This window comes from Trachypithecus francoisi, unplaced genomic scaffold (assembly GCF_009764315.1).
Source record: "Trachypithecus francoisi isolate TF-2019V2 unplaced genomic scaffold, Tfra_2.0 Lachesis_group11, whole genome shotgun sequence".
In the NCBI taxonomy this organism is placed as follows: domain Eukaryota; kingdom Metazoa; phylum Chordata; class Mammalia; order Primates; family Cercopithecidae; genus Trachypithecus; species Trachypithecus francoisi.
In genome coordinates, this window is record NW_022681456.1 from 118,786,812 (window position 1) to 118,921,301 (window position 134,490).

A 134,490-nucleotide genomic window follows, 5' to 3' on the forward strand; every position below is an offset into this window, starting at 1 on the left:
ATGATGTAATAATGCAGGCAGAGAGAGAAGACAGCAGTCTACATAAAATCTAGAAAACAGACAGTTCAAGTACAATTTATGTAGTTATCTAACCAATTCTTGTCTAGGGAGAAAAAATAACTAGTCCTTGTTATGTGTTGTTTTCTTTTTCTTTTGGCTTTTAATTTGAAACTTTTTCTTTTTTTAAATGTTTGTTTGTGTTTTCGAGACGGAGTTTCGCTCTTGTTGCCCAGGCTAGAGTACAGCAGCAAGATCTTGGCTCACTGCAACGTCAGCCTCCCAGGTTCGAGCAATTATCCTGCCTCAGCCTCCCAACTAGCTGGGATTACAGGCACCTGCCACCACACCCAACTAATTTTTGTATTTTTAGTAGAGATGGGGTTTCACTGTGTTGGCCAGGCGGGTCTTGAACTCCTGATCCCGTGATCCACCTGCCTTAGCCTCCCAAAGTGCTGGGATAACAAGTGTGAGTCACCGTGCCTGGCCCTGTTTTGTTATTGTTTTTGTTTTTATCAAGACGAGGTCTCACTATGTTGCCCAGGTTGGTCTCGAACCCATGAGCTCAAGTGATTCTCCCACCTCAGCCTCCCAAGTGCTAGGATTACAGATGTGAGCCACCACGCCCAGCCCCAAATGTGCTGATACGACATGGTCACTATGCTATCCCCGGTATGATGAGTGGAAATATCAGTAATATGCTCGTAACATTTTTGATTAACTTAAGCCAATTTGTTTTGTCTCCTGCATAGTCTACGCACTTCAAGGGATGTCTCTTCTGTAGGTAATTCCTTTTGAGCCTCAACTTAGCCGTATCTTCCAATGAACATGAAAACTTTAGCATGTGGATTTCTCCCCAACACTTGCTTTTCTCTCCATCTTCTTCATCTCACTTCTTTCTTTTCCTGCAGATTCCACATCAGCAAGTCTTACAGACTCTGCTGCCGAAATTCATCTGGAGTCCCACTACTTCTCCTCCTTTTCCATCACTACCATCATAGTTCAAAATGAATTTTATTATTGTTTGATTTCCCACCCAATAGCAAGGGTTACCATAACAGTGACTAGAGCACGTCTGTGCTGTGCACTCATGCACTTCTCATTGCCTAGCCAAGAATAGGAATTCAGAAAATACTTGCCCAATGGGTGAATGAGACTGGTCTGTAGATTGGTCTCCTGTAAGTGTGCTTGGCATGAATAAATCCCCAGAGCCTATTTATTTATTAATCATAGGGGTCATAGGGAGTTTCTGAATCTGGAAAAAAAAAAGAGAGAGAGAAACTGATCTAGGAGTGTGGTAATTTAATAAGGCTGTGGCCACTTCCATGGTGAACACTAGCCCATAGGCAGTGGCTAGGAGCAGCACAGCAGGGCTGGGGTGGGAGGGTGGCAGAAAAGCCAACTTTCCTACCAAACCTGCCATTTGGCCCCTTGAGCCCCTAGGTCCACTAGGAATAACAGATTTTTATGTCTAGTGCTCCCCAAAAAATCTGGTGTCTCAGACTGAGAACTAAACTGAAGAGGACAAATGATGTTCTATAACGCAAATAAAATTTATAAGGAATGGGTTTAACCTAGAGTCAACGATAAGCAGGAAATTCAAATGCCATGTTACAGTCTTACGTAGAAGGCCACGGCAGCTAGGGTTTCAAGGTCAGTTCATGCTATGGGCCAGGTAGTAAAGGAAAAGGCAGCTTTGAGTCATTTCCTGGTTTCCTGGTTTCCTTGTATTCCCTTCATACAAGTGGGGTTTTTTTTAATGTACACGCAATTTTTTTTTTTTTAAGAGAGTCTCACTTTGTCACCCAGCCTGGAGTACAGTGGCGCAATCTCAGCTCACTGCAACCTCCACCTCCCGGGCTCAAGAGATTCTCCTGCCTCAGCCTCCTGAGTAGCTGGAATTACAGGCACACACTATTTTTAGTGGAGACAGAGTTTCTTTCTTCTTTTTTTTTTTTTTTTTTTGAGGCGGAGTCTCACTCTGTCGCCCAGGAGTGCAGTGGCCGGATCTCAGCTCACTGCAAGCTCCGCCTCCCAGGTTTACGCCATTCTCCTGCCTCAGCCTCCCGAGTAGCTGGGACTACAGGCGCCCACCACCTCGCCTGGCTAGTTTTTTGTATTTTTTTTTTTTTAGTAGAGACGGGGTTTCACCGTGTTCGCCAGGATGGTCTCGATCTCCTGACCTCGTGATCCGCCCGTCTCGGCCTCCCAAAGTGCTGGGATTACAGGCTTGAGCCACCGCGCCCGGCCGAGGAGACAGAGTTTCTCCATGTTGGCCAGGCTGGTCTCAAACTCCTGGCCTCAAGTGATTCGCCTGCCTCAGCCTCCCAAAGTGCGAGGATTACAGGCATGAGCCATTGCACCCAGCCTTAAATGTATACACAATTAAAAAAAAATTACTAGAAATGGAGGTGTTTATAAAGTTCTTTGGCAATCCTGATACCATGACTACAATGAAATGAGTGCAATACACAGCAGCTTCCAGCTGCACTGAAAATAGAAGCATGTGAATTTCATATAGTAAGTTTGATATCTAAATGTTTAAAATAAATAAAACATTAACTGCTATCCTGGACATTTCTCATGCTTGACGATAACCCAACATCTTTTAATCATCTTTTCCAATGATAGGCAAATTTCTCCCATTCTAAGTTCACCTCCTTGAAGTAGAAACAAGAAACTAGCTCTCCACCCTCCCTTGCACCTCCCAGACACGTGCCTTGGTCTCTGTCAAACAGACACACCCACACCAGAGCTTAGTTCAGACGTGGGTCATGCAAGGAAGTAGACAGGCATTGGTAGAGGTGTCCTGCTTAAGGGGCAACAGCACAAAGGCTGTGATGTCCAGTGCCTGTTCCAGTCGTGCGATAGGAGGTGCCCTAGCCTACCAACAGCAGCAGTGGGGTTTCTGCTGGAGTGGTGATCTCACAACAGGCTGTGGGTGTTGTTCCTGGCTGCATTGCCCTTGAGCCTAACTTTTGCTTTCTTGGAGATTCTGTGAGCTTCCTAATATGCTTTAATAAAGTCCTTCTCTGCTTAACTAGAAGAGGTTCTGGTGTTTGTATCTAAGAACCCTAACAGCTGCTAAAGGAAAAAAAACTATACTTCTCTGATCGTTTTTTTGTTTTTTTTTTTTGAGATGGAGTCTCACTCTGTCACCCAGGCTGGAGTGCAATCTCTGTTCACTGCAACCTCCACCTCCTGGGTTCAAGCAGTTCTCCTTTCTCAGCCTCCCGAGTAGCTGGGATTACAGGTGTGCATCACCACACCCGGCTAATCTATGTATTTTTAGTAGAGACAGGGTTTCCCCATGTTGGCCAGGCTGGTCTCAAACTCCTGACCTCAGGTGATCCACCCATCTCGGCCTCCCAAAGTGCTGGAATTACAGGCGTGAGCTACCACGGCCCAGCCTGATTTTTTTTTTTTTTTTTTTTTTGAGATGAGGTCTCACTATGTTGCCCAGGTTGATCTCAAACTCCTGGGCTTAATTGATCTTCCCACCTCAGCCTCCCAATCACATGTTATGAAAACCTACTCACCAAACTGTCCCTCTTTGGTGGCCCTTCCTTCGTGCTGCCTGGTAAGCTTGTGCGTTTCCTTACTGCATCTTTCTCCCACTTGCCCAAACAACTCCGCTCAACCTTCCAGGGCACCCTCTCGGACTGTCACTCTCAGCCTGTGGCCTTGCTTCCTATTTCAGTGAAAAAATAAAAAAACTTCCACAAGTTTCCACTGCCCGTCGTATCACCTATCTGCCTTCCCTCTTGTTCTTGAAGATGTCCTGTCAACGCCTCTGCCAAATGCAGCCAACCCTCCACTTGGGCACCTGGGCTAAATCTCACCCCTTCTTACTTTCTCAAGAACATTCCTCTAATGTCTCTATGTTCTCTCCTGGCCCATGAATGTTTCTCTCTCCACTGGATGAGTCCCACAGCATCTCTACATGCTATTATTTCTTCCCATCTTAAAAAATATTTCTGATGGGGCCAGGCGTGGTGACTGATGCCTGTAATCCCAGCACTTCGGGAGACTGAGGTGGGCAGATCACGAGGTCAAGAGATCGAGACCATCCTGGACAACATGGTGAAACCCCGTCTCTACTAAAAATACAAAAATTAGCTGGGCGTGGTGGCGTGAGCCTGTAGTCCCAGCTACTCAGGAGGCTGAGGCAGGAGAATCGCTTGACTGGGGAGGCAGAGGTTGCAGTGAGCCAAGATCATGCCATTGCACTCCAGCCTGGTGACAGAGGAAGACTCCATCTCAAAAAAAAAAAAAAAAAAAATTCTGATGACCCCACATCTCCCTAGAACTACTGCTCACTTCTCTGTTTCCTTGACAGCAAAACTCTTTGTATGAGTTGTCCATGTAGGCTGCCTCCAATTCCCATCTCTTGAATCCACTTGAGTAAGGCTTTTGCTCATACTATTTCCATAGAAACTTTCCTGGCCGGGCGCGGTGGCTCAAGCCTGTAATCCCAGCACTTTGGGAGGCCGAGACGGGCGGATCACGAGGTCAGGAGATCGAGACCATCCTGGCTAACACGATGAAACCCCGTCTCTACTAAAATATACAAAAAATTAGCCGGGCGAGATGGCGGGCGCCTGTAGTCCCAGCTACTCGGGAGGCTGAGGCGAGAGAATGGCGTAAACCCGGGAGGCAGAGCTTGCAGTGAGCTGAGATCCGGCCACTGCACTCCAGCCTGGGCGACAGAGCGAGACTCCGTCTCAAAAAAAAAAAAAAAAAAAAAAAAAAAAGAAACTTTCCTTTAAGACCCCCATGTGCTAAATCCAATGGTCAATTCTCATTCTTCATCTTACTTGATTCCTTAGCAGTATCCAACTGCCTCTTCCTTGAAAAATCCTTTTGACTTGGGTTTCTTTCTTTCTTTCTTTCTTTCTTTCTTTCTTTCTTTCTTTCTTTCTTTTTTTTTTTTGAGACGGAGTCTCGCTCTGTCGCCCAGGCTGGAGTGCGGTGGCCGGATCTCAGCTCACTGCAAGCTCCGCCTCCTGGGTTTACGCCATTCTCCTGCCTCAGCCTCCCGAGTAGCTGGGACTACAGGCGCCCACCACCTCGCCCGGCTAATTTTTTGTATTTTTTTAGTAGAGACGGGGTTTCACCGTGTTAGCCAGGATGGTCTTGATCTCCTGACCTCGTGATCCGCCCGTCTCAGCCTCCCAAAGTGCTGGGATTACAGGCTTGAGCCACTGCGCCCGGCCCTCTTTCTTTCTTTCTTTCTCTCTTTCTTTCTTTCTCTTTTTTAGATGGGATCTCACTCTGTCGCCAGGCTGGAGTGCAGTGGCACAATCTTGGCTCACTGCAACCTCCGCCTCCTGGGTTCAAGCAATTCTCCTGCTTTAGCCTCCCGAGTAGCTGGGACTACAGGCACACACCATCATGCCCAGATAACTTTTATATTTTTAGTAGAGATGGGGTTTCACCATCCAGGCTGGTCTCGATCTCTCTCTCTTTTTTTTTTGAGATGGAGTCTCACTCTGTCGCCCAGGCTGCAGTGCAGTGGCACCATCTCGGCTCACTGCAAACTCCGTCTCCTGGGTTCAAGCAGTTCTCTGCCTTGGCCTCCCGAGTAGCTGGGATTACAGGTACATGCCACCACGTCCAGCTAATTTTTGTATTTTTAGTAGAAATGGGGTTTCACCATCTTGGCCAGTCTGCTCTTGAACTCCTGACCTTGTGATCCACCTGCTTCGACCTCCCAAGGTCTCGATCTCTTGACCTGGTGATCCGCCTGTCTCGGCCTCCCAAAGTGCTAGAATTACAGGCATGAGCCACTGCGCCCGGCCGACTTGGGTTTCAATACACCGGAGACTCCTGGTTTTTCTCCTGTCTCACTGGCTGCTCCTTCTCAGTCTTCCTAGCTAGTACTTCCTCATTCCCGCCCACTCCCCACCCTAAATGTCAGAGTACCCAGGGCTAAATCCTTGGACCTATTCTCTATATTCCCTATTTCCACTCATCTCTTAGTGGCCACATCCAGTCTTATGATTTTTAGTACCACCTACTTGCTCAGGATTCTGCAATTGATATCTCCCTTCTAAGTCCTTCCTTGGGTTCCAGACCCATATATTCAGCTGCCTACTGGGATATGTCAGGAATCTCAAACTTAATACCTCTAAAACTCAACTCCCGACTCCACTCCTCCCTAATGTGTTTCTCCCACAGTCTTCCCCACATCAGGAAATAGCCATGTCATCTTTCTAAATTACTCAAGCCAGAACTCCTCTCTTACACCTCCCACACCCAACCTGTCAACAAATCCTGCAGGTCTACTTTCATCATATATCTGGAATCCGACTACTTTTCTCCACTCTCAGCCACCAACATTTCTGACCTGGGTCATGGCAGTAGCCTCCTAACTAGTCTTCTTGCCTCGATTCTCACCTCTCAACAGTCAATTCTCAATATAGCAGAAAGGGGTCCTTTGAAAACATAAGTCAGCTGGGCACGGTGGCTCATGCCTATAATCCTAGCACTTTGGGAGGCTGAGTCAGGCGGATCACTTGAGGCCAGGAGTTGAGGCCAGGAGTTGGGGCCAGAAGTTCAAGATCAGCCTGGCCAACACGGCAAAACTCCATCTCTACTAAAAATACAAAAAATGGCCCGGCACAGTGGCTCATGCCTGTAATCCCAGCACTTTGGGAGGCGGGTGGATCACCTGAGGTCAGGAGTTTGAGACCAGCCTGGTTTGACACGGTGAAACCCTGTTTCTACTAAGAATACAAAAAATTAGCCAGGCATGGTGGCATGCACCTATAATCCTAGCTACTCGGGAGGCTGAGGCAGGAGAATCACTTGAACCCAGGAGCTGGAGGTTGCAGTGAGACAAGATGGTGCCACTGTACTCCAGCCTGGGCGACAGAGTGAGACTTTATCTTAAAAAAACACCAAAAAAAACATAGCAGGCATGCTTCTGCCTCAGAGCCTTTGCACTCTCTGTTTCCTCTGCCTGGAACACTCAGATACCCTTGTGGCTCTCTCCCACACCAACTTCAGCTCTTCACTCAAACATCCCTTGTCATTGAGGACTTCCAGCCCCTCTCCCTGCCAGCACTCCCTCTCCCTTGTCCCTGCTTTGTTTTTCTCCATGGCACTTATAAACATGTGGGAAACAGAATAACAATGGCCTCCAAGGATGCACACATCCCAATCCCTGGAGTCTGTGAACATGATATCTTACATGGCAATGGGGAATTAGTTTGCAGATAGAATTAAGGTTGCTAATCATCTGACCTTAAAATAAGGAGATTATTTTGGATTGTCTGACTGGGCCCAGTGTAGTCAAAGGGTCTTGAAAAGTGGAAGAAAAGACAGAAGAGGATGTCAGAGTGATGCAATGTGAGAAGACTCAACCCATCATTGCAGGCTTTGAAGATGGAGGAAGGGACCACAAGCTGGGGAATGCAGGAGCCTCTAGAAGGTGGAAAAGGCAAGAAAACAGGCTCTCCCTTATCGCCTCTAGGAAAGAGCATAGCCCTGCTGACCGCTGGATTTTAGCCCATTGAGCTACAATTGCATCAGACTTCTGACTGTGAGATAATAAATTATTTGTGTTGTTTTAAGCCACTAAATTCTTGGTAATTTGTTACAGAAGTTATAGGAAAAAAATACATACCATCTCACAAACTAGATGTCTACTTCTTCTTCTGCTTCTTCTCTTTTTTTTTTTTTTTTTTTTTTTTAAGAGATGTGGTCTCACTATGTTGCCCAGGCTGGTCTTGAACTCCTGGTCTCAAGAAATCCTTCCACTTCTGCCTCCCAGAGTGCTGGGATTACAGGTATGAGCCATCATGCTTGGCTGATATTTACTTCTTCTTTTTTTTTTTTTTTTTTGTCTGCATTCTCTACCATCAATAGATACGAACTCCCTGATGGCGGAGATATTTGACTGTTTTGCTTACTACTCCATGCTAAGTGCCTAGAAAAATACCTAGCATACAGTAAGCACTCAATAAATCTTTTGTTGAATGAATGAATATCTGTGTGTCTGTGGGTGTGTGTTGGGAAGGGATGAAGAAAAGGAGAGATAAGGCCACAATTGTGATGTGGAAAGATCATATGTCTGTGTGTAAAAGAAGTAAGACACCAAATTGAGCTTCTAGAAACAGGTTATTACTCTGGGCCAAGATTGCTCATTCTTGGGAAAGAAAAGAGACACAACAACTTTCTTTTTTTTTTTTTTTTTTTGAGACGGAGTCTCACTCTGTTCCCGGGGCTGGAGTGCAGTGGCCGGATCTCAGCTCACTGCAAGCTCCGCCTCCCGGGTTCACGCCATTCTCCTGCCTCAGCCTCCCGAGTAGCTGGGACTACAGGCGCCCACCACCTCGCCTGGCTAGTTTTTTGTATTTTTTAGTAGAGACGGGTTTCACAGTGTTAGCCAGGATGGTCTCGATCTCCTGACCTCGTGATCCGCCCGTCTCGGCCTCCCAAAGTGCTGGGATTACAGGCTTGAGCCACCGCACCGGGCCGAGACACAACAACTTTCTATGTATAAAGCAGGGATGTGAGGACAAGGTCCAACTTGACCTAACTGTAAATCACCAAACAAAAAATGTCTCCCTTAATATCTCCTTCACACCACAGGAAATGGTGTCTTCCAGTCCAATCCTCTTCTTCTTCTTTATTTTTGAGACAGGGTCTCCCTCTATTGCCCAGGCTAGAGTGCAGGGGCACAATCACAGCTCACTGCAGCCTCAACATCCTGGGCTGAAGCAATCCTCCTGCCTCAGCCTCCCAAGTAGCTGGAACCACGGGTGCGCACCACCACACCTGGCTAACTTTTTTTTTTTTTTTTTTTTTGTAGTCTTGTAGAGTCTATTTTTGTCTTGCTATGTTTCCCAGGCTGGTCTCAAACTCCTGGGCTCAAGTGATTCTCCTCCCTTGGCCTCCCAAAGTGCTAGGATTACAGGTGCGAGCCACTATTTCCAGCCCGCCCTCTTCTGAGAGGTCAATGTGGATTACCAACTTGATTAGAAAGCTTATAGAAGGCGGGGCGCAGTGGCTCAAGCCTGTAATCCCAGCACTTTGGGAGGCCGAGGCGGGTGAATCACAAGGTCAGGAGATTGCGATCATCCTGGTTAACACAGTGAAACCCCGTCTCTACTGAAAATACAAAAAATTAGCCGGGCGTGGTGGTGGGCGCCTGTAGTCCCAGCTACTGGGGAGGCTGAGGAGGGAGAATGGCGTGAACTCGGGAGGCGGAGCTTGCAGTGAGCCGAGATCGCGCCACTGCACTCCAGCCTGCAGCCTGGGCGACAGAAGGAGACTCCGTCTCAAAAAAAAGAAAAAAAAGAAAGCTTACAGAACTGGCCATGCTGGGGAGGTGGAACGCGGTGCCCCAGATAACTCTGAAGTCTTCCCCTCTTTAGATAACATCCCTTATAAAGGAGGTCATTCTGGGGAGGAAAGCTCTTCTAAGGTTAGGAAGTTCATTGTCAACTCAACTACACACCCTACAGCATTAGCAAGGGAGTTAGGGCCAGCCTAGGGCTGGGCTTGGGTTTCTATGACAACTGCACACGTTGAAGCGCCTTTGGAGTCAAGACATCAGGTTCAACATGCAATTGCCTTTCTCTGCTCTTGTTTCCCATCATTAAAGGCCGTACAGCCAGTTTGCATTGGTGGTGTGTGGTGGTCCGAGTCCTCTCTCCAAGTCAATCAGAAGCACTAGGGCTTCAATTTCATGGAGGAAATTCTAGTGCTGACCCTGACCTGCCGACTCCTGCTTCTCTCTCTCTTCTTTCCCCATTCCTCCCCTCCCGAGGCATTCCCACACTACCGCCCTGGGACCTTTTCTTCCTGACTCAGCCTGTTTTGAAAGTCACTAGACTACAACATCATTTTCTCATTAAAACCACAGAATTAGGCTGGGTGCAATAGTTCACGACTGTAATCCCAGCACTTTGGGAGGCCAAGGGGGGTGGATCACTTGAGGTCAGGTACTCAAGACCAGCCTGGCCAACATGGTGAAACCCTGTCTCTACTAAAAATACAAAAATTAGCTGGGCATGGTGGCAAGTGCCTATAATCCCAGTTACTCAGGAGGCTGAGGCAGGAAAATTGCTTGAACCCGGGAGGCAAAGGTTGCAGTGAGCTGAGATCTTGCCACTGCGCTCCAGCCTGGGAGAATGAGACTCCATCTCAAAAATAAATAATAAAAATAAAAAATAAATAAATATAATAATATAAAAATAAATAATATAAATATAATAAAAATAAATAAATGAATAAATAACCACAGAATTGAGTTCCTCTTAGCCCCTTGTGGTATCATCCATCATCGCAAACACCACAGGAACTCAGCACTTCTCTAGGGTGTGTACTCAAATTCAGAGTCAAGGTTTAGATAAGGCTATGTTCCATTCGACTGGAATATAAAGAAATCTGGGAGTTATGTAAATGAATCAAGGATTGAAGTGTAGAGTGAATCTGAGCAGAAAGAAGTTGGAATCAGGAAGAAACAGCCTGAAGATCATTGTAGGTGTTAGGAGATAAAGCCTAGATGGGTGTGGTAGCAGTGGAATGGATCAAAATGGATGGGAGAGACATCTAATGGGAAGGAAATACTTTGGCAAAAGTCTATTAGAGTAGCCAGGAGTGGTAGTTCATGCCTGTAATCCCAGCACTTTGGGAGGCCAAGGCAGGCGAATCGCTTGAGCCCAGGAGATCAAGACCAGCCTGGGCAACATGGTGAAACCCCATCTCTACTAAAAATACAAAAATTAGCCGGGCATGGTGGCGAGCACTTATGGTCCCAGCTACTCAGGAGGCTGAGGTGGGAGGATCATGGTGGGAGGTTGAGACTATATAGTGAGCCATGGTCGCACCACTGAACTCTAGCCCACATGAGAGAGGGAGACCCTGTCTCAAAAAAAAAGAAAAGTATATCAGAGAAGTAAGAAAGGGGAAGATTTGAAGATGATGGTATTTCCAGGTAGACAACTGGGAGACTGATGTTGCCTTTGGTAGAAGTAGAAGAGTTGTGAAACTGGGCCAGTTTTACAGAGAAATTTAGCTTCAGATGTTCTGAGAAGCAATGCCAGCGTATCCATAAGGATAAACAGTGCTTGTTCAGTCAATAAATGCTCTTGGGCATCTCCTGTGGCGGGAGCTGGAGAGACACTGGGAGATTTAACAGTATCTGTGATGCGGTTTCTGTCCTTAAGAGCCTTGGGGTAGGCACGTATATATTTAATAAAATGTATCAAGTGATAAGTCTGCATAAGAGACACACAGATTGCTCTTAGACATTCAGATTAGAGCAAGACTGCATCTGGCTGGAGTCAGGTATAGCACTTTAATGGGAGGAATGTCATGGTAGGAACGCAGCGAGGGCTTTTGTTTTGGTGCACTCTTCCTGCAACCTTTTTCATTCAGTCAATGATTTCATTTGTTTTCATTTTACATAGTACCCACCAAACTCAACTTGACCCCAAATAATCCTTTAGAGCTGGTTTCATCCATACCAACACGCAGGACTGGTGAGACCCTGGAAACGAACATGCTCAGTGAGGGGCTGTGTGACAAGTTCAGGGGAATGGCAGCCTGGGTCTGAGGTTCAGGGAAACTTGAACCTTAAGACTGGAGGAGAAAAAAAAAAAGCTGTCAAGGAAACTAAATAAGAAAGGCTGGTGTCACAGAATTCAAGAGAAAGGGTATTTTAAGAATTGGGTATTTGGCTGGACGCAGTGACGCACGCCTGTAATCCCAGCACTTTGGGAGGCCAAGGCAGGCTGATCACGAGGTCAAGAGATCAAGACCATCCTGAACAACATGGTGAAACCCCATCTCTACTGAAAATACAAAATTAGCCGGGTGTGGTGGCATGAGCCTGTAGTCCTGGCTACTCGGGAGGCTGAGGCAGGAGAATTGCTTGAACCCGGGAGGTGGGGGTTGCAATGAGATGAGATTGCACCACTGTACTTCAGCCTGGCGACAGAGTGAGACGCCGTCTCAAAAAAAAAAAAAAAAAAAGGAAAAGAATTGGGTATTCAGCAAAGTCAAATGCTGCAGAGAAGGTAGAAAGAATTAAAATTAAGTAACTAATATGTTTACTATGCAAAACCTCAGGGGACAATATTAAAATCAAATCAACCACAAAGCATTATGATTTTGAATAGTTTATGATACTGAACGTCTTATTCCTGCTCATACCTATCTAGTCACCCATGTGGCTCCAACACTTTTAGTCCATAACTACTAGGCTGCAATTGAGTACACACCCCTAACAGGAAGAAATTTGACAAGCAGAGTCAGTAGTCGTTTCGATGGAATGGCCCCAAGAAGTTTCATTTTTTGAGGTTTTAAAATCAGGTCTGGATAGGCCTGTTAGACCAGTAATTTCTTCATTCCTGTCTGTGTCGTCTCTATTGATATCTTCAGTTCCAGTACATCTACAGTTAGCAAAAAGTTCTTATAAATCATGTCCTTCCACTTCAAGTGTTTTGTTCACAAGAATCTTGCCATGTTTGGGAGATTTGGGGGAGCATCACAAAATATCGTTCTGTACATAGGCTTCTGTTTGTTTTGTTTTGTTTTGTTTTGTTTTGTTTGAGACAGAGTTTTACTCTGTCGCCCAGGCTGGAGTGGAGTGGCGCGACCTCAGCTCACTGCAGCCTCTGTCTCCCAAGTTCAAGTGATTCTCCTGCCTCAGTCTCCCGAGTAGCTGAGATTACAGGTGCCCGCCACCACACCCAGCTAATTTTTGTATTTTTAGTAGAGACGGAGTTTCACCATGTTGGCCAGGCTTGTCTTGAACTCCTGACCTCAGTTGATCCTCCCACCTCAGCCTCCCAAAGTGCTGGTATTACAGGTGTGAGCCACCGTGCTCGGCCTGTACATAGGTTTTTATGATCAGAGCAGAAGTTTTATAACTTTCAAATCACACCCACATTGTTTATTATAAATACTAGTGACTTGCAAAGCTATATTTTATTTTTTTCTTATTGACTAGCCTACTGGCATAAGATTACTCATCCTGGATGAAACTGTTACTGCCAGGAGACTTTTTTTTTTTTTTTGAGACAGGTTCTCACTCTGTTCCCCAGGCTGGTTGGAGTGCAGTGGCACAATCACGGTTCAGGACAACCTCGACCTCCTGGGCTTAAGTGATCCTCCCACCTCAGCCTCCCAACCTGAGCATGTGCAACACCATGCTCAGCTCATTTAAAAATTTTTTGCACAGATGAGGTCTCACCATATTGCTCAGGCTGGTCTCTAACTCCTGGATTCAAGCAACCCACCTGCCTCAGCCTCCCAAGGTGCTGGGATTGGCCGGGCGCGGTGGCTCACGCCTGTAATCCCAGAACTTTGGGAGGTGAGGCAGGTGAATCACCTGAGGCCAGAAGTTCAAAACCACCGTAGCCAACATGGCAAAACCCCATCTCTACTAAAAATACAAAAATTAGCCGGGCGAGGTGGCGGGCGCCTGTAATCCTAGCCACGTGGGAGGCTGAGGTGGGAGAATCACCTGAACCCGAGAGGCAGAGGTTGCAGTGAGCTGAGATTATGCCACTGCACTCCAGCCTGGGCGACAAGAACAAAACTCCATCTCAAAAAAAAAAAAAAAAAAAATCAGAAAAGCCAAGAGCACTGGATGGGCACAGTGGCTCATGCCTGTAATCCCAGCACTTTGGGAGGCTGAGGCAGGTGAATCACTTGAGGTCAGGAGTTCAAGACCAGCCTGGCCAACATGGTGAAACCCTATCTCTACTAAAAGTACAAAAAAATTAGCTGGGCATGGTGGCGCATGCCTGTAATACCAGCTACTCAGGAGGCTGAAGCAGGAGAATTGCTTGAACCCAGGAGGCGGAGGTTGCAGTGAGCTGAGATTGCGCCACTGCACTCCAGCCTGGGTGACACAGCAAGGCTCCATCTCAAAAAAAAAAAAAAAAAGAAAGAAAGAAAAGAAAAGAAAAGCTAAGAGCATAACTCTGGAGTCAGGCTGCCAGAATTCAAATTCTGAGGGCCCTCATGCTGGCAGTGCAACCTCTCAAATTCCTTGCTTTACCTAATAATGTAGGGTAATTGTAGTGTGCACACCATAAGATTTTTGTAAGGTAAATGAAATGATGTAGGTCAAATTGTACTTAGAACAGTATCTAGTGAGTTCTCAATAAATGTTAACTATTATTATTGCTAAATATTCCACGTGTATGTTCGATATTATTGAAATGTCATTTTATTTAAGCACTGAAAAAAATATTGTTTTTAAATGATATTTTACGAGTGCAGTTTTAATAAAAAGTGAGGGCAGAAAGAAATGTCTGCTTATCAATCAGGGAGCCTAGAAAAAGAAGTTTCACCTAAAAGAAAGACTTTAGACATCACCCCTACCCCAAGCTATATCTACACAAAAAGTTTCTCCCAATTATAATTATTTTGGTGAATTTGGCAACCGTATTCACACAAATGCTGGAGGAGGCCAGGATCTGGCTGCTCCTGTGTGTAAGGGAGGCAGAGGCCTTGGTTGTGACCCATAGCTAAAGCTCAGGGCAAATCAGGTCACAGGCCTGCCTGCCCTTCTGCCTCTGGGGTTATAGTGTAAATACAAAATTGGATTAAACATTATTTTCTGCAGATACAGCTTCATATAGACAATCTGTATGCATACAGGCAAAGACCACATTGGAGGGCCTTCTCTCCACAACCCAGTGCTAATGCTAGTCAGGTTTGGGGGTGCCGAGGACCCCTAATATGCATTCCTGGACCCTAGATGGGTCGTGCTTCATCAGCACGATTTCCCCTCTCCTAACAGCTCTCTGGTTGCTAAGAGATTGTTTTCAGATCTAAGGGCTCACTCTTTGTCCTATTCCAGACCACAGCAGGGTTTACTTTCCCTCTTATGAGTTTGCCAGGAGCAAAAAGTAACATCCCAACCTCCTGTCAACTCAACAAGAGATTTATTGCAATTAACTAAAAGGACACTTGTTACTACAGGAATACCATATGCTTCAGCAAAGATAGGATCCCAGCTTGCGGCTGGCCTCTGCAAACAGTCAGGGGCCTGCCAACACAGCCTTTTTTGGTTGTACAGTCATTAACAGTGCAGCCTCCAGACCCAGGAATGTTTCCAAGGTGCAGCTGGCACTCAGATAGTGAGGTCATCTCCAGAGCAGTTGTTCCCAACTGGCTGCCGCAACCACAACAGGCTTTTTGTTTAAACTGCTGGACCCCTACTCAGTGATCACCCTCCTTTTCTTTCTTACCAACAGAATCTGAGGTATATTAGGGGCAGCGTTGCTCTTAGCTAAAAATACATTTCCCAGCCTGCCTTGCATGGTCAAGATCGGTGGCTTGCAAGGTGAAGTCCCCCAGATATTTACGGGAAAATTTTGCTTTCCTGATATGCATGCTGCCCTTCACCCTCTCTGCCCACCTCTCTTTAGTGTTTGGATTTTGCGAAGGCTAATTTGGCTGATTCTAGGTTTCCTTTCAATTCCTTCCCAGGTTGTAATTATTCAAATGTTTTGAGTTGTTCAAAAGTTTTGAATTGTTTAAACATTTTGAGACTGCTGGAAGTCCGATTTCCAGGCAATAAGGGAATTCTTGTGTATGCGTTGATTACTTTAAAAAATTGATTCATATTGTTTTATCTGAATATTCTAAGTGAAAATGATTAAACATCTACCCTTTTTCAAAGTTACTAATTCACACACAAAGAAACATAGAACTACGAAATTAATTACAGAAAGATAAACAAGTTTGAGAAATGAGCAATTTATTTCAATAAAGAGAAAGCATTAATTTTGCTACAGTGGGAAGAAAATGAACTCAAGAGTTGCTACGTTTAACTGTATCCCCATTTATCTCTGCACAATGTCTTTATCTCGTGTCTCAATTCACACTAAAATATTGAATGAGAAATATACCATGTTGGCTGATTGCTTGACATATCTGATTTAGGGAGACTTCTACAGCCACTCCTCTCCTTTTTCTCCCAGTAAATACTTTTGACTTTGACACTTACCATATTGGAAATGACAGGTGCCGGAAGGCAAGTGCATCAAAGCAGTTAGGATCCGAATGTTTGCTAAGGATTCCTTTTTAAATGGAGCAGTTTTATTGAATCCTTGAAAATGCAGAGCCCAATGAATCTCCTTTATTGTGAAACAAAACAATTCAAATGATTGCAAACCCCGGAACCTAACAGAGAAGCACTTAAACATTTAGAACAAACATACTTATTTTTCAAACTTTGACATTTTTGTGAAGTACACTTATCATCTAAATATCCCTCTCCCTTCTTCTCTTTTACAACATACCATTTCAACCTGTTTGTTTATAGAATGAAGGCCTTAAGGAAAAGCCTTATTCACATCCCCGTAAAAGAAATAAATAAATATTTGTTTCTAGAATCAATCTAACTGAACTTGACTAAATCTTGATAGAGGCTCCAATCTTACTCACACATAAGGGGATGGATGATCTTTTGTTATCAACAAATTCTCATGAAGATAGCTAAACAGTTAATTAAATTATTCAAATGCATTTCTTGAGTTCCTACTATGTGCAAAGCATTGTTCCAAAGTAGACACTCTTCCTTAGAAATAAAGTGGGTCACTGAAATCATATCTTCAAAAGTATAGAACTTTTGATACACCCAAAATATTCTAATGACAGGAAAAGTTTGCTGCTGCTGTTAGGGCTTCTGCTTCCAGAAGTGCCCAGTTTATTTCTAGGGAATAGCTCAGGCATTGGAAGAATATAACTTAAACTTAAGCATTAATAAAAGATAGAGTTAGGGAATGGTTGTACCTTTATGCCATAACACAACTAACAATGTGAAGTACATCCCGGTGATCTAAAATGCTAGCATCTGGCCAGGCGAGGTGGCTCATGCCTGTAATCCCAGCACTTTGGAAGGCCAAGGTGGGCGGATTACATAAGGCCAGGAGTTCAAGACCAGCCTGGCCAACATAGCGAAACCCTGTCTCTACTAAAAATACAAAAAATTAGCCAGGTGTGCTGCTGCACGTCTGTAATCCCAGCTACTCAGGAGGCTGAGGCAGGAGAATCGCTGGAACTCAGGAGTCGGAGGTTGTAGTGAGCCGAGATCAAACCACTGTACTCTAGCCTAGGTGACAGAGTGAGACTCTGCCTCAAAAAAAAAAAAAAAAAAAAAATGCTAGTATCTGGGTGAAGCAGTCTAGGAGATAACACCAACTTGAAAATAAACCAAGATACATTTCAGAATAAACCAGACCAATACAGACCAATTGCAATTTATAGGAAAAATAAAAATACAGAAACTTCACCTCCTCTCCCCAACCCCAGCACTGACATTATACTTCCTCAGACATACTGCCATCATCAGGAAGGGTGGGGGCACATTGGGTACATTTACAGAATTTTAAATAATTAAATAACCGAGGCACAGTTTTTGCATGTATGGTCCCAAAGACTTTTCAACTTATTTTTCAACATTACGGTTGTTAAGAATGGAAACTGAAGGAATTGTATACATTCTCGCTGACAGTTTCTTACAGACCCCAAAGTGAAAATGTAACACATCACCACCATAAGACAGGCTATATTGTCTGTCACCCAGAAGACATAACTTGATAGAACATCAGGCTTGCAAGGTCTAAGAGCTTCCTTCACATACCTCTAAACTTTTTATCTTTCCTGAACTAAATAGGTTCCTTTTCCAGGTCAAGTGTTATCTTCTGGTAAAATACCTTCAGGATAAATATGCTTCCTCAGTTATATATCCCACAATGTAAGCCTCCATTACAAGCTTAAACTCAGCTCCTGGTCTTGCTCTTTAAGACTCTCCACACTTACTTAAAAGGATCACTTAAAACACTAGAGAATAAAAGTCTCCCTGAAGGAGAGAGACATTCAAGGAAAGCAATGCTATTTCCAGCCCATGCTCTGCCTTAGAAACTCAAACTTAATCTCATCTCTTACAAAGAGCCTCAACTCAGCAGTCTCCCATTTAGAAACTTGCTCTTATTATTTTCTAAATGTGGTGGTTAAATAAAATTAAATGCAAACAATAAACAATAATTAAATTACAAACGTAAAATAAATAAAAAATACACGGACTGGCGCTTTTCAGAGAAGGTAATAATAGAGAAAGGTCAGTTTCGGGAACTTCACATTCCTTTCTGTACCAGTTTCTACAATAGGTGGGGAACACTGCCCTCTAATGGGCTTATAGTGTTACATCCCTTAGTTCATACGGTGAGACACTGCCCCAGGATGCACCTACGGGTGCTCTCTCTCTCTCTCCCTCTCATTTTGGCTTCTGGGACACAGTCTGTCCTTGGTCATCTGTGAATGACTCTGAAGACCATGGAGTCCCTAGAGAAGCCGTGAGACTTTGTGAAAGCTCATCAAGGGGATTAGAAGTTAGCATTTGTTGCAGTGGTTTTCAAACCTTAGTGTGCCACAGAACCACGGAGAGAAATTGTTTAAACTCAGGTTGCTGGGCTCCACATCCAGAGTTTCTGATTCCATAAGTCAGGGGGGTTGTGTCCAAGAATTTGCCTTTCTTTTTTTTTTTTTTTTTTTTTGAGACGGAGTCTCGCTCTGTCGCCCAGGCTGGAGTGCAGTGGCCGGATCTCAGCTCACTGCAAGCTCCGCCTCCCGGGTTTATGCCATTCTCTCGCCTCAGCCTCCCGAGTAGCTGGGACTACAGGCGCCCGCCACATCGCCCGGCTAATTTTTTGTATTTTTTTAGTAGAGACGGGGTTTCACCGTGTTAGCCAGGATGGTCTCGATCTCCTGACCTCGTGATCCACCCGTCTCGGCCTCCCAAAGTGCTGGGATTACAGGCTTGAGCCACCGCGCCCGGCCAAGAATTTGCCTTTCTAACAAGTTCCTGGGTGGTGTTAATCTGCCATTCCAGGGACCACACTATATGAGCCAGCACTATGCTAGTTACTTTGGCTCATTTAATATCTCACAACAGGATGAGGTTTCATAATCTTTGTTTTACACAGTCAAAGAGAGATTAGGTGGCTACGCTCACACAGTAGTGACAAAGCCTGTCTCAAGCCCAGGATTGTCTAACTCAAAACCCATCACTCTCTTCTGAACACAATGATGTTGGGAAATGAAGTTGACAGTCGCTCCATCTATGGGGCCCTCAGCTTCTTCATGTGAGGGAGCAGGACTTAGGTGATGGTTTAACGGGCTTTCTCTCTGAGTACGGGGAGGACTGGATTGGGAGCCACTCAGGAAAGGCCTACTGCATACCCAGGCTGCATCTGGGAGTGGGTAAGCTGAAGGGAAAGGGAAGAGGAGGACATGTCAACACCAGGGCCCTCTCTGGGTTCTGAACTGTCCTACAACGCTTAGAGGAGGGCTGATTTGCTCTGGATTCTGGAGTTCTTTGTCAGACATTCTGGAAGAGAGGCAAATGCCTTCTCTCACGGGCATTTTGAGGACTTCAAAGACTAGTAGGACTTGGAGAGGGCCCAGAGGGTGGCACTCTCTCCAGTCTCAGGTCACGCCACCAGGGCAGAGTCAGGGACCCCGAAATAACTTTCAAACAGGAGTGCCTGCCCAGCTGTGTTTCGACAGAAAGGTTTTGATAAAGGAAAAAGAGTTTTGGGGTCACATTCTTCCACTAGGATCACACAACTGAAAAGTCCATAGCACTCAAGCCCAGGCAGATGTCACAGTGATGGGAAAAGAAGGGCTGTGGGGACCCACCCACTTCAAAACCAGTTTTTCTCATCCTTTGCCTTTGGCTCCTAACCCAGCTTGGTGTTTTCCTAAGGGAGCTACAAAATCTGGAGCATCCCATGGGGATGATTCGCTGGCCTCGGTCATTAGGGGGAAAGGATGTTCTCAGAAAAACAGCCCTGCACGCTGGTCAGCAGAGATCTTGAGGTCGTGGCCACGGCTGGACTTGGTGCAGAGCTGGACCCGGGACTCCAGCTGTTCGCTGAGTTCGTCCAGAGCCCCCGTGCAGGACTCCAGGCTCTCGGCCAGTTTCTGAATTTTGGCCTTCAGCACGGCCTGGCTAACCTTGGTGTCCCCCTCCGCCCGCCTGGGGATGAGGAAGCCACGTGAGCCGAAGAAGACGATGAAGTAGACAGAATTGTACAGGGCGATGGAGGCGTTCCTGCCGCACTGCAGCAGCTGGCGGTCCCCGCAGCCCTGCCAGCGGCAGAAGAACTCCAGGCAGCTCAGGATCTCCCGCATCTGGTCCTGGCAGGTGGCCGCGATCTCCTGCACCCTCCGCAGCTCCCGGGAGTTGCAGAAGATCAGCGAGAGATCGGACGTGATGGTGACAGCCCCTCCGGCTGTGGCCATCCCCAGCCCCACGGCCGATGCCAGCAGCGAGGCCCCCAGGGTGACAGGGCTGAGCGAGAGCCCCACGATGGCTGCGAGGGCGCCCGTTGCGCTCAGCGAGCTGCCAGCCACGTTGGCCACCAGGGAGCGCCTGCGCAGGCGCTCTAGGCGCCGGGCCACCTCGCGCAGGCGCAGCACCTGGCCGTGCAGCCGGCCTCGGCGGTCCAGCAGCAGCCCCTGGAAGCGCCTCAGTGCGTCCGGCCCTTGCGGCTGTCGGGCTGCCGGCCTCTCCATTCCCTGCGGGGACACAGACATGCGGTCAGCTTGGAGTCTCCGTGCCAGCCGCCGCTCCCTCCCTGCTGCCCGGACGCCAGCGGGAAGTTGGCACGAGTTCAGCGGAGCAGCCACTGCCCCGCTAGGGGAACGGGTCTATTTCCAGTGGATCATGAATCAAGTTCTCAAAGACCTGTTCTGGAATCGGGGGGAGCCACACAAGTTCTCAGGACCTTATCTCTGCATATGGAAATAGGAATAATGCTATCTTCTGCTTCTCTACCAGGGAACGCTAAGGATGGGTTTCATCAGCTATGTGTTAAATAAGATTTAAACTGGGAGGGGCGTGGTATTAGAAGACTTCTCCAATACTGAGGCCTTTGCTCTATTTAAGATAACACTTTGTTTAAAAAATAAAAGATAACACTTTGTAAGTGGTGGCTTGTACAGTTTACAAAGCCGTTTCATCATATGAAAATTGGATCCTAGGAATTTTGCAACACACTTTTCTCTCTCTCTAATGAATGAAAAAGACGCTACCAAAACCTCAAAAATCATATTTTCTACCAAGCAGAAGAAACTAATCTCAGTTAGATGCTTGCCTGAAGCAACTCTTCTGCTTGTGATTCTTCCAGGCTCTTTTCTTAGAATCAAACCTAAAGTGAGGTTTGCGTTGTTTATTCTAACTAGGGCTCCTTAGATCTTCAGAAACATCAATCTTTGCTGGATGCTTAATTTAAACTCAGTTACATTAAATTAATACCATTATGTCTCTTCATTATGAACGTTTTCTTTTAAAAATGAGTAATGGTTGAATAAAATAAAGTGGCCAAAATTTTTGTTCAACAACTTGTACCACGTTGAAGCCAACTGAAGATGACTGACAAAGATACTAACAAGTTGTACATCTTGGGGGAAAAGTACATTCATCCTCGTTGCCAAGATTCCCACCTTCATGTCCACTGTAGTCTTCATTATTAGGAACTTCTTAGAAGTGGCAAATGAGCCATAGAAATAGAGCATTTCAAAACTGAACTATCAGGGCAGAAATCATTCTCATCTGGAAGAATTGCCTGCATCAGACATCAGATTCTAGAAGCAGCTGATTCTCCACAGAGCCCAGTCTAGAATCCTGATCTCCTTACTCATAGGACTTAATTTTACTTCCATGCTTCCATAATCCAACCCACCAGGGGTAATTTTCCAGGTAAAAAGAGAAAATGAGAACAAGTCATCCCGAATGTATGCCTCGGGGTTCCCCACTTACCATTCACTTCTGTCTGCCTCCAGGAAAGTAAAATCTGAGGCTGTTTCTGGATGAGTGTGCTTTATAGTCCCAGAGAACCAATGGCTGCCCTGGGAAAGCCTTGTCTCATTCTGAGAATTTGCCATTTCCTGTCCTGACCCCTGCTGCCTTCATCCAGAAGGACGTGACATGGTGGAAAATGACCTGCCAGCACAGCACATCCCGTATTTAGGAAACGAACATTGTGTGTTCGCTTTCCCCTGAACGCAGGAAGAGAACCACAGGCTCTTTCCTAACTTGAAACAAGTGTGTTGTCATTCTCCCAGGGGGATACCCTGCCTTTCCTGAGGATAGCTAATGACGCCATAGGGAAGGCCTTCAAGCGCACCCCAGGCTGACCAATTCTAGTGTTTCTTGAGGCCACCATTACAAAATCATATTTTAAAAGAAAAGGGAGGGGGTGGAAAACCCCCATATCTGATAGAGCCACTCATACTCCACTGCTGTATTTTTAAAAGCATTGTGAATCTGTGAGTGGCTGGAGCCTGTGATCCATTTGGCATGTGGCGGGTACCCTGCAGCCCTAAGAATGCAAGACCACACCCGCAGGAAGTGCTGCATGCAGTTTTGGGCATCCCCAGCTGTGGAGAAGACATTGGAGGTCTCAGAAAGGGCACACTCTAGGCCACATGCATCAGAAAAATCAGTGGGGTCAGGTTGCACGAGGAGCTAATTATACGCTTTCAACCACAGCAGGGAACTGGCTTCCCAGGTTTTCATTTGAAGTAGCAATTGTAGCCCATGTGACAGGGAAATGAGTGGATTCTGTCTACAGGGTAGCAAGGCATGGGCTGAAGGGCAATTTTTTTGACAATTCAGCAGGAAAAAGTGAGTGTAGCTTCCATGGACTTGCTGCAGACCAGATCAGATGGAACACAGATATCTCTGGGGCATTCAGAGGTCGTTGGAGCTCAGCCTAGGAATTCAGTCCTACTATATGGCCCCAAATCCATCCATCGTCCTTCTAACCCTCTCCTCCAGATAAGGAGGGCCAAATTCGTTTCTCACTTGAATAAGGATTATCTCAACTGTCTGGCTTACCTGGAAAGCCTTAACAGCCATATCATTCTGGAACATGATTCAATCCCCCACCTTTATGACTATACTTTGTATTTATCAACACAGGATAGCAACAGTAGCAGCAGTAGCAACAGTACTGTTTGCTACTACTCACAACCGTAGTCCTTTCACACTTGATTATTCTAGATTTGGTCTACTTCCAAATATTCTTCTTACAGCTCCTCAAAGGATAACTGTAACCTCAATCTAGATGTCTCCAGTGTGTCCTTTTGAGGTTAGAAGTGGAAGAATATCCTCCTCTGTTTCCATAGACATGGTCACTCCAAATGGGATGTGGGCCAGGGTGAACTGGGGAGGTAGACAGGAGGAAACATACCCCTAATTCTTCAGCTGACATATGTTCCTCTAACTTCCCTGGACATCATCTTGTGTGTTTCGGGTTTAGAGGAACACAATTAAATCTTTATTTTATAGATGAGGAATATTGCTGGGATACAGGGTCTTCTTCAGAGCATCAACATCATAGTCCAGAGGTAGGATGAAGAACTAGAGGGTAGAGGAGAATAGACAGCATGTATACTGACCTCAGCCCATCTCTTGGAATTTGTTTTTCTCTGTGTTGAAAACCCATTTTCTTTGTATTTGCCTCTTTATGGAGGCAAAAAAAATTGAGTTCATTGACAGTTTGGGCTAAAGTTTTACTGCCCGTAAAAACCTGGTACTTTGGCCACTCATCGTGGCCCATGCCTATAATCTCAGCACTTTGGGAGGCAGAGGAGGGAGAGTTGCTTGAAGTCAGGAGTTCAAGACCAGCCTGGCCGACATAATGAGGCCCCATTTTAAAAGAAATTTAAAAATTGGCAGGACATAGTGACTCACATCTGTAGTCCTAGCTATTCAGGAGGCTGAGGCAGGAGGATCACTTGCGCCGCAGAGGTCAAGGCTGCAGTGAGCTATAATGGTACCACTGCAATGCAGCCTGGGTGATAGAGTGAAAACTTGTCTCAAAACAAAACAAAACAAAAACAAAAACAAAAAACAACTGGGGCCGGGTGCAGTGGCTCACCACTGTAATCCCAGCACTTTGGGAGGCTGAGGCTGGTGGATCACCTGAAGTCAGGAGTTCGAGACCAGCCTGACCAACATGGTGAAACCTCGTCCCTACTAAAAATACAAAAAAATTAGCTGTATGTGGTGGCACGCAACTGTAGTATCAGCTACTCAGGAGGCTGAGGCAGGAAGATCACTTGAACCTGGGACGCAGAGGTTGCAGTGAGCCAAGATCACACCACTGCACTCCAGCCTGAGTAACAGAGTAAGACTCTGTCTCTAAAGAAAATAAAATAAAATAAACCCAACTGGTACTTCACCTTGTTTATAAGAACTAACACTTGAACTTAACAATTTCAATTCAGTATTTGTTTACATTTATTTATTTAGTTACTTATTTTTGAGACGGAGTCTCAATCTGTCACCCAGGCTAGAGTGCAGTGGCATGATCTCAGCTCACTGCAATCTCCGCCTCCCGGATTCAAGCAATTCTGTTGCCTCAGCCTCCCAAGAAACTGGGACTATAGGTGCACACCACTACACCTGCCTAATTTTTGTACTTTTAGTAGAGACAGGTTTTCGCCATGTTGGACAGGCTGGTCTTGAACTCCTGACCTCAGGTGATCTGCCTGCCTTGCCCTCCTAAACTGCTGGTATTACAGGCATGAGCCACCATGCCCAGCCAGCATTAATTTCATATAGTAAAGATACAATAAGAAATTTTAGGAACAAATGAAGGCATTTTGATCAAAAGTTCTGTGTGGTCAGTTTCCCCAAAAAAAGTGTGTGGACCACATCCTCAAACTTCTTTTTTAAATTGTTTTCTGGGCACTTCTAACATATCACCCTAGAGAGACTACATTGAAAATGGTGGTTGGCCCTCAAACTAGCCTTCAGATCCGTTCAACTCTTTTTTTTTTTTTTTTGAGGCAGGGTCTCGCTCTGTCACTCAGGTGGAGTGCAATGGCACGATCACACCTCACTACAGCCTCGACCTCCTGAGCTCAAGCAATCCTCCCGCCTCATTTTTTGACTTTTTGTAGAGACAAGTTCTCACTGTATGGAACTCTTGAAGCAGCTGAACTGTGGCATTAGCTATACTAGCTTGAATTCTGAGTCCTCGAACCATAAGGAAATTCAGTGTAGGAAGGAAGAGAGATAGAGAGCGTTTTAAGCATAGGAATCTTCAGGCCCCAGCCCTAGACAGTCTAAGTCAAGTGGTCTGGAGTGGGATCTGGGACAATACAGGTGATTCCTACCTGCAGCCGGGTTTGTGAACCACTGCTCTAGGAACTGGTAGTTTTGTTTCGTTTTGTTTTGTTTTGTTGAGACAGAGTCTCGCTCTGTTGCCCAGGCTGGAGTGCAGTGGTGCGATCTCGGCTCACTGCAATCTCTGCCTCCCAGATTCAAACAATTATCCTGCCTCAGCCTCCCAAGTAGCTGGGATTACAGGCACTCACCATCATGCCCAGCTAATTTTTGTATCTTTAGTACAGATGGGGTTTCACATTGTTGGCCAAGCAGGTCTCAAACTCCTGACCTCAGGTGATCTGCCTGCGTCGGCCTCCCAAAGTGCTAGGATTACAGGCATGAGCCACCACGCCCAGTCAGAACTGGTAGTTTTCTGACCACCTGTCACATGGCAGCAGAAATAGTAAGTCTAGTGGAAAGGACCGTGTTACCTAGGTGTTTCTATAGTTATCAACACCCCATTTGCTTTAGGCCCCTACTTAAAACTATCACATTTTAAAGATTAAGTGGGCTGGGAGCGGTGGCTCATGCCTGTAATTCCAGCACTTTGGGAGGCTGAGGCGGGTGGATCACGAGGTCAGAAGTTCAAGACCAGCCTGGCCAAGATGGTGAAACCCCGTCTCTACTAAAAATACCAAAAAAATTAGCTGGGTGTGGTGGCAGGCGCCTGTAATCCCAGCTACTCAGGAGACTGTGGCAGAGAATCACTTGAACCCGGGAGGTGGAGGTTGCAGTGAGCTGAGATCATGCCAATGGACTCCAGCCTGGGTGACAGAGTGAGACTCCGTCTCAAAAAAAAAAAAAAAAAAAGAAAAGAAAAAAAGATAAAGTGATAATTATGCTCAAGGCCTTTCAAAGGCCTGGGCCACTTTCATTTTTTGAGGCTCTCAGTTATTTTATTTTTATTTTATTTTTTATTTTATTTATTTATTTTTGTTGTTGTTGAGAGGGAATCTTGCTCTGTCGCCCAGGCTGGAGTGCAGTGCCCGGATCTCAGCTCACTGCAAGCTCTGCCTCCCAGGTTTACGCCATTCTCCTGCCTCAGCCTCCCGAGTAGCTGGGACTACAGGCGCCCGCCACCTCACCCGGCCAGTTTGTTTGTATTTTTTTAGTAGAGACGGGGTTTCACTGTGTTCGCCAGGATGATCTCAATCTCCTGACCTCGTGATCCGCCCGTCTCAGTCTCCCAAAATGCTGGGATTACAGGCTTGAGCCACCGTGCCCAGCCTTATTTTTTATTTTTTTGAGATGGAGTTTCGCCCTTGTCGCCCAGGCAATGGCGCGATTTCAGCTCACTGCAACCTCCACCTCCCGGGTTCAAACAATTATCCTGCCTCAGCCATCCAAGTAGCTGGGATTACAAGTGCCTGCCACCACACCTGGCTAATCTTTTGTATTTTTAGTAGAGATGGGGTTTTATCATGTCGGCCAGGCTGGTCTCGAACTCCTGACCTCAGGTGATCCACCCGCCTCGGCCTCCCAAAGTGCCAGAATTATAGGCGTGAGCCACAGCACCTTGCCTCTCAGTTGATTTTTAAAAATGAAGAAATTCTATAATGGAATATAAAAAATTGTGGCTTATTTTAATTGCAATGTAATATATCTTATAATGTCAATATTTTGCTATTCACAATATAGTCACAGGATTTATAAAATATTAATTCATAGTGCACCAAGTGGAAAAGTGGCACAAGATTAAAGTTACATGATGATGGCTTTTTCCTTTTAATCCTTAACAGTATATCTCAGTGTCTAAATATAGGACCTCTTTTGGAGACATCAAAAATATGAAATTGAGGCCGGGCATGGTGGCTCACCCTGCAATTCCAACACTTTGGGAGGCTGAGGTGGAAGACTCACTTGAGCCCAGGAGTACGATACCAGCCTGGGCAACATGGCAAAACCCCATCTCTACAAAAAATACAAAATTAGCTGGGCGTGGTGGCCTGCGCCTGCAGTCCCAGCTACTGGGAAGGTTGAGGTGGGAGGATGGCTTAAGCCCCAGAGGCAGAGGTTGCAGTGAGCCAAGATTGCTCCACTGCACTCCAGCCTGGGTAGCAGAGCCAGACTCTGTCTCAAAATAAATAAATAAATAAATAAAATTAAAATAAAAAATAAAATTGACACAACTTGTGAATGTGAGGTTTTGTCCAAAGGTCTTGCAGACTTTCCTTTGTCATCTGTTCTAATATGTACATTCACCAAAATAAAAATAAATTCGAACAGGTGCAGTGGCTCATGCCTGTAATCCCAGCACTTTGGGAGGCTGAGGCAGGCGCCTCAGTGGTGTGTGCCTGTAGTCCCAGCTACTTGGGAGGCTAAGGTGGGAGGATGGTTTGAGCCTGGGAGGTGAGGCTGCAGTGAGCCGAGATCACACCACTGCACTCCAGCCTGGGCAATAGAGCCAGACCTTGTCTCAAAAAAAAAAAAAAAAAGGAAATTAAAATAATAACACATATTCACCTGAGGATTTTTGCCCATGATTACGTGAATTTCCCCAGAACGTAAGTGCTCTAGAACATAGTCAAGCTCTCATAGTTGCTTGTTGAATTTAACTAAAGAAAAATGCTTTGTTCACTTAAAGAATTATCATTATTTTATAACAATTTTATGAGAATTTAACATAAAATTTTCTCTTGGACTATACAGCTTGGTATAACTTAGAATACTTATTCTGCAGAAGACTTCTGGGATATCTATATTGCATGGAACCTCAAGTATTATTGTCAAAAATTCGCAGAACTGCACAACAAGTACTGTAGTCCGGCCATTTTCATTTCTCCAAATTGGCCTCCAATCTTTGTTAATGTACACACACATCCTTAATCACTAGTGTTTAAACACCAGCCTATGTTCTTTTTTCTACTTAACGTTCCTGCAGATACACACTTGTCTACGTTGACATAGTCCTCACCTCTGTCATTTTTTAATAGCTATGTAATAATCCTATTGTTTGCTTAGTCATTTCCCTATTAGACACTTGGATTGCTTCCAGGTTTTTCACTGTTATAACTAGCGTTGCCAGGACATCTGTGTACATTTTTTTTCCTTTGGATTATTTATTTGAGGAGTATCACACACGGGAAAATACCAGCTCAAGGAGAATGACCATCTTCATCGTTTTTGTTATATATTGCTATATTGTTTTCCAGAAGAACCCATTTATAATGCCACCAGCTTTTGTAAGAATAGAGGCAGAAGGCTTTCAGAATTTTCTTATATTAATGTTTAATTTGTTCAATTTCAGCTCCACTAATGTGTATTGAACACCCACTGTGTACTACAGATCATGCTAGAGTCTGGAGACCAAAAGCTGAATAAGAGATATTCCCTGCCCTCCAGGAGATGGCAAATCTATTAGAAAAGAAAAAGACAGAATATATCATTTAAATTTAATATGAGGCAGTGCCACGGGTGTGTGCTGATACCAAGAAACCACAGGGCAAGTGCATGCCCAGGAAGTACTAGGGAAGACTTTCTGGAAGCACTGACATTGAGCTGAATCTTGAGAGTTAAACAGAAGTTATTTGGACAAAAATTAGGAGAGAGAGGAGGGCAGGCTGGTCAAAGGAACAGAATGCACAAAGGAATGGAGGAGTGTCCAGGGTGTTTAGTGTTGCTGAACATAAAGTGGGAAGCAGGGAAGGCCAAAGGATGAGGCTTAAGGGGTAGGTAGAAGTCAAGTCATGACAGCTTTCCCGTGCCATATGGGAAAGAGGGAGCCATTGAAGGCTTTCATCTGTGGCCTTACAGGGTTAATTTGACATTGTTGTGTGAAAGACGGTTCTCAGAGGTACACAGCTAAAGCCAGGAGACAGTTAGAAGGTTATTGAAGTAGTTGACAGAAATTATCTCAGATTTGGCTAGTGTTGGTAGGATGGAATGCAGTAGATAAAGTACAGAGTATGTTTTGGAAGTAAAATTGGCTAATCATCCCTAAGGCTGCTTAGACAGGGTAACCATCACAGCCACTCACATTCTACTGGCCAATCAAGTTGTGGCCAACCCAACATTAAAGGGTAGGAGCTAGGCACCGTGGCTGGCTCCTGTAATCCCAGCACTATGAGGGGCTGAGGCAGGAGGATTGCTTGAGCCCAGGAGTTTGAGACCAGCCTAGGCAACACAGTGAGAACCCATCTCTACAAAAAAAACTAAAATTAAAAATTAGCCACACAAGGAGGTGTGCACCTATAGTTTCAGCTACTTGGGAGGCTGAGGTGGGAGGACTGCTTGAGCCTGGGAGGGTGAGGCTGCAGTGAGCCATGGTCTATTGCTCTATTGCTCCAGCCTGGGCAATAGAGCGAGACCCTGTCTCAAAAATGTAAAATAAAATAAACTAAGGGATAGAGAGGTATATGCCTCCCACAGGGAGAAGCAAGCAGAAGAAATATAAACCATCAGATCATTGTCAGGATGCTTTCCCGGCCAAGCACAGTGGCTCACACCTGTAATCCCAGCACTTTGGGAGGCCAAGGCTGGCGGATGCTTGAGCTCAGGAGTTTAAGACCAGCCTGGGGAACATGGCAAAATCTTGTCTCCACACACACACACAAAAAAGCCAGGTGTGGTGGAGCACCCCTGTGGTCCCAGCTACTTGGGAGGCTGAGGTGGGAGGATCGCTTGAGCCCAGGAGGCAGAGGTTGCATTGAGCCAAGACTGCACCACTGCATTCCAGCCTGGGTGATAGAGTGAGACCCTGTCTCAAACAAACAAACAAAGAAAGAAAAACAAAAAACACCTTTCTTGTGGAGAAGATATTTCCAGGTGAACTAGGACACCATCATCCACCTCCTATACCCTCTTCCTCTTCAGTTTGTTCTTTGGAATTGCAGTCTCCATCTGGATATACAGGTTGAGACGCTGAGTTCCCCAGTCCAAAAATCTGAAATCCGAAATGCTGCAGTGGGCATTTCCTTTGGGCGTCACACTGGTGCTCAGTAAGTTTCAGGTTTTAGAGTGATGCTCAAAGGAAATGCTCACTGGAACATTACGGATATCAGATTTTTTAATTAAGCATGCTCAGTTGGTAAGCATATAATGCAAATATTCTAAAATCCCGCCAAAATTGAAATCCAAATCACTTCTAGTCCCAAATCTTTTGGATAAGGAGTACCCAACTTGTAGTAAAAATCTCGCTCTGGCTAATATAAGCGAATTATTGCTATGAGACTGAGGAAACATACTTGAGCATGGGAAAGGACCATGGAGCTCTAAAGAACAAAGAAACTGAAAGGACATCGGTCGTTTTGTAATTGGAACAGCCTGTGTGATGAAACTGACAAACGACTGTTTCATTTTGTCCTTGTATCGGTTTAAGAATCAAAGTTCCAGGAGTGATCACTGAGTTGGCTGAGCTTAGGTCAAGTGCCCATCTACTGTCTGCACTGGGCACGGAGAAAAGGGGTGAATTGCCTTCAGCTTTCAAGTGGGAGATGGTAAAAGAACTTGACCTTCCCACCAACATTACATATATACTCAGGGAGAAGACGTTTCACACTAGGAAATTACAGTGGGATTGCTATGTCAGGGAAAAGGAAACTGATGGTTAGGTAAAAAGAAAATATCCACAATAAACATTTTAGCCTAATTTGACCCACCTGGAGTTTATTATATATAGTGCATAGCAGGTGCTAATTCTTCTTCAGATGAATTTAATTTTGATCATTTTATATTAAAAAACACGCTTTTCTATAGATGTGTTATTGCTGGTTAGTCTTATACTGATTTGTTACCATTGTTAACATCTACTTCTAGGAAATCTATTCCACTGAACAATTTACCTATTTTTAATTCAATATAATATGATTTTGAATGTTACTGCTTCATAATCTGATTTTTATTTTTAAAGGGAGACTCTACCTTCATTGCTTTTTGCTGAGGGAAAAAAAAACCATGTATCTTTGCTAATCTTACTTGCTTTTTCTTTTGGACATATCTGATGCTGGGAACTCTTTAATTGTCCCAGGCTTCTTATGTGTTCCACAGAAGGCAGTTTAAAGTTTGTTCTGCTTCCTCCTCCACAGGTGTGCACACCTGCACAGAACACCTGGGATCCTGTGGGTGAAACCTACACTCTATCATTAATATAGAATCGTTTGCCCCATGGGCCCTTTTACAGAATATCTAGTTTACCACATGCCTTTTCCTCTGGTGCCAGAAAGACTGCAGCTGAGTCCACATCCCTCCAGTAGCCATAAAGATTCTCTTATCTTCCAGGATACTGGGAAACAATTACCTTTGTCTGGCCCTTTCTCAGGTTTAGTCATTATCTTCTGAGTTCTCAGACATCTACAACAGTATTACAGCCTGGATTATAACACCTGTTTGTTTTGTAGCTACAGAGGCATCATAAATCTTAAGCTTTCCCTTAGCTTTTAGACTATTTGAATGGTTTAATTTGTAATATGCCTCTTATAGGTGAGAGAATGTTGGATATTGATTTTCTTTTCTAACTTTGTTTAAAGTCTATTTTTAGTAGAATTCGGTTGGTTCACATTAAGCAATATGATGAAACAAAGGGTGCATCTTCTAACACCCTGAAAGTTGGTCATTATTATTCTAGTTATTTGCTTTTATTAGGTTTTTTGTTTGCTTGTTTTCTTGTGTGTGTGTTTTGTTCTTTCTTTCTTTTTTTTTTTTGAGACTGGGTCTCACCCTGTCACCCAAGCTGGAGTGCAGGGGCATGATCATAGCTCACTGTAACTTTGAACTCCTGGGCTCAAGCAATCCTCTCACCTCAGCCTCCTGGGTAGCTGGAACTGCAGGTGCACACCACCACACCCAGCTAGTTAAAGAAAAAAAAAATCGTGTAGTAATGAAGTCTCACCATGTTACGTAAGCTGGTCATGAACTCCTGGCCTCAAGCAATCCTCTCACCTTGGCCTCCAAAAGTGCTGGGATTACAGAAATAAGCCATTGTACCCAACCGTTTTTTTAAAAATATAGTTTCTATGCTGAGTTTTCAACTCTATTTGCTTTTGAATTAGGTGAGAAAATGATTTGATGTAATCTATTTTCCTCTCCAATCTTGCTTTGTTAGACTATCTTTTAGAGCAGTTTTAGATTTGCAGCAAAATTGAGTGGAACATACAGAGACACCCCATGCTCCCTGCCCTCACACATGCATAACCTCACCCATTATTACCAGCGCCCACAGAGCAGTACCTACGTTACAATCCATGAACCTACATTGGCCCAAAGTCTGCAGTTTACGCTAGGGTTCCTTCTTGGTGTTGTACATTCTGTGGGTTTGAAAAGTGTTTAATGACATGTATCCACCATTATCGTCTCATACAGAGTGGTTTACCTGCCCTGGAAATCCTCTGCACTTCACCTGTTCATCCCTGCCTCCCTTCTAACTCCTGGCAACCACTGATCTTTGATCACTGTCTTCATAGTTTTACCTTTTCCAGAATGTCATGTAGTTGGAATCACAGTACGTAGCCTTTTCAGATTGGCTTCTTTCACTTACAGATATGCACTTAAATTTCTTCCACATCTTTTTGTGGCTTGAGAGCTCATCTCTCTTTAGCGCTGAATAATGTCCCATTGTCTGGATGTGCCACCATTTATTCACTCAGCTACTGAAGAACAGCTTGGTTGCTTCTGATTTTTGACAATCACAAATAAAGCTGTGGTAAGCATCTGTGTGCAGGTTTTTGTGTGGACATAAGTTTTCAGTTCCTTTGGTTAATGTCAAGGAGCATGACTGCCGAATCTTACGACAAGAGTATATTTAGTTTTGTAAGAAACTGCCAAACTGTCTTCCAAACTCATTGTACCATTTTGGATTCCCACCAGAAACTGAAGGAAAGTTCCTGCTGCTCCACATCTTCATCAGGGGATTTAGTGTTGTCAGTTCTAGATTTTGGCCATTCTAATCAATATGTAATGGTACTTCATTGCTGTTGTAATTTGCATTCCGTGATATGATATTCCCTGACATATGATGTGGGACATCTTTTCATATACTTATTTACCACCAATATCTTCTTTGGTGAGGTGCCTGTTAAGGTCATTGGCCCATTTTTTGGTCAGGTTCTTTGTTATCTTTTCTTTTTTCTTTTTTCTTTCTTTTTTTTTGGGGGGGGGGAGACAGTCTCGCTCTGTCATCCAGGGCAGAGTGCAGTGGTGTAATGTTAGCTCACTGCAACCTCTGCCTCCTGGGTTCAAGCCATTCTCCTGCCTCAGCCTCTTGAGTAGCTGGGATTACAAGTGCACACCACCATACTCGGCTAATTTTTGTAGTTTTTGGTAGAGACGAGGTTTCATCATGTGGGTCAGGCTGGTCTCAAACTCCTGACCCAAAGTGATTTGCCTGCCTCGGCCTCCCAAAGTGCTAGGATTACAGGTGTGAGCTACCACACCCGGCCAGGTTCTTTTTCTTCTTATTGTTGAGTTTTAAGAGCTCTTTGTATATTTTAGATAACAGTCCTTTATCAAATATGTCTTTTGCAAATATTTTCTTCCAGTCTGTGGCTTGCCTTTTCACTCAATTCACAGGGTCTTTTGCAGAGTAACATTTTTTAATTTTAATAAAGTCCAGTTTACCAATTCTTTCTTTCATGGATTGTGCCTTTGATGTTGTATCTGAAAAGTAATCACCAAGTCCAGGGTCATCTAGATTTTTTCTTGTTATCTTGTAGGAGTTATTAGAGTTTTATGTTTTACTCTTAGGTCTGTGACCCATTTTAGGTTAATTTTTGTGAAGAGTATAAGATCTGTGTCTAGATTCATTTTTTTCTGCATGTGGATGTCAGGTTTCTAGCACCAGTTATTGAAGGACTATCTTTGTGCCATTGTCTTGCTTTTGTTCCTTTGTCAACGGTCAATTGACTATATTTATGTGGGTTCACTTTGGGCTCTCTATTCTATTCTATTGGTCTATTTTTCTAGTCTTTCACCAATACCACACTGTCTTGATTATTGTAGCTTTATAGGAAGTATTAAGTCGGGAAGAAGTTCATTGATTTTATTCATCTTTTCAAAGAACCAGATTTTGATTTCCTATTTTTAATTTCATTGATTTCACCTCTAATTTTTATAATCTTTTCTTCTACTTTTCATTTATTTACTTAATAGACAGGATCTGTCACCTGGGCTGGAGTACAGTGATGCAATCATAGCTCACTGTAACCTCAAACTCTTGGGTTCAAGTGATTCTCCCACTTCAGCCTCCTAGGTATCTGGACTACAGGCACACACCATCACGCCTGGCTAATTGTTTTAATTTATTTGTAGAGACTAAGTCTCACTATGTTGCCCACCCTGATCTTGAACTCCTGGCCTCAAGCAATCCTCCCACTTCACCCTCCCAAAGTGCTGGGATTACAGGTGTGAGACACCATGACTGGCCAGTTCTACTTAGTTCAGACTTAATTTCTTCTTTTTCTAATTTCCTAAGGTGGAAGCTTAGATTATTGATTTTTAGATCTTTCTTCTTCTCAAATATATGCATTCAATGCTATAAAAATTTCCCTCTAAGCACTGCTTTTACTGCATCCCATAAATTTGGTAAGTTGTATTTTTCACATGTTTTTTTTCTTTTTTAGAGTTAGGATATCACTCTGATGCCCAGGCTGGAGTGCAGTGGTGCAATCACAGCTTACTGTAACCTCGAACTCCTGGGCTCAAGTGATCCTCCCACCTCACCCTCTTGAGTAGCTAGGACTACAGGAGTGCACCACCATGCCTGGTTTTCATTTTCATTTAGTTTAAAATATTTTAATTTTCTCTTGAGAAGAATAAACATATAAAAGCGTATTGTTCAATCTCCAAGTATATTGGGATTTTCCAATACCTTTCTATTATTAATATCTAGTTTAATTTCATTGTGGTCTGAGAGCAGACATTACATTATTTTCATTTTTTAAAATTTTGTTCAGGTATATTTTATGGCCCAGAACGTGGTCTGTCTGGGTAAATGTTTTATGTGACTTTGAGAAGAATATGTAACCTGCTACTCTTTAATAAAGTCATCTATAGATGTCAGTTACATCCAGTTGATTGATGGTGGTGTAGAGTTCAACTATGCCCTACTGATTTTCTGCCTGCTGGATCTGTCCATTCCTGAGAGAGGGGTGTTGAAGTCTCCAGTTATAATAGTGGATTCATTTATTTATCCTTCCAGCTCTGTCAGTTTTTGCTTCACATATTTTGACACTCTGCTGTTAGGTGCATACATTGGGTAAAGGATTGTTATGTCTTCTTGGAGAACTGACCCCTTTATCATTATGTAATGTCCCTCTTTCTTCCCAATCAGTTTCCTTGCTCTGAAGTCTGTTCTGTCTGACATAAGCATAGCTAATTCTGCTTTCTTTTGATTAGTGTTGTCAAGGTGTATCTTTATCCATTTATATGTGTCTTTATATTTAAAGTGGGTTTCTTGTATACAACATATAGTTGGGTCTTGTTTTTTGATCCACTCTGACAATCTCTTGCTTTTAACTGGTGAATTTAGACCATTGACATTCAAAGTGATTATTAATACAGTTTGATTAACATCTACTACATTTTTTACTGTTTTCTATTTGTTGTCCTTGTTCTTTGTTCTTATTTTTATCTTCCACTCTTTTTTTTCTTTCGCCTTTTGTCATTACAGTTGAGCATTTCATATAAATTAATTTTTTCTCATTTCTTAGCATATCAGTTATACTTCTTTTTTTCTAACCTTTTAAAATGATTGCCCTAGAGTTTGTAATATACATTTACAACTAATCTGAGTCACTTTTGAATATGCCATACGACTTCACAGGTAGTGTGAGTACCTTATAATAACAAAATAATCCTAATTTCTCTCTCACATCTCTTGTATCATTGCTGTCATTTGTTTCACTTATACATAAGCATACATAAATATAAATATATATATATGCAATATGTAATCAAGAACATTATTGCTATTGTTATTTTGAACAAACTGTTATCTGTTAGTGCCCAACCCTTGGCTCTTTGAGGAGCCAGAGGAGAAAAGAGGTTTGGGTTTTAATGAACTCTGACAATAGCAAGCAGAAAATTATCAAAGAACAGGACACAGGCTTTGATGCCATTTCCTCCATCGTAAGTTGCCAAAAACAAATGGGGCAGGAAATTGGGAATGAATTGGATGGACAAAATGAGATAATTAACAGCTTTGCCAATTTGCTGGAGAACACAGATGAAAAACTTTGCACTGAAACCAGGCATTTGAACATGGTGGATAGAAAGTCAACCTCTTGTCGGATAATAATGGTGATTTCGTTGCTGCTTATGGCTACTGTAGCCATTGCTATCTGGCCAACCAACTGATGGCCATAAAGGGGCCACCAGGCGTGACACCCGCCCAGCACCTTTTTTGTACACAAAATCTACTCCAATAAATTCTCCCAAAGCTCTAAAAAACTGTTATCTGTTAGAGCAATTAAAAATAAGAAGAATAAAGTTTTTACATTTTACCTTCACTTACTCCGACATTCTTTCCTTCTTAATGTATATCTGAGTTTCTGACCTATATACTCTCTCTTTTTTCTAAGGAAATTCTTTTACTATTTCTTGCAAGGCAGGTCTACTGGCAACAAATTCCCCTAATTTTTGTTTGTCGGAGAAGACCTTTATTTCTCTTCCACTTTTGAAGGATGATTTCACAGTGTACAGAATTCTAGGTTGGTGGGATTTTTTTCTCTCAACATATTAAATATTTTACTCCACTCTCTTCTTGCTTGCATACTGTCTGAGGAGAAATTGGATGTAATTCTTTTCTTCTCTATAAGATTTTTTTTTTACCTCTGGTTTCTACAGGGATTGTTTCTTTATCTTAAATTTTCTGTAGTTTAAATATGATATACCTAGGTGTAAGTTTTTTTTTTTTTTAACATGTATTCTTATCGGTGTTTTCTGAGCTTTCTCGATCTGTGATTTGGTGTCTGACACTGTTTTGGGGAAATTCTCAATCATTATTGTTTCAAATATTTCTTCTATATTATCTTTCTTCTCCTTCTGGTATTCTCATTACACATTTACACCTTTTGTAATCGTCCTACAGTTCCTGGATATTCTTTTCTGTTGTTTTTTTCAGTCTTTTTTTCTCTTTGTTTTTCAGTTTGGGAGGTTTCTCTTGAGATATCCTCAAACACAGAAATGTTTTCCTCAGCATGTTTAGTATACTAGTAAGCACATCAAAGACATTTTTCATTTCTATTGCACTGTTTTTGATCTCTAACATTACTTTTTTTGTTGTTTTTTTTTTGAGACAGAGTCTTGCTCTGTCACCCAGGCTGGAGTGCAATGGCACGATCTCAGCTCACTGCAACCTCTGCCTCCTGGGTTCAAGTGATTCTCTTGCCTCAGTCTCCCGAGTAGCTGGGATTACAGGCATGTGCCACCACGCCTGGATAATTTTTGTATTTTTATTAGAGACGAGGTTTCACCATGCTAGTCAGGCTGGTCTTGAACTGACCTCGTGATCAGCCCGCCTCGGCCTCCCAAAGTGCTGGGATTACAGATGTGAGCCACCGCCTAGCCTCTCTAACACTTCTTTTGGTTCTTTTTATAATTTCCATTTCTCTGCTTACATTGCCTACCTGTTCTTGCATGCTGTCTACTGTATCCAGAGCATCTGGTTCTGATGCATGCTTTGTCTCTTCAAACTCTGTTTTTTGCCTTTTAGTAATTTTTTCTTGACAGCCAGGCATGATGTATTGGGCTAAAGGAACTACTGTAAATAGGACTTTAGTAATGTGGTGGCAAGGTGTGGAGGGAAAGGAAGCATTCTACGGTCCAATAATTAGGTCTCAGTCTTTTAGTGAGCCTATGTCTCTGGACTGCGAACTTCACAGGTGCTTCTCTGTCTCCCCCTCTCCTTAGGTGGGACAACATAGCTAGACTAGGCTGGAATTGGGTATTCCCCTTCCCCCAGATCAGTTAGGCTGTCATAAAACCCCATCAGGTTAGGCTCCAGTTAAGTAATTTCTTCTGAGGGAAGACCTTGTTCATAAGAACAGAATGCTCTGGGGTATTTCAAGATGGTTCTTTTTCCTCTCCCCTTGATGGAAGCACGAGAGGATCTTTCTCCAGAATTCACTGTGAGAACCTAGTGGAGCCCCTGGAGGTAAAACTACGAAAGTGTGGGAGCCTCCCAATAAAGTTTTTATCTTGAAGACTTGTCCACACCAAGCCTCCAGGAATTTATCCATTACAGTTCAGGTTTTCCCACTCCAGCACTGATTCCCATGAAGGTTTCTGCTCCAGTAAGTAAGAGGTGATTATCTACATTCACCTGTGTTTCCAATTTGGGATTTGATCTATGACCTCCCATCTCTTATGGATCTAAGAAGAGCTGTTGATTTTTCAGTTTACTCAGCTTTTTTATTTGTTAAGACGGAGTGGTGACTTTTTTTTTTGTGATGGAGGTCTTGCTCTGTTGCCCAGGCTATAATGCAGTGGTATAATCATGGCTCACTGCAGCCTTAACTGCCTAGGCTCAAGTGATCCTTCCATCTCAGCCTCCTGAGTAGCTGGGACTACAAGCATGTGCCACCATGTCTCGCTAATTTTTATATATTTGGTAAAGGTGGGGTTTTGCCATGTTGCTCCAGCTGGTCTTGAACTCCTGGGCTCAAGTAATCCTTTTGCCTCAGCCTCCCAAAATGCTGGGATTGCAGGCATGAGCTATGGTGCCCAGTCAGGAGTGGCGACTTCTAAACTCCTTACATGCCAGAATGGAAACTAAAGTTCCTAATCCACTTTTTTTCCCTGAAAATGTAGCATTTTAAAAGTCATTTCTGCCTTTACTTTCAACGCTTAAAAAAAAAAAAAAAAGTGTAGACCACCTTTGAAAAAGGTGGGAGGCAGATTCTATAAGTTAGGCCTCTGCACATGAAGTGAAAACAGAGTTTGAGTCCTAAGTCTGTGGTTTGTGTGTGACTTTGAGCAAGTGACTTGACCTATTGAGATTCAATTGCTATTTTTTTTTTTTTAATTTAAGAGATGGGGTCTCACTGTGTTGCCCAGGCTGGAGTGCAGTGACGTGATTCGCTTACTGCCACCTTGAATTCCTGGTCTCAAGCAATCTTTCCAACTCAACCTCCTGAGTAGCTGGGACTACAGGTGCATGACACTGGTTGTTGTTGTTGTTTTTTTTTAATTTTCTGTAGAGACAAGGACTCCCTATCTTTCCCAGGCTGGTCTCAAACTCCTGGACTCAAATGATCCTCCTGCCTCAGCCTCCCAAAGTGCTGGGATTACAGGCGTGAGCCACTGCACTCAGCCTCAATTGCTTTTATAAGGTTTTATTTATTATATTGGAAAGGGAATGTGGAAACCCTGTGAGACCTACAAAATGCGGTCCAATTATAAGGTATTCTTACCTTTTTTCAAGCCAGTAACTATTTTTTACTTCTAGTTATCTGTGGCCTTTTCAATTGTTCAATATTTGTACAGTTGTCCCTCAGCATCCATGGGAGATTGGTTTGAGGACTCCCCACAGATATCAAAATCCACAGATGTTCAAGATCCTTATATAAAATGGCAGAGTAGGCCGGGCATGGTGGCTTACGCCTGTAATCCCAGCACTTTGGGAGGCTGAGGCAGGCAGATCCTGAGGTCAGGAGTTCGAAACCAGCCTGGCCAATATGATGAAACCCCCGTCTCCACTAAAAATACAAAAATTAGCCAGGCATGGTGGCGCGTGCCTGTAGTCCCGGCTACTCGGGAGGCTGAGGCAGAAGAATCATGAACCCAGGAGGCGGAGCTTGCAGTGAGCTGATATCGCATCACTGCACTCCAGCCTGAGTGACAGAGTGAGACTCTGTCTCAAAAAAGAAAAAAAAAGGCATAGTATTTGCATATAACCTACTCACCTCCTTTCATAAACTTTAAATCATCTATAATTATATATAATACCTAATACAATGTAAGTGCTATGTAAGTAGTTGTTACACTAGTTTTGTTTTTGTTTTTGTTTTTGTTTTGAGACATAGTCTCCCTCTGTAGCCCAGGCTGGAGTGCAGTGGCACGATCTCACTGCAACCTCTGCCTCCCGGGTTCAATCAATCAATGCTTCAGCCTCCCGAGTAGCTGAAATTACAGGCGCAGGCCGCCACATCCGTCTAATTTTTCTATTTTTAGTAGAGATGGGTTTCGCCCTCTTGGCCAGTCTACTTTCTTTTTTTTTTTTTTTTTTTTTTGAGGCGGAGTCTCGCTCTGTCGCCCGGACTGGAGTGCAGTGGCCGGATCTCAGCTCACTGCAAGCTCCGCCTCCTGGGTTTACGCCATTCTCCTGCCTCAGCCTCCTGAGTAGCTGGGACTACAGGTGCCCGCCACCTCGCCCGGCTAGTTTTTGTATTTTTAGTAGAGACGGGGTTTCACCGTGTTAGCCAGGATGGTCTCGATCTCCTGACCTCATGATCCGCCCGTCTCGGCCTCCCAAAGTGCTGGGATTACAGGTTTGAGCCACCGCGCCCGGCCCAGTCTACTTTCAAACTCTTGACCTGAAGTGATCCATCCACCTCGGCCTCCCAAAGTGCTGGGATTACAGGTGTGAGCCACCACATATGACCAGTTTTTTTATGTGTATTATTTTTATTATTGTACTGTTGTTTTTAATTTTTCTGAATAACTCCAATCAGTGGTTGGTTTAATTCACAAATGCAGAACCCACAAATACAGAGGGCCAACTCTTATTTCTTTTTTTGAGACAGAATCTTGCTCTGTCGCCCAAGCTGGAGTGCAGTGGCATGGTCTCTGCACACTGCAACCTCCACCTCCCGAATTCAAGCAATTCTCCTGCCTCAGCCTCCCGAGTAGCTGGGACTATAGGCATGTGCCACCATGCCTGGCTAATTTTTGTATTTTTAATAGAGATGGGGTTTCACCATATTGGTTAGGCTGGTCTCGAACTCCTGACCTCAGGTGATCCACCCACCTTGGCCTCCCAAACTGCTGAGATTACAGGCATGAGCAACTGCACCCAGCCCAGGGGACCAACTCTTATTTATGATCCTGATAGTATATGCCAGCTGATTTACCAGCTAATTCTTTTTTTCTGTTTCTGTTTGTTTTGTTGTTTTTGTTTGTTTTGTTCTGTTGTTTTTTGTTTTTGAGACATAGTTTCATTCTGTCACCCAGGCTGGAGTATGATCTTGGCTCACTGCAACCTCCGCCTTCCAGGTTCAAGAGATTCTCCTGCCTCAGCCTCCTGAGTGATTGGGATTACAGGCACGTGCCAACACACCCGGCTAATTTTTGTATTTTTAGTAGGGACAGGGTTTTGCCATGTTGGCCAGGCTGGTCTCGAACTCCTGACCTTAGGTGATCCAGGCAGATAACCTCAGCCTCTCAAAGTGCTGAGATTACAGGCGTTAGTCACCATGTCTGGCCCCAGTTTTTGAGGCCAATTTTATATCATTGTTTTACTATTGCCTTTTTATGACTCTCTGAGCTACCGCGACCGGCTGGTCTATGCGTCTTTATACAGCCTGCAGAACCAGGAAGACTACATTTCCCAGCACTCCCTTGCATAAAACTCCTCTCCCAGTCTCTCAGGCTCCTTCTCTCTTCCTCTGCATGGCTGGAAATGAAGATTCCAAGATGGCAGATGCACAGGATGGGAGAACTCCTGATCCCTGAATTTGCTGCTTAGAGAAGAGCTGCTCTGGTGAACTCTCAGGCCAGGAACATCAGCATGAATAAGAAACAAATCTTTATTGCATTAAGCCATTGAGAGTTCAGGGTTTATTTGTTAGCCCAGCAGAGTTTATTCTATCCCCATACCGTGCTGTGGTCTTACTTACTCTTCGCTGGCATGAAGAATCACATCCACCTGGGGGAGAACACCATGTGAGATACACATAAACGTGTATGAGTGACTGGAGAATAAGGAACATTCCTGCCGTACTGTATCTAAGACACTGCTGGAAGGGTACCTTCACACTTGGAAATGTACTCACCGAGAAATCAACCAATAAAGCCCACACTTAGTAGAAATAAAAAATATATAATAAAGTTAAAAATAAAATCCCGCCGGGCGCGGTGGCTCAAGCCTGTAATCCCAGCACTTTGGGAGGCCGAGACGGGCAGATCATGAGGTCAGGAGTTCGAGACCATCCTGGCTAACACGGTGAAACCCCGTCTCTACTAAAAAATACAAAAAGCTACCCAGGCGAGGTGGCGGGCACCTGTAGTCCCAGCTACTGGGGAGGCTGAGGCAGGAGAATGGCGTAAACCAGGGAGGCGGAGCTTGCAGTGAGCTGAGATCCGGCCACTGCACTCCAGCCTGGGCGACAGAGCGAGACTCCATCTCAAAAAATAAAATAAAATAAAATAAAAAAATAAAATAAAATAAAATAAAATAAAATAAAATCCTTCTCTATCTGTTTTCACCCTCTAGAGGTAATACTGAGGTTTGTAGTTTGTGATGTGTTCTTACATAATGCTGATGATTATACAACCGTGTGCATTTCAAATATGTGGTTGTGGTTTTCTTTTACAAAAATAGCTGTTATATATTGCTATGCAACTTTTTTTTCCACTTAAAAAACATAATAAACATTATTGGGGAGAATTGGGGAGATATTGGTGAAAGCATATAAAATTTCAGTTAGGGGGAATAAATTCAACAGACCTTTTGTACAACATGGTGACTACAGTTAATAAGGTACTGTAGTCAGGCGCGGTGGCTGATGCCTGTAATCCCAGCACTTTGGGAGGTGGAAATGGGTGGATCACCTGAGGCCAGCAGTTCAAGACCACCCTGGTCAACATGGCGAAACCCTGACTCTACTAAAAATACAAAAATTACCCGGGCATGGTGGCAGGCACCTGTAATCCCAGCTACTTGGGAGGCTGAGGCATGAGAATTGTGTGAACCCGGGAGGCAGAGGTTGCAGAGAGCCGAGATCACGCCACTGCACTCCAGCCTGGGTGACAGAGGGAAACTCGGTCTAAATAAATAAATAAATAAATAAATAAATAAATATAATGTGCTATATATAGTCAGTCCTCTGGATCCTCAGGTTTTCCATCCATGATTCTACCAATCTCAGATCAAAAATATTTGGGAAAAAATACTTTAAAATAATACAAATTTAAAAAGACAGTATAACAACTATTTATATAACACATATAAGGTATTATAAGTAATCTAGAGATGATTTAAAGTATAGACATCCCCCACATATAAGTGGGGGATTGGTTCCAGGACCCCCTGTAGATACAGAAATCCGAGGATGCTAAAGTCCCGAATAAATGGTATAGCATTCATGTATAACCTATGTACATCCTCCCTATCCTTTAAATCATCTGCAGATTACTTATGATACCTGATACAATGTAAATGCTATATAGTTATTATACTTTATTGCTTTTTTATTTGTATTTTTTTATTGTTGTATTGTTCCCCCCCACACACAATATTGTCAATTTCTGGTTGGTTGAATCCACAGATGAGGAACCCACCAATACAAAAGCCAGCTATATATTGGAAGATGTGCATAGGCTATGCACAAATGCTACACTATTTTATAAGGTACTTGAACATTCCCCAAAGTTTGGAATTCACAGGGGGTCCCGAAACCAATTTTTCTTGGATATGGCGGGATAACTGTATTTAGTAATTGTTAAGAGGGTAATTTTTAAATGTTCTCGCCGCATACAAAAAAAAAAAGTTAGGTAATGAATATGTTAATTAGCTTGATTTAGCCATCTCACAAGGCACACATATATCTAAACATCATGCTGTGCACAATAAGTATGCACAACTTTTATTTTCAATTAAAAATAATTTTTTTTTTCTTGAGACAGGGTCTTGCTCTGTTACCCAGACTAGAGTGCAATCATGACTCACTGCAGCCTCTGCCTCTCAGGCTCAAGCAATCCTCCCATCTCAGCCTCTGGAGTCACTGGGACTGCTACACCCGGATTTTTAAATTTTCCTTTTAGAGACAGGGTCTTACTATGTTGCCCAGCTCCTCGGGAGGCTGAGGCAGGAGAATTGCTTGAACCTAGGAGGCAGAGGTTGCAGTGAGCCGAGATCGTGCCATCGCATTCCAGCTCTGGGTGGCGGAGCAAGACTCCATCTGGGAAAAAATAAAAAATAAAATTAATTAATTAATTTTAAAAAGTCAGAGTATTCCTTCCTTGTTTCCTACCTGCATCAGCTCTGTCTTTTGCAGTAGCTGTCTCCATCTTTAGCTGTAGCTCCTCTGAGTGGCTCTGCCTCCATGGTTCCAAATGTCACTGGGCTCCTATTATGCTACGCCCTCTCCTTCGTACCCGAGGCCCTAGGAATGGGAATCACTTTCCACCATTGCTAGTCTCTAGGCACTTCACCATCCTTTGTTTGTTTGCTTGGCACCACCCAACCTCTGTAAGTAAACTCTTCCTTAAAAACAGCTTCATTTGCAGCCTGGGCAACATAACAAGATCCCATTTCTACAAAAAGAAATTTAAAAAATTAGCCAGGCATGGTCGTGGTGCACACCTGCAGTCCCAGCTACTTGGGAGGCTGGGGCAATAGGATTGCTTAAGCTCAGGAGTTGGAAGTTGCAGTGAGATATGATCACACCACTGCACTTAGGCCTGGGTGACAGAGTAAGACTCTCTCTCTCTCTCTCTCTCTCTCTCTCCTCTCTCTCTCTCTATATATATATATATATATATATACACACACACACACATATATATCTGGCATACATGTGTGTGTATGTGTGTGTGTGTGTGTGTGTGTATGTTCATTCGAACCATTTGGGGTTGAATTCTGTTCCCTTCCAGCACCCTCTCGTATATAGACATTTTTCCAACGTGATACATGTGGCTGTCACTCATTTTAGGGAAAACTCATGATTTACTAATTCATTCCTTTGTTGATAGACATTTATCATATTTTCAACTGAATTATATATTAGAAACTATGGTGCAGTGAACATCCTTGTGTGTGAGTATGTGTGTGGATATATGCTTATGACTATTTCTGTAGGGAGCACTCCTCAAATTGAAATTGCTTGAACAAAAGGCATACATATTTTGAATTTGATAAATATTTTCTTTCCCAACTGAGTAGCGATTAAACAATTTCCTCTCCCTGGAACATACTTATGACTAATGAACAACAAACAAGCTATAGCCATGATAAATAAAAAAGTAAGGCTTTAGTCAAATATGCCTGTTTAGACCATTAATCCAAAAGAAATTATGGATATTTTTAAACCTAAAAATAAAGCAAGTCTTTATAAAGGAGTTTCTGAATCCTACAGCTATTCAGACAACATAATCCTTCAATCAGCTTTATTTCAAGGAAAGAGAACAATTTCTAACTGTTTGAACTAATCTGACCAGAAAAAGTTCCAGTAGTTCCCAAGTGTATTAGATTAAGCACATGATTAAAAATACAATTCAAAGAACATTCTGATGCTAAATTTTAGTGTATGTTCATGTAATATATAACTCCTAGTTGGGACGCAGACACCAAGATGATTGCTATCACATTCTAGGCTTAGGTTATAAGGTTTCATATCTCAAAAGCACGAATATATTCGAAAGAGGCAAGACACATCTTCAATGAGTATTGTATGTAATAATAAGTTTTAAATGATCTAACTTTCCACCAGTAGGGGAATGGCTAAACTTTGGTATGGCCTACTATGTACCAAGTTTTAAAATGTGCTTTACTGACTATTAGAGAGGTAGACTACCTTTCATATGTTGGGGGAGGGGGTTGCCCTTTCAGATCCTCATATGTAAATGATCTATTCATATATTTTGCACATATTTCTATTGATTTGCTTTTCTTTCTTATCCACATGTAGAAGGTTTACCGTGTGGTATGGACTTAAGGGTTTTGTTGTTGTTGTTTTGGGGTTTTTGGGGTTTTTTGTTTTTTGTTTTTCTTTGAGACAGTTTCACTTTTGTCACCCAGGCTGGAGTGCAGTGGCACTATTTTGGCTCACCGCAGCCTCCGCCTCCCGGGTTCAAGCGATTCTCCTGCCTCAGCCTCCCAAGTAGCTGGGATTATAGGTGCCCACCACCATGCCTGGCTAATTTTTTGTATTTTTAGTAAAGACGGGGTTTTGCCATGTTGGGCAGGCTGGTCTCGAACTCCTACCCTCAGGTGATCTGCCCACCTCAGCCTCCCAAAGTGCTGGGATTACAGGCGTGAGCCACCGCACCTGGCCAAGGTTTTTGTTTGTTTGTTTGTTTTGAGACAGGGTCTGACTGTGTCACCCAGGCTGGAGTACAGTGGCACAATCATGGCTCACTACAGCCTCTGCATCCCAAGCTCAAGTGATTCTCCCATCTCAGCCTCCTGAGTAACTGGGACTGTGGGCATGGTGGTTAATTTTTGTATTCTTTGTAAAGATGGGGTTTCGTCATGTTGCCCAGGCTGGTCTCGAACTCCTAGGCTCAAGTGATCTGCCTGCCTCGGCCTCCGAAAGTGCTGGGATTACAGGCGTGAGCCACAGCACCTGGCCTGGACACAAATTTTTTGTTATGTATATAACAAGTTTACTTATATTCAGTTGCTTAAGTTTTTTCATGGTGTTGTACAGTTCCGACATCATGTGATCAAATTATCAATCTATCAATATGGCTTTTTGACTTTCTGCAGCTTTTAATAATCACAGACTCTTCTAGGTTTTTAACTTCACTTCTATTAATATTTGCAAATGGTAAGAAGTAGAAATTTAGCATCTTCCTCCAAATGGAAGGCCAATTATCCTAATGTCTTTCCTAGAAGTCCCAGTAAATGTCTTCTCATCTCCCATTGACTCTGGCCATGCCCATTTGTAAAGTAGTCACTCCCAACAGGGTAACTGGATATACTGACGTCAAGGCAGCAGATGGGGTCAGTCCCTTCAACACACTTTAATAAGGCTAAATGATATCCCAAATAAATTTTGTGAAACTGTCCTTGTAGAAAGTACAATAAATGCCAGCAGCAGCAACAACAAGAACAAGAACAAAAACAGACATCTACTGCATGACCTTATGAATTATCCCATTCCTTACTTCCATTAACATATTTGTCTATTCCTAAGTCAATGATATACCAAAAGTCAGTGATATACTTTATAGCCTCTTGTCATACAAGGTAGCAAGGAAGCTAACAAAGACAACTACAGTTCTGCCAAGGGGACACAAGAGGCAATTTTGGCCAAGATGGGACAACTTGAGCTTCATTAAGGATAATAATTACAATGGAATGAAACACTTCAAAGATATTTAAATCCATGTGTTCATAATGGTTTAAAAACAAATAACTATAGCAGCTCCCCCTTCTCTATGGTTTCCCTTTTCGTGGTTTCAGTTACATTTGGTCAACCACAGCCTGAAAATATTAAATGGACAATTCTAGAAATAAACAATTCACAAGTTTTAAATTGCATGCCATTCTGAGTAGCGTGATGAAATCTCGTGCCATCCTACTCCCTCCCACACAGGGTGTGAATCCTCCCTTTGTCCAGCTCAACCACACTGTAGGTGCTCCCTGCCCATTAGTCACTTAGTAACCTTCTGGGTTATCAGATCGGCTGTGACGATATCGCAGTGCTTGTGTTCAAGTCACCCTATTTTACTTCCTAATGGCCCCAAAGTGCAAGAATAGTGATGCTGGCAATTCATATATGCCACAGAGAAGCTGTAAAGTGCTCCATTTAAATGAAAAAGTGAAGGTTCTCAACTTAATAAGGAAAGAAAAGAAATTATACACTGAGATTGCTAAGATCTGTGGTTAAGAATGACTCTATTGTTGACACTGTGAAGAAGGAAAAAGAAATTGCACTAGTTTTGCTGTTGCATCTCAAACTGCAAAAGTTAAGGCCACAATACATAAGTGCTTAGTTGAAGTGGAAAAGACATCACATTTATGGATGGATAAATTGAATGTTTCTGTTCATTCAATAGGAAAGGCAGGAAAAATGCTGGCTCTGTCCCTTTGTTTACCAGGTTTTTGTTTTGTTATGTTTTGTTTCTGAGAGTCTTGCTCTGTCGCCCAGGCTGGAGTGCAGTGGTGCAATCTCGGCTCACTGCAACCTCTGCCTCCCAGGTTCAAGCAATTCTTTCGCCTCAGACTCCTTAATAGCTGGGATTACAGGGATGCACCACCAGGTCCAGCTAATTTTTGTATTTTTAGTATAGACAAGGTTTCACCATGTTGACCAGGCTGGTCTCGAACTCCTGACCTCATGATCCACCCACCTTGGGCTCCCAAAGTGCTGGGATTATAGGCGTGAGCCACTGCGCCTGGCACCTTACCAGTTTTTAAGATATTGAATTAGTTCGGGCGTGGTGGCTCAGGCCTGTAATCCCAACACTTTGAGAGGACAATTCGGGCAGATCACGAGGTCAGGAGATCGAGAATATCCTGGCTAACACGGTGAAACCCCATCTTTACTAAAATACAAAAAAAATTAGCCAGGCGTGGTGGTAGGCGCCTGTAGTCCCAGTTACTCAGGAGGCTGAGGCAGGAGAATCACCTGAACCTGGGAGGCAGAGGTTGCGGTGAGCCAAGATCGTGCCACTGTACTCCAGCCTAGGCAATAGGGTGAGACTCCATCTCAAAAAAAAAAAAAAAGATATTAAATTAGTTGCTTTCCATCCTTCAAAAGTGACCAGTTACAGCAGTTCCCCCTTATCTATGGGGCATATGTTCCAAGCCCTTCAGTGGATGCCTGAAACTACAGATACCAGTGGATACAAAGAAATGCTATAAAACTCAGGAGAGGGTTGCACAACTCTGCAAATACGCCAAAAGCCATTGAATTGTACCCCTTAAATAAGTGAATTGTATGTTACGTGAATTCTCTCTCAATAAAATGATTTTTTTTTTTTAAGAAAAAAACAGGCAAGAAAGCGCTTACTTTTGGGAGATGGAAGAGGGTTGAGATTGGATGGGACACATAGAGGGGTTTTGAGGAGTGGCTGACAAGGTTCTATTTTTTGACCTGATTGGGAGTTACAAAGATGTTCTCTTTATAATTATTTGTCTCATAGTTTTATGAATCTGTGTTTTATGTTTTAGCATAAAAAGTTAAGTAAAATGAGTTATTACTTTGTAAAGCATGGGTGAGAAGGGGCTGCCCTGGGCTGGTTCTTCAATGTGCCTCTCTGAGCCCTGAGCCTGCTGTCCCAGCTGTCATGCAGGGTTGGCTGAACACTGTGGAATGATATGAGTGGTCTGCTGTGGTTCAGTGGGCCAATACCCCCAGACGCAGAGGCAGGTCTGTGGTGAACGTGGGCTCCCCAAAAGCATTGTGACTCCCTCAGAACTGAGCTTCAGCTTCTTCTGGAGACACTTGCAAGACTATGGCCTTGTTGCCTGAAAACATGAGCCTGAGTCCAGTCTCTTCAACTCTCTTTGGAGATGATGGTATGGGCAAAAGTTATCAGATATTTTTTATAGTTCTTGTTTTGGAGAGGTTTTTCTTTGATTAAAAAGCAGCTGTAGGCCAGGCACGGTGGCTCACACCTGCAATCCCAGCAATTTGGGAGGTTGAGGCGGGTGGAGCACCTGAGGTCAGGAGTTCGAGACTAGCCTGGCCAAAATGGTGAAACCCTATCTCTACTAAAAATACAAAAATTAGCTGGGCATGGTGGCAGCCGCCTATAATCCCTGCTACTCTGGAGGCTGAGGCAGAAGAATTGCTTGAACCCAGAAGGCGGAGGTTGCAGTGAGCTGAGATTACACCATTGCACTCCAGCCTGGGCAACAGAGCGAGACTCCATCTAAAAAAAAAAAAAAAAGCAGCTGTAGAAAGGAAAAATATTATATGGTTCCACTTATATGAGGTACCTACACTAGACAACTTCATAGAGACAGAAGGTAGAACAGAGGTTACCAGGGGATAGGGGAGAAGAGAATAGGAACTTAGTGTTTAATGGGTACAAGCTTCTGTTTGGGATGATTTTTTAAAAGTTCTAGAAATGGATAGTGGTGATGGTTACACAACAATGATAAATTGCTTAAAAGTGGTTAAAATAGTAAAATAATAAATTTATGTTAGGTGTACCACAATTTTTTAAAATACAAAAAGTCCATAGAGGAAGGAAAGGGAATTCACCATACAATTTACCAAACTAACTGAAGGAAAATGCAAAAATTCTTGAAAAGATTAACCAAATGAAAAGCGATTAAGATGACCTAGAATTATCCTTAAAAGGTGCCAGGCTTCATAAAGAGGCGTGGGGAGCAGCAGATCTGAAGGCTGCTGATGAAAACCCGAATGGATCTAATTTTGTATTCTACGGTAAAGCAGCTATCGTAGAAAAAGAAATCAAAGAAGAGAAATCTGGAAAAATCGATTGTTGGCATTAACAGAAGGTTAAAAACACAACAATATAAACCTAAATCCATGCAGTCACGTGGACTTTTTCATCTAGCAGAGGATTCTTCAATCTGATTCTTCACCCAAGAGTCCGCCTTCATCTGACAGTGGATCTTTTCACTCCTCTCCACTCAGTCTCCCAGTTGCTCCCAGACTTCGTTTTTCTGACTTGGATTAGTCAGGGTTCTCCATAGAAACAGAACCAATAGGATATACATGTATATAGAGAGAGAAAGGTTTAGTTTAAGGAATTGGCTGACACAATTGTGTCAGGAGCCAAGTCTGAAATTTCTAGAGCAGGTTGGCAGTGTAGACACTCAGGGAAGGACTGATGTTGCAGTTTTTTAGGTTTTAGGTTTTTTGTTTGTTTGTTTTGAGACACAGTCGTGCTCTTTTGCCCTGGCTGGAGTGCAGCAGCACTATCTTGGCTCACTGCAAGCTCCACCTCTTGGCCTCCAGCGATCCTCCCATCTCAGCCTCTGGAGTAGCTGAGACATAGGCATGTGCCATCACATCCAGCTAATTTTTTGCATTTTTGGTAGAGATGAGGTTTCTGCATGCTGTCCAGGCTGGTCTTGAACTCCTGAGCTTAAGCGATCCACCTGCCTTGGCCTCCCAAGGTGCTAGGATTACAGGAGTGAGCCACCACGCCCAGCTGATGTTGCAGTTTTGAATTCTTCATATAATCTGGATACTAATTCTTGTGGGTTGTATTTGTTACCAATATGTTCTTTCAGACTGTAACTTCTCACTTTTATGATGCCTTTTAATAAACAGACATTTTCTCATCTTAATATAACTGAAATTATCAACCTTTTCCTTTATGGTTTGCGTATAGGGCTTCCTTTCGCCCTACACAAGACCATAAAAATATTATCCTTTTTTTTTTTCTAAATATTGCTGTTCATTTTGAATCCTTCTATGAAATTTGTTTTTGGTATATGAAGTGAGCTAGGGATCTTATTATATATAACAAATTGTCCCAGCACTATTGATAGACTAACATATCTTTTTCCTACATGTATGGACGGTTGATTTTATACAAATCAAGTTTTCATATACGGATGAGTCTGTTTCTGAAGCTCCCTATCCTGTTCCAAAGGTCTAATTATCTATCCTTGCATTTCATATCACACTGTTTTAAAAACAATAACTTCATTTTTTGGGTTTTTGAGACAGGGCCTCACTCTGACGCCCAGGCTGGAGTGCAGTGGCTGATCATGGCTCACTGCAGCCTTCAACTCCTGGGCTCAAACAATCCTCCCACCTCAGCCTCCCGAGTAGATGGGTCCACAGGTGTGTGCCACCATGCTTGGCTAATTTGTTTTTTGTTTTTTGTTTTTTTTTTTGAGAGATAAAGGTCTCCCTATGTTTCCCAGGCTGGTCTCGAACTGCTGGCCTCAAGCGATGTTCTCACCTCAGCCTCTCAAAGTCCTGGGATTACAGGTGTGAGCCACCATGTCCAGCCAATAACTTCATATTAAAGATAGATTTTGGCCAGGCATGGTGACTCATGCCTGTAATCCCAACACTTTGGGGTGCTCGGGTGGGCGGATCACTGGAGGTCAAGAGTTCAAGACCAGCCTAGCCAACATGGCAAAACCCCGTCTCTACTAAAAATACAAAAATTAGCCAGGTAGTCACAGCTACTCGGAGGCTGAGGCAGGAGAATCGCTTGAGCCCAGGAGGCAGAGGTTGCAGTGAGTCAAGATTGTGCCACTACACTCCAGCCTGGGTGACAGAGCAAGACTCCATCTCTAAATAAATAAATAAATAAATAAATAAAAATAAAGGTAGACGTCTGATAGGAAAGGCCCTTCTCTATCTTTTTCTTATATTTGATTGGGTCTAACAGAATCCTAAATTAAAATTTATTGTTGGCCAGGCGCAGTGGCTCATGTTTGTAATCCCAGCACTTTGGGGGGCTGAGTTATTGTCTATCAAAACTACAAACATTTCATCGCACTGATTTTTTTTTGTTTTAGACATAGTCTCACTCTGTCGTCCAGGCTGGAGTGCAGTAGTATAATCTTGGCTTACTTTAGCCTCCACTTCCCGGGTTCAAGTGATCCTCCTGCCTCAGCCTCCCAAGTAGCTGGGATTACAGGCACCGGCTAATTTTTGTGTTTTTAGTAGAGACAGAATTTCACCATGTTGGCCAGGCTGGTCTCAAACTCCTGACCTCAGGTGATCCACCTACCTCAGCCTCCCAAAGTGCTGGGATTACAGGTGTGACCCACCACACCCGACTCACACTGATTTTTTTTTTTGAGACGGAGTCTTGCTCTGTCGCCCAGGCTGGAGTGCAGTGGCCAGATCTCGGCTCACTGCAAGTTCCGCCTCCCGGGTTTAGGCCATTCTCCTGCCTCAGCCTCCTGAGTAGCTGGGACTACAGACGCCCGCCACCTCGCCCGGCTAGTTTTTTAAATTTTTTAGTAGAGACGGGGTTTCACCTTGTTAGCCAGGATGGTCTCGATCTCCTGACCTCGTGATCCGCCCGTCTCGGCCTCCCAAAGTGCTGGGATTACAGGCTTGAGCCACCGCGCCCGGCCGCACACTGATATTTTTTAATACAATATCACTTATAAGAAGTCTGATTTCAATCTGATTCTCTTTCCCTTGTAGGCATTCTGTTTTTTTCCTCTGGAAGATTTTAAGGCTTTTCTCTTTATCTTTTCTATTCACAAATTTCGTGCTTTTTGTAGGGATTTTGTAGGTTCTGTCCCTCTCAGGAACTAAGACTTCTTCGAATTATTTAAATGCACTGCCTCTCTTCCCTACTCATATTTCTTTCTTTCTGGAACTTTTTTGAGACAAGGTTTCACTCTGTGGCCTCAGCTGGAGTGCAGTGGTGTGATCCACGGCTCACTGTAACCACCTAGACCTCCTGGGCCCAAGCAATCCTCCCACCTCAACCTCTAGAGTAGCTGGGATTACAGGCACACACCACCATGCCTGGCTAAATTTAAAAAAAAATTTTTTTTTTGTAGTGACGTGGTCTCGCCATGTTGCCCAGGCTGGTCTTGAACTCCTAGCCTCAAGCTATCCTCCTTCCTTGACCTCCCAAAGTGTTGGGATTACGGGCATGATCCATCACACCCAGCCACCTTCTATTAAATTATTTCAACAATCAATTGAATTTCCACAAAATCTAATTTATTCTTTTATATATGTATATTACCCTTTCACATTTCTTTAATGATACAAGTCACACTTATTGAAAAGCCCTAATCTTCTTGCTGTCTTAATTCTATTTTCTCAGACAGAAGGTTTATCATCTGTTGAGTTTCTTGTCTCTCTTTCATGTTAGCCTTCTTTAAAGTTTGGCTATTCTTGATTTGTTACTCGTCTTTTTTTTTTTTTTAGATGGAGTCTCACTCTGTTGCCCAGGCTGGAGTGCAGTGGCGTGATCTCGGCTCTCTGCAAACTCCACCTCCTGGGTTCACGCCATTCTCCTGCCTCAGCCTCCCAAGTAACTGGGACTACAGGCGCCCGCCACCACACCTGGCTAATTTTTTGTATTTTTAGTAGAGATGGGGTCTCACCGTGTTAGCCAGGATGGTCTCGATCTCCTGACCTCGTGATCTGCCCGCCTCGGCCTCCCAAAGTGCTGGGATTACAAGCATGAGCCACTGTGCCCGGCCAGTGATTTGTTACTCATCTTTACAGAGGCAATGTCCTTTGAGATGTATGTCATATCTATTTGTTTAGCCTATTGTGAGGCAGGATGGGATATAGCACTGGTCATACTTTGGTGGCTAGCGTTCCAATGTGAGTGCACTCCCTCCTCCCAGGTATTGCCAGACACTGGGGGTTGGGCACTGCCGTATCTTACCATTACTCTCCTACCCATTTTTCTTGAGTGGAGATAGATACCACCCATCACTATTACCTGGTTAAACAGATAGAGAAGGGATAGCAAGCAGCAATCAAACCATCTAGATAGTCCTACTGTGGTACCTGAATTAGTCAATCTATTAGTTACCTTTGAACTTCCTGTCACTGCTATCCACCACTTTGGAGCAAGGAGTATCCTTAATGTCCTGCTATATTTTGCAGCAATAGTCTACTGTTCTAGTTTTAACTGTGGTTTACCTCCTTCACCTGATCCTATGTCATTCAGGGATTTGTCATAGTTTCTGGTTCCTGGAAATTTCTTGTTTCCGATGCAGTTGTGATTTTTTTTTTAATCGTCTCCACTACTTACAGAAATTGGGAGCTAGAAGAGATTGTATCATTTTTGTCCAATCTATCCTCAAATTCACCCTTTTGCCATGCCTGACTGATGAACAAAGATAAGTCAAAGAAGTGGTCTGTGGAGGTCAAAATATCACCATATGCTGATTAAAACTATGGAGAATATAGCTTAACATGAAAGCCAAATGCTAATACTGAACCACAGAGTTACATGAAGTTAATTAGCCACCCAGGTCCAGGTCCAGCAACACTGAGTGGGGCACATCTCATCACATGGGTAGCACCCTGCCCTGCAACAAGTAGAGCTTATGCTTTCTTGGGCTTGACTGGCTCCCAAAGAACAAAGGGAAGGAAACTAAGTCAATCATGCTCAGTTTATTATTCTAGAATTTACCAGTCAGATTAAATTACCCTGTCTAAAAACACAGGAGATAAACAAAATCAAGTTCCTTCTTATAGAAGGTCTCCTCTTGCCACTGTAACAAATTACCACAAATATAGATGCTTAGAAAACAAGTTTATTCTCAATAGTTCTTGAGGTCAGAAGTCCAAAATCCATTTCATTAGGGGTAAAGTGAAGGTGTCAGAGGGACTGGTTCCTTCTGAAGCCTCTGAGGGGAGAATGTTTTCTTGCCTTTTTCAGTTTCTAGTGGTCTGTATTCCTTGACTTGTGGCTTCTTCCTCCATCTCCAAAGCTCATCACTCCAACCTGCTTCTGCTGTCACATCACCTTATTTTACTGACTCTTCCTCTGTCCTTCTTTTCGAGATCATTGGATTATATTGGACATACAAGGTAACCTCCCCATCTCAAGATCCTCAATTTAATCACATCTGCACAGTTCCTTTTGCCATATAACATACTCACGGATTCTGAGAATTAGGATGTGAACGTACTTGGGGGCCCATTTTCAGTCTATCACAGAAGGTACTATCAAGGTTGCTTAAGAATCACTCCTGGGTGGGCGTGGTGGCTCACGCCTATAATCCCAGCACTTTGGTAGGCCAAGGTGGGTGGATCATCCAAGGCCAGGAGTTTCAGACCAGCCTGGGTAGCATAGCAAGGCCTTGTCTCTTCTGAAAATTTAACAATTAGTGGGGCATGGTTGAGCGCCTCTGTAGTCCCAGCTATTTGGGAGGCTAAGGCAAAAGGATCCCTTGAGCTCGGGAGGTAGAAGTTGTAGTGAATCACATTTACACCACTGCACTCTAGCCTGGGCAACAAAGCAAAACCCTGTCTCAAAACAGAAAAGAACCATTTCCCACTAATATTCTCTTGATGTTTGTTCTCTTAAGACATTGGTTTAACCATTCAGCCTATGCCAGCCAGAGGTGTGGCTGACATCCTCCAGATAGCATCTTGATAGCCTGTGAGGACCGTCCTTGCCCCACCTTCATGACATTACCCTTCCCTCTCATACCACCCTACTTTGTACCTTTCCAGGAATCCTGGTAGGCAATGGCGATTTTGCTCACATGAGATTCCGAAATAGTTCACTATAACACATTAATATTTCAGGGTCCAGGCGTGGTGGCTCACACCTGTAATCCCGACAATTTGGGAGGCTAACGCAAGTGGATTGCTTGAGCCCAGGAGTTCAAGAACAGCCAGGGTAACATTGTGAAATCCCATCTCTACCAAAAGACGACCAAAAAAAAAAAAAAATTAGCCAGGTGCAGTGGCACATGCATGTAGTCCCAGCTACTTGCGAGGCTGAGCTGGGAGGATCACTTGAGCCCAGGAGGTCAAGGCTGCAGTGAGCCGTGATCATGCCATTGCACTCCAGCCTGGGTGACAGAGTAAGACTCTGTCTCAAAAAAATTAAAAGTTCAGTGACATTCTGTATCCAAGGCTTAACTCCATTAATTTTTTCTTTTCTTTTCTTTTTTTTTTTTTTTGAGACGGAGTCTGGCTCTGTGGCCCGGGCTGGAGTGCAGTGGCCAGATCTCAGCTCATTGCAAGCTCCGCCTCCCGGGTTCACGCCATTCTCCTGCCTCAGCCTCCCGAGCAGCTGGGACTACAGGCGCCTGCCACCTCGCCCGGCTAGTTTTTTGTATTTTTTAGTAGAGACGGGGTTTCACCATGTTAGCCAGGATGGTCTGGATCTCCTGACCTCGTGATCCGCCCATCTCGGCCTCCCAAAGTGCTGGGATTACAGGCTTGAGCCACCGCGCCCGGCCCATTAATTTTTTCTATCACTAATTTTTATTATGTTTATCTATATTGTCCACATATCAGAGGATCAACAATGAGATTAAATGACAAAATTATACTACTCTAACAACATTCACAGAAAAACCTCAATAAGAAAATGCCAATAATATTAAGAAAAAATACATTTTAACATAAATCTCCCTTTATCAAGTTTCTAGGGAGAAATTAATGTCCAAGAAATGAAATCCATCTCCTTATAAGTCAAAATCATGAGACATTAAAGATAAAAGAAAGTGAATTTCAAAATAAAATTATCTTGCATGTGTGGGTTAAAATTCAAAGAAGTCCAAAAATATATATTCCCCAATTTCTTTTTTCTTTTTTCTTTTTTTTTTTTTTTGAGACAGAGTCTTGCTCTTGTTGCCCAGGCTGGAGCGCAATGGCACTCTCTCGGCTCACTGCAACCTCTGCCTCCCGGGTTCAAGCGATTCTCCTGCCTCAGCCTCCCGAGTAGCTGGGATTATAGGCATGCGCCACCACGCCCAGCTAATTTTGTATTTTTAGTAGAGACAGGGTTTCTCTATGTTGGTCAGGCCGGTCTCGAACTCCCAACCTCAGGTGATCCGCCAGCCTCAGCCTCCCAAAGTGCTGGGATTACAGGCGTGAGCCACTGTGCCCGGCCATCTTCCCCAATTTCTTATTATGCTCTGTCTCTACTGGAAGGGATTTCAATGTAGGGTTAGAGTCAGGGATCTTTTGGCAGGTACAGCTTAAGCTGTATTTCATTGGAATGGGGGCATTTCCTTCAGGGCCTCCAAGTCAAAAAATAATGATAACATTGTTACTGGTAGAGGGTTTTGACTGCAAGTTGTCCAAGTTCTTGGCGTTTTGAGCAAATAATTGGACAAAATGCCCAGCAAAACAAAGAATGAAGCAACGAAAGAATGAAAGCAGGGATTTATTGAAAACGAAAGTGCACTTCACAGGGTGGGAGCGGCCCGGGCAGCGGCTCAAAAATCCCGGATACAGAATTTTCTTGGGTCCAAATACCCCCTACAGGTTTCCCATGGGCCACCTGGTAGTCACCTCATGTAAATGAAGTGGTGATCCGCAGTTGGTCTGACTGGTTGCGGAAAGCCACCAATTAGAGGCTGAAGTGAAGTTAGGAAGGTCACACTCCTGTGCACACATCTAATTGGCTGCAAAAAGCAACCAATCAGAGGCTAAGGTGAAGTTACAAAGTTGCACTTCTGTGGAAACTAAGACTCTGCCTGTAATCAGTCTGATTGGTTGCTGACAGCCACATGCCCATCTGCTGGGCAGAAAAGGTGGGGGTTTGCAAAGGGAGTAGCCCCTAGTCCTTTTGTTACTTAGGCGTGGAATGTTAGGGTTTTCCTTTAAATTTAGTTCTAGGAAGTTAGCGTGAAATGGCCTTAGGTTCCCTGTTTCCAGACTCTATTCTCCTGCCTCAATATCACCCTAGTCTGGGATGTACTTTTTCCTAAAGAGTCTGTAGATTTAACAGAACATGTAAAATGATCATAGCAGTGGCTCTATCCCAACCATCTTCATAAAACAAGCCAATCCCTAGCAGGTAGTTCAAGAAGAATTGCATACCCAGAATCAGTGCTTTGGGTGCCCAAAGACTGTTGCAGAGACTGCGGCCTCACCAAAATGCCAGTTGATCAATGCCAAGAGTACAGACTCTATAGCCTGTGAATTTAAACCCAGTTAGTAGAAATCTCCTGGCTACAGGTTAATTTCAGCACTGTGGCACCTCACTCTTACCATATCTGGGAGGATCCCCCTCTGAGTACTTTCTCCTGTCTCAGAGTATTTGAGAGGATGCTGCCTTCTTGTAAAGTTTAGAAATATGAAATGGCAATATCTTCAGTCATCACATCTTATTTGGGAGGAGCTGGGGCTGTTCTTTCTCACCTAGATACTCAAAACCTTTACATTTCCATGTCCCCTTTGAACTTTAGGTTCCTGCACTGCAGTGCTGCAATGGAAGTGAACTTCTGCCTAGTAAGAGGGCTCCCACAATACCAAGTAAATATTTCTTTTCTATGCCACAGTGGCTTTTCCCATTATCTTTTTCTGTGGAATTCCTTAGGCCTATTTTAAAAACCCCATAATTATATATTTTAAAATAGTTAGAAGAAAGATTTGGAATGTTCTCAAAGAAATGGTGTTTGAGGCGGTGCTGACCATCACACATTGTATGCATGTATCAAAATATCACATGCATCCCAGAAATATCCACAAGCATTATGTATCGGTTTTAAAAATTCACAAAAAAGATTGTGTGATACTTTATCATGCTAAGAAAGAGAGAGAGAAAGAAAAAAGAAAGAGAAAGAAAGAAAGAAAAATGGAAAAGAAAGAGAAAGTCTAAGCAACCAGTTTCTAGCAACCTTGAGAACAAGTAGAGGGACTGATTCTTCAGCCACATGAAGTCAAACTTAGCCCTTGCCCTCTCTTGCCCTTAAGGATAGTGCAAAACAACATAAAAGAGGAATTAAAACTTGGACTGTTTACATTACCTCGTGCTAACACATTGGAAACCAATCTCTCACTAATGCTCCATGGTCCATAGAGAACCCAGCTGCTCCATGGTTTAAAAACAGCAAATATTTTTTTCACTCTCTTAATATCTAAAAGGAGAGCATATGAAAAGACTGTTTCTTCCCTCCTTTAATTGAATCCTTGCATCAGCTGTGACTGCTTATTAAAGCTCTTCAGCCTACCAGTCCCCACTTAGGCCCTCTGATAGCCCCATGCCCTTGTCAAGGCCCTGCTACAGCCTGAGTGGCTTTTCCAAAGTTTTCCCCAGGCCATGGCTGTTAAATGCTAACTGCACTGCCATCATAAAACCGTACCTAGCCCAATATAAGCCTTTACAAACTGCCAAGATCAACATGTCCAGCACACATACTAAGAATAAGACCCAGGGCCAAGGCCAGTCCCTCACCACTCCAGAAGCCTCCATCACTCCATGTGTGTTCACTTGCTTCTCCCTAACCATGCTCCTTCCTTTTTTCTTACATTTCAATTTTATAGCCAATGAACCAAATGTTGGAAGAAGGGCCCAATGAAAAGCACCCCTCCTCCTTTTTACATTTCACAGCCAACTCAGAAATAAAGGAATGGAGGGAGAAGACCAAATTATTAGTTTATGCCTGATGGGACTGGGTTGCAGGATGCAGTTTAATCTGAGAGTCAGAAGAGCTTCCCAACACCAAGCTGCAGAGTGAGATCTAGCCGTTCTGGTCCAAAGTAGACTTGCCTCACTGGGGACCAGAGTGTCAGCCTGCCCCTACCGCAGGCCATGCTGGCTGGATTCCCAAGGGGAAAGTGGACAGGATAAGCTGAGCATATGCCCATTTTATTTTCCCCAAATTTGCCAATTAAATCACAGCTCAGGAACAGAGTTAGGAAAGGGCAGAGAAAAGCCAGGGGTTACACTAAAGCAACTCCCTTTACCTGGAATGACAGGTTTTGCTTTTTGTTTTTTAACTAGTAAGAGACGTGGGCTAGACACAGTAGCTCACACCTGTCATCCCAGTGCTTTAGGAGGCCCATGTGGGAGGACTGTTTGAGTCCAAGAATGCGAAGCTGCAGTGAGCTAGAATGGCACCACTGCACTCCAGCCTGGGTGACAAAGCGAGACTGTCTCTAGAAAAAAAAATATGTATTATTACATGGGTAATTAAATAACTTAAAAAGCAAGGTGGAAGCTGCTACCTGGTTCCGTGGTTATAATCTAGAAGTCTAAAGATAAGACGTATCTGGCATTATCAATTAACATTAGAGAATATGCTGCCATAAAAAAGAATGACGCCGGGCGCGGTGGCTCAAGCCTGTAATCCCAGCACTTTGGGAGGCCAAGACGGGTGGATCACGAGGTCAGGAGATCGAGACCATCCGGGCTAACACGGTGAAACCCCGTCTCTACTAAAAAATACAAAAAACTAGCCGGGCGAGGTGGCGGCGCCTGTGGTCCCAGCTGCTCGGGAGGCTGAGGCAGGAGAATGGCGTGAACCCGGGAGGCGGAGCTTGCAGTGAGCTGAGATCCGGCCACTGCACTCCAGCCCGAGACTCCGTCTCAAAAAAAAAAAAAAAAAAGAATGAAATCATGTCATTTGCAGCAACATTGGTGTAGCTGGGAGCCATTAACCTAAGCAAATTAAAGTAGGAACAGAAAACCAAATGCCGCGTATTCTCACTTATAAGCGAGAGCTAAACACTGGGTACACACAGACATAAAAATGTCTCAGCCAATCTCAGCACTTAATAAAATAATGAGATGATAAAATAATAAAAATGAGAATAGGCATTGGGGACTTCAAAAGGAGGGGAGGGGAACAGGAAGGGAGGAGGGCTGAAAAGCTACCTATCAGGTACTATGTTCACCTACTCGGGCAACAGGATCATCCAGAAACCCAAGCCTCAGCATCATGCAATATACCCATGTAGAAACCTGTGCATGTACCTCCCTGAATCTGAAATTTTAAAAAAATTAGAGGATGTTTTCCTATGTTCTCCAATAGTTTTTTAAAATGTCTTTATGAAGACATGAGAGTTCATACACTTAGTCATGCACATGTTCATCATTTGGAGCAATATTTATTTATGTATTTATTTATTTGAGATGGAGTTTCACTCTTGTTGCCCAGGCTGGAGTGCAGTAGCACGATCTCAGCTCACTGCAACCTCCGTCTCCCGGGTTCAAGCAATTCTCCTGCCTCAGCCTCCTGAGTAGTTGGGATTACAGGCATCTGCCACTACACCCAGCTAATTTTTGTATTTTTCTTAGAGACGGGGTTTCACCATGTTGGCCAGGTTGGTCTCAAACTCCTGACCTCAGGTGACCCACCCATCTTGGCTTCTCAAAGTGCTGGGATTACAAGCGTGAGCCACTGCACCCGGCCCGGAATAGGATTTAAATAAAACCTTTTCTCAACTACAGAGACACACGTTTTAAGCCTTCTTGGATTCCCACCACCCTTCCTTTTGTTCTCTCTTGGTCACGTCTCACTGCCAGACTCAGATGAAATAGCCACACTGCAAGGTGTAAAATGAATTTCCTGAGTGATCACGGAGCTGCCAGATGACACCACATGGCATTCAGGGGATTTAGCTCTGCTAAGTAGTATGAACCTCAGCCACAGCAAATGGAGACAGGAGGGAGCTGGCAGATAAATGCCCTCTTCTTGATCCCTTTCTCAGACTACTCTGGAGTGCAGCTTCTTCTTGCAACCTTTCTAGAGAATCCTGAGTATGGAGCAAGCATGCCGGCTGAAAGACCTGCAGTGGGCAAGACCGCTTTGCATTTTCCTTGCCTTTTGCTTTCCTTCTTCCTCCCCCTTCCCACCTCAAACATTTGTGCTATTTTGAGACATCCTGCCCTTGCCTTGAGGCCAATCTCAGCACTTAATACACCCAGTCTACCACAAATTCAACGTGTACTGTATACTTAGAGAGGCAAAGAGAATGTTAAACTACATGCAATATAGGAAGCTTTCCATTAAAATATTCTTTGGGGTTCTTTCCTCAAAAATTGTACAGCTCACTCATCTCTCCATCTTCTCTTCAGTCTCTCTCTCTTTTTTTTTTTTCTTTTCTTTTCTTTTTTTAAAGACAGAGTCTCGCTCTATTGCCCAGGGTGGAGTGCAGTGACACGATCTCGGCTTACAGCAACTTCTACCTCCCTGATTCAACCGATTCTCCTGCCTCAGCCTCCAGAGTAGCTGAGATTACAAGCGTCTGCCACCACGCCCAGCTAATTTTTGCATTTGTAGTAGAGACAGTCTTTCACCATGTTGGTCAGGCTGGCCTGGAGCTCCTGATCTCAGCTGATCCGCCCACCTCGACCTCCCAAGTGCTGGGATTACAGGCGTGAGCCACCGCGCCCGGCCCCTCTTCGGTCTTCTCCTTGTAAAATTCTCTTTCAAATATCTCCTCATTTTGTGTTGGGTAGAGCAATTTGGTCTTCTCTCTGCCTTTTAATTCTCCTCACAGCCAATCATCCTGCTTAATTCAACAAAGGCCCTCTAGGGAGATGAGTACACAAAGAATTTACTTTTTTTAGACAGGAAGTCAGGTATTGCCAGTACATCATTTTAATACATTTCCCCCTCTGACACACAGGCATAAAACAATAAATTCCAAGCAGGCCAGAAGTAGAGGGAAGAAAAAGCTTTGTCAGGGTGAAGGAAGTATGGGGTCCAGGTAGGCACAAGTTCATAGTGATATTTGGTGAAGGGAAAGCAGACCATGGCACATGGATCTTGTTCTCTGATCTGCCCTGTGAAGTCGGGCAGACAGTCACTCTACAGAAATCAGTTCAGAATGAGGCCAAATCACCTGGCAAGAGGAGGCCAGGAGCTAGACAGACACTGAGCACAGGCAAGAGGAAAGCAGCTTAATAGGCAATAAACCAAGTTCTAAGGCAGAGCACCCCAGAAATTTACAGCCAGGATCAGAACTGATCCCAGTGGCAGCGTCCAATTCCCATCTCTTAAGTGGACAGACAAACCACCTGCCTAGAGTCCAGAGCTGAGAAATCAGGAACCAAGCAGTTCTTTGTTTGTTTTTTGAGATGGAGTTTCATTCTGTCACCCAGACTGGAGTGTAGTGGTGCGATCTCTGCACACTGCAACCTCCACCTCCCAGGTTCAAACAATTCTCCTGCCTCAGCCTCCTGAGTAGCTAGGATTACAGGTGTGCACCACCACACCCAGTTAATTTTTGTAATTTTAGTACAGATGGGGTTTCTCCATGTTGGCCAGGCTGGTCTCGAACTCCTGACCTCAGTGATCTGCCCACCTCAGCCTCCCACAGGGCTGGGATTACAGGCCTGAACCACCACACCCAACCAATTTTTTTTTTTTTTGAAACAGGGTCTGGCTCTATTGCCCAGGCTGGAGTACAGTGTCACAATCTCGGCTCACTGCAACCTCCACCTCCCAGGCTCAAGCAATCCTCTCACCTTAGCCTCCTGAGTAGCTGGGACTACAGGTGTGCACCACCACACCCAGCTAATTTTTATATTTTTTGTAGAGACGGGGTTTCACCATGTTGCCCAGACTGGTCTCGAACTTGTAAGCTCAAGCAATCCACCCACCTCAGCCTCTCCAAGTGCTGGGATTACAGGCATGAGCCACTGTGCCCAGCCAGTTCCCTACTCTTAATATTTTCCTTTCACACTTAAGAATACACTCTCCATATGTGTTAGTTTCCTACTGCTGCTGCAACAAATTACTGCCAACTTAGTGGCTAGAAACATCATACAATTAATTTAATTTTTTTTTTTTTTTGAGACAGGGTCTCCCTCTGTTGCCCAGATTGGAGTACAGTGGTGCCATCATAGCTCACTGCAGCCTTGACCTCCTAGGCTCAAGTGATCCTCCTACCTCAGCCTCCTGAGCAGCCAGGACTACAGGTTCACACTGTTCCTTGCTAATTTCTTATTAGTACAAATGTGGTCTTGCTGTGTTCCCCAGGCTGGTCTCAAACTCCTGACCTCAAATGATCCACCAGCCTCAGCCTCCCAAAGTGTTGGGATTACAGGCATGAGCTACCATGCCCAGCCATCATCAATTTAATATCTTGCAGTACTGTGTGCTAGAAGTCTAACATGGGTCTCCGCTAAAAGCAAGGTGTCAGCAAGGCTGCATTTGCTTCTGGAGGCTCTGGGGGAGAATCTTTTTCCTTGCCTCTTCCAGCTTCTGGAGGTTGCTGCATTCCTGGGCTCCTAGCCCCTTTCCTCCACCCTCAAAGCCAGCAACGGCAGGCGGAGCTCTCACGTCACATCACTCTGAACCCCTCTTCTGCTTTCCTCTTCCAAGATTCAGGACCCTTGTGATTACATTGGGTTCACCTGGATAATCAAAGCCACCCTCCCAATCTTATAGTCAGCAAATCAGCAAACAATTCCATTTGCAACCTTAATCTCCCTTTGCCATATAACATACCATATTAATAGGCTCTGGGGATTAGGATGTGTATCTCTTTGGAGAGGGGCATTTTTGTGCCTCCCACAGAGTGAGTAGTGCTGTGGAGAAAACAAAGCAGGGACAAGGGAAAGGGAGTGACCACTCTTCCATAGTCATCCATTCCTCTGATCACAGATGGAAAGGCTCTCTGCTTTTGCTTTTAAGGATTTATTTTGTTAGATTGGGCTCACCTGGATAATCCAAGCCACTCTCCTCATCTCAAGGTGCTGAATATTAATCACACCTGCAAAGACCCTTACGCCATTTAAGGTAACATAGTCACAGGTTTCAGGGATTAGCATATGGACATCTTGAAGGGGACCGTGATTCTGCCTGTCACGCCTTATACTTGATGGAATGTTCTAGGCATCTAGGCTTGTCACTGACTCTGAAATTTCCAACTGGTGCTCTGTCAAAAGCTGGTGTCGAAAACTCAGCTGCTGGACATGATTATTTCAATTCAGTCAGAAAGCACAAGATTTCTCACTATTAGCTTCTTACAGGAAAAATGTGTGCATCTTTTCTCTTGACTTGGACATGAAGCAGCAATATGCTGCCATCACCACTGTCAAGACACAAGAGTTACATCAGCCCAAGTCATTCCCTGTGCTGCCTCTTTGTAATCAAAACCCTCTCCTAACCCCAGGCCCCTGGCCGCTACTGATCTGGTTTCCATGCCTTTACTTTTGCCTTTCTGAGAAAGGCATATCGATGGAATTATACAGCATGCAGCCTTTTGGATCTGGCTTCTTTTGTGCAGAAAAATGCCTTTGAGATGCCTTCACATTGTTGCTTTTTCATTGCTAAGTAGTACTCCATTGTATGCATGTCCCATAGTTTATTTATCCATTCAATTATTGAAGGACATTTGAGTTTCCAGGGTTTTTTCACTTTGGTTTTGGTTTGGAATTTTTTTTTTTTTTTTTTTTTTTTTGAGACAGGGTCTTGCTCTGTTACCCAGGCTGCAGCACAGTTGCACAATCATGGCTCGCTACAGCCTCAAATTCCTAGGCTCAAGTGATCCTCCTGCCTCAGCCTCTGCCAAGTAACTGGGACTACAGGTGCATGCCACCACACCCAGCTACTTTTTGTATTTTTTGTAGAGACAGGGTTTCACCATGTTTCCCAGGCTGGTCTCGAACTCCTATGCTCAAACGATTTGCCTGCCTCAGCCTCCCAAAGTGCCGGGATACAGGTATGAGCCACCGCACCCAGCCCTGGTTTTTAGTTTTTGGTGATTAGGAATAAAGCTGCAATAAACATTCGTATGCAGGTGTGTAAACTTAAGTTTTCATTTGCCTTGGTTAAATACCTAATATTACCAGGTCATATGGCAAGTGTATATTTATTTTTATAAAAAGCTGCCAAACTGTTTTCCTAAATAGCCGTATCTTTTTGCATTCCAACCATCAATGATATGAAAATTCCAGTTGTTCCACATCCTTGCTAACATTTGGTGTTGTCAGTTTTTTGTTTTGTTTTGGTTTGGTTTGAGTTTTTAGCCGTTCTGATAGATGTATGGTATTACCTCATTGTGGTCTTAATTTGCAATTCCCTAATTACTAATGACATTGAGCATATTTGCATGTGCTTATTTGCCATTCATGTATATTCTCTCATGGAATGTTTGTTCAGAATCATTTGTCCAATTTAAATTGGGTTGTTTTTCCAGGCTGGAGTGCAATGGCGTGATCTTGGCTCACTGCAACCTCTGCCTCCCGGGTTCAAGCAATTCTCATGCCTCAGCCTCCCAAGTAACTGGGATTACAGGCACCTGCCACCACGCCCAGCTAATTTTTGTATTTTTAGTAGAAATAGGGTTTTACCATGTTGGCCAGGCTGGTCTTGAACTCCTGACCTCAAGTGATCTGCCTGCTTCAGCCTCCCAAAGTGACGACATTACAGGCATGAGCCACTACACCTGGTCCCAGGTTGTTTGTTTTCTTACTGTTGAGTTTTGAAAGTTCTTATATATATAATATATATATATATTCTTTGTCAGATAGGTGATTTGCAAATATTTTCTCCTAGTTTGTGTTTTGTCTTTCCATTCTTTTTTTCAAACTTTTTGAAAGACTAGTCAAGTGCAGTAGTGAGAGAGGGAAACAGTAGAACGAGGAGTTTAATAACTGTGGGGTTTTATTTGTTTATTTGTTTGTTTGTTTGTCTGTTTTGGAGACAGGGTCTTGCTCTGTCACCCAGGCTGGAGTGCAGTGGTCCCATCTTGGCTCACTGCAGCGGTCCCATCTTGGCTCACTGCAGCCTCAACATCCCGGGTTCAAGTGATCCTCCCATCTCAGCTCCGCAAGCAGCTAGGACTACAGCCAACCACCATCACGCACAGCTAATTTTTTTCCTATTTTTTGTAGAGATGGGGTTTCACTATGTTGCCCAGGCTGGTCTCAAACTCCTGAGCGCAGGCAATCTGCCTGCTTCAGCCTCCCAAAGTGCTGGGATTACAGGTGTGCACATCCAGCTGGGAGTTCAATAACTGTGAACGGTCTATTGATAACTTATTACCTTTAGACCAGCCTAAACGTTTTAAATTTTATTTTATTTTATTTTATTTTATTTATTTTATTTATTTTAGAGTCATGGTTTCTCTGTGTCACCCAGGCTGGACTCAAACTCCTGGATTTGAGCAATTCTCCTGCCTCAGCCTCTCGCATTTCTGGGACTACAGGTGTGCACCACCGTCCCCAGCTTAACCATGTCTTTCACAATCAGGTGCAGTGGCTCACGCCTGTAATCCCAGTACTTTAGGAAGCTGAGGCGAGCAGATCACTTGAGCTCAGGAGTTCCAGATCAGCCTGGGCAACATGGCAAAACCCTGTCTCTATGAAAAATTAAAAGTTAACTGAGCATGGTGGCATGTGCCTGTAGTCCCCGCTACTCAGGAGGCTGAGGTGGGAAGATCACTTGTGCCCGGGAGGTCAGGACTACAGTAAGCTGTGATCATACAACTGCACTCCAGCCTGGGTGACAAAGCAAGACCCTGTGTCAAAAACACAGTATCTTTCACAAAGGAAAAATTTTTTAATTTTTATGACATCTAATTTATGAATTTTTTTATTTTATGGATAATGCTTTTGACACCATATCCAAGAACTCTTTCCCTCATCCAAGGTCACAAATAGGTCTATGAGTCATTTTGGGGTGATTTTTGTGAAATGTGCAAGGTACCTGTTGAGGTTCTTTTAAAAAATTTTTGCATATGGTTGCCATTTGTTCCAACACCATTTATTGAAAAGACTATCCTTCCTACATTGGTTTTGTGCTTTTGTCAAAAATCAGTTGACAATACATGGTTGGGTCTGTTTTTGGACTCTGTATTCTGTTCCACTGATATAGGTGTCTATCCTTGCAATAAATAATACTCTCTTGATTACTGTAGCTTTGATGAGTAGATAACTCTATTTCATTCACCCCAAAGCTCCATCAGTCAAGATGTGTCATCTTGAGCAAGTTATATAACCTCTCTTAACCTCAGTTTTCTCCACTATAAAAAGAGGATATTAAAGCTGGAAGGGTAGCCCACGCCTGTAATCCCAGCACTTTGGGAGGCCAAGGTGAGAGGATCACTTGAACTCAAGGAGTTCAAGACAAGCCTGAGCAATATAGCGAGATCCCATCTTTACAAAAAAAAAAAAAATTAGCCAGGTGTGGTGGTGTACATCTGTGGTTGCATCTACACAGGAGGCTAAAGTGGGAGGTCACTTGAGCCCAGGAGGTCGAGGCTGCAGTGGACCATGATTATACCACAGCACTCCAGCCTTGGCAACAGAGAGAGACCTTGTCTCAAAACAATAGTAACAACAACAAAAACACAACAAACAAAAACGTAAAAGAGATGGGGCAGGGAAAAGATACATATTGAAAAGTCACTGACCTGTGTACATAAACCAGCTTCCTCCATTAGGCATAATATTGACTTGCACTGCTATTAATAAGAGTTAACATTTTGTAGCACTTCCATTAGTCATCATTTTCACATATTATAATAATAAATTTGTAAAGCGCTTCCAGATACATTATTTCAGTCAATCATGACAACACCTTTGTGAGGTTGTTTTCTTTATAAGCTTAGAGAGGTTAGGCACAGAAATAATGACCCAGCCTACAAGTTGGTCCTGGCCTAGCCGATGGAGATGTCCCACAGAGGAAGACTGCCTTAGATTTCAATCAATCAGATCCACACCCGTGCCCACCTCCATCCAGGAGTATATTGTCATCAGAAAAGCAAATGGCCTCTTCTGTGCCTGTACAGTGAGGCTGACAAGACAGGCTGAAAAGAAGACCTAGGATTTCACCGTTTTCACAGAATGAATTAGAAAATAGGAACCGAAAAACACATAAATGAGAAAACGTCCATAGGAGGTTTTTTTTTTAAAAAAAGATGGGGTCTCACTATGTTGCCCAGGCTGGCGTCAGTGATGGGCTCAAGAGATTCTCCATCTCAGCCTCATTAGTAGCTAGGAATACAGGGGTGTGACACTATACTGAGCTCCATAGGAGTTCTTCGACTGCACAAAGAAAATGACCTTTTTTTTTTTTGAGACGGAGTCTCGCTGTGTTGCCCAGGCTGGAGTGCAGTGGCCGGATCTCAGCTCACTGCAAGCTCCGCCTCCCGGGTTTACGCCATTCTCCTGCCTCAGCCTCCCGAGTAGCTGGGACCACAGACACCTGCCACCTCGCCCGGCTAGTTGTTGTTGTTGTTGTTGTTTTTGTATTCTTTAGTAGAGACGGGGTTTCACCGTGTTGGTCTCCATCTCCTGACAGGGTGGTCTCCATCTCCTGACCTCATGATCTGCCCGTCTCGGCCTCCCAAAATGCTGGGATTACAGGCTTGAGCCACCGCGCCCGGCCAATAAAATGACCTTTTAATGAGATCCCTCACTCAATAAACTTAGCAAGCAACACTTGGCTCTTACCTACCTACACCTACCTCCAAAGTAAGCTGGGTCTCCCCTTTCAGGCAAATGATATAGGAAGTGGGAAACCAGCTCAACCAAGATGAACAAACATCAAGTTTTGACCATGGCCGGGCGCAGTGGTCCATGCCTGTAATCCCAGTACTTTGGGAGGCCGAGGCGGGAGGATCACTTGAGCCCAAGAGTTCGAGACCAGGGCAACATGCCAAACCTCATCTCTACAAAAAATACAAAAAATTAGCAGCTGTGGTGTCACATGCCTGTAGTCCCAGCTACTCAGGAGGCTGAGGTGAGAGGATCATTTGAGCCCCGGATGTCAAGGCTGCAGTGAGCCAAGATCATACCACTGCACTCCAGCCTGGGTGACAGAGTGAGACCCTGACCAGGGCCTTCTTTTTTTTTTTTTGAGAGGGAGTCTTGCTGTGGAGTGCAGAGGCACAATCTCAGCTCACTGGAACCTCCGCCTCCCAGGTTCAAGCAATTCTCTGCCTCAGCCTCCTGAGTAGCTGGGATTACAGGCACCTGCCACCACGCCCGGCTAACTTTTGTATTTTTAGTAGAGATGGGGTTTCACCATCTTGGCCAGGCTGGTCTTGAACTCCTGACCTTGTGATCCACCCGTCTCGGCCTCCCAAAGTGCTGGGATTACAGGCATGAGCCACCATGCCCGGCTGACCAGGGCCTTCTTATCTACCTTGGAAGAAGGTGGCCTTTGAGAAATGCCTGAATCTATATGGAGGTGAGCAGCAAAGGAGGCTTGGAGGCAAGTTCATTTAAAACTTCTCCCTTGGGCCTTCCATGCTTTTCTTACCATGAACATCCTTTGTCCTTTGCAAAGGGCCTCCCTACCCTAAAATGTCCTTTGATAGTTGTAACCTGCCATAAAAAGTGGCTCCTAGTCCTAACAAAGTAGTATCCATTGTTTCTTTTTTTTTGCCAAAGCAACCTCGTAATTTTGTTCTTTCCAGCTTGCCTCAGGAGACACTAAGGTGCAAAGAAGTAGAAAGATGTTCTTAGAGCCATTCCGGACATAGCTGGGCCTTTGTTCTTGTTTTTAATGAAACAATTATTAAAGATATTGTGGTATTATTTTTCAAAAAATGGTAAGACACTGCTGGCCAGAAATATTTAATTACCATATGGTCTTTTAATCAGGCAGAAAGTAAAAGGGAATAATTTAGGATCGAGTGTCACACTGAGCCAGCTGGCCTTCTTCCTGTTGAGATTATTTATAAGAATGACAGGACAGCCCCAGGACCTGAATTTGAGCCCAGACTCAGCTGCCTCATGTACGTTGAGCTACAGCTCCAAGGCTCAGTTTCCTCATCATCACAGCTACTTCTCAGAATTTGCGTCAGGATTAAAGGAAATAATGTAGATGAGTGGCTTAGCACACACTGAGTGCTCCACAAATGGTAGCTATTGTTATTATGTCTTTAACTGTACAGAGAGAACATCTCTCTGCTTATCAGACTGTGTGTCTTATTTTGTTTGTTTTGTTTTTCTTGTGTGCAGACTGTAGCAAAATGCAACCCAGGAACTTCAAGGATCTATAACTCAAAACCTAAAATTGGGAATCATTTTTTATACCTTTTCCCACTAGAAACTGTAGACAATCCACATGTTACAATAAAAACTGGGTTGGGGCTGGGCGCAGTGGCTCATTCCTGTAATTCAGTACTTTGGGAGGGCTGAGGCAGGGGTACTGCTTGAGGTCAGGAGTTCAAGACCAGCCTGGACAACATAACAATACCTGTCTCTACAAAAATAGGAAAATTTCTAAATTAGCTGGGTGTGGTGGCACATGCCTGTAGCCTCAGCTACTCAGGAGGCTGAAATGGGAGGATCACTTGAGCCCAGGAGTTTAAGACGGTAGTGACTCTATGATGGTGCCACTGTCCTCCAGCCAGGACGACAGAGCAAGACTCTGTCTCTAAAATGTTTCTTTTTTTAAGTTAAGTTGGTAGAAAAATATGAAAGTTGGCAACAGATAGTCCAGGTTACAACCTGATGTTCAGTCTCCTGCATTCTAGGGTACTTTTTCCAAATGGGGGAGGGAAAGGTAGGGAGATACAATTTTATTTTTTCCTGGTAAGAGGTACCAAAAAGTTACAAAAAGGTACAAGGACTTTGAGAGACATCATTAATGGGTTTGTTTTTTTCCTAGGTAACCTCTGCTAAATTCCTGTTTCATCGTGGCTACTTAAATACGTGGTTATTGAGTAATTTGCATTCTGCTATTGTCAAGTGACCTGAATTTCCAGGTAATACTGAATAGCCTCCTGCCTCAGCCTCCCAAAGTGCTGGAATTACAGGCGTGAGCCACTGTGCCCAGCCCCAACTCAATTTTAATAGTAATATATGGATTGTCTCCAGTTTGTAGTGGGAAAATTATAATAAAATGATTCCAAATATTATGTTTTGAGGCAAAACCTAGTAAGAATTTTCAGGTAATACTGGGCACACCCCTTTCCATGTGTAGAGGGAAGGCTGAAAGTCACTGCATGGAGGGACCTTGAAATTTGTCATTGCATTAAGGCTTATAATTATCTGTCCAACCAGGTTTGAAAAGAACTTTAGAATTGCCAACCCATTTTTAGGGAAACAGAGAGATTGGGATATTAGGTTCACCTAGTTCAGAGGACAGTCAACTACTGGGGTTCAGATTTTCTTTTTTTTTTTTTTCTTTTGTTGAGACGGAGTCTTGCTCTGTTGCCCAGGCTGGAGTGCAGTGGTGCAATCTCTGCTCACTGCAAGCTCTGCCTCCCGGGTTCACGCCATTCTCCTGCCTCAGCCTCCCGAGTAGCTGGGACTACAGGCACCTGCTACCTCGCCCGGCTAGTTTTTTGTATTTTTTAGTAGAGATGGGGTTTCACCATGTTAGCCAGGATGGTCTCGATCTCCTGACCTCGTGATCTGCCCGTCTCGGGCTCCCAAAGTGCTGGGATTACAGGCTTGAGCCACCGTGCCTAGCCCAGATTTTCTAAAGGTTAGGACAATGCAGAAAAGGAAGGTAAAAATGTTGAATGGGGCAGCTAGGATCTCAGGGCTGAAGCAAGGTAGGGTGTCCATAGAAAGTAAGATCTGAGGGCCGGGTGCAGTGGCTCATGCCTGTAATCCCAGCACTTTGGGAGGCCAAGGCCGGAAGATCACCTGAGGTCAGGAGTTCAAGACCAGCCTGGCCAACATGGTGAAACCCTGTTTCTGCTAAAAATGCAAAAATTACGCCGGGTGTGGTGACTCACGCCTGTAATTCCAGCACTTTAAGAGACTGAGGCAGGCGGATCACGAGGTCAGCAGATCAAGACCACCCTGGCTAACACAGTGAAACCCCATCTCTACTAAAAATACAAAAAATTAGCCAGGCGTGGTGGCACGTGCCTGTAGTCCCAGCTACTCAGGAGACTGAGGCAGGAGAATCGCTTGAACCCGGGAGGTGGAGGTTGCAGTGACATGAGATCACACCACTGCACTGCCACCTGGGCAACAGAGTGAGACTCCGTCTCCAAAAAAAAACAAAAAAATTAGCCGGACGTGGCAGCGCACACCTGTAGTCCCAGCTACATGGGAGGCTGAGGCTGGAGAACTGCTTGAACCTGGGAGGCAGAGGTTACAGTAAGCCAAGATAGCGCCACTGCACTCCAGCCTGGGTGATAGAGTGAGACCCTGTCTCAAAAAAAAAAAAAAAAAAAAAAAAAAAAAGTAGGATCTGAGAGATATACTCCTTTTTTTTTTTTTTTTTTTGAGACGGAGTCTTGCTCTGTCACCCAGGCTGGAGTGCTGTGGCCGGATCTCAGCTCACTGCAAGCTCCGTCTCCGGGTTCACGCCATTCTCCTGCCTCAGCCTCCCGGGTAGCTGGGCCTACAGGCGCCGCCACCTCGCCCGGCTAGTTTTTTTTTGTAGTTTTTAGTAGAGACGGGGGTTTCACCGTGTTAGCCAGGATGGTCTCGATCTCCTGACCTCGTGATCCGCCCGTCTCGGCCTCCCAAAGTGCTGGGATTACAGGCTTGAGCCACCGCGCCCGGCCAAGATATACTCCTTAATGAAAGATGAAACATAAAGTACCCAAGCTTATAATATTCAGTTATGGCTATAGGATCATATTTTTAAAACCCATATAATTAAAGGTATAAAATTACCTGCCCAACCTACAATGAAAAGTTCACTAAGAAGAAAATAGGCCGGACGCCGTGGCACACGCCTGTAATCCCAGCACTTTGGGAGGCCGAGGTGGGAGGATCACGAGGTCGGGAGATCGAGACCATCCTGGCGAACACGGTGAAACCCCATCTCTACTAAAAATGCAAAAAAAAAACTAGCCGGGCGAGGTGGCGGGCGCCTGTAGTCCCAGCTACTCGGGAGGCTGAGGCAAGAGAATGGTGTGAACCTGGGAGGCGGAGCTTGCAGTGAGCCGAGATTGTGCCACTGTACTCTAGCCTGGGCGACAGAACAAGACTCTGTCTCAAAAAAAAAAAAAAAGAAAGAAAGAAAAATTAGCCATTACTCAGTGTGATTATATGAACATTAAGGTTAATAAAAAAGGTTTTTCACCTTTTAGAAACTTTAGCATTTGAAAGTATCTTTGCACGTCACTCTGAGATACATTTTTTAAATAGTGTTTACAGTTGCTATCCAGTAAAGGATACATTTCAAATGTATCTTGATTAGACAGTCACCTGTAACAAAAGTTCCTTTCCTTGAAAATGCTTGCAGGAGTTCAGAAAACATAGTAACTTCACTTTACTGTAGCACTGATACTCTTTTTCCATTCCAGCTTTTGCTTGCTTCTTTTTAAGGCACAAAGAACACACACCTTCTCGATCGCCCTGGCTTTCAGGCCAGTTGACGATAGCAGAATACAAATTCCTCAATAACCACATATTTAAATAACCACAGTAAAAATAGGAGTTTAGCAGAGGTGTCCTGGGAAAAAAACAAAATCAGTGACCTGTGCAAGATGTGTATTCTCTCCATTCAGTCTCCCCCTATTATCTGTCCCCACCTGCCAAGCCAACTTTATCTCTTAGTATTCTCCAGAACACCCCCTCCCCAAATCTGTCCCTTGCAGAGCCACCAATTTTACAGTCAGTTCCTTGCTCAAAAATCCTCAAGGCCTTCTGTATCAGTTAAGATTTGCCTTTGGCAGCTAGTAACAGAGCCCAGAAATAATAGTGGCTTAAACAAGATAAAAGTGTACTTTTCTTTTCTGTACAGGAATTCTGGAGATAAGTGGCACAAAGTTGGTGTGGCAGAGCCTATAGTTCCTGTATCTTTCTGCTCCACAATGCACCTTCTATCCTCAGGAACAAAGGACGCCTCCTCAAATTGCAGCCATCTTACACACCTCGTAGGCAGCCAAAAAGGGACAGACAGGCAGATGTCAAACTTCTTTTCAAATGCTCTCAGAACCTAACACAGTCCAGCATACTTCATAAGCACTCATTAAATTTCAGATACAAGAATCAATTAATTCTGTGGCACTACTGAGGTAGGGAAATTTATCACTCACAAAACTTTATAGTAAATATCAACAGTATACCCAGGGCACCATGTTAGAAACTATAAAGTATCATTTGAAATTCTTAAAAGGACACCCTTTTAAGATATGTAGATATGTAAACATCTCCATAATTAACCAGGCACAGTGGTTCATGCTTGTCATCCCAATGATTTGGGAGGCTAAATTGAGAGGACTGCTTGAGCAAAGGAGTTCAAGACCAGCCAGGGCAACATAGTGAGACCCCCATCTCTAAAAAAATTTAAAATTAGCCAGGTGTGGTGGCATGCACCTGCAGTCCCAGCTACTCAGGAGGCTGCTTGAGCCTAAGAGGTCGAGGCTGCAGTGAGCCATGATCATGTCACTGCACTCCAGCCTGGGCAACAGAGCGAGACTCTGTGTGTCTTAGAAAAAAAAAAAAAAAAAAGGACTTTCTTGGTCTGGTGAGGAAGGGGAGAGCCTCTCATGTGTAAGAGTGGCAGCATATTCCAGAGTAAAAACATAATAATAAAATAGTGAACACACACATAGCTACAACTTTATGCAGGCCTTGTTGTCAGTTCTTTACATATATTCAATGTTTTTCTCATAGAAAGACATTCTTAAGACTGTGAAGAGAGAAGAAAAGCAGGAAACAGAATTAAGGTACGTAGGGTACTTAGTCCAGGGCGTGGCACATAGTAGGCACTCATTATGCTTGTTACAAACAAAAGGTCTCCAGAGAACATTCGGTCCTCTTCCTCCCGCTAGATAACGACCCTCCACATTCTCAAGCATTCGCTGAACCTCGCTCCACTGTCGTGCAGCCACATTCCCACGGTGGAACAAATCCGTCCAAAGACATCAATAGGAACTGCAGCTCTACTCAGGTAGATAACACCAACCCTGGCACCCACCCCAGCCTGGATCCTCAGCTGAGGATATGCCCAAGATAAGCGCCCAGCTCCCCACTTCTCACTTTCCATCAGCAGTACTCTCTCTTGAGTGTAGATTTGTTTTATTTTGTTTTACTGGAGAAGGGGAGGAGGAGAGGTGGAGGCAAAACAGGGGAAAGGGAACAAAGAAGATAAGACGTAGGAATTATTTCAGGTCTCAGTTTTGGCAGGGGCTCATATGTAAAGCTGTTATGTTCGAGAAATATAAAAGACTAATACTTTTCCTAAAGATTGAAACAGGAACACTTGTGATTGGACTGGGAATTACACCTCACTTAGATGAGCTCCCAAAGAACTTGAGTTGATTGCTGAGGAAATGAACAAATAATGATTGATTTGCTGACAACTGTAAAAGCATATGGGGCGGATCACAGCCATTATAGCTTCCTGTGGAGTCACTGGCCAACTCTAGGTTGTTACACCACTGTAGCCAGCAGAGGTCTCTCTTTTATTAATCTTCAATTTAAAAAAAGAGGAAAAAAAAATCCTCTGGGTTGTTTATTTCTATGATCCTTTTGAAGTCTCTTTCTAAAGCCAAATACATAATGAATCATTTGGCCAAAGCATCTTCGAATATTGAATCTAGTCACTTAGTAAAAATGAAAGACAAAAATGCTGAGCTACTTGAAGCAAAAGATTCAGTATTTACCTCTAAGCTATTCATTCGCTTAGAAGATTCACACCAATCGCACAACCAAAGAGCAAAACATGGGCCAGACTCTAAAACAGCATGAGCTACTGGCTGAGGTTGACAATGAAAAGGGAGCTCCAGCTAAGACTGGTAGCTGGGTGGAGCAGGAGGCTGGCGAGGTCCACTACTTTGGATCTCTGGTTCAGTAGCTGACACTAGGCAGGGCTCTTCCTTGAAGGTGCTCCTTCAAAAGCCTGAAATACACCACTTGCGACCACATCCCCTCATCCCCTCTAACGGTCCAAGCACTACACATTACACCCTCCTTACTTAATGAAATCAGGAGTTTTGGTTTTTGAAAATTCGATTGTGTAGGTTAAGCAGCATCATGGAGAACTATCGAGGTGAAAGCTTGAACTTTCTTTCCCACGTCCTATTGGGATAGCCCCAACATAAGACTAAGGATTTCAACTAGTATTAGAAAAAGTGAGGAAACATTAAAATTTAATTGAAGCTGCTCAAGTCACTCTCTTATTTTATTTTATTTATGTATTCTTTTGAGACAGGGTCTCAGTCTGTCGCCCAGGCTGGAGTGCAGTGGCGTGATCATGGCTCACCATAGCCTTGACCTCCCAGGCTCAGGTGCTTCGCCCACCTCAGCCTCCCGAGTAGCTGGGACCACAGCTGCACACCACCATGCCCAGCTAGTTTTTTTTTTTTTTTTTTTTGGCAGGGGTGGGGACAGAATCTCACTCTTATTGCCCAGACTGCAGTGCAACGGCACTATCTTGGCTCACCGCAACCTCCACCTCCTGGGTTCAAGCAATTCTCCTACCTCAGCCTCCTGAGTAGCTGGGATTACAGGCGCGCACCACCACGCCCAGCTAATTTTTTGTATTTTTAGTAGAGACGGGGTTTCATCAGGCTGGCCAGGCTCGTCTTGACCTCCTGAGTGATCCTCCCACCTCAACCTCCCAAAGTGCTGGGATTACAGGCATGAGCCATTGCTTCCTGCCTAGTTTTTTGTATTTTTAGTAGAGATGGGGTTTTGCCATGGTACCCAGTCTGGGTTCAAGTGATCCACCTGCCTCAGCTTCCCAAAGTGCTGAGATTACAGGCATGAGCTTATTTTAGTTTAGTTTACAGACAAGATCTCACTCTGTCACCCAGGCCTGAGTGGCAGTGGTGGATTATATAGTTCACTACAACTTTTCTTTTCAGGAAAGGCCTTTTTCTTTTCAGGAATTCCTGGGCCCAAGTGATCCTTCTCCTTCAGCTTCCCAAGTAGCTATGACCACAGGTGCTCGCCACCATGCCCGGCTTATTTATTTATTTATTTACTGTAGAAATGAGATCTCACATTGCCCAGTCAGGCCTTGAATGCTTAACCTTAAATGATCCTCTTCGGCCTCCCACGCAATCCACCTTGGCCTCCCAAAGCACTGAGATTGCAGGCATCAGCCACTGGGCCTGCCAAGTCACCTTTAAACTATCCAGTGGCTTCCCATTGCAGTTAAAGTCCAAAATTCCTAATGTGGCTTAAAAAGCCCATCACTCCAGCCACATCACTCATTCCTTCTGCCATTGGCTCACTGCCCCCCGGCCACAAGCACTTTCTTTCAAAGCTCTTCTCTGACTTGCAGCCTTGGACTGTGTTCTGCTTGGCTCACTCTCCTTCCTTTCCTCCTTTCAACTGGTTAACTCATGCTCAGCTTCCAAGTCTCAGCTTGAAAGTCATTTCTTTAGGAGGGATTCTCTAGCCCCTGCCCTAGGTCAGGGCCCCTGTTTCAGACTCTTACTGCATCCTACAGGCAGCCACTGGAACATAGGGGAAGGCACTGCTGGTGAGGGGGATGGAATGGCTTTTTAGTTTTTGTTTGTTTGTTTGTTTTAGAGGTGGGGTCTTTCTCTGTTGCTCAGGGGGACTCGAACTCCTGGGCTCAAGGGATCCTTCCACCTCAACCTCCCGAGTAGCTGAGACTATAAGTGGCTGCCCGGCTGAAGGAGTGTTGGGTGGATTTTAAAGGCCCTTTTCTTTTCAGTAAACACAGGCTGGCTTGGGGAAAGAGTTTCGATTTTAGCCCCTGCTTGCTTCCTCAGTTAGTCACCTTGTCTGGGATCCAAACTGCTAGAGCATGAAGCAGAAGCTCTGAGGTCCCTGCATGGCACTCATCCTTCACAACATTCACCTAAATTCCGTGGAATAATTACAGCTGTGATGCCCTGTGGCGCTCCAGGAAGCCAGCACTCCGGTTTGTGACCTCGAAGCCCACAGAGCCTGGCCTTAGTAAAGACTCCCTGAGAGTGCACGTGACAGTGTGCAGCAGTATCTGGCACTACTGAGCAACCGTTAGGTTACACATTCACGTGCTTTTTTTCTAGTGAGATTATAAACGTTCATTGTTCAGCCTACGCTATTATATGATCATCTTCTTTTGATATTGAGTATGTGGTTTGTGGCCAAAAATCAGGACTCTAGCTTCCCTGAAAAATAGAACCTGATCCACAGGGATGGAATATGTGTGATCTTGACTAGGAAACAGGAATCACAGAGATGTAAGCCAGAAGGAATGTATAAATCATCTTCGTTTAACTTCCCCACTTTACAGGAAATCAAGAATTAGAATATTCTCATCTGTAAAATGGAAAGACCGGATACAGTGATCTCCCATAGCCAATAGTCTGAGATTCTAAGAGTTGCCCCAGGTCAGTCACATGGAGAGGGACAGCCAAAGATTAATCGGTTAACTTGAAATGTAAAACCATTTCCCCAGCACTATGTCCTAAGTAACTAATCTAAGGCAGGGAGTTGATCTGTTGAATTCCCAGGCGGATTCCCTGAGTGTGCCAAGTGCCAAAGATTAAGGAATGTAAGTTTTGGGATCATGTTATCAGTAAAATCCCATATGGCAAAAAGATGGAATAACCTCAATTTTCCATGGTTTGTTAAGATATCTTTGAGTTAATGGGGATGATATTTATACCTCATTTATGTGCCCCAGAAGCCAAACCATGTACAAAAACACGCATACACACACTCCTAACTCATGTACAGATTTAATGGCATCTGAAGTTAGATAGAAAAACGGAGGAAAAATTATTATAGAAATGCCTTGTGCTCTGCTAATGCCTGAGAAGAATGAGACTGCATGTGAGACATAAAGAGAAACTCTGATTCCACGCTCAAGAAATTGTAATGATAATTCTTTTTCAAATTTAAAATACCGGCTGGGCGCAGTGGCTCATGCCTGTAATCCCAACACTTTGGGAGACAGAGGAGGGCAGATCACTTGAGGTCAGGAGTTTGAGACCAGCCTGGCCAACATGGTGAAACCCTGTCTCTACTAAAAATACAAAAAAAGTATCTGGGCGTGGTGGCACGCATCTGTAATCTCAGCTACTCAGGAGGCTAAGGCGGGAGAATCGCTTGAACCCTGGAAGCAGAGGTTGCACTGAGCCAAGATTATGCCACTGCACTCTAGCCTGGGCAACAGGGTGAGACTCTGTCTCAAACAAACAAACAAACAAACAAACAAAAAATTGAAATACCTTCATGGTTTTTTCCTTGTTAGAGTCTACTGTTAGAAATGCAGTAGTATTTGCATTTGCAGTAGTAGTGCGGCCGGGTGCGGTGGCTCAAGCCTGTAATCCCAGCACTTTGGGAGGCCGAGACGGGCGGATCACGAGGTCAGGAGATCGAGACCATCCTGGCTAACACGGTGGAACCTCGTCTCTACTAAAAAAAAAAACTACAAAAAACTAGCCAGGCGAGGTGGCAGCGCCTGTAGTCCCAGCTACTCGGGAGGCTGAGGCAGGAGAATGGTGTGAACCCGGGAGGCAGAGCTTGCAGTGAGCTGAGATCCGGCCACAGCACTCCAGCCTGGGTGACAGAGCGAGACTCCGTCTCAAAAAAAAAAAAAAGAAATGCAAACAGTACATAAATGTTTAAGGGAAAGTCTCTTCATAATCCTGCCCTCAGAAATAGGAATTACAGACGTCAATGTGGTGGGTAACCTTCCATGACAATTGTATGCCTATATACACGTGAATTTTTAAATTTTTCACAAAAATACATTCATACCATAGATACTGTTCTGTGCCTGCTTTTCATCTGAATGTGTTACAGAAACTTTAATATTACGCCGTATAACTGTTTTTTTTTGTTTTTGAGACACTGTCTTGTTCTGCCACCCAGGCTGGAGTACAGTGGCGTGATCACGGCTCACTGCAGCCTAGATCTCCTCCTGTCTTAGGTGATCCTCCTACCTCAGCCTTCTGAGTAGCTGGGACTACAGGCCTGTGCCACCACATCCAGCTAATTTTTTTTTTTTTTTTTGGTGTTTTTGTAGAGATGGAGTTTCACCATGTTGCCCAGGTTGGTCTCAAATCCTGGACTTAATCCATCTGCCTCTCTTAGTCTCCAAAAGTGCTGGGATTACAGGCATGAGCCACCCTGCCCAGCCAAGACATATAACTATTAATACATATAAAGCTACCTAGGGTGTTTTAATGGCTATAATTTGTACCTTTCTTGCATATACCATAGTTGGTTCAATCAAATAATCAATTCTGTAGCCCTACATCTAAAGGGTTTTTCTTTGGTTGTTTACTCTTTTGTTCTTTTTAAAATCTAATATTTAACATTACAGTGATTACTTTGGTAAATATATCTTTAGTCATACGTCTGATTATTTCTCAAAATTAAATTTGTAGAAAAGTATATACTTTTTCTTTTCTTTTCTTTTCTTTTTGTGAGACAGAGTCTCGCTTTGTTGCCCAGGCTGGAGTAGAGTGCAGTAGCGTAATCTCTGCTCACTGCAACCTCCGCCTCCCAGATTTAAGTGATTCTCTTGCCTCAGCCTCCCAAGTAGCTGGGATCACAGGCATGCACCACCACACCCGGCTAATTTTTGTACTTTTAGTAGAGACAGGGTTTCGCCATGTTGGCCAGGCTGGTTTCAAACTCCTGACCTCAAGTGATCCTCTTGCTTCAGCCTCCCAAAGTGCTGGGATTACAGGTGTAAAGTTTCCATAACACATTAAGACCAAACCATTTTAACTGTTTTTGCATATCTAATTCTCTTTATTAAATGCCAATTTAAAATATTTGTTTTTCTTTTTTTTTTTTTTTTTTTTGAGGCGGAGTCTCGCTCTGTCGCCCAGGCTGGAGTGCAGTGGCCGGATCTCAGCTCACTGCAAGCTCCGCCTCCCAGGTTTACGCCATTCTCCTGCCTCAGCCTCCCGAGTCGCTGGGACTACAGGCGCCCGCCACGTCGCCCGGCTAGTTTTTTTTGTATTTTTAGTAGAGACGGGGTTTCACCGTGTTAGCCAGGATGGTCTCGATCTCCTGACCTCATGATCCGCCCGTCTCGGCCTCCCAAAGTGCTGGGATTACAGGCTTGAGCCACCGCGCCCGGCCAATATTTGTTTTTCTTAACGGTAATAACGGCAGTAAATAACAGTCACGGCGCCCGGCTGGAAAGTACATACTTTTTTTTTTTTTTTTTTGAGGCGGAGTCTCGCTCTGTCGCCCGGACTGGAGTGCAGTGGCTGGATCTCAGCTCACTGCAAGCTCCGCCTCCCAGGTTTACGCCATTCTCCTGCCTCAGCCTCCCGAGTAGCTGGGACTACAGGCGCCCGCCACCTTGCCCGCCTAGTTTTTGTATTTTTAGTAGAGATGGAGTTTCACTGTGTTAGCCAGGATGGTCTCGATCTCCTGACCTCGTGATCCGCCCGTCTCGGCCTCCCAAAGTGCTGGGATTACAGGCTTGAGCCACCGCGCCCGGCCGAAAGTACATACATTTTAAATGTACAGTATATAATATGTATGTGTATGTAAGGGGGATTTAATATTTTTCTCCAAACGGTTAGCTGTAACCTAACACCATTTATTGCATAGCATAGTTTCTCTCTACTAATCAGACAATTTATGTTTATCATGTTATCAACTCTTTGTCAGGCTTTTAAAAGAGAATAGAGAGCTTGAAGGAAAAGCCAGAATAAGGTGATGGTTTTGGAGGGACTGGTATTACCAGCAACGTACAGATATTAAAATTAAAAGCAGGAATGGATGGGGATGTGTTGAGAGAATCAACCTCTTGCATACTTATAGTTGTGCTGGCTTTAAGAGGCTGATTCGGGGAATTTCTATGTACAAAGTAAGGAGATGCCACTAAGCTAAAGATGAGTTTATTTGGATGAGAGGGATTTTACGCTGAACCTGAAGATGGTCGTGGCTTCCACGCTTGCAAACTCTTTGCTTCTTTGGTCACCAGTGAAGCTGGAAAAATATCACTCACCCTCAGATAGAAAGGAGGGAAGCAAAGATTAAACTGTCAAGAAAGAATAATGGCCAACTTTGTATCTGAGTGCCTCAATTTACCTATATTTATATATTCTGTATATGGTTTATATCCCAATAGTCTACAATTGAGCTTGTTTTCATTTATTAAAAGCCTTTCATATTTCCTTTTCCAGTAACTGTGTTCATATCCTTTGCTTATTTTTATACTGGTTTGTGTTTTCTTCATTGATTTGTAGAAACTCTTTATTTATTGGGGAAATTAACCCTGTGATATGTGGGTTGCAAACATTTTTCCCTATTTGTCATTGCATATGTATGTGGGTGTATGTGCTATTGACTTGCTACCACAAATAAATCTATACCAAGTCCTTTCATAAATCATTAGATGTGACACTAAATTCAACAAGTGCCTTAAAAAATTCTATTGTGGTAAAAATACATAAAATTTACCATTTTACCTGTTTTTGCATATCTAATTATCTTTATTAAATGCCAATTTAAAATATTTGTTTTTCTTAACGGTAATAACAGCAGTAATTAAAAATAATAAGACATATTGACAAGGTTAACATAGTACTGGCTGTGGTTACTGGGAGAAGACAAAATAAAAACTGGATATCCCCATTAATCTGATTGTTTACAAATATGTAATGGTCATTATTATATACCACGTATTGGGCTAAATACAACACATATATTATTCCATTGAATACTTTTAATAACCCTATGAGAGTTATAAGCATCCTCATTATATAGACGAAGAAATAAAAACTTTTTTTTTCTTTTTTTTAGAGGAAGTCTCGCTGTTCTCCCCCAGGCTGGAGTGCAATGGCACGACTTGGCTCACTGCAACCTCTGCCTCCCGGTTCAAGTGATTCTGCTGCCTCAGCATCCCGAGTAGCTGGGATTACAGGTGCCTGCCACCACGCCTGGCTAATTTTTGTATTTTTAGTAGAGATGGGGTTTCACCATGTTGTCCAGACTGGTCTCGAACTCCTGACCTCAAGTGATCTGCCCGCCTCAGCCTCCCAAAGTGCTGGGATTACGGGTGTGAGCCACCATGCCCAGCGGAAATAAAAACTTTAAAAGGTGAAGTAACTTGCAAATGGCAATTCAGTAACTGGACTCAAACCCAGGCAGTAGGATTCCAGAGCCTGAAATTGAACCACTACAGCACCTCACAAATAATATGACCCAGTACACTGTGTGGTATTCTTTTAGACATAACATGAATGAACTTTAAATTTTTCCAGGGGGCCAGGCATGATGGCTTATGCCTGTAATTTCAGCACTTTGGGAGGCTAAGGCAGGAAGATCACTTGAGGCTAGGAGTTCAGTATCAGCCTGGACAACACAGCAAGAACCTGTCTCTCTCTCTCTCTCTCTCCCCCTCCCTCCCTCCCTCCCTCCCTCTCTCTCTCACACACACACACACACACACAAAGTTAGCCGGGCATGGTGGTGTGCACCTGCAGTCCTAGCCACTTGGGAGGCTAGGCAGGAGGATCACTTGAGCCCAGGAGGTCAAGGCTGCAGTGAGTCATTGCACTCCAGCCTAGGTAAGAGTGAGACTTGTTCTCAAAAAAAAAAAAAATGTTCCAGTAGTTGTATATTATTTTATTGTGGTTAAATACAAGTAAGATACAACTTACCATTTAGATTTAAATGGTTTTATTTTATTTTTATTTTAAAAAAATAATATATAATAATTTTATACATAAATATATAATAAAATAAAATAATGTTATAAAAATAACTGCTTTATTTTTATTGTTATTTTTTTAGAGCTGCCAAGCTGGAGTGCAATAGTAAAACCATAGCTCATCGTAGCCTGAGCTGCAGCCCCGAACTCCTGGGCTAGAGCAATCCCCTTGCCTCAGCCTCCAGAATAGCTTAACTATTTATTTTTATTTAAAATTTTATTTTTATTTTTATTTTTTTAGAAACGGGTCTCGCTATGTTGTCCGAGCTAGTCTTAAAATCCTGGCCTCAAGAGGTCCTCCCAGCTGAGCACAGTGGCTCACACCTGTAATCTCAACACTTTTGGAGACAAAGGCAGGAGGATCACTTGAGGTTCAAGACCAGCCTGGGCAACATAGGGAGATCCTGTCTCTACCAAAAAGAAAAAAAAATTACATCCTCTGAATTCTATGTTTATTGTTGTACTTAGAAAGACCTTCCCCAACTCTGAGATTTTATTTTTTAAAATCCTTTGAGGTTTATCCTTGCATGTCTATGGTTTCATTTCTTTCTACTTCATCCTTTTTAATTCTTCAGGAATTTATCCTGATGTGTGAGATAAGAATCCCACTTTATTTTTAATGCCGACAGAATTATATTTAAAACCAGGCAAATTCATTTTAAATCCACATGGGAAAAATGGCAAGCAAAAGAAAACAGGAAAAAAAAAAAAAAAAGAGTAAAGGGACCCATCGAGATGTGGAGGACTCATCCCACAAGCAATTAAAACATATTCCAAATTTACGGTAATTATAATATGGTCCTGAGTGGACAGACTGCTAGAACAAAGGAACGAAACAGGATGATCAGAACCTGTTATCAGAATTTAGTGTAAAGAGGTGCAGATGAATTAGGGGGGACTGCCATCTTCGTCATGTTGGGTGTTTCCATCCACGAATATGGTATACGTTTGCATTTGTGCAGGCCTCTGCTAGAGACCCAGTCTTAGAACGAGCACACCTGTCCATCTCCCCACCATCTTCCTGTCTCCTGAAGAGCAGCAGTGAGGCCCTGCCTGTGCAGGTTTTGTGTGGGGTCTAAATTGTTTTTTCCAGAGTCATAACTAACATACTGGACTTTCCAATCTTTCTCTTTCTTTTCTTTTTTTTTTTTTTTTACAGGGTCTCACTGTTGCCCAGGCCGGCATGCAGTGGCGTGATCTCTGCTCACTGCAACCTCAGCCTTCCAGGCTCGAGCAATCCTCCCACGTCAGCCTCCCAAGTAGCTGGGACTACAGGCAGCACCACCACACCCGGTTAAGTTTTTTTTTGTTTTTTGTAGAAACGGGGTTTCACCATGTTTCCCAGGCTGGTGTGGAACTGCTGAGTTCAAGCGATCTGCCCGCCTCAGCCTCCCGAAGTGTGCGGATTACAGGCGTAAGCCAATGTGTCCGGCCTCCAGTCTTCCTATTGCCATAAAGTGAAAAGCTGTGGTGACCAAGTCTGAGTTCATCAGACATATCTATACTATATTCCCATAGTCTGGGCTCGAACCCTATATTAAGTGTTAAAGATTAAACAGGCTGGGCTCAACGGCTCACACCTGTAATCCCACCACTTTGGGAGGTAAGGTGTGAGGATCACTTGAAGTCAGGCATTCAATACCAGCCTGGTCAACACAGCAAGACCTCACCTCTACAAAAGTAAAAAAACTGCTAGAGGTGGTGGCACACATGTGTAGTCCCAGCTACATGGGAGGCTGAAGTAGAGGATTTCCTGAGCCCAGGAGCTTGCGGCTGCAGTGAGCCATGCTCATGCCCACTGCACTCCAGCCTGGGTGACAGAGTGAGACCTGTCTTTAAAAGAAAAATTAATTAATTAATTAATTAATTAAAGGTGTTAGATGTTGGCAGAATTCTATTTAAAGGTTTCAGAGATGCTAGGTGTGGTGGCTCATGCCTGTCATCTCAGCAGTTTGGGAGGCCAAGGCAGGAGAATCATCTGAGGCCAGGAGTTCAAGACCAGCCTGAGCAACATAGCAAGACTCTCTCTACAAAGTTAAAAAAAAAAAAAAAAAAAAAAGGTTTCAGAGCACACATGTAATTGCAGTGATTCTGGAGGCTGAGGTGGGAGGAATGCATGAGCCCAGGATTTGGAGGTTGCAGTGAGACATGACCACACCACTGCACTCCAGCCTGGATGACAGGGAGACTCCATCTTTTTAAAAAAATAAGAAGAAGAATAAATAAATAAATAATAAAGCTTTCAGAGGCTGAGTTAGGGTCTCACTTTAATTTGAGAAGTTAGGATGGCAGCTGGAAGTGACCACCTACTCCTCAGTATTAATAGTCACCACTCTTAAAGATAGGGCCGCAAGTTACCACAGGTGTTAGTCTTGAAGAGTAATGTCCAATAGAAATATAATTTGAGCCACATCTGTCAATTGTCTAGTAACTCCACTAAAAAAGCAAACTGGAACAGATGAAATTCATTTTAATATTTTATTTAGCCCAATATAACAAAATATTATTTCAATAGGTAATCAATATTAAAATTATTAATGAAATATTTAACATTTTCTTTTCATACTAATTCTTGGAAACATGGTGTTTATGTCATATAGCACATCTCAATTTGGACTAGCCACATTCAAGCGCTCAAATAGCCAGGCAGCTCTACAAGATGCTAATGAGTAAGGAAAGTGGCTTAATTTAGTGGAAATCCAGAAATGCCAAGGTTGGAAATACAGTTTCTCAGGGGTCTGGAACAGACTTTGAAATCACTAGTCCAAATACTATTTGATATTTGAATCTTGTCTACAATGTTCCTATCACAGGGCCATCCAAGACTAGTCCTTGACTCACACTCCAGGGATAGTGAGCTCACTGCTTCCTGAGGCTAGAGTGTCTTCAACTCAAAAAAGTACTCATTCCATTAAGGCACGTATGTTTTCTTACAGTGTCCACCCTGGTTAGGTGGGTTCTTGGAGGTCAGGAGTGACTAGCAGACCTTTATGATGTGGGATTAGAGATTAAGTGAACACACCCTTGCTAAAGGCATTATCAGATTGGTTTATGGTCTTTCATGGACCTTAATTAAGAGGTTTGTTAGGCTAAGAAGGATTGGGGGAGTTAAGAACCAAAAAATGTCACCACTGAGTTAGGAACTGTTAGAAGGCTAGTGCTGGATATCTGGTTAACATCGTCCGGTACACTACAGCAAGGCTAAAAGAGAAAAAGAAAAAGGTGTGTATCTATGCAAATTTCGCTAATATGGAGATAGAATTTCACTAATATGGACATAGTGATTGGGAGAATCATTTGACTTATTATAAACTTTAAAAATGTTCACAGAGTAAAACATAATTGGGTTCTAATTCATAAAGTCATTTCCATTAGACTCGTATTACCAAAAAAAAAAAAGTCATCCTAAATCTTAACGTACACATGCTTTATCAAAAGAATTTTCGGACCCAGAAATCAAAGGCACTTCAAAAGTCTCATTTCCTATCTTGAGTTTGTTTTAACATATTCCTCCCGCAAAAACGCTCTGGAAATCAAAGAAAATTTTTTAAAAATTTAATTCAATAAAAATGACACCGACTGGCTGAATTATGATGGGTTCTGAGTGGCGGTTGAAATAACACATTTTTCCTCTATTTCCTCTCTCTCTCTTTTTTTTTTTTTTTTTTTTGGTTGCGAAGAGGTGTTCTTTTCGGGCCACCTTCACCCTCCCGCACTCCCCAGTTCTACCTTTCCAAGGCTGGGGAAGGTGCATCCTCGCCAGGCTCCTGCCCGTGCCACCCCTGGCCCGCAGACGGTGACACGGCGCGCGGAACATCCGTGAACGAGTTCGGTTACATCTCTGTCCCTGCGAAGCTGCAGATCGCTGACCGCCCCGCGCACCCCCGCCTGCCTGCACACTGTCAACCGCACTTAGGGGAAAATTTTGGAACAGAAGCTCCGCCCATCCTCCTCCCTCTGCCTCGACGAACCGACTGAAAACCCCCACCTCGGGCCGCCGAAGCAGGTTTCGTCACACGATCGGGGGAACTGTATTTTTTACAAGAAAACAAGCATCAAAAAAAAAAAAAAAAAATTCAAACTGCACGCGCCGGCCAATGGGGAAGAAGTGGGAGGTGGGCGGAGGCCGCGCGCGGCGCGCCAGGCGGGGAGGGGGCCCCGGGCGGGCGCGGGGGATGGGGCGCGGGGGATGGGACCCGGGGGGGATTTGGCAAACGCGGCTGGCGATCAGTTCGGGGCTTTTTTTTTTTTTTTTCTTTTTTTCCTCCTCCCAAACCAACTAGAGCGCGAGACTCAGCCTGAAGCTGCAGCCTCTTGGATCCACCTTAAATCTTAAGCGGACTCGGCGTCGGGGTCAGTGGGCGCAGCCAATGCCAATCAAGTTTACAACCAGCAGCACGGGAGGGAAAAAAAAATCATCTGCAAGTTCTCCCTACACACAAATACGCGCGCGCACACAGGCACACACGTACGCACACACACACACACAGAAAGGAGGGGGTGGGGGCAGGCGCTCCGGAGAGGGCGAGAATGTTTGCGAAAAGCGCGTCCGAGGCTCCCGAGCCGCGGCTGGAGCGCGGGGAAGGCGCGCGGGGAGCGCAGCCTGGCGCGAGCGCCATGATGGTCGCCGTGGTTCGAAGCCCGTTTTCTGGAGGGGGAGCCGCAATGATGCAATACCCCGGCTGCGCGCCCTGCTCCCTGCCTTTTCTCAACGTTCCTTTAGAGGCGCGTCGAGGTTTCGCGCCCAACCCCTTGATTTCTTTTTGTACTGCTTGCTCCGATGCCTGCCGCTCTGTGTCCCCACGCGTGACAGACCGGGCGCGCGGGCGGCCGCAGAGGGGCTGGGGCTTACGTGTCAACTCTGCACTTTCGGTTCTGCGGGGTCGGCCTCCGGCGGACCCCACCCCACCCCAGCCCCCAGGCCAGCCCCGATACCGGAGGTGGCCGCTGAGGTTTTCCAGCGGGACTGTGGGCCCCTTCCCCACCCCCAGCTGGGCCCGCAGGATTTTTTACCTCTCTTTTGGCGGAGAGGGGGTGGGTGGACGTAGGGTGTGGCCCAGGTGAAAGACACAGCAAGTTTTAAAAAGAAGTTCATACTCTGAACACCAGACAGACGATCCTAGAGGAGATTTAGAATTACTTTTTCGGTGCAAAGAGCTTGAGAGAAGAGCAAGTGTGGGCGCTGTGATGATGATGAAATGGCGAAGGCAGCGTCCCCTGGCCTCCGGGAAAGTCGCTCCCTGAGGCCGGAGCGGTGGGTGCACCCCGGCCTGAGAGGCCTCTCGCCCCGCTCCCCGCTTGTGAAGCCCACGCTCCCGGAGTCCCCCAAACACGCCCCCAAACCCACATTTCCCCAGTTCTTCCCTGTCCCAGGCCCCCGCGCCAAGCGGCCGGGGATGCGATGGGGGGACGTTGCCGAGCTGGGGTGAGGGCGGAGGGGACCCACGCGGGCGGCGGTGGCGCTGGGCCCGGGCTGCGCGCCGCTGTGACCCTCCCCGGGCGCCGGCGAGCCGGGCGGGCTTTCGAAATGCGCGGGGCTGCGGATCATTGGAGCCCAGTGTAGGGGTGGGAGCGGGCTGCAGCGCCGGAGGGTCCGCGAACTCGGGAAGGGTCTCCCCTTAGCTTCAATATCCCCACAGCCGGGGAGGCGGCCAGTTACTCAGGTGGAGAGTCCGTCTGCGGAGAGGAGTGGGGGCTTTCGCTGCTTCCTCAGCGCAGAGGAGAGGATGAGGGAGGAAAGTTTCTGAGAAACCGCCCAGCCCGGCTGCGCGGCGGAGGCGCGGCCGCCCGGGCGCGGGAACTGCGCGCCACGACGGGGACAGTGCGGGGGCTGCACGTTACAGATGGGGGAGCAAGACTTGATGGCCTTTTCGTCCCGAGGCACCAGCCAGCCCGACCCCGCAACTGCCGCGGCGGGCGGGCGCGGAACTGCGGGGCAGTTTGGGGAGACGACGGCGCAGTGGCTTGGTAGCGGGGCCAGGGGTGGCGGGCGCCGGCGGCCGCATCCCCGCAAAGGGACGTTGGCGGCGAAGGACGAGCTGAACTGCGGGTCACTTTTGGAGGCTTGCTTGACACAGGCGGGTAAAGGACGAAGGACACGGTGACTCGGGGCTGCGTTCCTGTGGACGTGCCTGGCGCGGCGAGCATCCACTTCTCCCTGGCCCGCACAACTAAAACGCAATCGCTCAAAATTATCTTTAAAGAGACCTCTTTAGGAAAGGAGACTGGGGTGCCTGCAGCAATCCAGGCGATATTTTTTCCTCTGTTAGAGACACTTTCTGAATTATCTTCTTTTACTCAGAGGAACTTTAATTTCATTATTTTCTGACCCTCCACTCCTTCCTCCCTATTTCGAATTGTTTTCCTTGCTCCCTCAGTCTGTTTTCGAAAAACACTCTTGGATGCGAGTTTTAAACAAAATGACAAAACACCTCTAGTCTTTCATTAAAATAATACCTACTTGAAAGATGTAGCCCAGCCACTAAAGGACCTATTTTTCCCTTCCAGGAAGCCGAAGAGTCCAACCTGCTCCAAAAAAAAAAAAAAAAAAAATTCTTCAGGTCAAAAACTGTTCAAACTATTCTTTGAGAGCTCCTTTTGGGGTACGCTAATGGAAATATAGATATTTGAGCGAAACAATTTAACCCAAATTTAATTTTTACGATTTACCCACTTACTAGAGTAAGTCCTAGAATAATTTACTATTACACCTTAAACACATTTTCTTTTGAGAATGTGGAATTACAGGAATCATTTTAGTAATCTGACTTTAAAATGTCGTCTTACACTTTTTTTCTTAGGTAAAAAATATATATCTGCTGTATGGCTATGGAGACTCAAAACTCTCAGATTTGGTTACTTACATTAGCCAGTTTTTGGTTGTGTAGATTATTAACAAGGGTATTTAGAAATTAAAATAGTTCTTATATGACCAGTTAAATTTCAAAAATAGCTACCTAGAGTGCACACCAATTTCTTGAGGGCCCATATGTTTGAATATTTTAAACAAGATTTATACATTAGATGGTCCAAACAACTGCTTTAATTCCTCACACTTCTCATGTGTAAATACAGAATTTAGAGAAGTCACCATGTTACTTTCATTTTCAATCCTGCATGTGTGTCAGTCTACACTTATGTAAGGATTTTTGGGTTCTGACACATTCATATCCTAGAAGACATAAATATTTTTACTAATGCAGATTTTGACTATCTTATTCATATGAAAATATAGCTTTTCCATTTTCACCTTCTAAAGTTTTGTCCACCCACACAGAGCTAGGTGGAAAATACTGCTAACTACATTCAGACTACATAAAACATCATCTGAGTTGTGGGCCTGAATTACCTAGATATTTGCCATTTCACATTTACATTTGTTTAAACATGACTAGAATGCCAAGTCAAATACCTCGTTTGGTAAAGCACATTACAATTTGACTCAATGAATAGCTATGGAAGTTTTCTTTATTGACTGCTTAATGTATAACAATAATTGGCATCTTTTTCACACATTACAAAAAATTATACTTGGCTCAGTATGCAATCTTTTAAGCATAGCCATATTATTTAACAAAAGAGGGGAAAAACCTATTCTACCCAATACAGCATTTACAAATGCACAAAACATGCCACTTTGGCTTGTATATTGTCTAGATTAAAAAAAATCTTTTAACATAAATAAGTTAGTATAATTTTTCAGTGTTTTTACAGAGTTATGTACACAGGTACACTTCAAAAGGTTTTTCCATACACAGGCAATGAAATACTGTTTAAAGATGTAGTATCCATTTCACTTATCCTACAAGTGTGCTTTTCTCTACATGAACCTTCCTTTAAAAATAACACTTTCCTTTGGATAACTGGACAAAGAAGCTTTAAATTAAAAAATATTTCATTTTTTAATGTGAAGTTACTTACAGATCTTTAAAAATACCGATGGATTTAGAATTATTTTGACTGTGTTTACACAGCCCAAAGTGAAAAGAAAATGAAGAAACTTTGTCAACAAATTTAATAAAAGCAGATGGTCAATTCTTAACACTGAAAACTCCCAAGCACCTCGGATTTTTGCCCCAAACTACCTGGAGTGATTACCATTCTGCTGATTAACTGGTAAATTCCAACTTTAAGAGAGATTGGGGAGGGCACTGAGGATAGGTTTTTGTTGCTTTTTTAAAAAAGCCATATGCAGCTATTTAACAACCTTTTAAGATAACTTGGAAGATCACCAGATCTCCCAAATGAGAATAAACAATAGCAATTGTCTTTAGCCAGTGTTCAAATTTTTGTGATTTTTAAAATGAAGTGTCAGCCGTCACTGAAAGGGACATTACATCTTTAAAGAAAACAATTCAAAACCTTTCCCAAAATTGCTTCTCTTCATGAAAGTCAAATATTTATCTACTTGCTGTAAATCAAAGCAAGCTCTTCATATCCCCCTCCATGTCAGTTACTCAGCCCCACCCTGCCCTCCCTTCCCCAAAGTTTATGTGCTACATAAAAAGTAAAACTATATACACAGGTAGTACAATGAAGCAAATAAGGAAAAACCTAATTGCATAATGCTACATCCAACGCTTTTAGAGGCAGATCATTTAAGAGTGCCTAAAATTTTAGTGTTATTGTTGCTTTTCAGTGCTTATACAGGATGTCCATTCCATGAAGTCAACGATATGTATTTTTAAAATTTTCATGTGTATCTTCCTTGCTTCATCAAGATCAAGATGTATCTGATAAACAAGGAAACATATTCTTAATTCTGCAAAAGAAAACAAAACGGAAAAATTAAAGGAAAAGCACTAGAGTAATGTTACCAATAGAGTAGAGGAATTATTTTGTCACTATGTTAGCTTGGAAATACTTAATGGGGAAAAAAGTTTGATGACTACAGTCATCTCCACCTAACATTCTCTTAACTGGATTTTTTTCCTCTCTTCTGTGCTGTGTTCTTTTGTCTAGAGCAGTGGTTCTTAACAGTGGGCAATGGTGCCCCCGCCCCCCAGGGAACATTTGGCAATGTCTGGAGACATTTTAGGTTGTCACACTGTGGGAGGAGGATGCTGCTGGCATCTAGTGGGAAAGGCCAGGGCTAATGCCAACAATCTACAACACACAGGACAGCCTCCTACAACAAAGAATTATTCGGCCCAAAATGTCAGTAGTGCAGAGGTTGAGAAACCCTAGTCTAAAGAATCTAGGTCAAAGACAAGTGGGAAATAAATAGGAAAATTAGGAAACTGTAATACTTAAGAGTAAACATTTTCTAAATTTTTTTAAAATTTAGATTTTTTTCTCTATTCCTGTGACAGATTAAATTTTCTAAATTTGAAAAACGATTGGAAATAAAAATTGTAAGGGCCTTCCAGAAGAAAATTTTATTAACATCATTTTCAAAATATTCTAATTTTTCATATGCAGAAAATATTATGAATACTTTTGAATAGGTTCTTACTAATATTTCTAGTATTCTTTGAACTAGCAATATTACTAAATGCTACAAATGCCTCTCTGCATGTCAAAACGGGGCCAGATCAAAATCCAGGTCTGATTCTCGTGGCTCATCTGATGAGCTAGGCCACAAGTCACAAACCAACAAGGGCTGCGTGTGTTATGGTTGCTTCAGGGAAATTTTCACCTGATTTTCCCACTTCACATGCTGCTATAAAATAGAGGTTCTATAGTGCCGTTTTGTATAAGCTCTGAAAAATATAAAATATGTAAAGTCACATATACAATGTAAAGACACAACAAACCTGAATCCCACCGTAATCCCTGTTGTTTAAAAATTTTTATAAATGAGGATTTAAAAAGTTAACATCAATATTTATTAAGATCGCCTCATATGCTAAGCTACGTGTGTGCCTTAGAAAATAAAGAGGTCAGTCTTGGTCTATAAGAAGCTAACAAACTATTAATATATGTAGTTCGATCATTATGAATAGCCAATCCATGTACATTTGGGGACTGAATTATTCAAATTAGCTATTTACAGTGATCAGATTCTTGTGCATGGAAAAATCTCCACTTCCTTTGTGCTGGGCTGACCTGCGGTCACCAGTCTTGATATTTACTACCCATTTCCCCTACAAATATCCAAATCACCCTGTTACGGCACAATTAGCATACACTGGCTGACGTGTTCCTGGATTGCTTACTGACGAGAGTTAATTTAACTTCTGCTTTGCAACTTCAGTGTTACCAGAAATTCTGTAGAAACTTTAGTAATTTTTTTTATCTTTCCATTTTGGTTTTTGCAAATACTAGTTCCTTCTCTCTCCAAACTTAGGAGCAAACAAGGAAAGTGACAGTTTATGAAAATATCAAAGAACACAACATACCACCCACTGACATCTGTAATCCCTTGCATAACCAAAGGTGAGCAATTGCTACCAAACATTCCCCCTTAAAATTGAAACTTAATCATGTACTTGCCATTTTTCCATGTATGGCTCAAAATCTGTTAGTGACTCAAGCTGAATCTCTGGGAAATGAATTCTCATGAAGTGGGACTGAGGGAGTACCCCAATTCTTGTTTGGATGGGCGAAGAACCTATTGTTCCCAACATGTTTTAGTGGGACTCACAGGGAAATGACCTTCTTACCCGATGGGGCCTTGGTTACTAGTTGCTCTGGTCTACTGTTTCAAGAGAAAGTATCTCTGGGCATAGAAACTCTGAGGAATTACAGTATCCCCAGCCTTCCCATTGCTACTTTTTTGACCTCACGAAGTATAAACAAAACAAAACCCCACAAGATTGTAATCTGCCAGCAATCAGCAAGATCAGGTATCGTGAGGTCTGAAGGCCCCGGGTTTCAGTACGTGCTCCTTTAGTGATCAACCCACCTAGCTGTTTACGTTTGACGTCTTCTGAGGCCAGGCTTCTTGGGCGTCTGCTCCACAGAACCGGCATTTGGGGAACCGTCTGAAACATTTTCTTCTGTTCTGTTGGCTCTTTTGTTTTGAGTGGAAGAATCTAAGAGCAGGGGAAATTTTTAAAAAGAACACACAATCTTTATTAGAAAAAACAATGGCTGGCAGAAGTTGGCCCAATAGTCAGGGGATGAAAAACCCACTACCTCCACCCACAATCCATGATCCGTCATCCTCAGTAGCCTTTAAGGGCACAAAATGAGGTTGTTTTCAAAAAGAAGAAAGTGCATTCTCCGCCCCAGAGCTCTCTCCCTAGCCAGGAGGCGGACCGTTGATAAACATCCCAACTTTGTCACATACCTAGGGGTTGCTAGTGGGAGGGACCGCGATGTCTTAAGTTAGGGAAATTATCGGATCTTACCATTTCCAGTTTCTGACTTAAAAGTCACAGACAAGCAGTGGGCCAGGTAGCACTGAACACCTAAGACCAATAAAGTTCGCTCTCCCAAAGCTAAATCACAATACACCGAAAAGCAAGCTAAGGTTAGCACCCTCCAGCAGGCAAAGCGGGGCCCCAGACACAGCCATTCTGTGGTTGGGAAGGGCTCATTACCGTCAGTTGGGAACGGGTCATTACCGTCGGTTGCAGGTCGCTTCCTTATTCCTGCGCACTGTTCCGCTAACCCCGTCTGGCTGTCCGACGGATCAGTCTTTGGGTCTACCAAATGCGTGTCCTCAGGGTTAGCCGGAGCCCCAATTAAAGGCGCCGCCGGGCGGCTCCCGCTGACATCCTGGCTCTCCTGCGCCGGCACCTTGCAGGCGCCTTTGGGGGGCCGCGGGGGTCTATAATAGAACTCAGGCAAGCTGCCCTTCTCCACCTCCTGCCACTCGTACTTGCCCTCTAGGGGTCTGTGATTCTGAAAATCGAAATTCCACTTGCGCTGGCTCGCCTCTTCCATGTCTCTGCAGTGCTTCTCCAAGTCCCGGGTTAACTCTTCGTGGTCCACCGGGCCGAAGAGGTTCCTGCAGGCCGAGGGCTTGGGGTGCTCCGCCTGCCTGGCGTCCATCCGCTCTAGGCTAGGGCTCCCGTTAGACACTCGCACGTTTGACATCTTTCTCCCGGGTCTGCACCACCGCCTCTCTCGCACTCTCAAAAAAACAAAACAAAACCGAACAAAACAAAACGCCCCTACGCAGCCCGAACCCCTCTCGGAAGCCCAGCGACTGGCCTCGGAGCCAAAAGACACAGACCCCGACAAGCTACGGCCCGAACTCTAGGAGCGCGCAGGGGCTGCGGGGAAGCCCCGGCCCGGCCGCCGAGAATCTCCGCTGATCAAATGGACTGGCGAGCGGGAGGGCGGGGAGGGGAGGGGTCCAGGCAAGCGGAGAGGGTGGCAAAGCCCGTCCGAGTCCGGGCGGGTACAAGCCCGCAGGTCCCGCAAACCCAGCCGCTCTCCAAACCTTGCCGGCGTCGGAGTCGCGGAACCGTGAGCAAGCAGGGACAGGACAGGGGAGGGGGAGAAAAACACCCCGAAAAGACGAGCCCCCTTTTTTTAGTGGCCCAATATGGCGGTGGAAGGGAGGCTGACGAAGAAGAAAATGATTGACACGGCGAGTCTATTTAAACAGAGGAGGAGATCCATTGGTTGCAGCGCCGGGAGCCGCCCCGCCGAGGCTGGCGAGCGCGGCCTTAAGGTGGCCCCGGCTCGGCTCCGCCGCCTCCCCGCGTTCCCGAGCGCGCCGCCTCCCCGAGCGCCGCCGGGAGATTGGCTGGTCGCGTGACTGCTGGAGGGGTAGTGCTGCCAACAAACCTGCTCTGGCTGGCCTCGGAGAAATTAAAATTAAGACAAACAAACTAGCCAAACGGCCGGGAACCTGGGGCGGGGCCTGGGGTTCGGGGCCCGGCGCTGCACTGGCGGGTGTGCAGGGACGCCTAAGCCCCGACCTCCCTCCCGCTCCTCGCGGGGGAAGCCGGGGCCCGGACCAGAGGACCACGAAGATCGCCGGCAGCTCGCTTGGAGCCCGGGTGGCGAGCTGCCCCCAGCTCGGCCCTCCCCGATGGCCCCCACCTCGCGGTCTGCGGGGGAGGCCGCGGAGCGTTTGCTGGGGGGCTGGGCGCCCCCCCTGCCGGCGTGCCTTAGCTGGGGGTGGGTGGAGGCGGTGGGCAATGGTTCGCTCAGCCTTAACACAGAAGTTTCTGCCATCCCTGGGGAGGCTGGGGGCCTAGGGAAGAAGCCAAGGCGAATGTCTGTCTTTCAGAAATTAGCCAGGAGTAGACGCGGCACTTATCATGAACTCAAGCTCTCACTCAATGAAAATAAGAAAAGAACTCAAGATTTAAAAAAAGCTCAAGTAGTCTCTCAAGTCCCTTAATACACTTTGTGGCTGTCTCAGACACATTTAGTTTTGAAAAACGAGGGTACACCCCTGGCCCAGGATCTTGCTTCCCAAGCACAGTTAAGGCCATGGACATTGGCTGCGTGTGGGAACTCGTCTCTTTCTACTTTTCTGTTCTTTCCCGGGATTGTAGCAGTTTCCTCAACCTGAGTCCAGCCGCCAAATACAACAGCTCCTTCCTTCCTCCACCCTTCTCTCTCACCAGATTTCACTGCTCCAATAAACTCAGAACAATATTCAGATGCTAGTGAATGCTTTCAGAGGGCTGAAGGGTGAAAAGACTCCCCTCGGAGTCAAACTCCAGATGATGAAATGATTTTTAAAACCACAACAACTATGTCCTAACGTCCGATGCTAGTATTCATTCCAGCGTTTCTCTTCTCCCTTTTGCAACTGGAAATTTCTCAGTGTGGGCTTGAGCACCATGGTGGAAAGTAAAGTAGGACGATGAGCAGGGCTGCCCTGAGACAGAGCTCAATGGATCTTCAACTGCCTCCCCACCCCCAAGCCCAGTACCCATCATCTTGGTTTGAGCCAAAGTTAATGCATGTTACTGGAAACCAACCTTCCTTTCTAATCTTAAACAGCAGCAAAGTTTTCTTATGCACCTATGCTACAGATGAGCTTGATGTGTCGCTTGTTTTCTTAGCCACATCTTGTTTGTCCACTTTGTGTGCCTACCTCATCTCATACACTCCAGAATGTGACAGCTGGAAGGGACCTTCGGGACCCTGTGGTTTAACCCTCTCCTTTTTACCACGGAGGAAATTGAGACTCAGAGAGGTTTCCTGTCCAGGGACATACATTCGGTTGGTACCGGAGTCAGGACTAGATGCAGGTCTCGTAACACTCAAGTTGGTTCATTTTCTGTTCCTTTCCTTCCTAATGGTTCTCACTGGTTCAGGGTTTTATCTGGGTTTGATTGTGCTATAGTCTGCAGGTCCTGCTGTCTTACAAGTGACTCAAAATGGCTCCTTCCCAGGCCCTGGGTTGCCTGCAGATGTTTCCTTGATGTGGCCTGTGGTCACTGATATTTAAATGCAGCTGTCATGAGCCTTTGGTATCACCATCCACTAGTTCAACTAAAATATAGGCTCTAGAAGGACAGGGGTGATATCCAGAGAGAGTAAAGGAGGCAGTGCCCAGAACTAGTTTTCAAGTCAGGACTTCCTACCTAACTGACAGAAAAGAATTCACCTAGGATCAAGCAAGAGGTCTCATCCTCTTTATTTTTGCTACTTTTAAGGCTGTCAATTTATTGGTCTGAAGACTAGGGGAGAAGGGACAGGAAAATTGGGGTAGGGCTCCCTACCATAATTTATACCTTATCCCCGAAATTAGATAATTGTCCAAATTTTAAAACAATTGCTAGACAACACAGGAACTCTATATACATGCATCTATCCACATGCATAAACACCCAAACTACCACACATATGTAAATGGAGACATTCTAGAGTATTTCACCTTGCCACAGAAGTTTGATTTTACTCGTGGAATTCATGTCTCATATGGAAGTAGAAAATGAACACTTCGATGCCCTTTACATGCTGAATCTTTCAAATGTAGGAGAACTATTTTGTCGCTTTTTTGTTGTTGTTAATCTCGAAAAGTAAGCAAGTCACAGTCATGCCACCTTAAGAGGTCTGGCTGCCAGCAGAAAGGCTGTGCTTACATCGACCTCACAATGATCTAAAGTGTTTTGTTTACAGTCAAGGCACCAGAGATCTGTACAGCAAATAATGAGAATGCAGGCGTCTGCTGTAGTAGTGACGAAGCGTGAAAAAAAATACTATGGAGTCCCCGAAGGAACAGGGAGCATAGAGATCAGAGCGCCATCCTCCTGCAAAGTGGGCAGCTGCAAGCGAGTAAGCCAAGGGGGAAAATTTCAGATAAAGTGTTAAAGGTGGACCCTGGTAGAAGACGGAAAGCTCTACACTGCACTGCTCTAAAGTGAGCTGTTTCCCCAAGACCCCAAGTCCTGCGTGATGTTTTGGTTGCCATTTTCACTGCTGTTTTCCTACTTAGGGCTGAGAAGCGTCCCATAAGCCATCCCAGATTTCTGTAACTTTCACAAGCTGAGGAGAGAGGCAAAGACCAAAATAACTTAAGAGAAAACACCTGTGTCATAGACAAGTGTTCAGATTGGGTGGATGAGCAAGCCGCCTGCATCGCCAGCTCCCAGATGCAGCGCTCTCACTGGAACCCCAAATGTTTCGCGAAGGTTCACGGTTCCTTGCCCAGCTGCCCCTCCCACTGCAAGCACACAGTTTCAGTCCTTCCTCGAGGATGTTTATAATGAGGCAGCACTCAACTCCACCATTCTTCTAAGCTCACATACTTTTAGACTTTGGGAATTTCACAGCCATCTCTTTCTGACACTTTTAATTCAATTTCACAAATATTTACAGAGCACCTTCTATTAATTTGCTTATTCTTTCTTTCTTTCAACAAATATTTGTTGAGTGCCTCCTCTATGCCAGACATTATCCTTAGGTTCTGGGAACACAGAAGTAAACAAACAGATTTAAACTAGAATGATGCTGACATTCCAAAAGGGGGAGGGGAGACAGAAAATGAACACAGCACATGAAAGAAATATATACTGTGTAAGGAGATGACAAATGCTATGGAGAAACAATAGGCAGTGGGGAGGGAAAGGGAGTGTTTCGAGGATCACCATGTGAATAAGTGGACAGGGAAGGCCTCATGGAGAAAGTGGCCTTTCAAGCCAGGCGCGGTGGTTCACACCTGTAATCCCAGCACTTTGGGAGGCAGAGGCAGGCGGATCACTTGATGTCAGGAGTTCAAGGCCAGTCTGGCCAACATGGTGAAACTCATCTCTACTACAAATAGAAAAATTAGCTGGGCATGGTAGTGCAGGCCCGTAATCCCAGCTACTCAGGAGGCTGAGGCAGGATAATGACGTGAACCCAGGAAGAGGAGGTCTCAGTGAGCCAAGATCTTGCCACTGCACACCAGTCTGGATGACAGAGTGAGACTCCATCTCACAAAAATTAATTAATTAATTAATTAATTTTTTTAAAAAAAGGACGGCCTTTGAGAGAAGCCCTGAAGACCTGAGAGAGTAGCCAGCCATACAGCTATCTGGGGAAAGAGCATCCCAGTAAAGGGAAGAGCAAAGGAAGTGTCTCTGAGGTGGGATCTTGCCTAATGTGTTCAAGCAACAGCAGAGAGGCCCACAGTGGATAGGGCGGAGCAAGTCGGGCGTGGTAACAGGAGCATCAGGGCCGGGCGCGGTGGCTCACGCCTATCATCCCAGCACTTTGGAAGGCCAAGGTGGGTGGATCACTTGAGGTCAGGAGTTCAAGACCAGCCTGGCCAACACAGCGAAACCCTGTCTCTTCTAATAATACAAAAATTAGCTGGGCATGATGGCACATGCCTGTAATCCCAGCTAGTTGGGAGGCTGAGGCAGGAGAATTGCTTGAACCTGGGAGGCGGAGATTATAGTGAGCCAAGATCGTGCCATTGCACTCCAGTCTGGGAGAGACAGAGCGAGACTGTCTTAAAAAAAAAAAAAAAAGCACATCAGATCAGATAGGACCAGGTAGGCATAGGTAGGGCTTTTATTATTGACCTGGTGATATGGAAAGCCACTGGGGCATTAGTAGGTTTTAAACAGTGCTCAATACCATGTGTAAGGTATTGTCCAAGACATTATTCTCAGCAGTGTGGGAAGTGAAGAAATGTTTGTCACAGTCCTAGCCTGTGGGGAGTACATACCATGTGCACAAAAACCAGAGGTAGGAACCAGGCATGGTGGCCTGCACCTGTAGCCCCAGCAACTCAGAAAGCAGAGGTGGGAGGACCACTTGAGCCCAGGTCGAGGCTGCAGTGAGCTATGATCATGCCATTGCACTCCAGCCTGGGTGATAGAGCAAGACATTGTCTCAAATAAACTAGAGGTAGAAAGCAATACATAGAAAAACATGATGCTATGAAGTGCAAAGCAAGGAGAAAGAGGAAGGCCTCATGGAAGAAGTGATATATGAGTCAGATCTTGAAGAATAAGAAAATGTCAAGATGATTATAAGGATGGGGTGATAAGTGGGGATGGGATCAGACAGTGGTTGGCCATGGATGGCATGCTAAAAAATCTGTTGCTGAGTAAGTACTGCGAACTCATGGAGCTTTTAGTGAAGAGAACGATCAGTGTCCCAACTTGCCTCCTGAACAAAAGCAAACCTGGGCCCTGGGCCTGGGTTGGAGCTCTGGAGTTTGGATTTGTGAGATGGGGTGACCTGCTGAAGATGGGGCTGTGGGTGATATGAAAGACAGTGTCTAGGGACAGGGCTAAATGAAAAGCTGGGCAGACAGTCCCACTGTGGTGTTCATCCAGAGGGATGTGGGGAGATGGGCAGAGTTCAAGTGTGAGACAGAGAACCCTGAGCCCAGGAGGACATGGCTTGGCAGAAAAGGCAGGAGGCAGTCTGCCATAATCTCCTGAGCCGCAAAGATGTAGCTGCAGATGCTTTTTATATGGTACTTCCAGCGTTGACTGTGAGTGGGGAGGTGTCTGTTAAGGGGCCCAGGCTGTCTTGGACAAGCAGATCTTTGTGTTTGGAAGTAGCGTCTGATGGCAGAGTAGAGAATGGCTGTGATGAGCCTGGAGAGACTGACACAGGGAGGTAATTTTGGAGGATGATGAGTTATTCAAACAACAGATACAATGGATTTAAGTCGTGCTATAGAGGAAATGGAAGGCAAGGAACAAATGCAGGGTGACTTAGGTAGTTGGAACAGATAAGAGGATTGAGAGAGATGGAGAAAGGGAGGACGAATTTAAGGACTCAAGCTTGGGTATTTGAGAGAATAATGCCATTAACCGAGGTAACAGAGAAGGAGAATGTAGGAGAGACTATAACCTTGAACTCTTGGGTTCAAGTTATCCTCCTACCTCAGTCTCTCAAGGTACTGACGGATCCAGTCCATCAAAATCCATTGTTGCCTTCTTTCCCAGTAGCAGAATTATAACTGAGCACACAACTGCCCAGCAACATGAAATTCCCCAGTCTCCTTTGCAATTAGGTGTGGCTTTATGATGAAATATTTTCCAATAGAATGTAAGCAAAGGTGGTATGTGTCTTCCAGGCCTAGTGCATAAAACCTGTCATGTGACCCCCTCAGAATCCGCCATTTTCTTTCCCCTTTCTCATGGGCTGGAAAGGTGAATACTAGAGCAACCTTGGAAGCCACATGTTGAAGATGACAGAGCCACCTTCAACTTGGGTCCCTGACCTGATTTGGGAGAAAAAATAAGTCTTTATTTTGTTGAACCATTACATTTTGGGTCTTCTTTTTTCTTGAGATGGAGTCTCATTCTGTCGCCAGGCTGGAGTGCAGTGGCGCGATCTCAGCTCACTGCAACCTCCACTTCCCAGGTAGGTTCAAGTAATTCTTCTGCCTCAGCCTCCCAAGTAGCTGGGATTGCAGGTACGTGCCACCACACCCAGCTGATTTTTGTATTTTCAGTAGAGACGAGGTTTCACCATGTTTGCCAGGATGGTCTCAATCTCCTGACCTCGTGATCTGCCTGCCTCAGCCTCCCAAAATGCTGGGATTACAGGCATGAGCTACCATACCTGGCTCATTTTTTATAGCATTTTACAGTCAGTCCTAACTAATGCATATGGAACAGTTTGGGAGATAGGGAATAGGGAAGGTGAAGAATTTGGTTTATCACAGTCAGTATAAGCATTGACATTAACTTAATCCCCAGGGAAAAGAAAGAATGAAAAGATATGTCCCTTAAGAGGGCAACAGAAGGCCAGGCACAGTGGGTCATGTTTGTAATCCCAGCACTTTGGGAGGTTGAGGCAGGAGGATTAATTGAGGCCAGGGATTCAAGACCAGCCTGGTCTTGAATTAGCAAGACCCTGTCTCTACAAAAAATTTTTTAAAAAACAGCTGGGCACAGCGTTGCGCACTTGTAGTCCCAGCTACTTGGAAGGCTGAGACAGAAGGACCATTTGAGCCCAGGAGTTCAATGTTACAGTGTACCACTGCACTCTAGCCTGGGCAATAGGGGGAGACTCTGTCTGTAACAAAAATAAAAAGAGGGCAAAAGAGACAATACTGGAGACATGCATCTGACACAAAATGTGAAGGGATATTATGATTGGTGGGGCTCTCTGACACCTATCCATATTTACAAATGTGCAATTAATCATATGGCCAGGTTGGATCCTGAGTAGATTAACAGTTACATGGGTACAGAAATAAGGATGCATGTGGTATTCTTTTTTATTTTTTCTTTTCCGGAGACGGAGTTCCACTGTTGTTACCCAAGCTGGTGTGCAATGGCGTGATCTTGGCTCACTGCAACATCTGCCTCCCAGGTTCAAATGATTCTCCTGCCTCAGCCTCCCAAGTAGCTGGGATTATAGGTGCGCACCACCAGGCCCAGCTAATTTTTTGTACTTTTAGTAGAAACAGGGTTTCACCATGTTAGCCAGACTGGTCTTGAACTCCTGACCTCCGGTGATCCGCCCGCCTCGGCCTCCCCAAGTGCTGGGATTACAGGTGTGAGCCACCACACCCAGCCACATGTGGTATTCTTAATTCTTTCACATCACACTTGAGGTGTGCAACACTCATTGTTTCTCTATTGTCCTGTACTCCCTTCTCAGACTCTGTTCCCATAACCTCTACTGGGGGACAGCAGATTATGAAACCCTGTTCCCATTCCCTTACCAGTGTTGATCAGACAAGGGGAGAGGAGGTGGTTATTTGACCTAAACTTGGCTAGCCAAAATTTTTCTCCTGCAAATTTGGAATCAAGTCTGAGAAGCTTCAATTAGCAAATTGTAAGACAGAGACTAATGAGGTAATGTAGACCTGAGATGGAAAATGCCCTTTTAAGAACACTGTCTTCAGTGGAGTATGGTGGCTCATGCCCATAATCCCAACACTTTGGGAGGTTGAGGTGGGAGGGCTGCTTGATCCCAAAGTTCAAAACCAGCCTGGGCAACAAAGTCAGATGCATCTCTACAAAAAATTTTTTAAAATGAGCCAGGTGTGGTGGTGCACGCCTGTGATCCCAGCTACATGACAGGCGGAGGCAGGAGGATTCCTTGAGCCCAGGAGATCAAAGCTGCAGTGAGCCCTGATCATGCCACTGCACTCCAGCCTGGGCAACAGAGTGAGACCCTATCTCAAAAACAAAAGGACACTATCTTCAGCCCGTGTGGTGATGAAGATGCAGATAATGTCTGTCTGTAGAGTGTCAGAACAAATAAAACAATGTGTAAAGGGGGCAGAGAAGAGAGAACACGTAGTTTTAGGAAGACAGATAGGCTTAAGCAACCAAAGACTCTTCAGTTTCTGGATCCTGAAGCTCATGAGGTATTACTCCCTACATTTATGTTCTATGGGACAGCACTGTGTTTATAAAGTAATTTTCCCCCTTTTGCTCCAAGCTAGTTTGTTATGAGATTCTGTTGGTTGAACCCAAGTCATCCCTAATTAACACAATACTTTATTTTTATTTATTTTTTTAGATGGAGTCTTGCTTTGTTGCCCAGTCTGGAGTGCAGTGGCGTGATGTCAGCTCACTGCAACTTCTGCCTCCTGGGTTCAAGCAGTTCTCTGCCTCAGTCTCCCAAGTAACTGGGATTACAGGTGTGCGCCACCACGCCCAGCTAATTTTTGTATTTTTAGTAGAGATGGGGTTTCACCATCTTGGCCAGGCTGGTCTTGAACTCCTGACCTCGTGATCTACCAGCCTTGGCTTCCCAAAGTGCTGGGATTACAGGCATGAGCCACCGCACCCGGCCACTTTAAATACTTTAAAGCAGGTTCCTTGGTGTCATCACATTTGATCCTCATAAGACCACAGTTGTGAGGCAAATGCTATTATCCTCTCTTGCAGATGAAGCCCTGCAATAGAGAACTGAGTGTTCCAACGCCACAAAAGAGAGCAGAAAAGGCACTAGGACTAGTGTACCTATTAATCCTACTTAAGCTGAGTCCAGAATCCATTGTAGAAGATGCAATGACTTGATGGGTTTGCAGTTATATCACTAAGGCTTCATTGGTTTAATTTACTTAGAATGCACTATTCACAAAACAAAGGCTCTAGAGAAAATGGAATTCAAATGCCTGGAAAAATGGCATCTTTGAAAAAATTAGATTCAAGAAGGGTTTAAAACTAATCTAGTGGGGTCAGAATTTAAAGAAAAAAATACATCAGGCATTTTACTTAAATGAAAACTTTCATTTCCAAGTAAAATGTAATGAACTAATGCAAGCTTACCAGCATTGCCAGCATCATAAGAATAGGAAATAGGCCAAGGTGGGAGGATGGTTTGAACCCAGGAGTTTGAGACCAGCCTGGGCAAATAGCAAGACCCCATCTCTACAAAAAATTAAAAAATTAGCTGGGCATGGTAGCACATGCTTGGAGTCTCAGCTACTCAGGAGGCTGAGGTGGGAGGATCGCTTGAGCCAGGGAGGTCGAGGCTGTAGCGAGCTGTGATCGCACCACTGCACTCCAGCCTGGGTGACAGAGCAAGGCCATATCTCAAAAAAAAAAAAAAAAAAAAAAAAAAAGAATAGGAAATAAATAGCAAAACTTGGATTCATGATCACACACATAATCTAATTTCCATCATTAAAACATAAGTGGACAACTTGTATGACTAAAATACGGAATTTGGGCGCGGTGCAGTGACTCATGCCTGTAATGCCAGCACTTTGAGAGGTCAAGGTGGGAGGATCGCTTGAGGCCAGGAGTTTGACCCTGCAGTGAGCTATGATGGCACCACTGCACTCCAGCCTGGGCAACAGAGTGAGAACCTGTCCCTAAAAAAATAAGTAAATAAAATATGGAATTTGGAATAATAAACATATTTATTACCAATCCACTATATTCAACTACATTCTGTCTTTTACATTGAGAAGACATAAAGGAGAACATTTTCCCTGATTCTGATCTTAGTCTTCAGTTTATACAAACTTCCACGTAAAACAAAACTGGAAACTACCCACTTGCTGTTCTTGACCAACTCTCGGAATAATTATCCACATCAATATTTGTTCATTTCTTCGTTCATTACATTCTTAATGAACCCTCACCAGATGCCAGACTCTCTGAGGACACAGCAGAGAACAAAGATAGCCAAAGTCCCTGCTGTCATGAAACGGAACTTACACTCAAGTGTGGAAGACAGACGATGCACAAATAAGCATAATATGTCATGTTGCTGTAAGTGCTAATACGACAAATCAACTAGTTAAGAGTACAGAGGGTAACGAAGGCAGATGCTGTATGAACAAGGAAGAACTTTTCAATAAAGTGATATTTGAGTAGAATCCTGAATGGAATGAGAGCATGGACCATGTAATTTTGTGTTGCAGGCACAGCAAATAGCAAATCCAGAGGCTCTGAGGTAGGAATGTGCCTGGGATAGTTGAGGGACTATAAGGGAACTAGTAAGCTGGAAACATGGTGAGTGGGGGCTGGGGAGTAGGAGATGAAGTCAGAGAGGAAGGAAGTAGAGACCCCAATCATGTAAACTTTATAAGCCATGGTAAAGACTGGATTTTATGCCAATTGAAGTACGTCGTCCTTGAGCAGAGAGTTTTTTTATCTGACTTTGGGTAACTTTTGTCACTTTGCTGAGTAAGAAGTATTTCAAAGAGGCAAGAGAGAAGTAGGGAGACCATGTATCATAGTAGCCTATACAGTAATCCAGATAAGAGGTCATGGGCCTCAGACTAGGGTGATAGCAGTGTACATGAAAAGAAGGGTAGAGAGTTGATCGTGTTTTTTTTTGAAGATACAGCCAATGGGATTTGCTGAAGATTTGGAAATGGTCTGTGTGTGTGAGAAAGAGTTCATGATGACTCCAAGCAACTGAAGAAAGGTATGACCAGTTGCTGAGATGGGGTTGATTGAGAGATGAACATATTTTGTTTTGGTCATGTTAAGTTTGAGATGTCCATAGACATCCAAATGGAGATGTTGAGTAAGCAGATGGATATATGAGTCTGGAATTCAGGGTAGAAGGGTCTGTGCTGGAGATACACATTTGGAAATGTTTGGCATTTAGATGATATTAAAGCTATGAGACTAGATAAGATCACCAAGGGAGTGGGTTCAGACACAGAAAATACCTAGGCCGTTAGCCTTAGGGTACTACAACTGTTAGAAATCAAGATGAGAAGTATCTAGATAAAGGAGATAGGGAAGGAGCCCCCAGTAGAGTGGAGGAGAGCCAAGAGAGCGGTGACCCAGGGATCAAGTGAAGAGAGTGTTCCAAGAAGGAGAGCAAAAAAAAATTGCCATGCTGACAAATGATTCAAATGCTGCTGACAGGTCAAGTAAGATCAACACTGAAAACTGACCATTGCATTTGGCCATCGAGGTCATTGATGACTTGATAAGAGGAGTCTTGGTAAAGATGTGAAAGCCCGACTGGGGTGGGTTAAAAAGTGAAAGTCATATGTATGCATGCTGTATACCCACATGAATAAATTATACACACACACTCCTAGTCTAAGCAGAGGGTAGATGGGTTCTGATCAGGAAACCAGTCTGGCAACAGGCCAGGCTGGGGCCAAGGTGAGGGCTGGCTGATGGGGAAGCAAGCATATTAAAAAGGTGCCACATATTGACTGTCTTTCTCCACTCTTTCATGGCCTGGTTTTACACTGTTTCTTTCAATATCTTTTCTTAACTGTCATCAAAAAATTGTCATACTGGCCAGGATTGGTGGCGCATGTTTCTAATCCCAGCAGTTTGGGAGGTGGAGGCTGAAGAATCACTTGAGCCCAGGAGTTCAAGACCAGCCCGGGTCTTGTAGACATGGTGAAACCCCGTGTCTACAAAAACACAAAAATTAGCTGGGTATGTGGTGTGCCTGTAGTCCCAGCTACTGGGGAGGCTGAGGTGACAGGATCTCTTGAACCCGGGAGTTCAAGGCTGCAGTGAGCTGTAAACATGCCACTGCACTTCAGCCTGAGCAACAGAGCAAGATCCTGTCTCAAAAAAAAAAAAAAAAATTGCCATGCTGACAAATGACCTTATCTTTAAAAGTAACCACTTTTGCAGGATATGCTAAGAGAATTAGCAAAGAATTAGCTTTACTTGTGAGTCCCACATTTCAACTGGCGAGTGTTCTTAGAAAATCACTATAGAACAGCATCTTCTGTTCCCACCATAATAGACTATCTGATTAACCAAATAAACAGTATAAAGCTTTATTACAAATTCTCAGCAATTTTTTTTTTCTTGAGACGGAGTTTCGCTCTTGTTGCCCAGGCTAGAGTGCAATGGCATGATCTCGGCTCACTGCAACCTCCGCCTCCCAAGTTCAAGCAATTCCCCTGCCTCAACCTCCCAAGTAGCTGGGATTACAGGCATGCGCCAAGATTGCGCCACTGCACTCCAGCCTGGGTGAGAGAGCGAGACTCCATCTCAAAAAAAAAAAAAAAAAAGATGCATTTCTATTTATTCTTGACAAAAAGCCTTTCCCAATGCTGTAATAATGGAGAAAAACACCAAACCTCGATAATCTGCTCAGGATCTTCTAGATTGTGTATCAATTATATCTCCAATGTCAAATTCAATTTGCAATGAGTTGCCTTTTTCCATAACTCAGGATTAGATTGTCCGACCTTTAGAATGCTTCCAAGTAGTTTTCCTTCCCTTCCTTTACTGAAGAATCAGAAACATCCAAATAGTTAGGCGCTCTGTGGCCACAGGAGGACAGAAGAGGGTTAGTAATGAGATAGACTACCCTCCCCCAATTCGGAACATTCATGAAGCAGGAATGTAATTGACCTGCTGTGCTGTTTAAACAGCACAGGAGGGCAGCACAAGGCCAGAACTGTCAGCCCTAATCCTACAGCTATTCCAAACCACAACCGTATTTATAATTTACTTTTCCAAATGCATACACAAGTTTTAATCCCCACCAAATTTAATTGAACTCTAAATTTGCATAGATTTTGCCTATTAAACATTTTTATATCATTTTCATACCTCACACAATAATCTGAATTTAACAATTATTTTATGATAGTATTTTTTGTGTTTTTGTTTTTCTAAGACGGAGTCTCGCTCTGTTGCCGAGGCTGGAGTGCAGTGGCACGATCTTGGCTCACTGTAACCTCTGCCTCTCAGGTTCAAGCGATCCTCTTGCATCAGCCTCCCGAGTAGCTGGGATTACAGGCCTTTACTACCACGCCCAGCTAGGTTTTGTATTTTTAGTAGAGGCAGGGTTTCACGATGTTGGCCAGGCTGGCCTCAAGTTCCTGACCACAAATGATCCGCCCATCTCAGCCTCCTAAAGTGCTGGGATTACAGGTGTGAGCCACCACACCTGGCTTTATGATAGTGTTTTAACAGTTGTCTATTCAGTCAAGGTAAGTATTACAACCCTTAACAAGTAAAATAGAACAAAAGATCAAAGGTGACTTCTCTATAGTCACACACGATTGGTTGCAAAGTCAAGATAACAACCTAAACTTGATCCTTTCCCACTAAACATAGCTCTTTCGGAAAGTGCTTCCCCCACCACATACACACCAACACATACACTGTCTCTATGACTTAATCACCTTGACTTTAGATATAAATCTATATAGTCTTTAATCTTTTTTGTATCCTCCAATGAGGCTAATTCTTTTTTTTTTTTTTGAGACTAATTCTAATGCTCTAAACAAAATAACTGCAAAGTAGGCAATTAGCACCCAGTAGATATGATTGGCAAGTACAGCTGGTTCTAGTGAAGATCCCAGAGATGGCTCCCAGTGCACGGTATTAGGAATCCTAGACATGGCAGTCATGGAACTTACAAAGTCTATAGTCCCTTCCAAGAGAAAGTACTCCACCTCCAAGCCACTAGCTTGGGCTCCTGACTCAGCACTATGATTTATGATGGGGCTGGTACACACCACTCTACCCAAAAGAAAGAAAATGGTTATTAGCTAAGCCAAGAATTAGAACTAGGAAGTACAGTAAGAAGTAGGAAGTACAGTAAGAAGAAAACAGACACGTGCATTGAGAAGACATGGAGGGACCAGCAGAATCACTATATGCTGGAGCGAGGGCCCATAGCCTTCTATGGCAAAGATGTCTAGAATTCACAGACCTTGGGAATCTTTGATTACCATTTACCTGTGAACCTTTCAAGGTCCCATAGTTTGGCTTTTCATGTCCTTAGGACTTGGCAGTATGGCTAAGATTCCTCTTACACACATGAACACGCACTCACGCATACTCCATATATTACTTGTGGTAACAAGTGAGACTGTGCCTCACAACCAATAGACCTAACCCAACCACCAATGCTGCAGACATAGAGGCATGTTCAAATTAGGTAATAGATCCTTTCTGTGTCCAATATAAGTGTAATCTAACCTCAATCAAGCTCATTTGGAACATGTGATATTTGATCCCAGGTGTACTTCATTCATTATGTATCCTTTATTACCTACAATGTGTCAGGCATTGTGCTGAGTGCTGGAGTTATAGAGACAAACAAGCACCAGAAGCAAATAAGACAAAATCTCTATTTTTGTGGGGCTCCTAGCTCTGTGGGAAAAGCATAGGAACATCATACAAAAAAAGGAAATAAATTATGGAAAATTTAAGGAGGCTGGGCATGGTGGCTCACGCCTGTAATCCCAGCACTTTGGGAGGCCAAGGTGCGTGGATCACGAGGTCGGGAGATTGAGACCATCCTGGCTAACACGATGAAACGCTGTCTCTACTAAAAGTACAAAAAATTAGCTGGGCGTGGTGGCATGCGCCTGTAGTCCCAGCTACTCGGGAGGCTGAGAAGGGGAGAATGGCGTGAACCTGGGAGGTGGAGCGTGCAGTGAGCTGAGATCGCGCCACTGCACTCCAGTCTGGGAGACACAGTGAGACTCCGTCTCAAAAAAAAAAAAAAAAAAAAAAAAAAAGAAAATTTAAGGAGGCCGGGCGCGGTGGCTCAAGCCTGTAATCCTAGCACTTTGGGAGGCCGAGACGGGCGGATCACAAGGTCAGGAGATCGAGACCATCCTGACTAACACGGTGAAACCCCGTCTCTACTAAAAACTACAAAAAACTAGCCGGGCGAGGTGGCGGCGCCTGTAGTCCCAGCTACTCGGGAGGCTGAGGCAGGAGAATGGCGTGAACCCGGGAGGCGGAGCTTGCAGTGAGCTGAGATCCGGCCACAGCACTCCAGCCTGGGTGACAGCGCGAGACTCCGTCTCAAAAAAAAAAAAAAAAAGAAAATTTAAGGAAACAGTATACTGACTGCCTAAACAGTAGATTCTCTTTTGCACCTAAGTCATCCTAACAGCTCTTCTATCCAAGCTCAGTTTATCAGTCGTGATGAGATTCATGTCAGTATACTGTACATCCAAGTGAAAAGACCAGAACAAAATTAAATCATCATTTTTTGAAACCCTTATCACTGGGGTGTAGAATAGTGTAATTAGAGGGCCAGGGTTAATAATTACTAAGTTCATTATGACCATTATTTGACAGGAATGCTGCGTTCTCAGGACTTTAAATGTGACTATGATGTTTTAGATTTAACAGTTAAATATCCCTTACTGATTTGTTTTGAGTGATTATCAAGGCAGAGAAATAATGAAAACATAGTTTGAAACAGAGGAAGAAAAGGAGAAGGCAATGAGTAAAAGGAGAAGGGAGATCCAGAAAACCAGGGTCTTTTAAAATGAGTCATCACTATATGGATCTAGATTTATCACAGGTCTATATTTACCATGGATTTAATCATAATTACTTAAGATAATTTTTTAAAAAAACAGCCAATACATACTCTAACGTGTTTAGCCTGACTTTATAACACTATTTTATATTTTGTTGCACTTTAAGCACTAGAGATGTGAGTCAAATACCAACTTGTATTTAGAATTTTAGAAATATTCTATCTAGTTATTCTATTGCTAATAAAATAAGGTTCTATTATTCTATTAATATTTTAGAAATATATTATTTATTCTATTCTATTAATCTATTATTTTAAGGTACAGCACAATTAAATTCAACAAATATTTAGGTGTGCCTAATTTGTACAAACCATAAGGCTGCTCATCAGAGGAATTTTGAAAAGTGAATAAAATACAATCACTGTCTTCAGTGGGAGGAGCTTTATTTTACATATGCAAATTAAAAATATTATTCTACATATAAAAATCAGACAATAACATAAACATAAGGCCAAATATGTGTTCTATAAAAAGATGATACAAGCAAAATGCTATGAAGGTTCTATAAGAGAGATCAGGAAAAGATTTACTGAAGAGATAGCCTTTGTCTATTTTTTTTTTTGAGACAGGGTCTCACTCTGTCACCAGGCTGGAGTGCAGTGCCATGATTATGCCATGATTTCTTCAGGCTCAAGCAATCCTGCCATCTCAGGCTCCTAAGTAGCTAGGGCTACAGGCACGCATCACCACACCCAGCTAAAGTTTTCGTATTTTGTAGAGCCAGGGTTTTGCCATGTTGCTCTGGCTGCTTTCTAACTCCTGGAGTCAAATGATCCTCCTGCCTTGGCCTCCCACAGTGCTGGAATTACAGGCATGAGCCACCTGGCTTGGCCTTTGAAATGGGTCTTTAGAACTCAATGGATTTTAGCTGGGAGAAAGGGGTAATTGAGTTAATCAAATGGGGCGATTAACTAAATGTTAACTTGGTGAATAGAAAGGACACTGTCCAAAATATCCCATAATTGGGTACCAACTCTTTGAAATTATAGGATTAGGATTTTCTCTCCCTTTTGTCTACTGGCAGGCCTATCTCCCCCAATAAAAGCTTTATATGCCAGATATAGTCATTATCAGCTAATGGGCAACCAACAAATGGAGAGGTAATGTCAATATAATTCAGAAATTACATTGCTTCATTCATTATTTTTCCCAGCACACTAACATTTGGGGGCAAGCAGGGACAAGCTTCTCACAATTAAAGAGAAAACCTTAGCAACATATAAAGATGTTAAGAAAAAAAGCAGCAAATTCTGTAAGAATGCCTTCCTTTGGTGCAAATAGAAGCTTGTTTGGTGGCTTCAAGAGTTTTTTACAACATTAAGTTCTGTGGTAAAACTGCAAAGTCTAAATGAAGGTGCAAAACCATTTGGCCCCATTGGGGGAAAACTGATTGATAAAAAAGGCAAAATTCTCGATCAGATTTTTAATTTTGATGAAACTGCTCTTAATTGGAATTAATACCCTCAAGGGCATATACATCCAAGGAAGAATCATGTGCCCTAGGATTCAAGAAACTAAAGCAGCACTGTCCAACAGAAACATTAGACAATTTACGTTTTCTAGTAGCCACATTTATTTATTTATTTATTCATTTCTGAGATGGAGTCTCGCTCTGTCACCCAGGCTGGAGTGCAGTGGTGCGATCTCGGCTCATTGCAGCCTCCGCCTCCTGGGTTTATGCCATTCTCCTGCCTCAGCCTCCCGAGTAGCTGGCACTACAGGCGCCTGCCACCACGCCCGGTTAATTTTTATATTTTTAGTAGAGATGGGGTTTCACCCCGTTAGCCAGGATGGTCTCGATCTCCTGACCTTGTGATCCACCCACCTCGGCCTCCCAAACTGCTGGGATTACAGGCATGAACCACCGTGCCTGGCCTCTAGTAGCCACATTTTAAAAAACTAAAAGTAAAAAGAAATGCTGAAGTGACACTTCAACATGTAATCAATATAAACTTTGAGATTTTTACATTATTTTTATACTAAACTCTTAAAATCTTATGTGTATATTTTATTCTTACAGCACATCTCAATTTGGATTATCACATCTAAGTGTTCAATAACCACACATGGCTAGTTACTACTGTATTGGACAGCATGGCCCTAAAGGATGACTGTGATGTTGAGTACAAGTGTCAGAGGGAATTTAATTGTGTTAGTTTTTATTAGCATAGTAATTATTATAGCCCTCAACTAACAAAGTTGCAAGGGTTTTGAGTAATCTGCTTCTTAACCCTATATTTCCCACAAGTCCTGTTATTTTTAGTGCACCATTTAAAAAAACATGCGTGTTTTCTCTGTACATACTTCCCTAAGCCTCCCTTGAAGCTAGTCATATGACATAGTTCTGGGCAATAAGAAATAAAGGGAAGTCTGTAACATCATATGGGAAACATTTTTTGCCCTTATGAGAAAGCCCAACAAAACAATAACAAATAGCCAGGTGTGGTGGCGTGTGCCTGTGGTTCTAGCTTCTTGGGAGGCTGAGGTGGGAGAATCACTTGGGCCAAAGAAGTCAAGGCTGCACTGAGCCATAATCATGCCACTGTAGGCCGGGCGCAGTGGCTCAAGCCTGTAATCCCAGCACTTTGGGAGGCCGAGACGGGCGGATCACGAGGTCAGGAGATGGCGACCATCCTGGCTAACACGGTGAAACCCCGTCTCTACTAAAAAATACAAAAAACTAGCCGGGCGAGGTGGCGGGTGCCTGTAGTCCCAGCTACTCGGGAGGCTGAGGCAGGAGAATGGCGTGAACCCGGGAGGCGGAGCTTGCAGTGAGCTGAGATCCGGCCACAGTACTCCAGCCCGAGTGACAGAGCGAGACTCCTCCTCAAAAAAAAAAAAAAAACTAGCCGGGCGAGGTGGCGGGCGCCTGTAGTCCCAGCTACTCGGGAGGCTGAGGCAGGAGAATGGACTAAACCCAGGAGGCGGAGCTTGCAGTGAGCTGAGGTCCGGCCACTGCACTCCAGCCTGGGCGACAGAGCGAGACTCCGTCTCAAAAAAAAAAAAAAAAAAAAAAAAAAAAAGAAAGCTTTTGGCCAGGTGCAGTGGCTCATACCTGTAATCTCAGCACTTTGGCACTTTGGGAAGCCGATGTGGGAGGACTGCTTGAGGCCAGGCGTTCAAGACCAGCAGAAGCAACATAATGAGACCCCCATCTTTACAAAAAGAAAAAAAGAAAAAGCTTTTCTGGCTCATACTCTCTTTTCTATTTGAAACATTTCATGTGAGAACATGATGTTTGGAACTGTGGCAGCTATCTTGTGACTATGATAATATCTCTTTAATACATTGAAGATAACAGACCATAAAGGTATCTTTCCTTATCAGAGATGTAAATTGAATGAAGTCAGCCATGCAAACATGCCAGTAGATGGAGGCAAGGGCAGAGTTCCCTAGCAGGAAGTACACTGTATCTGCAGAGATGTCCTCAATGGGCATTATTTGACTAGTCACAAACCAAATTTGCCATTCTTTCTCCCTTTTCCCCTCTCATGCTGAAGATTCTCTTCCCTCTGATTGAAACATTTTTTTTTAGTGATGGGGTCTTGCTTTATTGTCCAGGCTGGACTTGAACTCCTGGGCTCAAGGGATATTCCTGCCTCAGCCTCCTGGGTAGCTGGGACTATAGGCATGTTTGAGTAATTAGGGATGCATATCAGATTCGTTATTTGGCAATTTCTTTTGTTTGTCCTGGGGTCACAATAATTCGAGAACTCAGATTCACATAAATACGTGGATACAGATGGCATCCGTTTTTTCACTACTTTACAGTATCAGAGTAATCACAGGGGAGCATGCCCAGAATACTGGCTAAAGAAATGACATGATTGGCCGGGCGCGGTGGCTCAAGCCTGTAATCCCAGCACTTTGGGAGGCCGAGACGGGCGGATCACGAGGTCAGGAGTTCGAGACCATCCTGGTGAATACGGTGAAACCCCGTCTCTACTAAAAAATACAAAAACTAGCCGGGCGAGGTGGCGGGCGCCTGTAGTCCCAGCTACTCGGGAGGCTGAGGCAGGAGAATGGCGTAAACCCAAGAGGCGGAGCTTGCAGTGAGCTGAGATCCGGCCACTGCACTCCAGCCTGGGTGACAGAGCAAGACTCCGTCTCAAAAACAAAAACAAAAACAAAAAAAAACAAAACAAAAAAAGAAATGACATGATTAACTTTTTCAGCTACTGATAGTGGAAATTTTGGTAAGTATATTTTCTGAGTCATAGGGCAGACTAAATTACCAATCCATCAGTCAGTTTCTATTACTCACCAAAGATTTTTATTCAGTGAAGAAAAATGTTTTATTTGACAACTTACTATTCTTACACTATAATTTTCATCACATGTAAATGAACTAGGAGTCTCAAAGAAGTTGCTGTTCTTTATCAGCTCTTCCACTCACATACTTAATTTTCATTCAAGCCTTCTCATTATGTGCAATGAGAGTATTCAGTTTGTTTAATACTGGTTGTTTGCCTTGACAAAGTAAGCCAGCTTGCTGAGTTAGTCTTAATCATTAAAGTGAACAAGATACCCATTCACTTTATTTGCATTTTTTTTTTCTTCATGATGAAAATGCCAGTTCAATACTGGCTTGGAAAACCGATTTTCACCTTACCTTAATCAAGCCAGAGTACCCCTTGATAATGGAGTGGAATTTTAAAGTTACTTCCCACTTTGGTACAAATTTGTGTTAAAAGGTATTCAAACAGCTGGATTTACTGAATTTTATCATATTGAACATGAGAAAATCCAGAGGTTAGCTTCCTGAGATAAAAGGATTTTCTGTGACCGATGCTGGGCACATCGAAAACTTTCAAAATTTGGCTCCATCTGCTCATATGTCCATACATATTCTCTGCTTAATTTCATATCTCTTGAAAATCCCACTTTCCTTGTAGAAAATTTCTTGTTACAAGTTGAAGACTTCAAATTCACCATTCAAAAACATAACAGAGTCCAATAAAACTGCCAAATTGTTAACATTTATGCTTTTATCCAACTCTAAGATAATAATAATCCAGGTTTGGCTAAATCTACCAGTTATTTAAGGTTGTTTTTTGAGCACATTAAAATGTATCATTAGAAATCCTTCCATAAAAATGCTTTTTAAAAAGTCAGTTTGCCTGCCTCTTTTTGTTTTCAAACGAATCCAGTCATATCTGTAAAACAAGTTTCCATCAGATTTCACTTTATAAGCAACATTTCCTCTTGTAAGCCACCTGAAACTGCCTTTGAAGAGATCTTCAAACCATTTCAAAAATTTGTTTGTTGGTTTGTGCTTTCTTGGGTTAATGCTTCTGGAGTCGTCTCTAAGTTTCAAAATTTGCATGGCTGCCTTTTTTTTTTTTTTTTTAACTTTGCTTCAAGTCAGTCTTAAATCATGTAAGTACTGCTCGAGGTTTGCTCGAGCAAGATGAACTTAGGTTTGGTCTTATTTGCATTTTACCATAACTGGGCCTACATTCTAAATAAGGAACTAAATACCCCCTATGAGTTTGATTAACTGTGGCTGCTTGCCACTTTTTAGTTCTGGTCAGGGTGGTGCTATTGTTTTCCTCAGGTTCATTATCAACATCTCCGGTGACGGCTCTGACACGGCACCGATTCCACTACCATTATTTTCCTTGGTCTCAAGTCGACACTTAAACTGTCCAGTTTTAAACCTCCGATCCGTGTTCCCAAATGAAAACATGACTTTCATTATGAATTACCCGTCAAGGGAGCAAACCAAGGCGCTCGGGGCGGCGAGAACCGGGACACAGCGCTTCGCCTGGGCTGGTAAACAAACCGCCGCGCAGGCGCAATTGCAACAGGACGGTAACCTGGTAGCTGCCAATGAGGTTTTTCGTAGAGTGAAAAGCGGAAAAGCCAAACAAAACGCTGGTTCCAAGGTGATAAACTGGCTGACTTTCTCTATTTTTACTTTAAAAAAAAATTTGTTTCTGAAGAACTAGTTGTGCGACCTCCCGGGCCTCGCAGAGATCTTCGTGGAATTCCTCGGCCCCAGAGAAATGCCGCTAGCCTGTCGGCTAGTTATATTAGCCTAATTTTTTATCTTGACCTTTTTCATTTGACTGCAGCACTAATCCTAATCATTGGTGCAGCAAGAAGAAAAAAAAAAAAGGGCCGGCGGAATCTCAACGCCACGGAAAACCTTTCTGCTGGCCGGCCTTCCCCAAACCACGCGAGATCTGCCTGAGGAGAAGCGCGACCTCGGGAGGGCACGTTTGCGCATGCGTCTGGCTCTTCATTTTTAGCGCGCAAAAGTTTCAAAACTTTCCGCTTAGTGGGAGGCGGCGCCCTTGGGGAGTGTCCGTCGCGTTGATCTGATGGATTCAAGTACAGAACACCACGTTCTATGAGATTTTCCTGGCAAAAGTCCACAAGCTTGTGTGGTCGTCCCTACTTTCCGTTTTTATATTGGCCGTGAACTCTGTGAGGGGAGGTTTCAGCGAATCAAGTAGTAAAGGAGTGGGAGCGAGAGAGCCGATCAATGAGGTTGTAGAATAAAACAGAAATCTGAAGGGCCGAAGGTTTTATTTATTTTTTGGCTGGTGACCAAGAGGATATGAGTGTGAGCTAAGGTAATACCGTGGGAAGGAAAAGATGGGAAGATTTGAGAGGTAAATGAAGGCAGTAGCTCTATAGCCTACCTGGGAGGCCAGACGAAAGAAGTTGACAGTAGAGGACATTTTTCTTAAAAGAGTGTGAACTTGTGCATGTTTATAAACAGTCAGAAGTGGCATGCATTTAGTACATGGTGTATATAAGGTGGAAATTGGGACGCCCCAAATGGAATGGAATGAGGAAGATTCTAAAAGCCATAGTCCTGAACACAGGCCGAGGTGGAACTGGGAAGAACAGTCGCGGTAACAGAAGTCAGGGATTTGGGAACTGTCTCCAGGGATCTGACTAATCTGACCTCTTTTTGTCTCAGGATATATGGGACACCTGCACAGGCATTAGATTTGGCCCCGCAACATCTTAAAGGTACCACCCAACACCTGAAGCATCTGCCTCCTTCCGATGGAACCTCCTGGCCCTTCCCACCTCTCACCAGCTTTACCCTTTAGCCGGAATGAAATGTGGATTTCATGGAATGAAATGGTGGCATTTAGCTACCACATTACTCAGATGTGTCACTGACACCTTACAAAAGTACATACTTCTAGCCTCTAGCCTCCCAGTTCACTAGATATTAGAGTCCATCTTGATACTGGCAGCAATTCTATGCCACTTAGCTAGTATATTTTGATTCTTTGTATACTTTCTGGAGTACAAGGCAGAGGAATGCTGATGGAATACGTAATTTTACTCCAACAAAGGAATGGCTGATAGGTAAACAATATCACTTCATCTGTAAGAAAAGCTAAATATGGAAAGCCACAGGATTGAAGCTAGCAGTGATGGAGAAGGATCCCGGTGTGAATATATAGAATGGAAGTACTTCAGTAAAGAGCCAGGCATGGTAGTCACTTGCCAAGAAAGTGGCTTCATTTCATTTTGGCAGCCTACAGTATATCCTGGCAGCTGCGCTGTATGTGTAAAGTGCATAGGAAGATGCTGCAGGAAAAATCCATGGAGGCAATGGAATAGGATTTCAGGGTTGAAGCCTAGGTGTCTTGTTTTAGGGAGTGGGATCATCCAGCTCTGAGAAGCATGACATCTCGATATGACATCATATAAAGTGTGTACAATTGGGAATCAGACCTGGGTTTTGACTTTAGGGTCTGCCAATCACTTTGTGTGACCTGTCTGAGTCTCAGTTTCTCTATTTGTAAAATAAGAATAATAGTGCCTGTGCCATAGGATTATTGTAATGACAAAACAAGGTAGCATAGGACTTAGTATATAGTACATGCCACCTACCAATTGAATTGTGGATGCTCTATGCATCCTAGGTCCATCTGTATTTAGGGAACTTTAAGACAGGTACTCTACCATGCCCGCACATTAGAATCACCTTGGGAGCTTAAAAAAATCCTAATGCCCTGGCTTTACCCTAGACCAATTAAATCAGTATCTCTGTGAGTGGAGCCCAGACATCAGTATTTTCTTGAAGCCCTCCATTTTGCAACTAAGATAGAGAGCCACTGCTTTAAGAGTTCCCTCTAGGGGCAGGCACGGTGGCTTACGCCTGTAATCCCAGCACTTTGGGAGGCCGAGGCGGGCGGATCATGAGGTCAGGAGTTCGAGACCAGCCTGGCCAACATGGTGAAACCCTGTCTCTACTAAAAATACAAAAATTAGCTGGGCGTGGTGGCATGCGCCTGTCATCCCAGCTACTCAGGAGGCTGAGGCAGGAGAATTGCTTAAACCTAGGAGGTGGAGGTTGCAGTCAGCTGGGATGGTGCTACTGCACTCCAGCCTAGGCAGTAGAGCAAGACTCCATTTTGGAAAACAAACAAACAAAAAAACAGTTCCCTCTAGAAGGAGAAAATATATTAAACCTGTGGCGTAAGATCTCTTGATCTGGATGGTTGTATATTTGAACAATTTCTGGAGGAATAAAGTTTAGAACTTGAGACAGGCAGATAAGTAGGGCATCATGAGCTCTATTCAGGAGGGAGGCCACTGTGATAAGCATGGGGTTGACATACTAATTTGGGAAAGGTCATTGATAAAGCCATTAGTATAATTGCCAGAGATACACAGGATTAGCTGTAGAGATAGAAGAGTTTCAGTCTCCCAAGCTGGTCTTTTGATCCAGCACTGGCAACAGAGATAATGATGTCTTTATTGCATTACACATAGTGAATCTTCGGCCATCAGCAGGGCTGATGGCAGTAGTGGGTTGGGGTGGACCTTTACAACCTGCAATCCTCATTGGTTGGGGAGGACATCAAGGCATGATTGAAATGTGTGTGTTCTTTTCCAACGAGAGGCTGCTATACATGGGAATGCATGTGCAGCAGGGCATTGATAATGAAGCTTTTTCCTGTAGCCTATCAGGGTTGGTGTGGCTGCTCTGACCACACAAGTGGTTTTGTTATTATTAACAGGTGAGAAAGGTGAGGTTCAAACCTGTTTTTGTAGCCTTTTAGGGAACAGAGAATCACTTGGAATAGGAGAAGTGGCATGGTCAGGAATTTCAGCTTCTAAGAGATAAGTTACTTGCTAGTAGGGCAATTCTGGTTTCTAGGTTTATAAATAATTCAGAAGTTGAAATCACCGTACTACTTTAGTTATTGAATATAAGACAAAAAAGGTAGTGATAATGGCCAAGAATATCTTTTGCCATGTGAAGTGACCTGTCTTTAGTTGGGTTCCTTTTCTTGAAAAGCAGGCACACATGAATGACAGAGAGTCTTCCTGGGACAAATAGGAATGCTGGACAGATTGGTCTCTGTCTTTAAAGGTTTCTATGAGTTAGAGTGAGCCAGGACTAGAACCAAAGACAAGTAATGCTTTAGTTTCTTAAGGGCTATTTCAGCTGCTGGAGGCCGGTAGTACTTTTGCTCAGAAAGCAAAGGAGAAAGGGGCTAAGTCCAGTTGGAAAAAAAAATCTATAGTTAGGTCTTTTGTGCTTTGTGGATATCAAATACCTATTGGACCTTGTTCAGAAACTTTCATGTTGTACCAGTATGGGGTTCTGGTTCTATAAATGAGGGTATCCAGTCCATCTTTCTTTCTGCTTCTTTTTGGGATGCAAGAAATTAAATTTCTGTCAGGTGCAGTAGCTCACCCCTGTAATCCCAGCACTTTGGAAGATCAAAGCAGGAGGATCAGTTGAGCTCAGGAGTTCAAGACCAGACCAGTCTGGGCAACATGGCAAAACCCCACCATTAACCTGGCTAATGTTACTGAAAAAAAAAAAAAAAGACAAGAGAAGCCAGCAGCAAGTCATCACTGGACCTAACCAAGATGACCACCCAAAAAGAGGAGTAGACTTCAGCAGGGAAAAGCTAAAGGTCTTTCTGGAGTTAGGTAAGTGGCCAGCTAGTCAAAGGAGATATAGTTGAAAAGTTCATAGAAGTAGAGTTTTGTCTCCCCAAACCCACATAAGTGCCCATGAGATAAGGAATCAGTTTTTAATACCTGTGAGGTACAGGGAAACTGATGGCAGCTCACGACAGTACCAACAAAGTAAGATGTATTGCTCATCCTCCTCTCAAACGCTGGAGGGATCAGAAACTAGGAGGGGTAAGATCTAAGTAAACAAGTCAGGAAAAAAAAGAAGTGGCCACACTCTTTTGCTAAATCTAGGCTTCCCTATCTACAGAAGGTACAAACTGAGAGAAAGGAGAAATGCCTAAACTAAGTCAGGTGCCAACTTTTGACTGTTATACAGGACTGGATATTTTAGTTATTAATACCTCTTAACTAAAAGTGACCAGAAAAAGTAACGGGACCACCCAAGTTTTAATTCAGGGATAAGAGAAGAACCAACCTTGCAACCAAACACCCTTGAAGGGTGTTTTCAAAGGGACAGTGGAAAATACAAATTAAGTGGTTTTAGGTTAATCTCAAAAGTCATGCTTATTCAGTGTGCTGGTACACTGTTGCTGAGCACCTACTTTGCTGTTTTAGATCCTAGAGGTATAAAGATGAATTGGATGACATCCGCCCTACAAGAATCTATGAAAGTCAATGCAATATGATATATGCAATCATATAAGTAGTATATGTGAATATTAAAGTACTATAGCGAAAAGGAAAATATAAGTAACTTATTTTGGAAGGATACAGAGTGGGAGAGAAATAGAATTATAGATAAGCTAAAACCCAGCAGGGTTTGAAAAGAGGAGTAGATGTTCACAAGGAGGACAAGGCAGAGAAACTGTGACAAGTCTAAGCCACAGAGGCAGCACACGCAGTGTGAAGGGCATGCTTGTTCAGCAGGTGATTCAAATGGAGGTGAAATGGAGGTCATAGGGGTTGGGGAGTTTAGACCAGAGCTATTGGTAGGCTCATTCTGGAAAGTTAATGAAATTTTAGAAACAGATACACCAAGATACCAGTCATTTCATCTATCAGTCGTTCTTCCCTCTGTTTGCCCTTGCCTTTTATAAAATTGACCAACAAGCCTTTTTAGAGAGTGCTGAGAAGGTAGTATGGGAACTCTTCTCCATCCCGTTCTCCCAGCTGGTTGGATCTGGCTCTGTATCTGAGTTAGGCTGGGTCAAACAGATTCTGCCTCCTAAGAATTTAGAGTCAGAACATTGAGAGACTGGGTCACTCTGACAGGAGCATTGAATTTATAAGGACATATGAATTTCAGATCCAAGGCCACCATTTAGGGGGCAGCCATTTTGGGGCCAGTAATACAATAAGGGACAAGCAGAACTAGTTGATCTCAAGAGAAGCTGGTGAATGCAGCTAATGAAGAGACAGAGAGAACTGGAGGCAGTAGGCTATGTGGTCTCCTAGAGAAAGAGAGTCACTAACTACTTGGGTCTTACCACTTTCAGGACCTTTGTTTCAGTCCAGTCTAAAGTCTGGCTGCCATTTTTGGTTCTTGAGTTCCCTGCACTTCCTCTGAGTCATAATAAATCCATCTCAATCTAAGGGGATTTCTTTTTCTTCTTAGACAATGGTGTTATGTGCCTAATTATGTTCTCCCCTTCTTAATGTTCTATGTCATAATAAAACCATGTATCTTCCACATTAGGCATACACATGTATAGCAAAGACACTTATTTAACTCACTACAGATAACTCATGAAAATGTAGATTCTTGGCTGGGCGCGGTGGCTCAAGCCTGTAATCCCAGCACTTTGGGAGGCCGAGACGGGCGGATCACGAGGTCAGGAGATCGAGACCATCCTGGCTAACACGGTGAAACCCCGTCTCTACTAAAAAATAAAAATAAAAAATTAGCCGGGCGAGGTGGCGGGCGCCTGTAGTCCCAGCTACTCGGGAGGCTGAGGCAGGAGAATGGCGTAAAACCCGGGAGGCGGAGCTTGCAGTGAGCTGAGATCCGGCCACTGCACTCCAGCCTGGGCGACAGAGCGAGACTCCGTCTCAAAAAAAAAAAAAAGAAAATGTAGATTCTTTATTTTGTCTAGAGTTTAATCCATTACTGCATAACAAAATTCCCCACAGTTTAGTATATTGAAAGAATAATATCAAATCCAACAGAGCTTAAAAAAGAAAGCAAGCAAACAAAAACGTTATGTCATAGTTTCTGTGGATCAGGAATTTAGGAGCAGCTTAACTAGGCCATCTGGCTTCAGGTCTCTCATAAAACTGTAGTTGAGATATCGGCTAGGGGTACGGTCACTTGACTAGGGCTGGAGAATCTCCTTCCAAGGCAGCTCACTCACAAGGTTGGCTAGTTGGTGCTGGTTGGTGAGAAGCCTCGATTTGCTATGTGTGGGCCTCTTCACAAGGCAGCTTAGTTTCCTTATGACGTGGTAACTGGCTTGCCCAGAATAAGTAATCCAAGAAGGTGAGAGCCAGGTAGAAACTGTCACAGAATCACTTCTGTCACATTCTATTTATTAGAAAGAAGTAACTAAGTCTAGCCCACATTCAAGTGGAGGTGGATCTAGGTTTCACATCTAAAAGCTAATGTGGCAGCCAGACCTTAGATGCATTCTTTTGAAGGCATATCAAAGAATTTGTGGATGTATTTTAAAACCACCACAACCTGTTAGGTTACAGAAAATAAACAAACCCAAAGTGTCTAATCCTATTTCAAATATAGTTCAATTTCATTCAGGTCCTTTAGATAGTATTAGTCTCCTATGGATGAAATGTTTCATCTTTCATAATACCTCCCAAAGAGGTCCTGTCATTTTTTCTGAAGATGACGTTCATTTGTTTGGTGGAAAGTGGGGGTATAATTACATATCCTTGTGGCACTGATGAGAGAGAGGGTACCTTCTGGCTTCATTCTGGACCTAGAGTATGCACTGAGGTACTTTCAGGTTTCCAGGATGACACCCTGATGTAGTTTGAATATATGTCCCTGCCAAATATCATGTTGAATTGTAATCCCTGGTATTGGAAGTGGGGCCTAGTGAGAGGTGTTAGGGTCATGGGGCAGATCCCTCATGTCTTGGTGCCATTCTCACTATAGTGAGTGAATTCTCTCAAGATCTGCTGTGTAAGTGTGTGGCACCACCCCCAACTCTCTCTCTTGATCCTGCTTTCGCCATGTGACGTGCAAGCTTCTCTTTTACCTTCCGCCATAAGTAAAAGCTCCCTGAGGCCTCCCCAGAAGCTGAGCTGATGTGGGCACCATGCCTCCTCTACAGTCTGCAAAACTGTACAATTAAACCTCTTTACACATTACCCAATTTCAGGTATTTCTTCAAAGCAATGCAAGAACAACCTAATACATACCCCTTGTCTGCCTGATCCCTGGAGAACATGTTGTCCTGTGATGCTGAAGCCTGTAGCTGGTGAACTCATGGCCCATCTTTGGATTCAGAAAAATCTCCCAGGGAGTATTGGCCACCTCCCCTGGCAGACTCAGTACTCCTGGCCCTTGCTCTGGGGTTACCTTGCCTTGGTTGTGGCAGGCCTACTGGCTGTTAGTTCAGCATTATTGGGGACCGTGCCGGGGGTGGTGGAGAATGAACAGACACAAGAGATAAAGACAAACAGAGAACATGGCGGCCGCGCCTAGAGCCTCCGCCTCACTTTATTTATACTCCATAAACCCCACGTCAGCAAAAATAACACAATGCAAAACAAACTTTCTGCACCCAGATATAACCTTCTGCTTAGTTCTTTGTCTCTAAGTTCTTTCTTATTTTGTCTGCCTTCTTGGCACCTACTAGAGTTCATTAAAAGTTCAACTAGAGATACTGTCCTTGACTACTGGAGTTCATTAAAAGTGCAACTAGCTAGAGATACTGTCCTTGAGCCTTATCCATTCTTAGCATATTGTTTTCAATGGCCCCTGCATTTCCCCCTTTTTGTTTTGCCTCAATCCTAGAAAGGTAGCCTGTACTTGTTCCTGTGTTTTCCTTTGTTTTTGGAGGCGACGGAGGGAGCATCGGATCACCATGAGAAGTAAACCCAATCCGAGCCCCCAAAACAAGATACTTCCAGAGATGGTAGAAATCCATGTTTTCGTCTGGGTCCATGGGTTAAGGGCAGCAAAACTTTGACTCAGCTCCTGCAAGGTAGCGGCCCCAGACAATACATGGAATTGTTGTCGAAATGCTTCGGAAATGTTTTGAGTGAGTTCTTGGATGTCCAAACTAATATTTTTATGGCCTATTAATAATCTTCGGATTTCGGTCCAATTCTGAGAAACATTAAAAGGCACAGGTGTTACGCAAAATTGAGTGGCGTTCCAATCACATTGCAATGTTATTCGAGTACTGAGGACAGTGAGCTGATCTCCAAGCCACGTTAAGGCTTGCTCCACGTTGTCCAATCTTTCAGCGAGTTGAGAGTCAATGTTCCGTTGTTGAAGCCACAACCGATGAGATTGCTCATGCCATTGCTGCACAAATTCAGCATTTTGTATGCTTTGATGTAGAGCGAGTCCTGCCACAGCTGCAGTGGAGGTGATGGCGACAAGGCCAATTACGGAGGCGACTATAAGTCCAAGGGCACGACGGGTCTGCTGGAGGGAAGTCCAGATATAAGTTTCAAGAGGTGATGCCCCCCATGGTCACGTAAGGTTGACAGGTAGCCAAATTTCCTTACGAGCCCTGAGGATATAAATATCCCCAGTAAAGTTGTGCCACCGGGAATGATTGAGGCAAGACAAAAATGTACACGTATCTGTACAATTAACAATTCCCGTATCATTATCCCATGTTAAATTCCCCGCTAACAATAGGTAAGGCTTTCAGACACAAGCAATAATATATCGGGAGATATTCCGATGTAATTGAATATGAAAGGGGTTATTCGGGTTAGAAAGATTAAGGGACATATTCCCCACAAAAGTACTAATGGCATCACCTGCAGCTAATAACTTCAAAGATGACTTTGTACTTGTAAAGAGTATCTAAGATGAGGCATAGGTGGCGACAAGCCTCCTTCACGCCATACCAAAGTTTCATTACCGTCAGCAGCAATACTTTTATTTACCTGGTGCCATTTCAAAGGTATGTGACTAAATTTTGTTTGAAAATCACCGTGCACACTCCAATCAATTACTTGCAGCCCATTATATTCTAATAAAACCCGGGGCTTAGTTCCCCGACAATGTTGCCACTCCAATACCTCAATATTAGGGGAAACCTCTGGAATAGGACAAAAAGGTAAGGAACTAGGAATAGTCTCATTAATATATACAGTATGATTATAATGAAAACTTCTAGTTACAATAATAACAGTATTGGCAGCCACATGGCTATGATTATAGCGAACAGCCCAAGCTTCATGCGATTTCCGGAGACAATGAGGACTATTTCCCATGCAAATCGGAAGTCCTTCCACTCCAAATTGGTATGTGCTGTTTATTATTCCCATTTCCCGTTCTATGTTGTCCTTGTCCATATAGGGGGACGGCATCCAAGTAGTGTCATTGGTGAAAACCTTAACTTCCACCTCCCCCCAGGTGACTCCCTGATACAAGGGTGGAAAGGGAATATAAGTCCAATATTCATACAAAGCCTCACTAAGGGAAATAAGTCCCCTGCTGAGGCACATCCAACAAAGGAAGAGATGCATGCTGAGTCCAGTTTTCTTTTCAACAGGGTTTCAATCGCCTTGTAGGAAACCACTCAGGTCCGCTCCCTGTAAGGACAAGAGCATAGCCCCGTCCCTGTTTTAGAACTTGTCCCTGAGCATACTTACCTTCTTCATTAGGATACCAAACCTTTAAATTGTCGGCGGGGACTATCGCCGAGGGAGGTGAGGAAAGATGAGTTACAGCAGCGGAGTCCTGCAATTGTCTCCATTGATTCAAAAAATTTAAGGTAAACAAAACCTTTAAAATCTGATTTCTGGGGGACTCATTTCCCCCTTTTTGTTTTAGCAGTTGAGTTTTTAAGGTTAAATTTGCGCGCTCAATGATGGCTTGACCTTGACTGTTGCCCAGGATACCGGTGAGATGTTGAATATTGTATTGCTGTAAGAAAACTTGTAACTTACGAAAACATAAGGCAGGGGCATTATCAGTTTTAAGTATTAGACGAATGCCCATGATGGCGAAACAAGCTAAGAAATGAGTAATAACAGAATCAGCTTTTTCAGATGGCAAAGGAATTGCCCATTGAAAATGAGAGAAAGTATCAATGGTATGATGAACATACTTTAATCATCCAAAAGAAGGGACGTGTGTGACGTCCATTTGCCAAATCTGATTAGCTTGAGTACCTCTCGGATTAACCCCAGGATGGAAAGATGGAATGCTCAAAGAAGCACAAGAAGGACAAGCTTGAATAAGAGAACGAGCTTGTTTATGAGTTAAATGAAATCGTCGTTGAAGGCCAGAACTATTAGTGTGATGTAGAGCATGTTCTTGTTCTGTAGCCTGTAGGTGGCTGATTAAAAGTGAATCAATCTGAACATTACCATGAACTAACGGTCCAGGAAGTTGAGAATGAGAACGAAGATGAGTGATGAATAAAGGAGCTCGATGTTGGCTCAAAGTAGAGGACAACAAAGAAAAGAGATTTTGAAGAGAAGAAGTAGCACAAAGAGGTAGAGTGGCTTGAGAAATATAAGAAGTAACATACGCGGCGTATTGAGACTCACTAACAATGTTACAACTGGTGGAAGGGAAATCAAGTAAGACCATGAGAATAGCAAACAGTTCTCCCTGTTGCACCAAGGGATAAGGATAAACTGTAACTCGAGATTGATGAACACTCCAATATCCAGCTTTATCATTGCTACTAGCATCAGTAAAAAAGGTAGGGCCTTGAACAAGAAATAAAGATATTGGTGAGAAAGGCAACACAGAATGCTGTCTAAAAAATGAAAAGATCGGAGACTTAGGATATTGGGTAGAAAATTGTCCGACAAATGAGGCACAAGCAACTTGCCAAGAATCAGAAGTGGCAAGAAGATAAATAATCTGACTATGAGTGAATTGAGAGATAATGAAGGAAGGATCTCCTCCCCAGAGTTGTCTACAGTGATGCCATCCTTTGATGATCAATTCAGCTAAACGATCCATATAAGTAGTCAAGCATTTAGATGTTTTGTTGGATAAAAAAATCCATTCTAACGGCCGATTTGTTTGATGAATCATACCTGTAGGAGAATGTAAAGTGTGAAATAAACAAAAGGAAAGGGGAACGTCGGGAAGGATATAATGTAGATGGGCCTTTTGAAGTTGTTCTTCTACAAGCTGGAGTTCCTGTAAAGCCAAAGGAGTTAAATGACGTGAGCTGTCCAAGTGACTGTCTCCTTCTAGAATAGAAAAAAGATGTAACTGATACGTTGGTATTCCTAAAACAGGATGCATCCAATTAATATCTCTAAAAGCTTTTGAAAGTCATTTAATGTTTCTAAATGATCGCGTCGAATTTGAATCTTTTGGGGTCGAATATTTCGCGCTCCCAAGGTATAACCTAAATATTGAATAGGAAAATCTATTTGAATTTTTTTAGGGCAATATTAAGTGAGTATAAAGAGAGCTGCGTTTGTAAGGATGTAAAAGCATCTTGCTGATCTTTTTTGGTGGGTGTGGCAAGAAGAATGTCATCCATATAATGATATAAAAGAACAGAAGGATGACATTTTCTAACAGGATTCAGAGCTCAATGGACAAATTCTTGACACAAGGTAGGGCTGTTTAACATACCTTGAGGTAAAACCTTTCACTGATATCGAGAAAGTGGCTGAGAATTATTAAAAACAGGGACAGAGAAGGCAAAACGCTCACAATCCTTTTGATCCAAAGGAATAGAAAAAAAACAATCTTTTAAATCAATAACCATAAGTAACCAATCTTGAGGAATCATAGAAGGGTTAGGAAGGCCAGGTTGTAAGGATCCCATGGGTTGAATACATGCATTAATAGCACAAAGATCTGTCAATAGTCTCCATTTACCGTTTTTTTTTTTCTTAATTACAAAGACAGGGGAATTCCATGGAGAAGTACTAGGTTCTATATGACCTAGGGATAATTGTTCCTGAACTAAGTTTTCCAAGGCCTCAAGCTTCTCACGTGTTAAAGGCCACTGTTCAACCCATACAGGAATATTAGTTTTCCATGTCAAGGGAAGGGCTTGAGGCTGCTGAACAGTGGCTACATGTTTAAAGATTTTTCAAGGGGATTGTAGCCCATGCGGAACATCATATTCTTGGCAGAATTAGAGACATGAGGAATAGAAACAAAAGCTCCAAATTGTTGCAATAAATCTCGCCCCCATAAATTTAGGGCAATAGGAACAATATAAAACTGAACTTGGGCCATTTGACCATCCGGCCCTTGACAATTTAAGGATTGAGAACTTTGATACACCTCAGAGGTGGAACCTAATCCTGTAAGAGAAACAGCAACAGGCTGTTTAGGCCACTGCAAAGGCCATTGATCGGAGGCAATAATGGAAACGTCAGCTCCAGTGTCGACCAAGCCCTGAAAAATTTGTCCCTCTACTTCGAAGGGAAACAAAGGTTTTTATTGAGTTACTAAAATTTCCCAAAAAATATGTTTACCCGTGCTTCCAAAACCTTCGGTTCTTTCTTGCCTCCGTGAAGGAAACTGAAAATAGGGTAGTACAAGGAGTTGTGCAATTGGCTGCCCCTCTTTCAGGGATATAGGTTTATGAGCCTGAGCCATAATTTGAATTTCCCCTTTATAATCAGAATCTATAACACCCAAATGAACTTGTAAACCCTGTAAAATGCTACTACTGCGTCCTATAAGCAATCCAACAGTATGTGGAGGCAATGGCCCAAAAACACCTGTAGCCAATTTAACAACTCCCATTTCTGGGGTGAGTTCAACAGCCTGTAAAATCACCACATCAGCAGCGGCACTACCGGAAGTAGCAGAGAAAAGCTGAGCTAATGAAAATTGGGGGTTAACATTGGCTGACTGGCCTGCTGATGCTGGACCCCTGAGCTGACTGGAAATTGCAAATGAAGAGGGCTTGTATTGTTGTTGGGGCCCCAAGCTGAAGGGCCCCTCTGCAAGTTTCCCGATCCGGAGGTGAGAGAATTACCGTTTTTGTCTACTTTAGAGTGACATTCATTAGTCCAGTGTCGCCCTTTGCCGCAACGACGACAGGGCTCAGTAGGAAGCTTTTTAAATTCTACTTTGGAGGAGTCACTCCTATTAGATAACTTACGGCACTCCTTTTTAAAATGACCGGTCTTTCCACATTGGAAGCAAACTCCCTTTTTTCCCATGAATGCCTTAGATAAAGCTCCAGCAAACAACTGAGCGTTGTAGGCAGCCCCTCCCACTCCTGCACAGGCTCTAATAAAATCTTCTATTTGTAAGTTTCCAGCAGCCTTTAGAGGACGCAACAACCTCTGACATTCCTGATTAGCATTCTCAAAAGCTAGTGTGGTTACCAGGATTTGGCCTGCAGCCCCACTACCCACAGTCTTTATTACAGCATCTTGGAGCTGAGCCACAAAGTCAGGATAAGGTTCGTTTGCGCCCTGCAAAATCTTAACAAAAGACAAGGCAGTTTTTCCTGATGGTTCTACTTTACACCAAGCCTTTAAAAAAAGTGCTTTAACTTGTGATAATGCCACGTCCTCAAGTCCAGATTGAGCCGCTACGATAGCAAACTGACCAGTGCCTGTTAATTGCTCCTCTGTTGGTCCCGGAGGATTTCTAGTGGCATTGCGGCGGGCCTGCTCTTTGGCATCTTCCAGCCACCAACTGCGTAGCTGAAGCCACTGAGAGCGGTCCAAAACAGCCTTCCCCAAAGTCTCCCAATCAAGAGGCAAAAACAAATTCTCAGAGGAGAAAGAATCTAGAAGCCCCATGACAAAAGGAGATTGAGGGCCATAATTAGCAATAGCTGCCTTCATTTCTTTAAGAAATTTAAATTGAAGAACATTATACTGCACATTTATACCCCCTTGAGGAAATTGGTCATTAGGACCAAAAGGTTGCCTAATAATGGGGAACAATTGTAGAGGATCCTCATCCTCTTGAGAATCCAATACCTTAATTATAGCTTTAGCAGTAGAAGCGGGAACAGCAAAAACCGTGCCTGAACGAGGCAGCATTTCCACCGGCGGTGGTGGTAGTGGAAAACTATCCTCCTCCTCCGCCTTGGGTACTGATGAGGGTGGACGAACCACGGGAAAAGTAAAAACAGGAGTGGGTGGAGGAGAAGGTTGAGGGGGAGATAACTGCAATTGTAAAGTTTGTTGTAACAATTGAACAACCGGCTGAAGCTCCTTTTGAATTTCTGATTCCTTTTCATGAGACACATTATCACACAAAGGACCTTCTCCTTCAGTTACAGAATTATCTAAAGGAGGGGAAATGGCTATCGGAGACTTCAAAGACTCCTCATCCCCGCCTTCCCCCTTTTCAGAGTCTGTCTCTAAGAGCTCCAAAGCCTGAGTAATAGAGGCACAAAGGGCCCACAAAGGTGCTGACATTACATCGCTGCGCTGATGCGCTTGACGAAGGGTCTTAACAACCTGTTGCCATTCTCGCTTATTTAATTGTACTTCAGCTTGATATTGAAACCAAGAGCAATGTTGTTCCACATGAGCAAACAATTTCCACAAAGTTCTCTCTTTTGCATCAACCCCAATCGAAAGTAAAAGCCCTTGTAATAATCTTAAATATTCTGAGGCCAAGGAACTGGAATTCCCCATAATGAAAGCTTAGGAAGGTTCCCCTTAACAATTCCTGGGTTTTACCCGCTCCTAGGGGGTTCCCCTTCTTGTTCCCCACTACTCACCCTGTGCACCCTGCTCGCTGCGCCACTTCTTGGGGACCGTGCCGGGGGTGGTGGAGAATGAACAGACACAAGAGACAAAGACAAACAGAGAACATGGCGGCCGCGCCTAGAGCCTCCGCCTCACTTTATTTATACTCCATAAACCCCACGTCAGCAAAAATAACACAATGCAAAACAAACTTTCTGCACCCAGATATAACCTTCTGCTTAGTTCTTTGTCTCTAAGTTCTTTCTTATTTTGTCTGCCTTCTTGGCGCCTACTAGAGTTCATTAAAAGTTCAACTAGAGATACTGTCCTTGACTACTGGAGTTCATTGAAAGTGCAACTAGCTAGAGATACTGTCCTTGAGCCTTATCTATTCTTAGCATATTATTTTCAACGGCCCCTGCAAGCATCCTTCAAGGGAACAGAAAGGCTTGGAATCATTGATTGTCATATCTCTGTCTGACCATGCTATTGTGGACTTGGCCTGAACAGCCATAGAAATGCAAGGAATGAGGTATGAGGGACTTGGGCAGTTGTCTCAAAAAGGGAGTCAAGGCAGAAGTCCCTTACCCTGAGCACTGCTCTCAACATGGAGGTAACTCACTGTGGTAGGCAGCCTTTTATCTCATGATTTGACTTTTTGATGAGTCTAAGTCTTGTAGACTATTCTGCATTCTCAATTTGGCTGGTTATTTCCTCATAATATCTTATAACTTGTTTCTCCAACCCTTGCCTTTTTATTAAAAAAAAAAAAAAAAACCTCGACATTATATGTATAGATTTGATTATATTCAGGTTAAACATTTTTAGAAAGAATACTTCAGTAACATTGAGTAGGTTACATCATTTCATGTTAGGCACGTAATTTCAGCTTATCTCACTATTAGTAACACGAAATTTGGTCACTTGGTAAGATGATGACCCCCCCAATCA

At 43.9% G+C, this 134,490-nt stretch overlaps 2 protein-coding genes across 5 annotated transcripts; both read right to left on the minus strand.

Moving 5' to 3' along the window:
• Nucleotides 1-18,823: 18,823 nt before the first annotated feature.
• APOLD1 (apolipoprotein L domain containing 1) lies at nucleotides 18,824-89,218 on the minus strand. 3 transcript variants are annotated; one of them, XM_033222825.1, is made up of 2 exons: nucleotides 88,533-89,080; nucleotides 18,824-20,556 (listed from the first exon to the last, which is right to left on the minus strand). In XM_033222825.1, exon 2 carries the CDS (start codon nucleotides 20,551-20,553, stop codon nucleotides 19,813-19,815), a length of 741 nt encoding a protein of 246 aa, XP_033078716.1. In that variant the 5' UTR covers nucleotides 20,554-20,556; nucleotides 88,533-89,080; the 3' UTR covers nucleotides 18,824-19,812. The 3 variants fall into 3 exon arrangements, 2 of the variants coding, with proteins under 2 accessions (XP_033078716.1, XP_033078715.1); XM_033222824.1 differs by lacking the exon at nucleotides 88,533-89,080 and adding an exon at nucleotides 21,800-21,888; XR_004440032.1 differs by lacking the exon at nucleotides 18,824-20,556 and adding an exon at nucleotides 86,113-88,004 and having other exon boundaries at nucleotides 88,533-89,218.
• A 3,034-nt stretch (nucleotides 89,219-92,252) lies between these two features.
• Nucleotides 92,253-97,511, minus strand: CDKN1B (cyclin dependent kinase inhibitor 1B). Of its 2 annotated transcripts, none has more exons than XM_033222827.1 (3): nucleotides 96,314-97,511; nucleotides 95,650-95,779; nucleotides 92,253-93,564 (listed from the first exon to the last, which is right to left on the minus strand). In XM_033222827.1, the coding sequence occupies exons 1-2, from the start codon at nucleotides 96,786-96,788 to the stop codon at nucleotides 95,658-95,660; spliced, it is 597 nt and encodes a 198-aa protein (XP_033078718.1). In that variant the 5' UTR covers nucleotides 96,789-97,511; the 3' UTR covers nucleotides 92,253-93,564; nucleotides 95,650-95,657. The 2 variants fall into 2 exon arrangements, with proteins under 2 accessions (XP_033078718.1, XP_033078717.1); XM_033222826.1 differs by having other exon boundaries at nucleotides 96,290-97,511.
• Nucleotides 97,512-134,490: the final 36,979 nt, after the last annotated feature.

What these genes read in the sequence shown, in the direction of transcription:
- CDKN1B (XM_033222826.1), bottom strand. Translation starts at nt 96,788, where the DNA reads ATGTCAAACGTGCGAGTGTCTAACGGGAGCCCTAGCCTAGAGCGGATG. An exon ending in TGACCCGTTCCCAACTGACG is followed by an intron (nt 95,780 to 96,289) that starts GTAATGAGCCCT and finishes CCCTGCTCTTAG; the next exon opens with ATTCTTCCACTCAAAACAAA.